General features: G+C 42.9%; 3 protein-coding genes across 7 annotated transcripts; 1 reads left to right on the top strand and 2 right to left on the bottom strand.

Annotated features, from left to right (window-relative positions):
• The first annotated feature begins 7,293 nt into the window (after nucleotides 1-7,293).
• LOC123992611 (glycerophosphodiester phosphodiesterase domain-containing protein 5-like) lies at nucleotides 7,294-84,722 on the top strand. 4 transcript variants are annotated; one of them, XR_006831282.1, is made up of 18 exons: nucleotides 7,294-7,672; nucleotides 35,617-35,792; nucleotides 47,071-47,174; nucleotides 49,178-49,271; nucleotides 49,514-49,573; nucleotides 54,129-54,227; nucleotides 54,553-54,646; nucleotides 66,474-66,619; nucleotides 70,243-70,325; nucleotides 71,800-71,950; nucleotides 73,460-73,681; nucleotides 76,266-76,423; nucleotides 76,596-76,743; nucleotides 79,545-79,627; nucleotides 80,854-80,868; nucleotides 82,239-82,351; nucleotides 82,669-82,929; nucleotides 83,191-84,722. XR_006831282.1 is itself a non-coding variant. In XM_046293888.1 (17 exons), exons 2-17 carry the CDS (start codon nucleotides 35,676-35,678, stop codon nucleotides 83,274-83,276), a joined length of 1,773 nt encoding a protein of 590 aa, XP_046149844.1. In that variant the 5' UTR covers nucleotides 7,294-7,672; nucleotides 35,617-35,675; the 3' UTR covers nucleotides 83,277-84,722. The 4 variants fall into 4 exon arrangements, 2 of the variants coding, with proteins under 2 accessions (XP_046149844.1, XP_046149845.1); XR_006831283.1 differs by lacking the exon at nucleotides 80,854-80,868; XM_046293888.1 differs by lacking the exon at nucleotides 82,669-82,929.
• Nucleotides 84,723-87,407: 2,685 nt separating this feature from the next.
• On the bottom strand, nucleotides 87,408-93,006 carry LOC123993902 (heat shock 70 kDa protein 13-like). The gene is made up of 5 exons (XM_046296375.1): nucleotides 92,892-93,006; nucleotides 92,304-92,644; nucleotides 90,454-90,667; nucleotides 89,636-89,803; nucleotides 87,408-88,594 (listed from the first exon to the last, which is right to left on the bottom strand). The coding sequence occupies exons 1-5, from the start codon at nucleotides 92,914-92,916 to the stop codon at nucleotides 88,005-88,007; spliced, it is 1,338 nt and encodes a 445-aa protein (XP_046152331.1). The 5' UTR covers nucleotides 92,917-93,006; the 3' UTR covers nucleotides 87,408-88,004.
• Nucleotides 93,007-93,523: 517 nt separating this feature from the next.
• On the bottom strand, nucleotides 93,524-124,585 carry LOC123992610. Of its 2 annotated transcripts, none has more exons than XM_046293885.1 (15): nucleotides 124,210-124,585; nucleotides 122,054-122,209; nucleotides 121,369-121,415; nucleotides 120,440-120,480; nucleotides 118,835-118,936; nucleotides 118,211-118,356; nucleotides 118,001-118,063; nucleotides 106,876-107,059; nucleotides 106,342-106,757; nucleotides 98,352-98,561; nucleotides 96,919-97,033; nucleotides 96,270-96,427; nucleotides 95,951-96,163; nucleotides 95,315-95,462; nucleotides 93,524-94,480 (listed from the first exon to the last, which is right to left on the bottom strand). In XM_046293885.1, exons 1-15 carry the CDS (start codon nucleotides 124,231-124,233, stop codon nucleotides 94,329-94,331), a joined length of 2,175 nt encoding a protein of 724 aa, XP_046149841.1. In that variant the 5' UTR covers nucleotides 124,234-124,585; the 3' UTR covers nucleotides 93,524-94,328. The 2 variants fall into 2 exon arrangements, with proteins under 2 accessions (XP_046149841.1, XP_046149842.1); XM_046293886.1 differs by having other exon boundaries at nucleotides 106,342-106,730.
• Nucleotides 124,586-126,507: the final 1,922 nt, after the last annotated feature.

The following is a 126,507-nucleotide window of genomic DNA, read 5'->3' as shown; positions in this document are numbered from 1 at the left end:
CTTTAATTGTAATACAATGTGAAATTCTGCCGGTACCATGAATCATTTGGCTGAAACAGATACAGTGAAATGTAATTCTGATGCCATCAGTTCACATCATTTCACTCTGCTAGTTTTTCTCCAGAAACGCACATTTTTTGCAACCCTATTTTAAATTGCCCTCACATGCCAGCTGATGAGAGCCTTGCCTTTTGGTGATCGGGGGAGAAGGTTCCCCGAGGCTTCTACAAACGTAACCTCGTTCCCACACCCATGCCACTGTTCCATGTCCACACACCTTCCCCCAGGCTCCGTTTTTTAAATTTGGTAGGAGTTAAATACTCTGAAATTCCTCAGCACCTGCATGAGGCAGGCCAGGCCTAGTTCAAACTAGCCTGGTCCAATCCCCAATGGATCTTATATAATGCAAAGATGCCCCTATCCTGTTGATTAGCAATACATTTGTTTTTTAGTGAGAACTCTATAAAACTCACTAGGGCCTCATACATGCATAATCCATTTTAGTTCAGCAAACCAACATGGACTGAAAGGTGCTCCTGTGAAATGTTGTTTATTTTATTCTACTGAGCCATTTACTTTATGTTCATATTCTTATAATTTCTTTCTTGTTGTTGCATTGTAGAGAAGGAACCTTCACTTAAGCATTTTGTTGGCCAGTGTATACCATGTGTATCCTGTACATACGACTAACACAAATTCAAACTCCTGTGAAAGGATGGAGGGACTAGTACGCCTGGTGGAGATAGGGTTATTAAAAAAAACACATTTATGTCGCTCTTCTGTAGCTCTGTACACAACACTTAAATAGGAAATTAAAAGCCCTTTGGGGTGATACTAATTATTACTAAACCCACAAAGTTAAATGGTTCAGGACAAGAAACAGAAGTTTGCAGCTGCTACTGAAGAGGTTTCCTAAACATTTAATTTCCTGTTTAATCTCAATGTTCTTCAGTGTCATATTTTTTCCCATGCACAACCCAGCTGAACTGTCATTTTGCTCTCATGCTTGTTTGACGTTAGATACTGTCACGCCCTGGCCATAGAGAGGCTTTTATTCTCTATTTTGGTCAGGCCAGGGTGTGACAAGGGTGACCATCCTATGTTCCTTTTTCTATGTTTTTGTATTTCTTTGTTTTTGGCCGGGTAAGGTTCTCAATCAGGGACAGCTGTCTATCGTTGTCTCTGATTGAGAACCATACTTAGGTAGCTCTTGCCCACATGGGTTTTGTGGGTAGTTGCTTTGTGTTTTGTAACTAACGGAGCTGTTTCGGTTGTTATTTTTGTCAGTTTTGTATTTAGTGTTCAGTTCTATTTAATAAATGACGAATACGTACCACGCTGCGCCTTTGTCCTCACCTTCCTCCACCAACGGCCGTTACAGATACACTAACGGTGTTTTTGGTACTTGAGATGTTCAACATGATTGGATATGTGAAATAGTATCGCTGTGCAGGATTCTGTACCTTCATTCAGCGACATGAGAGACACCAGGGATCTATTCAGTTAAAGGAAACTTGGGGGGGTGCTGCCAAGATTAACGTATGATGTCAGACCTCAGTGATGTTGCCACGGTGCCGAATGATGTACATTTCTGTGGCATTACCTTTAGATCTGCGTCTTGAAGATGGGTAGAGAGCAGCATGTTTAAAGAATATCACAATCATGCAATTCACATATCGCGGATAGTCTACCATGAATTACACATCTATGTACTGGATATCTTTCAGGTGGCATTTTGATTCCATATCAAATGTTTATACTGTGGTTGATAGTATGTGCAATCATTGACCAACAACAATACGTTTTAAAAACAACTATTGAATTTCTCTCAATTAAGTAACTAAACTTCCATCGCTTAGAATCAATCAAGTAAAAATGTTTCCAACATCCAGCGCTTGATCCAAACTCTTGAGCTCAACATATTACATTTGATTTGTTTTAATTATGATTTGATTCACTTTAACTCCTCTTCAGGTCTGTGACTGTGCTGAACTGGCAGAATAGGCTAATAACTGCCTGGGGGTGGGTTCAAAGACTGTATGAAATAGTCATCTAGGGAAGGGCTCGCAATACTTGGCTATTGGATTAGCATGCACTCTGGTGGTCTAAAGAGGTTCACATTTTCCATAAACGGAAACAAAGTTTCCTAACAGTGCAATTGCTAAACTTGAGGGAGACTCACGTTTTGCTGATTTTTAATTAAGGTCACATTTTGGCAGTTTAAAATAATTGTCAATATATTGTTACGGCTTTAATATAACCCTGAGGTTAGCTCTGATTGAACTCCTATTCTCATTATCTGTCTTCTAAATATGGACTTCATATTTGGTTAATTATACTCGTTAATCTGTTTCTTTTCCCATTTAGATAAGCATTCAAATTAAAGAGGGTGGCGAAATGAACGTGTACATATTCACAATGGGACTAATCCCATGCAATTCTATACATAGACACTAGATGGCAATCAAAACAAATAAATGCCTTGTCTGATCTGAAGTTTCTTGCACTGAGACAACACGTTTGATCCAAATGGAGAAGGTCAGAGTTAAGGAACCTTGGATCTTCTCCTCTAATACGTTTTGAGAAAGAGGTCAGGAGAGAGTACATGAGAAATCAAGGAAGGACGATTGAAAAGGAGCCCAGTTCTCCATCACCTGAGCGATCACAAGCTGTTACGTTATAATTTTACCCTCTCTCCACACACCTTCACCTGTACAAAGACCCTAGTCTGTGACTTCCCCAGTGCCTCCCTCACCCAGCCACCCTCCCAGCTGCTTGGCTTTTTGGAGGAGAGACATACAGAATCATCAAACCAGTTGGAGTCTCTGACTAATGCCTGCATAGGGAGAGCAGGGGGTCTGCTACTCTGCTGAAGCTCCCTCACACATGAAATGTCACAGGAAGTAGTCTGAACACCACTCTGCCTCCCGTCCACTGTGCCGTTGCAAGCTCCCAGCCAAAGTGGAGCTGTGTGTGTGTGTGTGTGTGTGTGTGTGTGTGTGTGTGTGTGTGTGTGTGTGTGTGTGTGTGTGTGTGTGTGTGTGTGTGTGTGTGTGTGTGTGTGCGTTTGAGATGTAGATGGGGGATCCACTCGCTGTCATGCATAATTTCATGTGAGGAGATTAATTGGATTTCAATTATTTATTTTCCATTACTTCCATCCGAGGGTTGTTAATTCTCTGGCTAATTGAGAATTACAAAGTATAAATTAACCAGATCGAGGCATAAAGGATCTACACTACTACAGTACTAACATGATGTTCAATCATTTTGGGTGCCATCCCCTTGTAAATGTCTTGACAACAATCACTTTGCAGTTCTCATTTAAGGTTCTCCCTCTGTCAAATTGATTTGATGTCAGAATGATAGCAATGGAAGCATTTGCTGTTTGCTTAGATACATATAAATAGATGTTCCTTTTCTGACCACAAATTCTTATTTACAATGATGGCCTACCCTGGCCAAGCCCGGACGACGCTGGGCCAAATGTGCACCGCCCTATGGGACTCCCAATGACGGCCAGATGTGATACAGCCTGGATTCAAACCAGGGACTGTAGTGATGCGTCTAGCACTGAGATGCAGTGCTTTAGACCGCTGTGCCATTCGGTATAACTTTCTGTTTATCAAGTAGTTTCATCTGTGTGTGTGTGTGTATATATATATATATATATATATATATATATATATATATATATATATATATATATATATATATATATATATATATATATATATATATATAAAACTAGCTCTTTAGGTTTTTCCTGATCAGGTCACATGATAAGGAAAAAACTTCAGGCATTAACTATGATGGAAAATGAAACACTGCGAACATATAGAAAACATATAAGATGAAACATAGAGATAATTTTATTCTGCACTTTTTAGGGCATTCTAATGTTGCTATTCTTTGTGTGGGAAATCTGGATGTGTGCAATTGCATGAATCAATTTGGACAGAGATGGCATGGTTTGAAATGAACAGCTGAGCCCCAACCAGAACAGAAGCTGCTGTTTATCATAGCCCGGTTCTGTTAACTACAATCAGTTCCGTTTGGGTGAGTGAGAATCAATGACAAAAGCTTTTATTAACCTCATTATCCAAATAAAACAGCATAATATTGTCCTGAGAGTTGCATCATCTATTGTTTTCTAAAGGCCTACATTCATGTTTTACATAATGAATGAAGAGAGCTGACAGCTTATTAGCACTTCATATTACCACAATATGAAGAAATACTCATGGCTGTAGTGACGGCAGTGTGGTTCCTGTTTCTCTTCTGGCTGGTGCTGCCTGTCCACCAACAATCTGACACTCACCAAAATGGTGTTCTTTTTGCAGGGATTTATGAAGTAAAATGATAAGGCATTATAAGAGTCTTCGTCAGTAGAGTGTTGGCTGAAGATCATTTCATTTTACGATCCTATACTCTTTGAGAATAATCAAGTACAGTGGGGCAAAAAAGTATTTAGTCAGCCACCAATTGTGCAAGTTCTCCCTCTTAAAAAGAAAAAAAGAGGCCTGTAATTTTCATCATAGGTACACTTCAACTATGACAGACAAAATTAGGAAAAAAAATCCAGAAAATCACATTGTAGGATTTCTAATGAATTTATTTGCAAATTATGGTGGAAAATAAATATTTGGTCAATAACAAAAGTTTATCTTAATACTTTGTTATATACCCTTTGTTGGCAGTGACAGAGGTCAAACGTTTTCTGTAAGTCTTCACAAGGTTTTCACACACTGTTGCTGTTATTTTGGCCCATTCCTCCATGCAGATCTCCTCTAGAGCAGTGATGTTTTGGGGCTGTTGCTGGGCAACACGGACTTTCAACTCCCTCCAAAGATTTTCTATGGGGTTGAGATCTGGAGACTGGCTAGGCCACTCCAGGACCTTGAAATACTTCTTACGAAGCCACTCCTTCGTTGCCCGGGCGGTGTGTTTGGGATCATTGTCATGCTGAAAGACCCAGCCATGTTTCATCTTCAATGCCTTGCTGATGGTAGGCTTTGTTACTTTAGTCCCAGCTCTCTGCAGGTCATTCACTAGGTCCTCCTGGTTCTGGGATTTTTGCTCACCGTTCTTGTGATCATTTTGACCCCACGGGGTGAGATCGTGCGTGGAGCCCCAGATCGAGGGAGATTATCAGTGGTCTTGTATGTCTTCCATTTCCTAACAATTGCTCCCACAGTTGATTTCTTCAAACCAAGCTGCTTACCTATTGCAGATTCAGTCTTCCCAGCCTGGTGCAGGTCTACAATGTTGTTTCTGGTGTCCTTTGACAGCTCTTTGGTCTTGGCCATAGTGGAGTTTGGAGTGTGACTGTTTGAGGTTGTGGACATTTTTAATAAAAAAAGTTTTCAATCACTGCCACCCAATCCTACATGATGGGCCTTATCCCGACTTAGGAATTTATGCCTTTCATAGATACACCTTTCCTACACACTTCTCAGTATTTGGTATTTAGACTTATGTTTTTTAGTTGTATAAGGGAGCCCTGCAGCTCTGGCTACCTTGAACATCCTGAATAAATTTCATTCAACCACTGAAAACTCTCACCCTTACTGGCCAACAGATTTTCTCGTGGAGTTTTCATTCAATGTGGCTTTAAGCCATCCCTTTGAATACGGTGTACCATTAATTATAATTTTGTCTACAGACTCAATAGAATACATCGAGAAAACGAGGTCAGAATATAAGGATCAATGAAAGAAAGCAATCTATGCATATTTGTCTGTTTTAGCACCAACTGGTAGATTTAAAAATACTCTGATCTTGAAGATTATTTAGGCACATTTTTTTGGTTAGGAATAAAAAATAAAGTGGTTTGATTCACCCTGAAAATGGTTATATTCAAGCTCAATCCATAAAATATTGGAAGGTGGAAAAAAAGTGTACAATAGGGGTTGAACAATAGTCCTACAAATCCACCCTAATTCTCACTAATCATGGAACTGTATGACAACAGTCCAATCTTCATGAACCGTGCGCCAGGCTCCAGATTTAACCTGCTACGTGTGGTATGAGTTCCATAATGATTCAAAAGGCTATATGTCCCAAATTATTGCACAACTTTAGCCTAATATGATCCACTAATGCTAGCGACCCCCAGGAACAACTAGACAGAGGAAAGAAAGATAATACAAGCATTTAGCTAAATCTGCTAAACACGTGTATGTGACAAATAAAATATGATTTGATTTGATTTAAACAGAATGGAATGGAATGATTAAAAAATAAATGCAAGTAGGTATTAGTGACTGTGGCTCCTGATAGTGGCTAACAGTTAACATGATACAAATTGTAAAATAAAACAGAGTAAAGCCCAGGCATATAATCAAAACATCTTTAAGCGCATACTTAAACTCTGCAGGTCCCTATAGAAGCCAATAGCTTGGGTCTCCATTTCATCCACGCAAATTATGAGGCCACACAATTAAAATTCAGAATTATGGCACAGCTATTAATATTCTATTTCACTGTGCAAAAGGGTCCGCAATACATTTGTTTCCATATGGCTGGTTTCACATTAATCTCCAGGGATCATTAGGAAAAAATCATCTAAAACAACTGCGATGTGTATTTACAACCCCTTCTCCAATCGGATTACTCCTTTACCTTGCTCTTATCAATAGCTCTTATCAATGTATAAATTATAGTGCATGGAGAATGGTGTTATTTCTATGAGAAAAATATAGTAGATGATTTCCCACTTAGAACCAGCAGCTTCACTCAACCTTATTTATGATTTATTCAGTGTAAAGGTGGTGGAATTATATGAGGGAATTAAGTCAAGGTCGGAATACAGGTATCTTGTAGTGGAGACACCTCTGCCACACCATTTATTCGAACTTCACCTCAAACGAATAGTGGGTCAATAAAAATGCTATTCTCATGCTGAAGTTCATGGTCAGAATACACATAGCGAGAAAAGCACATAAAAGGTAATTACTCTCCATTTAAACGCACTTAACTTGGGTCTGAATCGGGCCATGGATGTGTTTAACCCTTTTCTTTATTAAATGGATATTGAGTCAGTGATGATTTTGGCAATGCCCCACCAGAGCCACAAACAGAGACACTTTATATAAAATTGTACTGTATCAATGTTGTGGGTTATAGAGCTATATTTGATTAGTTTAACATTAACATAACCCCATCCATTGTTTTTTTTTTTTTTGCCTTTTGAAGCTTCCTACAATGGGAGATGTCGCGTGCCGGAAGAGGGGGGACGCTCTTTCACTGTAAATACCAGTTCTACAAGAGGGCAGGCGAGAAAGCTACAACTCCGCCCACTGGTAGTCATTCAATTGATTTACTCGCCCGGTGTTCATAGACGAGGCATGCGTTAAACTCAGAGGATTGACCCTGGAATATTTACTGAGATAATTATGTTAAACTGATACCCACTTCAATGTAGCATAAACCCACGAAGTGGAATTTAACAGAATAACTCTGGGTCGAATGTTTTTACCTTTGTTGTGGCAGGACACATTTCCTTTAGTCCTCGGTAGTATTTAACAACCTTTGGCGGTCACCCACCTCAACACGTTTGACACAGGCAGCAGCCCATTTGTTGAGTGGTGTGAGGGCAGTTGGTCGGAGGACTTCGTAAAATTTTCCTACAACTTCACTTGGGAGAAAAAGGCTGAAATAATTGATAGAGGTAAGACTTGTCATATCCAAACGGCGGGTAGCGTTTGAATTACTAGCCTAGAGTATCTGAGCAGTTAAAGTAAGTGGTTGCCATTCCATGGTATGAAACACTTACTTTGTAAAGTAGTTTGTTGTTGAAAATTAACAAAACACGGTGGTTATTTACTTTGTGACAAAATAACCTACCTATTCGTCCATTCACTCAATGTCCTTTTTATTTCTGTAATTCAGAAGTTTACATGCAGGGTATACTTATCATTAAATGAATTCACACCTTGTATAAACCCAATAGGCTACGCCTGTGTATGGCGAGACATAGCCTATGGGTGGAAAACACTGACTGTATTAAGCTATGGATGTATTATGTATCTATTTATAGGCTACACACCACCGCAGACAACCAGCCTATACAGGCATTTTCATCTGCCCATTTTACAGTCAAATTGATCTGGCATCAATGGCAGCAACTTTCACTAATCTTGAACATGCAGGTTTCACTTCTAGATCTATGGATGTTATGAAGCAGCAATACAATATTGTCAGGTGGTGGCTTTTATCCTAACGCCTATTAGTTCGTTAGGTGCGGCGCCCCACTTGTGATGGCAAAATCTATATATTATATCATTCATGGATTCTGTTTTAAATGCTTATACAAGTGTGGTAAATGTGTACATTTTCCTGTTTCAAAAATATATGGTTCAAACAAGCTGTTCAGTTACTGCCCCTCAGTGACTGCCACCAGCAGCAGCAGTTCCGCCTCAACGGGCGCATCGGCTGTGCGTGCGAACATTGCTTGGATTGTTATGCCAGCTATTTGCTTTGAGGTGAACTGCTAGCATAAATTATAACCGCACAAAGTAAATGGACCGTCCTCCGTCGCTCAAATGGGCGTTTAGTCAGAACTTCTATGTCGGCTCTAGTCCTCATCAGGTTGTACTGTTGGTGACATGTTGTGTGGACTAAAACAGCATAAAACCGGGTGTATCACAAAGTATGATCAAATTAATTAGGTAGCTACAGTACATTTGAGAAACATAAATACAATTTTTGATTTAAAGTTTTAGTTTAATCTACCTTTGATAAACAGCTAGCTAGTTGGTAGCATGCCAATTTCAATTCTTTCAAAACTAATATTTGACTAACTCGGAAATATTAAGTTATTTCAAAATGCTTTGTGACGTGATTAGCTAGCTAACGTAAACTCACCCCATTCCGTACAAATGTGCACAACCGCAACAACATTCAAACGAGGCTACAAAGAAAACTAATGGGACTGTGTTGACTTCAAAATCTGGGGTGTAAACTAGGTTTCTATTCAAGCATTGATCAACATGGCTCTATAGTATTGGAGAAAAGTTGAAAAAACGGACCCTCCATTACATCTTGACGTGTCATATCATAATGTACAGTACGCATAAAGCTACTATTTCTGTCTTACAATCTCTCTCCACCAGGTGTAGCACTTTTAAAAACAAGAAATGGACAGTGACAAGGGTAAGGGGGGGATACCTAGTCATTTTTTGCGTCATCATTGTGTAACAGTATAGACTTTACGTGCGAACCAGGGACGCTCTGCACACAGTCACCCTGGAAGCATCTTTACCCATCGCTCCACAAAATCCCCGGCCCTTGCAGAGCAAGGGGAACCACTACTTCAAGGTCTCAGCAAGTGATGTCACAGATTGAAGTGCGCACCACTGCTAACTAGCTAGCCATTTCACATCGGCTACACTTGCATGCGATCATCATTCTCAAAGCCGCACCGTCCTAAAAACCCGACTCAAATTCGACATAAACCTTCAAATAGGTATGTAATGACACATTATATAAACTCTTTATAGTGTTTTATTTACATGTTAGAGGCGATAAGGTGATAAGTTGGACAGTTTCAGTGAAAAAAAGCAAATTTCCCACACGACATCTCTCCTCACTATCACGCATTAGTTTCGATTCCCCACCCGCCATTTTTAAAAAGACCCGACAGGGCTCATTGCCTGCTTGAATTATGCAGAAATGGACAGTGTTTAGGTCATGTAATTGATTCTGTTGGAAAGGGGAGAAATTGTGCTTTACAATGATATTGACATTACAGTTGATCTGGAAGTATTATGTTTTTGGGGCACTAAAATAAGGGCAATTGTAGGGACTAAGGCGATGGTACGAGTTTACGGCAGGGTAGCCTAGTGGTTAGAGCGTTGGACTAATAGCCGGAAGGTTGTAAGTTCAAAACCCCGCGCTAACGAGGTACAAATCTGTCGTTCTGCCCCTGAACATACAGTTAACCCACTGTTCCTAGGCCGTCATTGAAAATAATAATTTGTTCTTAACCGACTTGCTCTGGATAAGAGCGTCTGCTAAATGACTTAAATGTAAATGTAAATGTAGTTAAAGGTAAAATAAATAAAATTACCCCCATTTAGATCATGTGTTTTCTGTTATTGTATTTGCATGCTTGTTGCGTTCTACCTGGTGCACCCGTTTGCTGGCTGCTCATTCTAAATCTGTTCAAAAGTGGCATATGCAGCAGTGAGCATTATGTTTTTGACATGCAAAATTGAAATGGGTGTATTTATGCTGTTGTTCAAATGCACAGATCGCTTTATGCATCTTCTCAAATAAACTTCCAGTAGTTTGAAAACTTGGCACAATATTTCTGTCATGATGCTTTGTTGACAACTCCAACCACATTGCGCCCACGGTATTCAGCCAATCAGGGGCCACCACTAAGGTATGGAGAATTTCAAAATGTATAACAACAAACTGCAGAGTTCACCAACCACACCTCTGTGGCTATAAAACTGTCTGTGTGAGCTTTTGAAGCTATGTGATATATACTCTGTCAAGAATGCTATCAGTGTTGACTGACAGTGAGTCTTCATATTTGTTGTGTGAAGCAATTCATTTTATTTTGACGCACACAACTCAGGTGTTTGATGGCAATTTCTCCACTGCAGATGAAAACAGACCAGATGTCTAAAGTTATTGGCGGGTCTCAAAACTTAACAAAACATTTAATATAGATATTGGTGTTTAAATGCTGAAATCTTTCATTTTTGATGCTTAACTCAGCATTATTGCAGCAGTCTGGTTAGAACAGACATGCTGTAGGAGATTGGACTAGAACATTCCATGGAATACACCGGTGTCCTCAACAGTTATTGCTATTATGTGTTCCATACACACACACCAGACGCACTGATAGGGGTGCCCAAATCCCACTCCTTGACTGGAGTTTGAGTCACAGTTTGAGTTTCACAGTAATTGATTCTGAAGAAGAGTATCAGTCTCACTATCCGTTGTATTATTTATAAATATCATAATACAAATGTTAAGATGACATTAAATGTTATGATGGACTAATACGTGGAGCCTTTTCTCAGACTATAGGTTTTTCTGTATTTTGAGCAGTGTTCATTGCACTTGTGTGGTTCTCAACATTTATCTTTATCTAAGAATATCACGTAGCCCATCTTGTTTTCATAATTGCTTTTGGGGGCGCAAACTGCCGGAGGAATGTTCATCCCATAAATGGTGCCATCGTTCGTTTATTTTATTTTATAGCCATTGTGTGTTCTTTGAGAAAGACAACAGTCAAGATCTGCTGTTAGAAGCTTTTATTATAGATGTAAGACTATCACTAAGACAACTGTTTCCCTCAATTTAGCAGGCGAGATGAAATGGCAGTGTGGTATTATCCTAATTAACATGTGGGAGCGGAAGACTGTGAGAGCCTGTTATTACAGCCTGTCCTGTGGGAGGTAAGCCCTCCATCACCCACCCTCTCTCCAACCTGCTATCTCTAGTTTAGACACACCCTCTTTTTGACCCCCCCCCCATGTATCCTGGTGTGATGAGTAGGCCTAATGTAAGAACTGAGTCACAGCTTGCCAAACCACACCCCTTTAGAAAATATAAAGGCAACAATTTAAAAGATTCTATGCAGTTACAGTTCATAGAAGGAAATCTGTCAATTTTAAATGAAATTTTTTAGGCCCTAATATATATATATATATATATATATATATATGGATTTCACATGACTGGGCAGGGGCTCAGCCATAGGTGGGACTGGGAAGGGATAGGCCCAGCCAATCAGAATTATTTTTTTTCCCCACAAAAGGGCTTTATTACCGACAAATATTCCTCAGTTTCATCAGCTGTCCGGGTGGCTGGTCTCAGACGATTGAGCAGGTGAAGAAGCTGGAAGTGGAGGTCCTGGACTGGCGTTGTTACACGTGGTCTGCGGTTGTGAGGCCAGTTGGACGTACTGTCAAATTTAGTTGGAGTTGACTTATGGTAGAGAAATTAACATTAAATTCTCTAGCAACAGCTCTCGTAGACATTCCTGCATTAGGCATGCCAATTGCACTCCCCTCAACTTGATAAATCTGTGGCGTTGTGTGCCAAAACTGCACATTTTATAGTGGCCTTTTGTCCCCAGCACAAGGTGCACCTTTAATGATCAAGCTGTTTAATCAGCTTCGTGATATGCCACACCTGTCAGGTGGATGGATTATCTTGGTAAAGGAGAAATGCTCACTAACAGGGAAGTAATCACATTTATGCGTAACACTTGAGAAAAATACACTTTTTGTGTGTATGTGTAACTACTTTCGTCTGTTGTAAGAAGAGTCGGACCGAAGCGCAGCGTGTAGGTTACTCATGACTTTAATGAAAGATATGACGGTACATGAAATAACTGAAATACGCAAACAACAAACGAAACGTGAAACTAATTACAGCCTATCTGGTGACTACAACACAGAGAAAGGAACAAACACCCTCGAAATACAAAGCGAACTCAGGCTGCCTAAATACGGTTCCCAATCCGAGACAACGAGAATCACCTGACTCCAATTGAGAACCGCCTCAGGCAGCCAAGCCTAACTAGACACACCCCTAATCATACACAATCCCAATTAATACAAACCCCAATAAGAAACACAACATATAAACCCATGTCACACCCTGGCCTACCCAAACATATAACAAAAACACAAAATACAATGACCAAGGCGTGACAGTATGGAACATTTCTGGGATCTTTTATTTCGGCTAATGAAACAGGACCAACACTTTACGTGGTTTATATTTTCATTGTGTGTGTGCGTGCGCACTACTGTTAAAAAGTTTGGGGTCACTTAGAAATGTCCTTGTTTTTAAAAGAAAAGCACTTTTTTTTTAATGGAATATCTACGTAGGCGTACAGAGGCGTATGATCAGCAACCATCACGCCTGTTCCAATGGCACTGGTGTTAGCTAATCCAAGTTTGTTATTTTAAAAGGCGACTCTGGGATGCTGGCCTTCTAGGCAGAGTTACAAAGAAAAGGCCATATCTCAGGCTGACCATTAAAAATAAAATATTAAGATGGGAAAAAGAACACACACTGGACAGAGGAACTCTGCCTAGAAGGCCAGCATCCTGAAGTCGCCTCTTCACTGTTGACGTTGAGACTGGTGTTTTGCGGGTACTATTTAATGAAGCTGCCAGTTGAGGACTTGTGAGGTGTCTGTTTCTCAAACTGGACACACTAATGTATTTGTTCTCTTGCTCAGTTGTGCACCGGGGCCTCCCACTCCTCTTTCTATTCTGGTTAGCGCCAGTTTGCGCTGTTCTGTGAAGGGAGTAGTACACAGTGTTGTACGAGATCTTCAGTTTCTTGGCAATTTCTCGCATGGAATAGCCTTTATTTCTCAGAACAAGAATAGACTAACGAGTTTCAGAAGAAAGTTCTTTGTTTCTGGCCATTTTGAGCCTGTAATCGAACCCACATGCTGATGCTCCAGATACTCAACTTGTCTAAAGAAGGCCAGTTTTATTGCTTCTTTAATAAGAACAACAGTTTTCATCTGTGCTAACATAATTGCAAAAGGGTTTTAGTGCTCAATTAGCCTTTTTAAAATTCTAAACTTGGAGTAACTAACACAATGTGCCATTGGAACACAGGAGTGGTGGTTTCTGATAATGGGCCTATGTAGGTATTCCATTAAAATCAGCTGTTTCCAGCTACAATAGACATTTACAACATTAACAATATCTACACTGTATTTCTGATCAATTTGATGTTATTTCAATTGACAAATGTGCTTTTCTAAGTGACCAAACCTTGAACGGTAGTGTGAGTACACCTGCACGCATGAAAGTATTTAGACCCCTTTTCTACATTTTGTTACATTTACAGCCAAATTCTAAAATGTAAAGCTTCCTTCGTTTGTGTGTTTCTTCAAAATGGTCAGAATTAATCTAAGATAAAATTAATGACAGATTTCTTGTTTTTTTTTGCCGAGGAGATATTAGTCCCACAATTTTACGTCTAAGATGTTTGGTGCAGTATTTCTCAATGAAAGAATTTGTAAGAACTAGACGTTTCTCGTTGAATGACAAATACTTTTTTGAAAAACCACCTACTCTTGACCAATCACCGACGAAGGGGCATACACTTCGGCTTGCCTCAATCTGTGCCCGAACAGACAACTCTTCACTGAAGTCAAAACAAACAATGTCACAAAATGTTGTCATAATATATGCAGGAACTCTTTCAAACTGTTTCGGCTGGGAAGCAAGCGGATGCCTTAAGACTGGCTGTTTGTCTTCGAGCAAAAACCAAAGATAGAAAGAAGTCCTATATGATTGAAAGTACTACACATAAGGTGAGGAATTCAAATTAGCTGTCATTGAATTTCCAGTCCATTTTCAATTAGGCTACACACAGTGCCTTCGGAAAGTATTCAGACCTCTGGACTTTTTCCACATTTTGTTTTTACATTACAGCCTTTATTCAAAAATGGATAACAAATAATAGTAATCCTCAGCAATCTACACACTTTTTTATTGAGGCAAGCGAAGTGTATGCCCATTCGTCTGTGATTGGTCAAGAGTAGGGGGTTCTAAGCCTTTACCTTATTAGATCAGTACAGTTTGCACTGCTTTTTGCCAGAAATGAAAGCTTATTTGAACAACTGACATTGGCATTAAGGCTGGGGATTGCCAGGGACTTCATGATATATGTATTGCGATTCCCTCTTTCTATATGTTGTGATTCAATACTATGATTTTTATTGCGTTTTGATGTTCTAAACAAATTGCTCACCTGTCTACTGCACAAGGACGAGAGCCATGAGGAAATGAGTTCTCACCTGCCATGGAAATAAAAGTGCTAAAAACAAATTGGCTCGAAGGAAAAACAAAGGAAAAATGCTGGAGTTTTGCTGCAGGTATAGCCAACTAGCGCAAAAATAAGATTGCAATATTGTCAATACGATTTGTCAAATAATATCCTGATATGTTTCTGTATAGATTTTTTTTCCCATCACTAATCAACATGTTTTCTTAGTCTCTATAGCCGGATGAGAATATTAGCTAGACTCAAAGCAAGAGGCACCCAACATTCAGTACAGTAAAACACTGCTGTACTGTAGAGCACGCAATGAGTTAATGAGAACTGTAAAACACCAACTGCGAATGGCTTTCATTCATTCACACAACAATAGTTCCCCTGGTGCCTGCATGCCACGGAGGCCTTTGTCAGCAGTTTCCTTTCTAGGCCATAGTATCAGCACCTATGACTAGGCGCGAACACCAGCATTACTTTCTCTGGCCAAGCTCGACCTGGGAGGGAGAGCTGAGCCATTGTTTTAATACTGAGCAGGCAGTACCAGCAGGAGACACTGGGAACATTGTGTGAGGCAGACAGGACAAGGTTTGAGGAAGCACCCCAGGTGGGGTGGGGGGGGGTGGTATGCAACTTGAGACTGGCCGGTCAAAGCACTGTTTGTTCAGACTGAGTGCCTGGTTCTGTTGCTCCTTCATCTAAGATGAATGAACTAGAGGCAGTAAAAACTGGAAGATTTTAAGGGGTTCTTTTTCATGTGGAGGTATAACCCAGTCACTGAGATACTACATCTCTACAGTCTTTGACAGGGGTTCTCTGCTGGCATAACCAAGGGCCTTTTTTGTTGTAAGTGAGCATGAAGGATTTGTTAGGTAAGAATCCCCAGCTATGTGGAGAAAGGTCAAAACGAGAGGCGAATCGCCCGTTGGGAAGAGTGTATCGATAATTGTAAAGAGTTCTTGCTGAACAATCGTCCAACTGCTTCAGTCCTGGAGTGGCTGGGCAAATTTTTCCAATTACACATTATGAATTGCTATATAATTTGTAATATTATAAAATGGACCAAAGCAGAATTTTTTTATATTTTTATATTTTTACCTGTTTTTCTCCCCAATTTCGTGGTATCCAATTGTTTTTTGTCTCATTGCTACAACTCCAGTATGGGCTCGGGAGAGACTAAGGTTGAAAGTCATGAGTCCTCCGATACACAACCCAACCAAGCCGCACTGCTTCTTAACACAGCGCGCATCCAACACGGAAGCCCACTGCACCAATGTGTCGGAGGAGGAAACACTGTGCACCCGTCAACCTTGGTTAGCGGGCACTGCACCCGGCCCGCCACAGGCTTCGCTGGTGCGCGATGAGACAAGGATATCCCTTCTGGCCAAGCCCTCCCTAACCCGGACGACGCTAGGCCAACTGCGTCGCCCCACGGACCTCCCGGTCGCGGCCGGTTGCGACAGAGCCTGGGCGCGAACCCAGGGTCTCTGGTGGCACAGCTGGCACAATTGGCCTAGTGTCGTCCGGGTTAGGGAGGGCTTGGTCAGTATGGATATCCTTGTCTCATCGCGCACCAGCGACTCCTGTGGCGGGCCGGGCGCAGTGCACGCTAACCAAGGTTGACGGGTGCAAAGTGTTTCCTCCGACACATTGGTGCAGTGGGCTTCCGTAACCCTTAACGCGCCCTTAACCACTGCGGCACCCGGGAGGCCCCACCATAGCATCATTTAATGATGATTTCCATTCCACTATCTATGTCCTGCGTATCCAAAAACAAGTGTAATTTCAGATTCAATTTCAAACCTAAAACGTCATGGTGCATAACACCTATTTTTACGTGTTATTAAGTCTCCTTTATCCATGTAGCCTAATCCTCCTCCGTATCTAAAAGAGTTCTAAAAACCAACCATGGTGAACATCCCCTCACACAAACTGCTGCTACTGTAGCAATATGATTTCAAATATTTCATAGCTTCTTGAGACTGCAAAAAATATATAAATACAAGCCTTGTTATGAAGCTTAGGTGGAGAGGAGGGATCCCCAGATGGCCTGCACCTGCTGTCAGTTTTGGTATAGTAGAGAAGCAGCCACAGAGGCAGATGCCAGCCTGCCCACAGGCCAGCAGGACGGTGTTTGAACACATCAGACTGACTTCTGTTCTGCATGGAATTTGCCAGCCAGCAGCTCATGTTACATCATGTCTGGTTGATGGTGAGGAAGGCTGCAGGTCCCATATAAGCCTGCAGGCAGAAACAGCCTATAAAATACCTGAGGGTAACGATCATTAAAGGAAAGGTTCACCCATTTGGAATGTTATATTGTTTTTGTGCATCTCTAAGTGATCTTCTGTCAATTCCATGGGTCATTTCATGTTTTCATGTGTATGTGAGTTATTGGCATTCAAGCAGGCAGAAATGTGTCCGGTATGACGTAGGACTGCGGAAATGTCTATCGTACATCTCAGATTTCAATACTGTCCATTGTCATAATTTGGGAGGATGTCTTCTCTTGAATAGGAAATATGTAATTTAACGGGTCAAGCACATTCTTCCTATTTGTCTGCCTCTTTAATCCAGGGTGCATTGCATGGTGCCGTTGCCAGCGATATTATAGGAAGGACATAGGAATCCAATGAAGGAATGTAATAATGCCCCACCCAGCAGACTGGACAATCGCATTCATGTTATCAAGCTGTGTCTCGCGGTTGCAAAGCTCATCGTCACGCAATCCCTTCTCAAACGGTATATGTTGAGAAACGTGCCTATTTTCCTCAAGTACAGTCGTGGCCAAAAGTTTTGAGAATGACAAAAATAAATTTCACAAAGTTTGCTGCTTTAAATATTTTTGTCAGATGTTACTATGGAAAGAGTCAATGGGGCGGCAGGGTAGCCTAGTGGTTAGTGTTGAACTAGTAACAGGAAGTTTGCGAGTTCAAACCCCCGAGCTGACAAGGTACAAATCTGTCGTTCTGCCCCTGAACAGGCAGTTAACCCACTGTTCCTAGGCCACCATAGAAAATAAGAATTTGTTCTTAACTGACTTGCCTAGTTAAATAATAAATGAATAAATAATATGAATAAATTAAGTATAATTACAAGCAGTTCATAAGTGTCCAAGGCTTTTATTGACAATTACATGAAGTTGATGCAAAGACTCAATATTTGCAGTGTTGACCCTTCTTTTTCAAGACCTCTGCAATCTGCCCTCGCATGCTGTCAATTAACTTCTGGGCCACATCCTGGCTGATGGCAGCCCATTCTTGCATAATCGATGCTTGGAGTTTGTCAGAATTTGTGGATTTGTGTTTGTCCACCTGCCTCTTCAGGATTGACCACAAGTTCTCAATGGGATTCAAGTCTGGGGAGTTTCCTGGCCATGGACCCAACATATTGAATTTTTGTTCCCCGAGCCACTTAGTTATCACTTTTGCCTTATGGCAAGGTGCTCCATCATGCTGGAAAAGGCATTGTTCGTCACCAAACTGTTCCTGGATGGTTGGGAGAAGTTGCTCTCGGAGAATGAGTTGGTACCATTCTTTATTCATGGCTTTACTATTGGCATGACACAGGACTGATGATAGCGCTCACTTTGTCTTTATTTTACCAGGTAAGTTGACTGAACACGTTCTCATTTGCAGCAACGACCTCGGGAATAGTTACAGGGGAGTAGGGGATGAATGAGCCAATTGTAAACTGGGGATTATTAGGTGACCGTGATGGTTTGAGGGCCAGATTGGGAATTTAGCCAGGACACTGGGGTTAACACCCCTACTCTTACGATAAGTGCCATGGGATCTTTAATGACCTCAGAGAGTCAGGACACCTGTTTAATGTCCCATATGAAAGACTGCACCCTACACAGGGCAGTGTCCCCAATCACTTCCTTCCAACACCACTTCCAGCAGAACCAACCCTGCTTAGCTTCAGAAGCAAGCCAGCAGTGGTATGCAGGGTGGTATGCTGCTGGCATGTGGACTTGTCTTCTCCGGACAAGCTTTTTTCCGGATGACCCAAACAATCGGAAAGGGGATTCATCAGAGAAAATGACTTTACCCCAGTCCTCAGCAGTCCAATCCCTGTACCTTTTGCAGAATATCAGTCTTCTCCCTGATGTTTTTCCTGGAGAGAAGTGGCTTCTTTGCTACCCTTGACACCAGGCCATCCTCTAAAGGTCTTTTCCTCACTGTGTGTGCAGATGCACTCATACCTACCTGCCTGCTGCCATTCCTGAGCAAGCTCTGTACTGGTGGTGCCCGATCCCGCAGCTGAATCAACTTTAGGAGATGGTCCTGGTGCTTGCTGGACTTTCTTGGGTGTCCTGAAGCCGCCTTCACAACAATTGATCCGCTCTCCTTGAGTACTTGATCCGAAAAATGGTTGCTTTAGATGCCATCTTACGAGCAGCAATATCCTTGCCTGTGAAGCCCTTTTTGTGCAAAGCATTGATGACTGCATGTGTTTCCTTGCAGGTAACCATGATTAATAGAGGAAGAACAATGATTCCAAGCACCACCCTCCTTTTGAGGCTTCCAGTCTGTTATTCGAGCTCAATCCGCATGACCGAGTGATCTCCAGCCTTGTCCTCGTCAACACTCACACCTGTGTTAACGAGAGAATCACTGACATGATGTCAGCTGGTCCTTTTGTGGCAAGGCTGAAATGCAGTGGAAATGTTTTTTTGGGGGGGGGTATTCAGTTCATTTGCATGGCAAAGAGGGACTTTGCAATTCATCTGATCACTTTTCATAACATTCTGGAGAAAATGCTAATTGCTATCAAACAAACTGAGGCAGCAGACTTTGAAAATTAATATTTGTCATTCTTATTTGTCATTCTTATAACTTTTGGCCACGACTGTACTCCAGAAAGTTATGAAGAATTATCAGATGAATTGCAAACTCCCTCTTTGCCATGCAAATGAACTGAATTCCCCCCCCCAAAAAAAACATTTCCACTGCCTGCTAATTGTCTGAATCGCCGTGTCCCCAGCCAGCGCAAACACTCACTGGACCCATATGATCACTTGGTTACGCATGCCTCTCTCTAATATCAATATTCCTCGTCCATTACCAACCATGTTGTTCCACCTCCTACATATGCGATGACATCACCTGGTTTAAAACATCTCTAGAGACTATATCTCTGTCATCATTACTCAATGCCTAGGTTTACCTCCATGTACTCACATCCTACCTTACCTTTATCTGCACACTATGCCTTGAATCTATGCTATCGTGCCCAGAAACCTGCTCCTTTTACTCTTTGTTTTAAATGTGCTAGACGGCCAGTTCGTATAGCCTTTATCCGTACCCTTATCCTACTTCTCCTCTGTCCATCTGGTGATGTAGAGGTTTATCCAGGTCCTGCAGTGCCTAGCTCCACTCCCACTCCCCAGGTGCTCTCATTTGTTGACTTATGTAACTGTAAAAGCCTTGGTTTCATGCATATTAACTTTAGAAGCTTTCTCCCAAAGTTTTTTTACTCACTTCTTTAGCACACTCTGCCAACCCGGATTTCTTAGCCGTGTCTGAATCCTGGCTTAGGAAAACCACCAAAAACCCTGAAATCTCCACCCCTAAATACATTTTCCACCAAGCTAGAACTGCCAAAGGGGGCGGTGTTGCAATCTACTGCAAAGAGAGCCTGCAGAGTTTTGTATTACTATCCAGGTCTGTACCCAAACAATTCGAGCTTCTACTTCTAAAAATTCACCTTTCCAGAAACAAGTCTCTCTCACCGTTGCTGCTTGCTATAGACCACCCTCTGCCCTCAGCTGTTCCCTGGACACCATATGTGAATTGATTGCCCCCCATTTATCTTCTGAGGTCGTGCTACTAGGTGGCCTAAACTGGGACATGCTTAACACCCCGGCCATCCTACAATCTAATCTAGATGCCCTCAATCTCACACAAATGATCAATGAACCTACCAGGTACAACCCCAAATCTGTGAACACGAGCACCCTCATAGATATCATCATAACCAACTCTCCCTCCAAATACACCTGCTGTTTTCAATCAAGACCTCAGCGATCACTGCCTTATTGCCTGCATCCGTAATGGGTCAGCAATCAAAAGACCACCCCTGATCACTGTCAAATGCTCCCTAAAACACTTCTGCGAGCAGGCCTTTCTTATTGACCGAGCCGGGGTATCCTGGAATGACATTGACCTCACCCCGTCAGTAGAGGATGCCTGGTTATTCTTTAAAAGTGCCTTCCTCACCATCTTAAATAAGCATGCTCCATTAAAAAAATGTAGAACCAGGAATGTATATAGTCCTTGGTTCACTCCAGACCTGTCTGCCCTTGACCAGCACAAAAACATCCTGTGGCGTTCTGCATTAGCATTGAATAGCCCCCGTGATATGGAACTTTTCAGGGAAGTTAGGAACAAATATACAGACAGTTAGGAACGCTAAGGCTAGTTTTTTCAAACAGAAATTTGCATCCTGTAGTACAAACTCAAAAAGGTTCTGGGACACTAAAGTCCATGGAGAATAAGAGCACCTCCCAGCTGCCCACTGCTCTGAGGCTAATCCACTATAATTGAGAATTTCAATAAGCATTTCTCTATGGCTGTCCATGCTTTCCACCTGGCTACCCCTACCCCGGTCAACTGCCCGGCACCCTCCACAGCATCCCGCCCAAGCCCCCACCATTTCTCCTTTATCCAAATCCAGATAGCTGATGTTCTGAAAGAGCTGCAAAATCTGGACCCCAACAAATCAGGCGGGCTAGACAATCTGGAACCTCTTTCTAAAATGATCTGTTGAAATTATTGCAACCCCTTGTACTAGCCTGTTCAACCTCTTTCGTATCGTCTGAGATTCCCATAGATTGGAAAGCTGCCACGGTCATCCCCCTCTTCAAAGGTGGAGACACTAGGCCCAAACTGCTCCAGACCTACGGTGGAGCAAAAAAGTATTTAGTCGGCCACCAATTGTGCAAGTTCTCCCACTTAAAAAGATGAGAGGCCTGTATTTTTCATCATAGGTACACTTTAACTATGACAGACAAAATTAGAAGAAAAGAAATCCAGAAAATCACATTGTAGGATTTTTAATGAATTTATTTGCAAACTATGGTGCAAAATAAGTATTTGGTCAATAACAAAAGTGTATATACTTTGTTATATACCCTTTGTTGGCAATGACAGAGGTCAAACGTTTTCAGAAAGTCTTGACAAGGTTTTCACACACTGTTGCTGGTATTTTGGCCCATTCCTCCATGAAGATCTCCTCTAGAGCAGTGATGTTTTGGGGCTGTTGCTGGGCAACACGACTTTCAACTCCCTCCAAAGATTTTCTATGGGGTTGAGATCTGGAGACTGGCTAGGCCACTCCAGGACCTTGAAATGCTTCTTATGAAGCCGGTCCTTTGTTGCCCGGGCGGTGTGTTTGGGATCATTGTCATGCTGAAAGACCCAGCCACGTTTCATCTTCAATGCCCTTGCTGATGGAAGGAGGTTTTCACTCAATCTCACGATACATGGCCCCATTCATTCTTTCCTTTACACGGATCAGTCGTCCTGGTGCCTTTGCAGAAAAACAGCCCCAAAGCATGATGTTTCCACCCCCATGCTTCACAGTAGGGATGGTGTTCTTTGGATGCAACTCAGCATTCTTTGTCCTTCAAACTCGATGAGTTGAGTTTTTACCAAAAAGTTATATTTTGGTTTCATCTGACCATATGACATTCTCCCAATCTTCTTCTGGATCATCCAAATGCTCTCTAGCAAACTTCAGATGGGCCTGGACATGTACTGGCTTAAGCAGGGGGATACGTCTGGCACTGCAGGATTTGAGTCCCTGGCGGCGTAGTGTGTTACTGATGGTAGGCTTTGTTACTTTTGTCCCAGCTCTCTGCATGTCATTAACTAGGTCCCCCCGTGTGGTTCTGGGATTTTTGCTCACCGTTCTTGTGATCATTTTGACCCCACGGGTGAGATCTTGCGTGGAGCCCCAGATCGAGAGATTATCAGTGGTCTTGTATGTCTTCCATTTCCTAATAATTGCTCCCACAGTTTACTTCTTCAAACCAAGCTGCTTATCTATTGCAGATTCAGTCTTCCCAGCCTGGTGCAGGTCTACAATTTTGTTTCTGGTGTCCTTTGACAGCTCTTTGGTCTTGGCCATAGTGGAGTTTGGAGTGTGACTGTTTGAGGTTGTGGACAGGTGTCTTTTATACTGATAACAAATTCCGGTGCCATTAATACAGGTAACGAGTGGAGGACAGAGGAGCCTCTTAAAGTTACAGGTCTGTGAGTCAGAAATCTTGCTTGTTTGTAGGTGACCACATACTTATTTTCCACCATAATTTGCAAATAAATTCATTAAAAATCCTACAATGTGATTTTTCTGCATTTTTTCCCCCTCATTTTGTCTGTCATTGTTGAAGTGTACCTTTTGATGAAAATTACAGGCCTCATCTTTTTAAGTGTATACTTTTTAAGTGAATACTTGCACAATTGGTGGCTGACTAAATACTTTTTTGCCCCACTGTATATCGATCCTACCCTGTCTTTCTAAGGTCTTCGAAAGCCACGTTAACGAACAGATTACCGACCATTTCGAATCCCACCGTACCTTCTCTGCTATGCAATCTGGTTTCAGAGCTGGTCCTGGTTCACCTCAGCCATGCTCAAGGTTCTAATAAACGATATCATAACCGCCATCGATAAGAGACATTACTGCGCAGCCGTATTCATCAAGTGGCCAAGGTTTTCGACTCTGTCAATCACCACATTGTTATTGGCAGACTCAACAGCCTTGGTTTCTCAAATGATTGCCTCGCCTGGTTTACCAACTACTTCTCTGATCGAGTTCAGTGTGTCAAATCGGAGGGTCTGTTGTCCGGACCTCTGGCAACCTATATCGGGGTGCCACAGTGTTCAATTCTCGGTCCCACTCTTCTCTGATGTCACTCTTGCTGCTGGTGAGTCTCTGATCCACCTCTACGCAGACGACACCTTTCTGTATACTTCTGGCCCCTCTTTGGACACTGTTAACTAACCTCCAGACGAGCTTCAATGCCATACAACTCTCCTTCCGTAGCCTCCAACTGCTCTTAAATGCAAGTAAAACTAAATGCATGCTCTTCAACCGATCACTGCACCCGCACTTGCCCGCCCGTCCAGCATCACTATTCTGGACGGCTCTGACTTAGAATATGTGGACAACTACAAATACCTAGAATATGTGGACAACTACAAATACCTAGGTGTCTGGTTAGACTGTAAACTCTCCTTCCAGACTCACATTAAGCATCTCCAATCCAAAATTAATTCTAGAATCGGATTCCTATATCGCAACAAAGCATCCTTCACTCATGCTGCCAAACATACCCTCGTAAAACTGACCATCCTACCGATTCTCGACTTCGGCGATGTCATCTATAAAATAGCCTCCAACACTCTACTTAGAGTAGACTCCAGCACTCTACTTTAGAACTTGTTCTCAACTAGCCTACCTGGTTAAATAAAGGTGAAATAAAAAATATATATATATTTCCACTTTTGGTTAATGGCAACCAACCCTGGCTGTTGTCTTTAGCTGATGAGTGGGGTGATAATCAAACATTCCACCGCTTTCCCTAGCACCATCCTGTTGGTAAGCGCTGCTCTTCTCCACTATCTCTGTGGTAGCCTTAATCACAGGCTTTCACTTCTCAGGGAGACGAGGTGTCTGCAAACACGTTGTGCCCACATGATAACCGAGAGGCTGCTGGGAGGGATGGGCTCACTGTTGCTGAGACTGCATGACTCATTGAAATGCACCACCACTTTACAGGCTGAAAGTGCGCTACTGCTGATTTAATGCCCGTCTGATTTAATTGGCTGTTTGATCAAGGAGAACTAAACTGTTTGAAACCTAGCAGTGTGTGATTATTCTTTGCCTTGTGTATCCATGCAATATCTTCTTTGCATGTTTTTTTTCTCCATCTGATCTCCACTCTAGTGTGTATTTTAGAATTTTCATCTTCATATGTTATCCTTGAAAATATGGAAGGTAATTCTGTATTACAGCATATCCGCCTTGTCTGCCTGCCTGTGTATGCCCACAGCAATATGAGGACACCTGTTGTAACGGATTGTTTGGTGCCCCAGCAGGTGATGTCTCCCCAAGGAGAAGGCTATATTTACCGAAGTCTATTGTCTGATCTGAGCTCCATCAATCACCTTCTGGACTCCAATTGCACCCTGGATGCAGTATAACCCAGCATTACCAACTGGCTGACTCGGCTCTTCTCTTCCTGCCTGCGTCAGATCACACCTCTCCTTGGCCCATGAGAGGAGACCGGGCCTGATCTCTTCCTCTGAGATTTATCCTTTTCCCTGATAAAAATTGAGAGGACGATCTCTTTATGGCATTTGACCCAATTCTACTGTACCTCTCCTGTCCTGGCATACTTCTGGTGCTCCAACATGATCCTAATGCTGACCTTTCCTGGCAGACTTCCAGCGTGCCATCATGCTCCCAATGAGCTGGGTGACGGCTGTTCCTTTATTCATTCATTGCATTAACATTAAATTAAATGAATGACTCAGTGGCACACCCTCAATCATTCTCAGTAATACCAAAACATTATTAGACTTAGCAGTGACCCATTAATCAGAATGATGTATCTGGTTTAGTCTCAGCCTTGCCCTTCAATGATGTACATTATTTTTGAAGAATTTAGAGCTGGGGAAATTCAGTGCTTGAAAATGTTGAATCTGTTAATGAGGCAAACCTAATTGACTGTACATCTTAAGAAATGGAGATGCTTCTTCATTGCTTGCTTCAGTGTTATTATTGCCAAGGGAAAAACGTTGCTGCCAGGTATCCTCATGACACTGTTTGCAACGCATTAGGTTATACCCTCGCACACAGATGACACAGTGACACTTGAAAACATATTGCGCATTTATATTCCATTTGTGGAGTTCAAATGCATTCACACATGTTAATCTACGGTTGGCCTACTTCCTTTTTTAGCTGTTGCTGAAAATATTTATTTTACTTGGAATATCTTTAATTTGCAGGATTTTCCATATCTAATATCTGTCTAGATCATTACAAAATGGAGGTTAACATGCTCTATTTTTGGAGATGTTCTAAGACTGGATCATTAGTTCATCTTGAGTAAATACAGTGCTTAGTCATGTTCACAATTTTAGCAGTGATATCTGGAAACCTGTTGGACAACATTGCACCTTTTCAGTGGTGAACAATATTGAGTAACTGTGTCAAAAAAAACTAATTACCCACCACCTCTTTGAACTTTGTTTTCACATGCTTATATTGAATATAGTGTGTGTGTGTGTGTGTGACTCAATCCCATTTGCCTTCCTCACCAAAAGGTAAACAGATCAACATGTCTATAGTTAATCCGGTCACCCTTCAGTATCACACAATATAATGGGCCTATTTGACTTATGAGAACTTGCCGGCTCAAGTCTTCCTAAAAAGGTGTTTCACAAGCACTGCAGTCGGTGCAAAATCTTCACTTCAGTCAATTCCTCTTTTTTGTTGTTTTATTTACCCTCAAAGTCGACCCCTCTCTTGGCAGAGCTTTGAAGAGTGTTCCCTGGCTCCTTTGTGCTTGTGTGGATAGGGACTATGAGGAGCAGTGGTGGTGAATAGTTTGCTTTGATGTAGAGGCCTAAACTCTACTTTCCTGATTCTTCTGGTAGTAGCTAGCTAGCCCTGGCCCTGGTAAAAGCTAGGAGATGGCTTACTAGATAGCTATCCCTCAATGGTCTGACTGGGAGGCTTGATTTCCCTCCACTACAAGCCTTTCTGTTACAGTTTGAATTGATGCATGATTCATCTTCTGCTGGCATATTGAGGCAACAGCCTGTTCGCCTGCTTTCAATATGCCAGGCAGCAATCCACAAACGAGTAACTGTATTAGGCTTGTTACTCATTTTTTACAGTGCACACAGCTCTTAAACCACTTATTGCTCTTTCCTGTCTGCAGGGCGTGCACAGTGAGCGAAATGACTTGATAATAGATAGCACTACTAGATATCTTGCACAACATCTCAGGTAGAATAGACTATGGCTTGTGGCTTCACCTAATGGTCATGATTATGAATCAGTAATCAATAAAAATGACTCGTTGCTTGTTGAAATGTGCAGACTGTACATGTTGACAGATCCAGGAGGACATATTATGCAACTTTATATGGGCCTCCAGTAGAGGCCAACTTGTTCTGACAGCTGGGATTTCTGAACAAGCTGGTGTTGAATACTCTGAGTTGTTGTTTCAACCCAGTATCGTGGGGTATAGACGTCAGAGAGTTGCGGTACCTTGAACTGCCATGCCACCGGTCTTGTGTGCTTACTTTACTGTACATAAAATCTGTATTCATTCATGTGACTGTGTTTTGAAGAAAAAGCTTTGTAATGAGTCAACCACTTTAAGGATAGCAAGCAAAACACGACTCATCACCTTAATTATTCATATTGAAGATGTTCATATTGTGATTAATTTTACTTACTGTGACATTCTCAAAAGGTTCTCAAATTTCTGAGACATTCTCAAAATTAGCTGAAATAGTGAGATTGTAATTATTCCCACTTGAAACATAAGGTGCAATTAGTATAGTGATCTACAGTGTGTAGGCCCAGTTCAGTCAACACTGTGAATTTCGAGTGTTTTTACATTTTCAGAGGTTGGGATAATACATGAAATTATGAAAATGATAAGGCCCCTTTTAAGTGTAAAAGCTGTTTTAAAAGACTGCCTGAATTTTCCACCTGTTTTAGTGGGGTGGAGATTTGACCTTCAATGGTGACATCACCATGTGGTAAATTGTTTAATGGACATATAAGGGTTCCAAACCAATAATAGCACATTTTCAGTTTTCCCCTCCACAATCAGTCCTAGTGAAATTCTTGCTTGAAAAATGGCTCTTAGCTTTTTAGCAATTTGTATTTCTTTTTGACAATTATAATTGTCTGACTAACTCTGGCATCATAATTGAGAAGAATGGGATAAGTGATGCTTTTAATTGGAGGTCGACCCATTATGATTTTTCAACGCCAATACCGATTTTATTGGAGGACCATAAGTTCATACCAACAATTTAAAAACATTTTATTTATTTGTAATAATGACAATTACAACAATACTGAATGAACACTTATTTTAACTTAATATAATACATCAATAAAATCAATTTAGCCTCAAGTAAATAATGAAACATGTTCAATTTCGTTTAAATAATGCAAAAACAAACTGTTGGAGAGGAAAGTAAGAGTGCAATATGTGCCATGTAAAAAAACAACATTCAAGTTCTTTGCTCAGAACATGAGAACATATGAAAGCTGGTGGTTCCTTTTTAACGTGAGTCTTAAATTCCAAGGTAAGAAGTTTTAGCTTTTAGTTATTATAGGACTATTTCTCTCTCTACCATTTGAATTTCATTTACCTTTGACTATTGGATGTTCTAACAGGTACTTTTGTATTGCCAGCCTAATCTCGGGAGTTGATGGGCTTGAAGTCATTAACAGCGCAATGCTGCTGGCAAACGCAGTAAAGTGCTGTTTGAATGAATGCTTACGAGCCAGCTGCTGCCTACCACCGCTCAGTCAAACTGCTCTATCAAATCATATACTTAATTATAATATAACACACAGAAATATGAGCGTTAGGGCATTAATATGGTCAAATCCGGAAACTATCATTTCGAAAACAAAACGTTTATTCTTTTAGCGAAATACAGAACCGTTCCATATTTTATCTAATGGGTGGCATCCATAAGTGTAGATATTCCTGTTACATTGCACAACCTTCAATATTGTGACATAATTACATAAAACTCTGGCAAATGATTTCGCAACAAGCCAGGTGGCCCAAACTGTTGAATATACTCTGACTCTTGCGTGCAATGAACGCAAGAGAAGTGACACAATTTCACTAGTTTAATACTGCCTGCTAACCTAGATTTATTTTAACTAAATATGCAGGTTTAAAAAAAATATATACTTCTGTGTATTGATTTTAAGAAAGGCAAATGCGCTTGTTAAATCACCCATTTGGCACCGCATCGATTTATATGCAACGTAGGACACGCTAGATCAACTAGCAATATCATCAACCTCGTGTAGTTAACTAGTGATTTATGTTAAGATTGAATGTTTTTTATGAGACACGTTTAATGCTAGCGAGCAACTTACCTTGGCTCCTTGCTGCACTCACATAACAGGTAGTCAGCCTACCACGCAGTCTCCTCCCGGAGTGCAATGTAAATCGGACATGATCGGTGTCCAAAAATGCCAATTACTGATCCTTATGAAAACTTGAAATCTGCCCTAATTAATCGGCCGACCTCTTGTTTCCAGCTACAATAGTCTTTTACAACATTAACAATGTCTACACTGTATTTCTGATCAATTTGATGTTATTTTGGACAAAAACAAGGACATTCCCTAAACAGGGTTTACCTAGAATGATTGCCCCTGAAATAGGAAGAGGATTTGAAATATGAGAGGATGGGCTACATAATAGCTTTATCTGCTGTTTTATGCAAATTATTGTAAGTTTCAGTGTGCCTTTTGAGATTCCCCTTCTTTCATTATAAGTGGTCCCATTATAGACAAAGTTCAAATTTTATTTCAAAATGGGATGCCTAAATGCAGAATAGTGAATGTTTCCTTGAAGAAATGTGTCTTATTATAAATAAACCACTTTGATGGTGCTTTTGTACCTCAGTGGGTTGATGTGGAGTGTGTAGGCACTCATGAATACTTCCACCATATCTACTCCCTAATGTATTCTTGGGTGCCTTTTACTAGGCCTGAAGAGTCTAATACAGGACGGGAAATGGAGAGCAAATATTTCCGCCCACTGCACATGGAACTCTATCAAACCTGCACAGAGTGAGGCTGGAGCCCACACACCTAAACAGGCAGTCGTAGCGTGCCACTCCGCGCCTCGTGGTGAGCTCTCTGGTTCATGAATATGCGTCACAGTTCCTGGCGAGGGATTTGGAGCGAGTGGGACAAGGAGCTGTGTCAGCGTTTTGGAGCCGTGTGGGAGAGTGACTGACTCGGAAGTAACTTGTTTCGCATTTGACCAAATGAAAACCAACCATCTGTTAATTAAATGTATTGATGAATCACAGGAGGCAGACGTTGCACTGAGTGACAGGGTGAGACTGTCATCACTCCGCTGATGGATCAACTCTGCCCGAGATTGAGCTGCTTTAAACGGCTGTGATCTGAGCACTATCAGCCTGCTCGTTAAAATGGACTCCTCAAAGGGCATTTAATTAACCAAAGCCTCCCCTATTCATCTATGAGCTTGATGGCCATAGCTCAATTCTCCAAGGAGATGGTGGTTTTTAATTGCAATGAGGAGATTTATTAAAGCCAATAAAATCCTTTGAGGTACAGTAGTCTTATGATAGAAAGCCTGCTACTAATAAATGGACCAAAGTCATCTATCAATTGAAAAATGGAATCCATGCTTGGAGCTCAGAGCTCCTTCTAAACAATTGACCCTTTGCTAAGCCCCGCCCCCCTTGGTTACTGTTGCAACCTCAGACAACATTTTCCCGGGACGGCCCGGGAATTCAACCCAATTCCCCATTCAACCACTTGCGAAATCCCCTGATCTCAAACTGTTTCTAATACCCAATTTAAATTGAACACCGACTACCCTTTCCTAATCGGGAAACTCTTGGGTATGTTGTGGTGGACTGCAATACAATGTTGAATGGCTCTTAAGTCACTGTCAGCATGCAGTCAAAGCTATAACCACTTTTGGACCGAACTAATGTTCTCAAATCATATCCTGAGGGCGACAGCACATGGGAGCTAGCTTAGCTAGCTAACATACATTTAGAAAAAAAACTAGTTATATTAAGTGGCTAGCTAGCTTTAGCAATGCTTGTGGGTCAATGAGACTGAGCTAGCTAACCAGCTGAGCTAGCAAACAATGTAACAATAATTTCGGATTAGAAAAATACTCAGGTTCTGCACATCAGGAATCACAGTAGCAAGTACTCCTGGTGCACTGTACAATTTGTTTAGCCATTTTTAACATTGATTTTATAAGAACTGTTTTTCCATAGCCCCATTGGCTTTCCTGCAATTATAATAAAAATCAGATTTAATCTTTTATACAAAACGCATACAAAGCAAACACCTGCCCTGACCCACTAGCCCCCACGATTTATCTCCAGTGCTCTTATCACTTTCTGCCACATGGCCTCAACTGTACAATTTTGTTTCTCTGTCACCCATTCACTTTAAAAAAAAATATATATATATATAGCATTTGACCATTCCATTGCATGAACGACAGACGATTGGTTAATTTACAGTTTCATGCGATTTAAAACTTGAGGTTGTCCGAGATATCGGACTTGACGACAGTTGCTATCCGTTGGAGTGCTGCGATTGTTTGCCCTAAATTCTGGGGCAGGGCTTAGCGAAGAGTCAATTGTCTATAGACTTTGTCATCTTAAACAGCCTTCGGAATCCGACTGACACTGTGAGCTGTGATGTTTAGCAGCCGATTGAGTCTTTGAGCTGCAGCTGATTCCAGTGTGTTAGGTCAGCTAAGATGAGAAGCTATGAGAGTTTGAGAGGTGTCTACTGTGTTTTCTGTAACACTCCAACCCAATAGCTGTGGCCTGGCATCTGGTCATGCTGAAGACCTGTGCTACTTGGCCTCAGTCTCCTTCCAATCTGTTTGTTGGTTAAAGGAGTCTCCCTCTCCCCTCTGTCTGCTGGCCTGTGAAAAGTGCTGAAGCATTTCCTACCCTGCAGACTGTTTCTCTCTGCCTCTTTCATTGGAGGAAATGAGGCAGCAGAATTTAAGATGAACATTTTGGGGTCTTCCTTGCCCTTCAATCTTATTTTTCAGACATTAGGACAAAGGGCATTCAAGGCAACAAGTGATTTACTGTCCACAACAAATAGTTTGACAACCTCGGGCTTTGTAAAGAAAGAGCTGGTCTTGTTTAGCAGACGGTCACAGACAATCTGTGACTTTGTTGGGGCAGCCCACTCTCCTAACTGTATACTGCCAGGCTGCTTTACTGGCAATCGGTCATTATTGCATAATGCTCAGGAAAACTTACAGTGATGAGAAGAATGCACTTCATACACATTTCAGTTATGCTTTTACGCAATTGGATCACATTTGATATGATGGGAACAATATTGCTTTGCAATTAAATTCTACTCTGCATAGGCTATATTTACTCTGTCAACTCTGATCCAATACAGTATACACACAACCATAACATTTACTGTATCTGAACACCCGTGGGAAATGTTTAGTTGTGAAGGTGCTATTCAGTGAGGGTTAGTAATTGGCACATTATGTTAATGCATATGGCCTTTAATAAGGAGGGACTGATATCTCTAGTACTGACGCTGTGGGAAACATGACCATAATGCTTCCCTTGCACATCTCAGGTGTTAAAGCTGCTGCCTCAACACCCAGACCCCATGTTGGAGATCAAACTCATCATATGAAAGGTTTTGTTGACTCTATTTGAATAAGTTTACACATGTCAATATGTTTAATGTTGGTGTTTTAAAGATGTGTAATGATCCATCTGTACTCTCGAAACTGGACTGGAAGCCTAAATACAAATAATTATCATGATCCAAGATATTCACTACAGGCTGCTTATTAACCCTGCTACATAACAGGATGACCTATAATAGATGTGTATATGCTTTACTTGAGCTCACATTTGAAGTTGGTTAGTTCAGTGTTGTCATCCTGTCTATGGAACTAAGACCCTCAAGTCCTTTCTTCTCCATATTAATACACACAGGATAGTGCCACAGAATAGAAGCCAGTCCTACTTAATTATGCAGTACTCCCTTTAATACACTACCATTCTCCCTTTAATACACTACCATTCAAAAGTTTGGGGTCACTTAGAAATGTCCTTGTTTTTGAAAGAAAAGCAATTTATTTATTTCTTTGCTAATTTTAAAATATCATCAAGTGATAAGAAATGCAGTGTAGACATTGTTAATGTTGTAAATGACTATTGTAGCTGGAAACGGCAGATTTTCTTTATTTTTTATCAAATATCTACATAGGCTGACAGGCCCATTATCAGCAACCATCACTTCTGTGTTCCAATGGCACATTGTGTTAGCTAATCCAAGTTCATCATTTTGAAAAGCTAATTGATCATTAGAAAACCATTTTGCAATTGTTAGCACAGCTGAAAACTGTTGCTTAAAGAAGCAATAAAACTGGACTTAAGAAACAAACTTTCTTCTGAAACTCGTCAGTCTATTCTTGTTCTGAGAAATGAAGGCTATTCCATGCGAGAAATTGCCAAGAAAATGAAGATCTCGTACAACGTTGTGTACTACTCACTGCACCGAACAGTGCAAACTGGCGCTAACCAGAATAGAAAGGGGAGTGGGAAGCCCCGGTGCACAACTGAACAAGTGGGAAAGTTCGTTAGTGTCTAGTTTGAGAAAGAATCCTCAAGTCCTCAACTGGCAGCTTCATTAAATAGTACCTGCAAAACACCAGTCTCAATGTCAAAAGTGTAGAGGCAACTCTGGCCTTTTATTTTTTTTACCTTTTATTTAACCAGGCAAGTCAGTTAAGAACAAATTCTTATTTTCAATGACTGCCTAGGAATAGTGGGTTAACTGCCTGTTCAGGGGCAGAACGACAGATTTGTACCTTGTTAGCTCGGGGGTTTGAACTTGCAACCTTCCGGTTACTAGTCCAACGCTCTAACCACTAGGCTACGCTGCCGCCCCAGAATTCAAAAACAAGGAAATTTCTTAGTTACCCCAAACTTTTGAACGGTGTATATTCATTCCTCACTAGACCCTTGAAGTACTAGTACCCCAGTTCATTTGATATGAAGTGCATATATTCCCTTAGTTACATCCCTAAACCAAAGGATTCTGATGGAAGCAGTGCAGCCTGGGAGGATGAAGACTTTGGACAGCAGTTTGTTTCCATAGCAGATTTCATAAGCCTGTGTGCTTGCGTTATAAAGCCATCCACTGCTCTGATGTGATTTATTTAGACAAAAAACAGATGATCAAATAACTGTGCTCCTGCGAGGCAGGGCAGGCAGCAGTGTCTGATCCTCAGCTAAACCCTACAGCACCCTGAAGCTCCTCAACCAGGACTAGTCAAACTCTACAACAGTGCTCAGCCTGACTGGTCTGGTCACGGAGCTGTGGTGACAGGGCCAGCTGGGGTGTGACAGAGTGGTCTTGATGAGCCCCATGCCCTCCTCACGGCAGTTCCACTTATGACAGGAAGCACAACCCCCTCTGATGAGGCAAATAAACAGCTGTCCAAAGCTGCAGAGCTCACGCTGCCCTGATTGCATGCTGATGGGTGTAATTAACATGTATTTCAAATCCCTCCTGAAACACAGTGCTGCTCACAGACGGCCCATAGGGTAGCTGCAATTTAAAACTGGCACAGTGTGAGGACTAGCAAGTCAGGCACAGTCTTCAATTGAGAAACATGCTGATAATATTGCATTCTAATCTCCATTTGTAATCATTTTTGTTAATCATGTTTACTTGGAGTTTAAACTCACATCTTGGTTTGTAATCTTGTGTACAGGTCAATTATTTACACTCTTGATATTGGGTTGTTTCACTTTCAGATGGTAATCAGCATGCGTTTATACAGAGTTAACTTGATCAGCATGCTCCTTCATACCCCAGGACGACTGTGACATTTATTGAGCCAGCCAGGCCCTGGCTTAATGTTATTGCCATTTATTATTGTTATTATTGCAACTGAAATCAATTGCTGCTGAGCCAGCAGGACCTTTAGTCATTCTCTGAGTAATTAATCTGGGATTAGTCAGAGTAGACCCAGGCCAAGGCTGGATCCTGCCCTGCCCTGCCTGCCCAGTGGGCACCACACACACACACACACACAAGTCCTGGTGCCCTCTACTCTGCCGTAGAACCCAGCCAGGCTGTGATCCTCTGAGAGTAAAGGGATATTCAACAAATTCAATGTCATTGTAGTTTAATGTAATGTTCAATAGACACTCTGCACCTAGTCCTTTCAATTAGATTGTAATTTAGCTCTGACCTTGTATCGATGGAAGCCACGGGAGACAGTCACAGTTGTCATTGGAAACAGGGCTTGACAATGGCAATTCAAATTTGTGGCTTAGCATCAAAGCACTGAAGGTGCTTTTCATTGTACTGTGCAGGGGCGGACTGGGACCAGAATTTTGCCCTGGCATTTCTAAAACACCAGGCCACCCCCCACCCCCTTGAGGCCTCCATTACCAGCCAGATAATTATCAGTTTGCACAATAAAACCACTAAAAATGGACCAGCCCAGTGGCATGTGCCACATGGCAGTCTGTCCCTTTATTCTGTGTTCTATTTTACTGAAGTACTGAAATTGTAACATGTTTTTTATGCTTTGATAGACTTTTAACTAAAGATAACTAAAATATCCATCAAGAAGACTCTCATATTCTGGGGGAATTGTTCAATTGAAGTTTAGCAATGTTCAAATTGTAGGCAGATTTTTTTTATTTTATTTTTTTCCCCCAAGGGGTAGTGAAATTAATCTGCCATAATTAATTATTGTGAAATAATGGTTCCAATCTATTCTAATTCAACGACCACTTTCTTGTCTTTCTAGTTCAGTGCAATATGTTGGTATTAAAATGTGTAGATATGCGTGTGGCATGTTGATATTCAAATTTATTCTCTTGCTGACTGTTGATATTCAAATGTCACCTCAGTGAAATACGTACAACAATCACCCATACACCTGTCATGTCCTAATGGATACAATATTTCCTTGTAGAATGTATTGAAGGCAATACTGACGTTTCTGTTTCCTTGTTCCGCTCCCAGGCAGGCTCACAGGTCAATGGGATGTTAGTGGTCTGGAGGCGTGCCAGGACTGAAGGAGCATGGTGAAGCACCAACCCCTGCAGGTCTATGAGAGGCAGCTGTGTTTGTCATGTCTCACAGGGATCTATGGATGCCGCTGGAAACGGTACCAGCGCTCACATGATGACACCACCAAGGTGAGTTCTGCCCAGCAGACATTATGTTCGGACCTAAATTACCATAATGGACATGGTGTATCTATATATGGTAGTTATTTCTGGAAGGTCTGTTATGGCCCAAATGTCTGTTGGGTGAAGGGATCGAGTGTTATTGAATGGTACCGGACAGTTTATTTTTCTGTGCAATTCCACTGCAGGATTACAGTGCCACACTGCATCTTATCTCTCGATTAATTAAAAACACTTGAATTTGGTGTGAGTGCAGTGCATGTGGGTAGTAATCCTCTCCCATGCCTTCCCTTACCCTACAATAACCCCTTCTTTTAAGCTGTATTTATAAAGAGCCATGTAGGCCTATCTCTTACCAGATAACCTTGCAGCCCATCCCTAATAACATGTCCTTGTGCTCTCACTTAAGGTGTCTTTGACCTTGGTACTGTGTTTTAAGCCTGTAAGTGCTGCAGATAGTAGTATTAGATTTTTAAAAATTAAACATTCACAACCTCCCCTTGGTCATATTCATCAGACTTTATTTGTCTAAGTGGGTTTTCCGTAATGCTATGCAACCCAGGTCTGTCTGTCAGTGATTTAGTACCGCATGATAAGTAATTTAGAGAGAGCATGGGGGCTGGACCACGATAGTCCATCACTTAGCTAGCCTGGGACATGGAGACAGAGCTGAGGGGGCTGCAATGTGTGTGAAATATAATGTACCATACATGTTTTATATGGCTCATAAATGTGGTATAAGGCTTGGAAAGATCAATATGGGGAGAGAGAAAGGGAAAACGCACCATTCCCTCAGGGGTATTTGCATACAATTTGACACATCATAACATGGATTGCAGTGTCATCCTACAACTCCCATTCACTTCAAACAAAAATATGTCCAAGTACCCTTTTTTTATTCGTAGGAACAAGCTCTCATCCGGTGAGCTTTACTTGCAGGCTCTGCCGAATGGTGGATGGATGAGCTATATGTTTGGACCTTTTCATTCCTACCCTATTTGCCCTCAGGAAGGGAATGCTGCAGTTCTTTAAACCTTCGGATAGACGGAACACATTCATATTTGACTGGACCAAGGCCACATGACAAGAAAATCAGCACAGAGAAACAACAATTTATATGTATTTTATATGGTTGTTGACATTCTTCGATGGGAATAGGATTCTGTGTCTGTTTCCTGTCTCTGAGACGGATAGCTATGGTACTGCAAAGTTAGTGTGTGTGTGCATACAGCCTTGGCCATGTGTGGTGGGTACTTTGACCCACTGGGGGTGAATTGGACAATCAGCAGCCTGTCTATGCACAGTACCACAGGATTATATTGGACCTTCCATGGTGCTACTGAGTCTTTGCCAGTCTCCCCCTGTGCCAGAATCTGCATCCCAACCTCCCACCCCCACTATGCCATGTTTCAGTAGCTTATTTTTCTGGGTCCGCCCACAAGCCGATTATTGAAGTACTGTACATTTGAATGCTGCTAACGAAGCATGAATAAAAACTCTGTGATGGAAATATACCAGTAAAAAATCAGTTAAATTGGATGTCTCTTTTATGCAGCTCCAACAGCCGAGGCCCTATGGCTACAGCACCAAAGGGTCTCTGCAGAGATGGACTGACGTCCAGGCCAACATCGAATACAATTATGTCCCACAGGGTAGAACCGATGCAGTCACACACAGCCCTTTCCATTGTCACCATTTTGTTCTCTTTCAAGTGAACACAGCGTATAAGGATGAATTTAAAGGAAACTTTGGGATTTTGGCAATAAGGCCCTTTATCTACTTCCCACAGTCAGATGTTCATGTCTCTGCGTGCGGTTTTAAAGAAGTTGCTAACTAGCGCAATGGCTAACAGGCTAGCAAATACCCATTACCATTAGCATTGGCACGTGAAACTATCTCGAACATCCTTCATACTGGACACAGGGCCATAAAAATGCTATCTACAAGTTCATATGACCCTGGGGAAGTAGATCAAGGGCCTCATTGCCTCAATCCCGAAATATCTCTAACTATGGCTGCTGTGCTGCCTTGTATTGGAGGCCTATAGTCATCTTAGATTGGGAGATTGCCTGTTTGTGTGCCAGCACTGCCAGGTCAGATGACGTCATATTTTAGATGCATCTTTAATGACCAAAGTGCCCAATCAGTGTTGGTAATCAAAACATGGTATCAGTTACATGATGTGATGTGTTGAACCTGACGGGCAGCATCACTGAACCATGACTATGAGAAACCACAGGTGACATGCACTCCCTTCATAATGCCCCGATTCAGAACAGAATAGAAGTGGTTGCTGTTGTCTCTCCTCTCAGAGATGGATAATGAACAGGCCAGTTTGCCTGAGCCTCCCTCTCTTTGTGAACCTGCCTCTGTTTTAGAGCGGTTTGTAAAAAGGCCGCCCACGTCACTGGCACTGCAAGTTGATCTGGCCTCGGTAATAATTGAGTTCTTCCACTTAGCCAGTCTTTACCTGGAGCACAATGGGTCTAGAAGTAGGAATGAGCATCATTCTGTGGCATTGGTCTGTCAAATGACTTACAGGGACATGTGAAATGGAAATTCTGTTTTCAAATCACTCGCCACCATCACTGTTTTACCTCACAGCTAAAGACTGCACTACACTAGACAACCAGGTGTCTAATATGGCAGAGAACATTCAGCCAACATCACTGTTTTACCTCACAGCTAAAGACTGCACTACACTAGACAACCAGGTGTCTAATATGGCAGAGAACATTCAGCCAACATCATGCAGGAAACATTCTCTGAGCAGAATGTCAATTGTACATTTCATTCCACCGCTAACTCTTGTCTTCCATTACCTTTTTAGTTCCCTACAGAATGAAAGGTCAAAAGCTTCAACACCTCTTGTATGTCAGAGCTGTAGAAGTTAGAGACACAAGTTAACAAACGTTTAGGAGGATGCCTCTATATTGATGTTCATAGAAGACTTTCAGTTAAGCATTTGCATGAATACCCTATGGTGAAGGTCATTATCAACTGTCTTTGAAAACAAATTTACTGGTAACCTTGTCTACCCGTCGTCATAGCTCAATAATCATATCTATGAACCTTTCAGTCAGTCTGCACTTCCAGGAGTGCTGACATTCAAACAAGTCCTCTAATATTGGGTGAGGGGAATAGCCTAATCTTCCTGAATCATGTCTCTCTCCAAAGGGAAAAGTGTTCTGTCTGTCAGTTTTAATCCCTCTCCGGCTGTCTGTCTACTCTACCCAGATTCTCTGGGAGTTCGCTAGTTTCACAGCGGCAGGAGGGGACTGTTTACACACTATAATTGCTGACTATTTTGAGGGGAATTATACCATGTAGACGTGTTATTAAAGTCTGTACAGCACTTCCAACAACATAAACAACAGCCAGGCCTGGCTGCCAAACTAGCTCTGTTTTTTTCCTTTATAGACTAGCCTATTAGGTGGTTTTCTGTTGTCATAACCCATATAGCTAATGCCTTGTCATATCCTTTCTGTGTGTAGAGCTAAGCAATGAAATATTGATATGACACCAATTATACATGGATGGTTCTCATTAGTTAAGTACTTGTCACCAGCTCTTGGCACTGTTAGTGTAAAGACATTCTATGGGTTTGTGCTTTAAAAAAAAGTTGGATTCAAACTTCAAGAGAATATTTGAAGCAACATTTTTCATTTTGTTTACATATAGCTTTTGTTGTTGGTTGGTGGAAGTGTAGGCTACCTTCTAGAAGATATTATGTCCAAAAGGCTAACTAGAGAGAACATACTTTCAGCGGTAGTGTGTGTCTCTTACCACATTCAGTGTGATTTCTATCAGAGCCTGTATTCTCTCCCCTCTGCTAGTGTTCAGTGAGTTCAGCCAGTCCATGAGGTTACCAAGGTCTCCAATGTTTTCCTGAACTTTTCAACTCTTCAGATATGAGCGTCCAAGGACAACACAACATGCTGTTTCAAATCAAGAGCTGACCAAGGCCAGGCAAGAGCAAAATCTCTAGGGCATTATTGTATCATATTATTTGTAGCTATGAGGTCAGCAGCTACACAGAGCTGAAGAGGTCGTTCTGTTCTGTAGTAAGTGAAGCCACTGCCTGTTGGTGCTACTGACAGTTCTGCCATTACTGGAGAGAGGATGGAGCAACAGAGGGCTGGAACACTAACCCTGGTCTTCTCAGGGTAATTCTGTTGGTCTGATAGGTGGGCCTGGGCTGGGTGGGGAAACACACTAGTGATTTTCTACAGCAGCAGGAATTGTGAAGGGATTTAGGCTGCGAGGAACTGTGGGACATTCAGTGACAACCCCCACCAGCTGCTGGTCTAGTCCAGGACACTCAGCCAGGGCAACAAGGAGACCGATGGAGAGACTGGGGCAGACCACTGCCTGAGGAAAGGGTGGGTCTGTGTGGTCTGTGTCCTCTCTCTGCGGCTAGCGCACTCTCTAGCCCCATCTCTCACTCACTCACTCACTCACTCACTCACTCACTCACTCACTCACTCACTCAGCTAGCTGTAGCTTATGCTTTCGGTACTAGATTAATTCTCTGATCTTTTGATTGGGTGGATATGTCAGTTCATTCTGCAAGAGCACTGATAGGTGACTGCAAGTCTATGGAAGGGGGTGAGCCTCCTAGGTTTTCTATTGAAGTCAATGTACCCATAGGAGGACAGAAGCTAGCTGTCCTCCAGTTATACCATGGTGCTACCCTACAGATGGCTGTTGAGGGTACTGTAGACCTTCATTGGAAAACGGTGTGTTTTAATAAATTAATTGCTGACGTGTATGTAGTTTAGTTTTATCTAAAAATAATAACTTTTGGTTCTCCCCTTCTTCCTCTGAGATGCCTCCACTGTTTCACATGTACGCACATACATAAACTCGATCCACAGAAATACTACTTATGCACATCAATAGTCCTCGGACTAAATGGTATCCAATCCTTCAATTCAAATACAAAATCCCAAATTGTGTAGGTTCCATGATGCTTATCGAATGCACTTACAGAACACTTTGAATAACACTAATTTCACCTGGCAATGCTGTGCAAGGAAGATGAGAGGCGTGAGGAGTAACCCACCCATTTCTCATCACATACACGATAGCACATGCCAGAATATCCATGTAAGTCTCCATATAAATGTGTCAAGAGTGTTCTATCCTAGAGAACCAATTCCTTCTAGCATTCACACACTCCTCACTCTCATAGAATAATGCTCTGGTTAATTTCTGTACATCAAAACTATGCATCTGTCCAGTCCTGTATTAAAACGCACTTCACCACTTAACCCTACGGTCCAAAGTGTGTTATCATATAATTATCTGGAATGTGCCAAATGAGAGAGATGGAGGGAGACACCTATGTTGAAGTCATAGGTTAGGTTGTATCAGCCTCAGGATGGGTGTAGAGAGATGTTGAAGTCATAGGCTAGGTTGTATCAATGTTAAACTGGATGAATGGAATATGTCTGTCAGTCATCCAATGTGCTGTAATAGAAATAAGGCCATGCTCATGAAATAATTGTCCTCCCTCATCTTAAACGTTCCCGACCACCACTGATGTGGAAGCTCTAGTCTAGCAGCATTCATTATAATTTCCCTGCCTGTGATATATTTTTTTGATTATTGTGTTGTGGGAGGACTCTCTTGCTTGCTGACCTGCAGTGAAGGTGGATTGTGCTGTGTGCCATGCTAGGTGTGCTTGATCAATGTTTTCCATGCAGCCAAATTCTTGGTAGGTCCATCTATAGTCATAATGACACTATAGTAGTCTGGACTCTAAGCAGGCATGGGGCAGCGGCAGCTTCTATAATGACTTTGGTACTGGGAGGTAATGAGAAGAAGTGACCCCACGAGAGAAGTCTATTGAATCATAATGCACTACTCTCCTGACTGCTGGCTGTTTAGATGGCGCCACTGGAGAATAGTGGAGAATACCCTGCTAGCCTTGGAGCTAGCAGGTAGGAGGGGAATTGGATTGCATGCCAGCACCTTTTTGTCAGTAGCCCCAGTTGGGCACAGCAAGATGGCCTTAAACTAGAGGTCCACCGATTTCATTGGAATGGCCGATTTAATTAGGGCAGATTTCAAGTTTTCATAACCTGCATTTTTGGACACCGATCATGGCCGATTTACATTGCACTCCACGAGGAGACTGTGTGGCAGGCTGACTACTTGTTATGTGAGTGCAGCAAGGAGCCAAGGTAATTTGCTAGATAGCATTAAACGTATCTTATAAAAAACATTCAATCTTAACTACACGTGGTTGATGCTATTGCTAGTTTATCTAGTGTGTCCTGCTTTGCATAAAATCAATGCGGTGCCTGTTAATTTGTCATTGAATCACAGCCTACTTCTCAAGCACATTCGCAAAAAAAGCACTGTCGATGCACCAATGTGTACCTAACCATAAACATCAACGCCTTTCTTAAAATCAATACACAAGTATATATTTTTAAACCTGCATATTTAGTTAAAAGAAATCCAGGTTAGCACGCAATATTAAACTAGGGGAATTGTGTCACTTCTCTTGCGTTCATTGCATGCAGAGTCAGGGTATATGCAATAGTTAGTTCCGCCTGGCTCGTTGCAAACTAATTTGCCAGACTTTTACATAATTATGACAGAACATTGAAGGTTGTGCAATGTAACAGGAATATTTAGACTTATGGATGCCACCATTAGATAAAATACGGAACTGTTCCGTATTTCACAAAGAATAAACGTTTTGTTTTTGAAATGATAGTTTCCGGATTTGACCATATTAATGACACAAGGCTTGTATTTCTGTGTGTTATTATGTTATAATTAAGTCTATGATTACACCTGCATTGTTTGCTGTTTGGGGTTTTAGGCTGGGTTTCTGTACAGCACTTTGAGATATCAGCTGATGTACGAAGGGCTATATAAATAAATTTGATTTGATTTGATAGAGCAGTCTGACTGAGCGGTGGTAGGCAGCAGCTGGCTTGTAAGCATTTTCGTGCATTTGCCAGCAGCTCTTCGCTGTGCTTCAAGCATTGAGCTGTATATGACTTCAAGCCTATCATCTCCCGAGATTAGTCTGGTGTAACCGATGTGAAATGGCTAGCTAGGTGTAACCGATGTTAAATGGCTAGCTAATTAGCGGGGTGCGCGCTAATAGCGGTTCAATTGGTGACATCACTCGCTCTGATACCTTGAAGTAGTTGTTCCCCTTGCTCTGCAAGGGCCGCGGCTTTGGTGGAGCGATGGGTAATGATGCTTCGAGGGTGGCTGTTGTCGATGTGTTCCTGGTTCGAGCCCAGGTAGGGGCGAGGAGAGGAACGGAAGCTATTCTGTTACACTGGCAATACTAAAGTGCCTAAAAGAACATAATATAGTCAAAGGTTTATGAAATACAAATGGTATAGAGAGAAATAGTCCTATAATGACTACAACCTAAAACCTCTTTCCCTGGGCTATTGAAGTGTCATGTTAAAAGGAACCACCAGCTTTCATATGTTCTCATGTTCTGAGCAAGGAACTTAAACATTAGCTTTTTTACATGGCACATATTGCACTTTTACTTTCTTCTCCAACACTTTGTTTTTGCATTATTTAAACCAAATTTAACCGGTTCCATTATTTATTTGAGGCTAAATAGATTTTATTGATGTATTAAGTTAAAATAAGTGTTCATTCAGGATTGTTGTAATTGTCATTATTACAAATAAATAAATCAAAGAAAACATCGGCCGATTTTAATCGGTATCTGCTTTGGGGGGGGGTCCCTCCAATAATCGGTATCTGCGTTGAAAAATCATAATCGGACGCCCTCTACCTTAGACCTACAAATATTTTGCTTCACCAAAACTAACGGCGTTTTTACCTAAACTGATCAGAAGAAAGCTTCTGTAATGTAGTGTAGAGCTCTTTGAATGGATGATATTTCTGGAATCTCATTTTTTGATTGAGCGACAGTGGAGGATCCTCTGTTAGATTTTCTTTTGCAGTAATTCTAGTGTTTACGGTTCCACAGAAGATAATTATCCCCTGATCCTTTTTATCTGTCTATTTTTAGCCTCTGTTGGTCAATGAGGCTTTGGCTATCTTAATTCAGCTGCCTGCCTGCCTAGTGCCATTCAGCCAAGCAGCACAGCAATTTTCATGGCATTTCCCCAAAAATATCTCCCCAGTAGAGGAAAGTCATTTGCTCTCCCCGCTCCTACTAGGAGAGTACGAGGATGAATGAGTCGGCTCTGTTGGGCTTAAACCTCTCAATACAATATAAAACCTTTATTTCCCCTCAGACCCATTAAATACGTTGACATTTTTTTTTCTGACCCCTCTTGACATAGATAGATGTTGACCATTTAACCTCGCTTGGACACATGTCTTGTGGGAAATAATACAAAGGTTGCATCCCTCACTCATGTCCCCCATTTTGAATGGAAATTCATCATACAGTATGATTCAACAGACTACTAGATGTATTACGCTCTGTACACTTTGAGTTGGTTCCTTGTTTTGACACTAGTTAGAAAGCAGTTTTTAATGCCATGGTGTCGGCCCTGCCCTGAAGGCGTATGTTCCACCCTAACTAAAGCAAGCCATGCAGAATGTGATGTCATCATAGGTCAGGCAGGCTGTATCATGCCAGAGTGCTCTGGTTTGATCCGTTCCTAAACAGCAGTGGAGAAGACCAATGACAGGATTCATGTTCAGTCATATACTATACACATTGCACATACTGTACATGACACTAGCTTGGATGAATATTAATTTAAGGAATAAATGTGGCAGCCATCCTAAATATGCCCGTAACATGTAAAAAAAATATTAGCTTTGAGATTTGAATTGCACATTGTATGCAATATTTGCCACTCACACAACTGGCTTGGCAACTCGATTAGCTCCCAAGCAGCCAGTTTAAAATGATCCCAAACATTTAGTCTCATTGTTGTCCAAACATGACCTACTAATAGACCATCCAATCCCTTCTCTCCCAGGGGTGTCACCTCTGTAATCCATCTTGATCTCAGCAGGTGAACAATGTCCCCTCGCATGCCCTCAAGGTGTCCCTCTCCCAGGTGTTTCTGGGTAGTCATTAAAAGCCAAGGGGACAGTGCCAGAGCAGTTGGATCAATGAGCAGGGCTGCCAGTCAGACCCCAACCTGCCATAGGGTTAACCCTATGGTTACCTTGACGTCTGGCTTTCTCACATTGCGGTGAATTATTATTATAATACATGTTTTATTATTTTACCAGGTAAGTTGACAGAACATATTCTCATTTACAGCAACAACCTGGGGGATAGTTACAGGGGAGAGGAGGAGGGGGGGGGGGGTGAATTGTAAGCTTTAACCAAATACGAGACTTGGAAGTGTAACAATGTAAAACTAACCCTATGGTAACCATTCTGGGGTCTGTATTACTATGATTTCTGAAATGGAGTGATTTTCTTAGTATGGTCTTTATTATAATTTAACAAATGTTTTCACGACTAACTCCTTATCTGGAAGAGATTGATGGCTAAAAAGAATCGCCACAACCAGATCACCCACAGGCTTCCTTCCCTCATACTACTATATTCCCAATCCCTGCCCCAAATCAACAACTTTGGTATGTAATAATCCTCATACCATCTCAAACATGTGCTTTAGTGTCCCCATAGTTTAACTGCCGTTTGGCCTGTCCACAACTCCACATAAGCACATTAGGCTCTCCTCTCCAGTGCCCAGGGAGACGGTCAGAGTGGAGGGCAGAAGGTATACAAAGGGCTCAGGCTGGTATCTGTCACCACCCAGCCATTAGACCTGGCCCTGTCTTACATCCTGTGCCACTGCCAGCCGATGCCCTCCCTGGAACAGTCATCTAAGGTGAACGTCCAAACAGCTTTGTTTGTGCTCTCATATCACCTTGATATCTCATATCACAGCAAGGCTAAATACAGGGTCAACCAGGGCTTATTTTGAATGGTGCTATGTAAGAACATTATTGCAGATAGAAATGTAATGTATAGAGCTTGAACAACTTGTTATTTTGCAAAACAGACTGTTCTATTCATACATTTCTATCTAAGCGTTCTCGAGTCCTCCGGGCTCTGTGAGTAAGCCTGATTTCATTGTGTGCTAATTTGTGGGCTGGTATGCAAATACATTGTGAGGAGCAGCCAGTCGTGCTGTCGTTGTAGAGTCCAATTCTCAGTAGGATGAGGGGTTATCACATCAATTAAAGTTTAATTAATTATAAGGAACATTTTGGGCAGTTCTGTTCTTTATTTATGTGGTGGTCTTAACTGTTACACTTCTGTCTGAGCGAGGAGCGATATTTTTACTTTTACATAGATGGGCCAAAAAGGTCTTGACTGTCTGGAGAAGTTTGAAAAGCTAACTTTTTGTGCTTTGTCATCCAAGTCGTGTGCATGTCTGCGAGCGAACATTGGATCTCTTTATTAGAGCTCTTATTACAGCTTGCGGTGGCATTGGAAGGCTAAACACAACTGACCACTAATCGGCTCATGGCCTCATTGGCTATTAAGTTAATGTGAGTAATTACTTGATGAGGACAGTGGTTTGGGAGCTTCGAGTCCCTCTGCTTTTTTACTGAGACAATATGGCCCTATGACAGTTTCTGCATGAATGGTTACTGCATACTGCCTCTACCGCAACTGATACCAGACATGTGGTTCTCTCTTTTCAATCAGATGTAAAGCGGTATGAATGTTGTCTCGTCTTTGGTAATGCAGGCTTTGTGAATGCCTACACAAAGTGGGAGTGTGAAATGATTTCTGAACAGAATTGACATTACATTCACTATAAACCATGAGCGTTATTGTGTTGACTTGTTCTCCAGAACGTTCCTCGTTTCTGGTTTACCACCTTATTCTGATGCAGCTAGCAAATTGTGTTTTCAAATGTTTGTCATGACTCCAGGTTTGAGCCATTAGTCTGTGTGCCAGCCTTGGCTGCATCGTCATCAGTCTTTCTACATCCTGATTTATAGTCTATAGGCTCTCACTTTTGCTGGATTAGGGCAGATTGCCCAATGACTACTCTGCCAGACTTTTAGGAGAATGTTGTTGCTTGCATTTCTGTTGTCAGTGTTTATAGCGGCGTTGACGCATGGGGGTAATGTTATATCGTATGCCATTCTGGTGTGGGCAAAGGACTTTCTAATCAGCCATTTGCTCACTTGCAATCAAAGAAAGTAATACTATGAATGCACCAATAGTATTCCAATGTTTCAACACAACACTGGCCAAAGTGCTTTATGTTAATCTGATGGTATCTGACTAATGATACTGTGGTAAAGGTAATAATGGTTCCTGTGTGTTTCCCAGTGGGAGTTCCTGTGGTCTCTCATCCTCTTCTTCACCTTCTCTCTGCTCCTGGTCTGGTTCTACTTCTGGTGGGAGGCACACAATGACTACAATGAGTTCAACTGGTGAGTACTGCTGTACAATGTGTGTGTGTGTGTGCACACTCTAGTTATGCAACTCATAGATTCTTGTCTCAGTATATCACCATCAGTCAGTGTTTCATTCAAATAAATGAGTTCCCCACTAAATGCTCCTGATGTTCCCTTTGACTCTCTGGCATTTACCTACAGTAGATTGTTTTACTTTAAAATGCTGCAATTTCTCTTCATATGTTTTTGCTTTTAACCGAAAATGCTAACTCTGTAGTTTTTTTCCAACAATTATTCACTCATCGTGGTTGGTCTAATCTGGGTGGGGATGGATTGGCTTTAGGGCGTCTATCTCTGCAGATTATAGTGAGCATGATTACATAAAGCAGGAATACCCTTTGACCCCAAATCACCTCTCGGATTATTCCAGTCATGTCTCCCCCACAGTTACCATAAAACCAATCGTGCATGGAAACAATACAGGTGTTAGTTCTGTCATGAGTCATTGCACATTCAATTGAAGGATATACTACCACTGAAATTATGAGTTAGGTTTATTTAGTAGAGCTCTTGACCAAGTTCTCAAGGCCTTCTACATTTTATGTGCACGCTATGCCCCAGTGGTCCCTAAAACACATTTGGTGCAATATGTGAGAGCCATAAGAGGAAGAAGCTTTGTGTTTCTTCTTGTAAGGTGCAATTTGCTTTGTCCCCCCCAAGTCATTCCCCTCGCTCTCTCATTCTACCACCTCCTTTCTCTTCCTGTCATTAGCGCTCAATGTCACCTCTGCTTCCCCCATCGTCCTTCGCTCCTTGTTTATCTCTCCATGCCCCTCATCCCACTTTCTCCCTCTCCTTCCATACTCTTTTCTCTGCTCCTCTCTCCTTTTAATTTATCACTCTCCAAAGGCGTCGGGCATGTTTCAGTCTAGCCTAACCGAAACGAGTGTTTGCGTACTCCCTTAAAAGACCTTTACTTGAAAAACAAGAAAAAAGCTGCAATAGTACTGTTTGTCCATTTTGAGACACCATAGCCAGTACAGACTTCCTCAAAATAGTCAGAACTAATCTAAAATTAATTCAGTTGTTTATGCCAAGGAGATCTTAGTTGCACAATTTTACATCTAACAAAATGTTTTGCAGTATTTTCCAATAAAAAATTAAGAATCCCTACAGTTGACCAATCGCAGACGAAGGGGCATAAACATCGGCTCTGAACTTAGGCTTGCCTCGAAAAAATGTTGTGTGCCCAAATAGCTGAAAAACCCCTAACCAAAGTCCAAAACGAACAAAAACGTCACAATGTTGTCATAATACAGTGGTGCAAAAAAGTATTTAGTCAGCCACCAATTGTGCAAGTCCCCCCCAGTGTGTCCCCCCCCCACCCCGTGTGTGTGTTTGTACTGCATGATGTCTTTGTTCCTCCCTTTCCTTTCCTGTGTGTGGAGACACAGCCTTAAGGAGACGTCCTTTTAGAACAAGGCCTCTAACTCGCAACACGTTAACATAGTTATTACATCATCTATTTGTGCTCCAATACTCATTACAGAGAAGAAGCGACTGCAGCCATTTGCTCTGAGCAGCTCCCTCTTTTGTGTTTATTTGTCTCTGTTTGCTTTGTTTTATGGGGATAATAAAGGCTTACATTCCTGGACAAGGACACTAGAACACATTATGCCTGCCCTGGGAGTTCAGGCCTTCCGGTTTAAGCGTCAGTGTCGGCTGTTAGCTCATTTATAGTCAGCCAGTTAATTTTACAAAGAGACCTTTGGGGCTAGGAGCTCGAGGTTGCCCGTTGGGCACAGATCTAGGATTGGCTTCCCTTCCCCCGAATCTAAACCTTAGCTACTAGAGGAAACTCAAAACTGACCTTAGATCAGTGTCAACAACTTCTCCTGCTAGACCACTTGGCTTGTTTCTACAATCTATCCTCTATCTCATCTCAAAGACCAGAGGAGCACAAGCTGCAGCCTGTCCTGATATCGATGAGACACTACTATTGTGCAACTGACTTCCATCCATTTTGCTCTGTTTTACAGGTTTTTATATAACCGTTCTGGAGAGTGGATCGACGGGACTGTTCCAATCCTGGCCACTACCGCTGCCGGCTTCACTTATATTGCATTTTTAATGGTGAGTTGACATCTCATCAAACATTCACTGTGAGATGATATTGATATGGTGTCTAGGCAATGGGAACAGCCAGGTAATGTTAGTGGTATAACCTGGCAGGGCAGAAACATGTTGCCAGGCATGTCTGTGCCAAGTCTACACGTGACAGTTAGGATCGCCCAGGCAGCTGTTGACCTTTTTTGAAAACGGTGACTGTGGATTTCCACGTGATGTGATTTATTTATCTGTTTCTATTCCTTTAGATTTTAGCACTTTGCCACATAGCAGTGGGACAACAGCTGAACTTGCACTGGCTGCACAAGGTAATACTCAAATGTGCGATTTGTGTTGTGTTTGTTTATGTACAGTGCCTTGGGAAAGTACCCTTGACTTTTTCCCAAATTTGTTGTTACAGTCTTATTGTAAAAAAATATATTTTTTAATAATAATCCTCAGCAATCTACACAATACCCCATAATGACAAAACGAAAACTGATTAAAAAAATGAAAAAAATACCTTATTTACATAAGTATTCAGACTCTTTGCTATGAGACTCAAAATTGAGCTCAGGTTCATCCTGTTTTCATTGATCATCCTTGAGATGTTACTATAACTTGGAGTCCACCTGTGGTAAATTGATTGGGCATGATTTGTCTTGTCTATATAAGGTCCCACCGTTGACTGCATGTCAGAGCAAAAACCAAGCCACGAGGTTGAAGAAATTGTCTGTAGAGCTCAGAGACAGGATTGTGTCTAGGCACAGATCTGGAAGGGCACCAAAACATTTCTGCAGTATTGAAGGTACACAAGAACACTGTGCCCTCCATCATTCTTAAAATGGAAGAAGTTTGGAACCACCAAGACCACCAACACCTAGAGCTGGCCGCCCGGCCAAACTGAGCAATCAGGGGAGAAGGGCTTTGGTCTGGGAGGTGACCAAGAACCCAGTGGTCACTCTGAAAGAGCTCTAGAGTTCCTCTGTGGAAATTGGAGCACCTTCCAGAAGGCCAACCAACTCTACAGCACCCCACAAATCAGGCCTTTATGGCAGTGACCAGACAGAAGCCACTCCTCAGTAAAGGCACATGACAGCCCGCTTGTTTGCCAATCGCCATCTAAAGGACTCACAGACCATGAAACAAGATTCTCTAATGAAACCTAGATCGAACTTTTTAGCCTAAATGCCAAGCATCATGTCTGGAAGAAACCTGGCACCATCCCTATGGTGAAGCATGGTGGTGGCAGCATCATTCTGTGTCAATGTTTTTCAGTGGCAGGGACTGGGCTAGTCAGGGTCAAGGCAAAGATGAACGGAGAAAAGTACAGAGATCCTTGATGAAAACCTGCTCAGGAACTCACCTTCCATCGGGACCAAGACCCTAAGCACAAAGCCAAGACAACGCAGGAGTGTATTTGTGACAAGTCTGACTGTCCTTGAGTGGCCCAGCCAGAACTCAGACATTAACCTTATCGTACATCTTTGGAGACCTGAAAATAGCTGTGCAGCAATGCTCCCCATCCAACCTGACAGAGCTTGAGAGTATCTGCAGAGAAGAATGTGAGAAACTCTCCAAATACAGGTGTGCCAAGCTTGTAGCATCATACCCAGAAGACTCAAGGTTGTAAAGGTGCTTCAACAGTGTACCGAGTAAAGTGTCTGAATACATACACTACTGTTTAAAAGTTTGGGGTCACTCAGAAATGTCCTTGTTTTGAAAAAATAAATCATTTGTCCATTAAAATAACATCAAATTGATCAGAAATAGTGTAGACATTGATGTTGTAAATGACGATTGTAGCTGGAAATGGCTGATTCTAATGGAATATCTACGTAGGCATACAAAGGCCCATTATCAACAACCATCACTCCTGTGTTCCAATGGCACATCGTGTTAGCTAATCCAAGTTCATCATTTTAAAAGGCTGATTGATCATTAGAAAACCCTTTTGCAATTACAGTGGGGAGAACAAGTATTTGACACACTGCAGATTTTGCAGGTTTTCCTACTTACAAAGCATGTAGAGGTCTGTCATTTTTATCATAGGTACACTTCAACTGTGAGAGATGGAATCTAAAACAAAATTCCATAAAATCACATTGTATGATTTTTAAGTAATTATTTGCATTTTATTGCATGACATAAGTATTTGGTACAGAAACCTTTGTTTGCAATTACAGAGATCATACGTTTCCTGTAGTTCTTGACCAGGTTTGCACACACTGCAGCAGGGATTTTGGACCACTCCTCCATACAGACCTTTTCCAGATCCTTCAGGTTTCGGGGCTGTCGCTGTGCAATACGGACTTTCAGCTCCCTCCAAAGATTTTCTATTGGGTTCAGGTCTGGAGACTGGCTAGGCCACTCCAGGACCTTGAGATGCTTCTTACGGAGCCACTCCTTAGTTGCCCTGGCTGTGTGTTTCGGGTCGTTGTCATGCTGGAAGACCCAGCCACGACCCATCTTCAATGCTCTTACTGAGGGAAGGAGGTTGTTGGCCAAGATCTCGCGATACATGGTCCCATCCATCCTCCCCTCAATACGGTGCAGTCGTCCTGTCCACTTTGCAGAAAAGCATCCCCAAAGAGTGATGTTTCCACCTCCATGCTTCACGGTTGGGATGGTGTTCTTTGGGTTGTACTCATCCTTCTTCCCCCAAACACGGCGAGTGGAGTTTGGCTCTATTTTTGTCTCATCAGACCACATAACCTTCTCCCATTCCTCCTCTGGATCATTCAGATGGTCATTGGCAAACTTCAGACGGGACTGGACATGCGCTGGCTTGAGCAGGGGGACCTTGCGCGCGCTGCAGGATTTTAATCCATGACGGCGTAGTGTGTTAGTAGTGTAGTGTGTTGCTTTTCTTTGAGACTGTGGTCCCAGCTCTCTTGAGGTCATTGACCAGGTCCTGCCATGTAGTTCTGGGCTGATCCCTCACCTTCCTCATGATCATTGATGCCCCACGAGATGAGATCCATTTTGCTGCAACCCACCTTTAGCCTACTATTGCATATTTCCTATTGCACACATTTTTATCAATCTCAAATAAATCCAAGGAAAGTATTTAAACTCCCATACCTTTGACCGATGAAGGAGCCCCAGACTGAGGGTGATTGACCGTCATCTTTAACTTCTTCCATTTTCTAATTGCTTCAACAGTAGTTGCCTTCTCACCAAGCTGCTTGCCTATTGTCCTGTAGCTCATCCCAGTCGTGTGCATGTCTACAATTTTATCCCTGATGTCCTTACCCAGCTCTCTGGTCTTGGCCATTGTGCAGAGGTTGGAGTCTGTTTGATTGAGTGTGTGGACAGGTGTCTTTTATACCGGTAACGAGTTCAAACAAGTGCAGTTAATACAGGTAATTAGTGGAGAACAGGAGGGCTTCTTAAAGAAAAACAAACAGGTCTGTGAGAGCTGGAATTCTTACTGGTTGGAAGGTGATCAAATACTCATGTCATGCAATAAAATGCTAATTATTTACTTATAATAATAATAATAATATATGCCATTTAGCAGACGCTTTTATCCAAAGCGACTTACAGTCATGTGTGCATACATTCTACGAATCATACAATGTGATTTTCTGGATTTTTGTTTTCAATTCTGTCTCTCACAGTTGAAGTTGTACCTATGATAAAGATTACAGACCTCTACATGCTTTGTAAGTAGGAAAACCTGCAAAATTGGCAGTGTATCAAATACTTGTTCTTGCCACTATGTTAGCACAGCTGAAAACTGTTGATTAAAGAAGCAATAAAACTGGCCTTCTTTAGACTAGTTGAGTATCTGGAGCATCAGCATTGCTGGGTTTGATTACAGGCTCAAAATGGCCAGAAACAAAACTTTCTTCTGAAACTCGTCAGTCTATTCTTGTTCTGAGAAATTAAGGCTATTCCATGCGAGAAATTGACAAACTGAAGATCTCGAACAGTGCTGTGTACTTCTCTGGTCACAGAACATAGCAAACTGGGTCTAACCAGAATAGAGGAGTGGGAGGCCCTAGTGCACAACTGAGCAAGAGGACAAGTACATTAGTGTGTCTAGTTTGAGAAACATACACCTCACGTCCTCAACTGGCAGCTTCCTGACATAGTATCTGCAAAACACCAGTCTCAACGTCAACAGTGAAGAGGCGACTCTAGGATGCTGGCCTTCTAGACAGTTGCAGAGGAAAATCCAAATCTCAGACTGGCAAAGAAAAGATTAAGATGGCCAAAAGAACAAGGCAAGCATCCCGGAGTCGCCTTTTTAAAATAATAAACTTGGATTAGTTAACACAACGTGTCTTTGGAACACAGGAGTGATGGTTGCTGATAATGGGCCTCTGTATGCCTATGTAGACATTCAATTAAAAATCAGCTGTTTCCAGTTACAATAGTCATTTACAACATTAACCATGTCTACACTGTATTTCTGATCAATTTGATGTTATTTTAATGGACACAATGTGTTTCTTTCTAAAACAAGAACATTTACAAGTGACTCAACTTTTGAACAGTGATTTTCTGTTTTCTTTATTGTATTAACAAACATCTTTAAACCTGTTTTTGCTTTGTCATTATTGGGTATTGTGTGTAGATTGATGAGGGGAAAAACATTAAGGCTGTAACCTAGAAATGTGGAAAAAGTAAAGGGGTCTGAATACTTTCCGAAGGCACGTATACTTTGTGTGTCTTCAAGTGGCCAACTGAACTCTGCCTGAACCCCACATTTGAGTTAATGTTTTCCTGCGGGTTGTGAAAGCAGTGACATCATGCCCCAGGATGCTGTTATCTGGCCGAACACACTACAGAGGGTTGGAATGGTTAGCCTGGGGGAGCTGTGTGTGTCTGTCTGTGTGCGTGCGATGGTCTGTAACACTCTGTTTGCCCCCATAGATAGGGGTCAGTACTGCCCTGCTGACCACTGCCATCGGATTCATATCTGTCAATCAAACATGGGGGGAGGAGTGGGCAGTCATCCCTATATCACTCCAGGTCAGTTCAACAACAAACCCGTCCCCATTTAGGGCTGTGCATCAAACTGTATTATACAGGACACTTTCCCGATATGTGGTAATATACTTGATAAATCACATGTTAATGACTATATTGAACTACATACAAAGGCAACATTATTTCAATATAGAAATGCATCCAACAGATGTGTTAAGACTGATTCAAGGGGTTAATTTACTTATTTTTGTTGAATTCTTCATGCAGTAGCCTACCATTACCACTGAATTATTTAGTTTATGTCGTACCATTTAACAACTGTGAATGACTGTCGCAATGCCACACCTTTAACACTGAATGATGTCAGGCCACAGGTCCCTTCCTACACCTAGGAGCCCTGGTGGCTGTCACCGCTCTGGCCTGGCTGGTGGCTGGGCAGGTCGCCCGCTCCGAGAAAACAAGTAAGACCTGACCCGGACTCTGTTACTGACCATTTTAGTGTTTCATGCTATACTGAAAATTCTATACTGCATTTTTAAAATACTAGAACATGAACATTTTCCCGGTACTAGCATTTGTTACTTTTGGTTCTTCTCTCAAATGTGTCTCGCACCATCTAAGGATTGAGAGGATCGAGTCTGTCTAGTAATTTGTTTAAATCTTCTCAAAGGGGCAGTAATAAGCTAGCCAGCTGACACCGCGTAAGCCACTATTTAAGAAGCAAGCGAGAGTAGAGAGAAAATGCCGACAGCATGGCTTCTGCAAAAGAAAACAGCATACCTCCACGCCCGCAGCTCATTGACAAAACTGGCTGCAGGGGTGAACTATGGGAATACTTAGCTTGCAGAGCAGATGTTGGCAAACTACTAAGAAAAATGTGTTACAAAACAGTAGAGTGCAAGGGAGGTTTAGTTCCAGAACAGCATAAAAAATAAGCAATTTTACACATGACATTTGCATTGTAACTTTGTTGTTATTCTACTAAAGTTGTATTATTTTTCAGTGACAATGACATGAACATGATATCGACTCTGCCAGCATGCTTTTGTGGCACAGTAGATGGCTGGCTGGGCTTCGGGCCATAAGGTTGAGGGTTCATTACATTGGTTTCGTTACATTGGTGTCGGAAGTGATCTGACCTCACATCCACGACAGTGTGAGTGTTGGCTGGTGAACATTTTCCTGTAAGACTGAGTCCTGTGAGGTCCAGCGTGAGGACATGCTCTTTGAAAGGAGGGAGTTGTGTAGCGACCCTGGTTTATAAGCGAGGATATCCACTGCCACTGGAGGATGCTTCTGTGGCCCAGTCGATAGCGTGCTGGGCTTCAGCCAGAAGGTTGTTCCAGCCATTCATCAAAATATACCAATGTTCCCCTGGGACTGCTGTGCAGAAGATCTATCAGCTGTAGAGAAGGACAAGATTTCTCTAGAGTTTTCCCTGTTAACACTATCAACTTTTCCCTTTACTGTGGCAATTGTGATCGAATCAACGCAATATTAGTCACTTTCAATTTTGTTGAAAGCAGAACGCATAGGAGTAGGATTCTATTGCATTGACATGCACGTGTAACGGTTCTCTTTTGGTGAAGGAGAGTCGGACCAAAACGCAGCGTGTAGATTGCGATCCATGTTTAATCAAACAAACGTAAACACAAAATGACAAACACTACAAAAACAATAAACGTAACGAAAACCGAAACGGCCTATACTTGTCAACTAAATACAGCGACAGGAACAAAGACACTAAGGACCCACACCAAACTCAAAGAATATGGCTGCCCAAATATGGTTCCCAATCAGAGACAATGATAAACACCTGCCTCTGATTGAGAACCACACCAGACAGCCATAGATCACCCCACTAGCTACAATCCCAATATATACACACCACATACAAAAAACCCATGCCACACCCTGGCCTGACCCAATACATGAAGATAAATACTTAGACCAGGGCGTGACAGCACGACTCAGCTCTTACTCTACCCAGACTGGTGCGGCATAACAAATTAGAGCTGCAGTAGGCCTATATGCAAATACACCATTGCTATATATGGATCTGTGCCATTTACTTTGAACTGGACTGTGTTTACAGCTGTGGTCATGAGTAGATGTGCTTGTTTTGAGATCAACGCAAGAGCTGCATGCAGCTACGTGTGCACATTTTGTTCTTGTCCTTTGATAGTTAGTGAGTTATTAGCCCAGTTATAGATCATTTGTAGTCTACAATAGGAGAGTAATGCCTTCTTACAAGAGCATAAAACGTGTAGATTTTTAGACATCTTTGAAAAGCGAGTCAGGTAAAGAGATCTTTTTTATCTAAAAGGGGCAGTGTTGTATTTTGAGACAGGCTTGAAAAGGTAAATAGCCAATAGGCAGAGGGAAGCATAATTTGTATGATTGTGTATAATAATAGTATGGGAATAATAATGCATTTTATTTTGTAAAATGGTTTCTTGCCTCAAACAACAAACATTTTCAGTCAACTCCTTGTCTGAAGGACAAATGGATAAACAGGTTAATTATTTATTTATTTCACCTTTATTTAACCAGGTAGGCAAGTTGAGAACAAGTTCTAATACCTGGCCAAGATAAAGCAAAGCAGTTCGACACACAACGACGCAGAGTTACACATGGAGTAAAACAAACATACAGTCAATAATACAGTTTAAACAAGTCTATATACGATGTGAGCAAATGAGGTGAGATAAGGGAGGTAAAGGCAAAAAAAGGCCATGGTGGCAAAGTAAATACAATATAGCAAGTAAAACACTGGAATGGTAGATTTGCAGTGGAAGAATGTGCAAAGGAGTAAAATAAATAAAAATAAATACAGTAGGGAAAGAGGTAGTTGTTTGGGCTAAATTTATAGGTGGGCTATGTACAGGTGCAGTAATCTGTGAGCTGCTCTGACAGCTGGTGCTTAAAGATAGTGAGGGAGCTAAGTGTTTCCAGTTTCAGAGATTTTTGTAGTTCGTTCCAGTCACTGGCAGCAGAGAACTGGAAGGAGAGGTGGCCAAAGAAAGAATTGGTTTTGGGGGTGACTAGAGCGAGATACTTGCTGGAGCGTGTGCTACAGGTAGGAGATGCTATGGTGACCAGCGAGCTGAGATAAGGGGGGACTTTACCTATCAGGTATATAGCCTTGTTATTTTATTGTTGCTAGTTTATATTTTCATTTTGTTTATTTAGTAAATATTTTTCTTCAATGCATTGTTGGTTAATTAAGAGCTTGTAAGTAAGCATTTCACCATAAGGTCCACTACACCTGTTGTATTCGGCTCATGACAAATACAATTATGACATGGAGCCAGTGGGTTTGGCGACGAGTATGAAGCGAGGGCCAGCCAACGAGGGCGTACAGGTCGCAATGGTGGGTAGTATATGGGGCTTTGGTGACAAAACGGATTGCACTGTGATAGACTGCATCCAATTTGTTGAGTAGGGTATTGGAGGCTATTTTGTAAATGACATCGCCGAAGTCGAGGATTGGTAGGATGGTCAGTTTTACAAGGGTATGTTTGGCAGCATGAGTGAAGGATGCTTTGTTGCGAAATAGGAAGCCAATTCTAGATTTAACTTTGGATTGGAGATGTTTGATATGGGTCTGGAAGGAGAGTTTACAGTCTAACCAGACACCTAAGTATTTGTAGTTGTCCACGTATTCTAAGACAGAGCCATCCAGAGTAGTGATGTTGGACAGGCGGGCAGGTAGCGATCGGTTGAAGAGCATGCATTTAGTTTTACTTGTATTTAAGAGCAATTGGAGGCCACGGAAGGAGAGTTGTATGGCATTGAAGCTTGCCTGAAGGGTTGTTAACAGTGTCCAAAGAAGGGCCAGAAGTATACAGAATGATGTTGTCTGCATAGAGGTGGATCAGAGACTCACCAGCAGCAAGAGCGACCTCATTGATGTATACAGAGAAGAGTCGGTCCAAGAATTGAACCCTGTGGCACCCCCAGAGACTGCCAGAGATCCGGACAGCAGACCCTCCGATTTGATACACTGAACTCAGAGTAGTAGTTGGTGAACCAGGCAAGGCAATCATTTGAGAAACCAAGGCTGTCGAGTCTGCCGATGAGGATGTGGTGATTGACGGAGTCAAAAGCCTTGGCCAGATCAATGAATACGGCTGCACAGTAATGTTTCTTATCGATGGCGGTTAAGATATCGTTTAGGACCTTGAGCGTGGCTGAGGTGCACCCATGACCAGCTCTGAAACCAGATTGCATAGCAGAGAAGGTATGGTGAGATTCGAAATGGTCGGTAATCTGTTTGTTGACTTGGCTTTCGAAGACCTTAGAAAGGCATGGTAGTATAGATATAGGTCTGTAGCAGTTTGGGTCAAGAGTGTCCCCCCCTCTTTGAAGAGGGGGATGACCGCAGCTGCTTTCCAATCTTAATGTCGAGCCCTGCATGTTTTTTTTTTCAAAAGTATCATGGAACGTAGGCCTAATTGAACACCACACACTGGCTGCTACAGTCGGCTGAATGATAGAACAGCTATTTCCATGTAAATGGCAAGGGTCCTCAGATCCTCAAAATGTTATACAGCTGCACCATCGAGAGCATCCTGACTGGTTGCATCACCACCTGGTATGGTAACTGCTCGGCCTCAGACCGCAAGGTGCTACAGAGGGTAGTGCGTACAGCCCAGTACATCACTGGGGCCAAGCTTCCTGTTTTTTTTACGCAGCTGCTACCTGATGTTTATCATCTATGCATAGTCACTTTACCCCTACCTATCTTGACTAACCTGTACTAATTCAGTACCTGTACCCCTGTATATAGCATTATTTTATTGTTGCTAGTTTATATTTTAATTTAGTTTATTTATTAAATATTTTTTCTTAAATGCATTGTTGGTTAAGAGCTTGTAAGTAAGCATTTCACCATAAGGTCTACTACACCTGTTGTTTTCGGCTCATGACAAATACATTTTTATTTGAAATGTTATGGAATGCAATTTATTCATTGTTTTTGAATGAAGGCCACTCTGGTAGGCCTACATTACGATAAAATAGCCACAGTAGCCTACTTTGCCACAGTAGCCTACTTTGCCACAGTAGCCTACTTGGCCACTGTTAACTGTAACTTAGCTTCAGTGTTCAGTGTTTCACAACGTTCAAGTTTGCGCTCAGCGGACCTGAAATTTGCTCAGTGACAAAAATAATTAACACTCATAACTTGACCACAATATATTTAAACTAATTCACATTTGTCTGGGCTTGCTAGCAGTAGCAAGTACTAGTACTAGCCAGCCAGCAGCCCATTGCACCATGGGAAGTGAAATGCATTTTGGGAATCGTAGTATACTGTGTAAATTCTATTGTACTTCTATGGCGTGTAGACTTTTGTAATATAGAATCTTCAGAAATGATCTTTAAAGTGTTTTTTTTATGTCGTTTTGGAACTAAACTATTCATTTAATATATTATATTATTTTGCTGTTATGAATTTTAGGTCTAATGAATGTAATTTGACCCAGTATTATGGCCATAGATTATAAAATATATATTTTACCAGGTAAGTTGACTGAGAACACGTTCTAATTCACAGCAACGACCTGGGGAATAGTTACAGGGGAGGGGAGGGGGATGAATGAGCCAATTGTAAGTTGGGGGTGATTAGGTGACCAAATTCCCAAGGACAGCTGGAAATTTAGCCAGGACACTGGGGTTAACACCCCTACTCTTACGATAAGTGCCATGGGATCTTTAATGACCTCAGAGTCAGGACACCCGTTTAATGTCCCATCCGAAAGAGTGCACCCTACACAGGGCAGTGTCCCCAATCACTGCACTGGGGTATTGACATATTTTTTTTTAGACCAGAGGAAAGAGTGCCTCCTACTGGCCCTCCAACACCACTTCCAGCAGCATCTGGTCTCCCATCCAGGGACTGACCAGGACCAACCCTGCATAGCTTCAAAGCTGTCTGCTCTGGGTGTCCGATGTTGTTAGGCATCAGGAACATTTAAGTTATTCTTGTGTTATTTAATATGGTGTTTTATTTTAGCAAGAAATTGAATCTAGAATAGAAGATATTGTATTTGTTATATAATATATGCCATTTAGCAGACGCTTTTATCCAAAGCGACTTACAGTCATGTGTGCATACATTCTACGTATGGGTGGTCCCGGGGATCGAACCCACTACCCTGGCGTTACAAGCGCCATGCTCTACCAACTGAGCTACAGAAGTTCTACCAGTTATCAACATATTCAATGTTAAAAACAACAATATTCAATGTTAAAAATAAATAAAGCCCAGTGGTTATTCTGACTTTAGCTAATATGCATAATCATTTTTTTGTTGCCTTGGTATCATTTTGGTATTGAGTATTATGATACTAATAAACCTGGTTATCGTGACAACACTAGACCATGTTACTGACTCCCACCTCACTGATCAAAGCTCAGCTACTACTGTCAGACGACTTAACAGCCTCATAGAGCTGTGGGTGTTAAATGATTAACCCCATGTACACAATAGGGCAAGCCCCTGTCAGAGTGGCAGGGATACTAGGCATTCTTCCGGCCTCACGTGACACCACCAGTCCACAGGTCATTATTAGGCCCCTGAGGTCTGTTGACACGGCCAGTTAGACATCAAGTACTGGGGTATTTCTGCCTGCCTTTAAATCTGTCAGACTAGTACAAGGGAGGCAGAGTAGTGTTTGAGGTGCTTTGAGATCCCCTAGATTAAATACTGAATCTTCATTGCTGTTGTTCCTGGAGGCAAATAACTTTCATGAATATTCAGTTGTAGTTTATAGACACTCCATTTCCATTTTTTATACTTTGTATTTGGGTAGAACAGTGGATTTCTGTGAAAGGACAATGCCTCAGCAGTCTGTTTACTCTCAGTAACTCACATTATTGTGTGCTGTAATATCGCTACAATAAAAAAACTAATTTATTCATCCTTCATTTTTACAGGCTAATCTTATTGAAATACAGTATATGTCTAAGTGTAACAGTCATTAGCCTGTGGTCCCCTGTGGCTTACAGGGGTCAATGGTTACTGGATGTGAGGTTAGCTGTGTAGCTAGCTGGCGGACTTCTGTCTGAATGCCAGAGAGGTTCTGAGGGCAGAGGGTGAAGGCTTTCAGCTTTGTAACAAGAGTTCTTCTGACGCAGTCAATCTGGCCTAAGCACTGACCTTGAAATGAATCCGACCTGTGTGAGGGATGTACTCTAGCTACATTAATCATCACTTTCCTGCAGTACAGCACACAGAGATGGATAATGAGAAAGTGTGGCTAGAGGCCATATATACAGTACCAGTCAAAGTTTGCACACACCTACTTATTCAAGGGTTTTTCTTTATTTTTACTATTTTCTACATTGTAGAATAATAGTGAAGACTATGAAATAACACACATGGAATCATGTAGTAACCAAAAAAGTGTTAAACTCTACAGTTTTCAATCTCTTAATTCAAAGACTCAATCATGGACACTCTTACTGACAGTTGTGGCTGCTTTGCGTGATGTATTGTTGTCTCTGCCTTGTCTGTGCCCAATAATGTTTGTACCCTGTTTTGTGCTCCTACCATGTTGTTACTACCATGTTGTTACTGCCATGTTGTCATGTTGCTATCATGCTGTCATATGTTGCTGCCATGCTATGTTGTCTTAGGTCTTTCTTTATGTAGTGTTGTCTCTTGTCGTGATGTCATTTAAAAAAAAATCCCTGTCCCCACAGGAGGCCTTTTTGTTCTTAACTGACTTGCCTAGTTAAATAAATACATAAATAAATAAATACAAATATACACTGCTCAAAAGAAGAAAGGAACACTAAAATAACACATCCTAGATCTGAATGAATGAAATATTCTTAGTAAATACTTTTTTCTTTACATAGTTGAATGTGCTGACAACAGAATCACACAAAAATGATCAATGGAAATCACATTTATCAACCCATGGAGGTCTGGATTTGGAGTCACACTCAAAATTAAAGTGGAAAACCACACTACTGGCTGATCCAACTTTGATGTAATGTCCTTAAAACAAGTCAAAATGAGGCTCAGTAGTGTGTGTGGCCTCCACGTGCCTGTATGACCTCCCTACAACGCCTGGGCATGCTCCTGATGAGATGGCGGATGGTCTCCTGAGGGATCTCCTCCCAGACCTGGACTAAAGCATCCGCTAACTCCTGGACAGTCTGTGGTGCAACGTGGTGTTGGTGGATGGAGCGAGACATGATGTCCCAGATGTGCTCAATTGGATTCAGGTCTGGGGAACGGGCGGGCCAGTCCATAGCATCAATGCTTTCCTCTTGCAGGAACTGCTGACACACTCCAGCCACATGAGGTCTAGCATTGTCTTGCATCAGGAGGAACGCAGGGCCAACCACACCAGCATATGGTCTTACAAGGGGTCTGAGGATCTCATCTCGGTACCTAATGGCAGTCAGGCTACCTCTGGAGAGCAGATGGAGGGCTGTGCGGCCCCCCAAAGAAATGCCACCCCACACCATGACTGACCCACCGCCAAACCGGTCATGCTGGAGGATGTTGCAGGAAGCAGAACGTTCTCCACGGCGTCTCCATACTCTGTCACGTCTGTCACGTGCTCAGTGTGAACCTGCTTTCATCTGTGAAAAGCACAGGGCGGCAGTGGAGAATTTGCCAATCTTGGTGTTCTCTGGCAAATGCCAAACGTCCTGCACGGTGTTGGGCTGTAAGCACAACCCCCATCTGTGGACGTCAGGCCCTCATACCACCCTGATGGAGTCTGTTTCTGACCGTTTGAGCAGACGCATGCACATTTGTGGCCTGCTGGATGTAATTTTGCAGGGCTCTGGCAGTGCTCCTCCTTGCACAAAGGCGGAGGTAGCAGTCCTGCTGCTGGGTTGTTGCCCTCCTACGGCCTCCTCCATGTCTCCTGATGTACTGGCCTGTCTCCTGGTAGCGCCTCCATGCTCTGGACACTACGCTGACAGACACAGCAAACCTTCTTGCCACAGCTCGCATTGATGTGCCATCCTGGATGAGCTGCACTACCTGAGCCACTTGTGTGGGTTGTAGACTCCGTCTCATGCTACCACTAGAGTGAAAGCACCGCCAGCATTCAAAAGTGACCAAAACATCAGCCAGGAAGCATAGAAACTGAGAAGTGGTCTGGTCACCACCTGCAGAACCACTCCTTTATTGGGGGTGTCTTGCTAAATGCCTATAATATCAGTGTTGCTTCCTAAGTGGACAGTTTGATTTTACAGAAGTGTGATTGACTTTGAGTTACATTGTGTTGTTTAAGTGTTCCCTTTATTTTTTTGAGCAGTGTATTTTATATTCAAATGGCCACCCTCTGCATTGATGACAGATTTGCACACTCTTGGCATTCTCTCACCCAGCTTCATGTCTTAGTCACCTGGAATGCATTTCAATTGTAAAAAGTTAATTTGTTGAATTTCTTTCCTTCTCAATGTGTTTAAGCCAATCATTTGTGTTGTGACAAGGTAGGGTTGGTATACAGAAGATAGCCTTATTTGGTAAAATATCAATTCCATTACTTTAAGACATGAAGGTCAGTCAATTTGGAAAATGTCAAGAACTTTCAAAGTTTCTTCAAGTGCAGTCGCAGAAACCATCAAGCGCTATGATGAAACTGGCTCTCATGAGGACTGCCATAGGAAAGGAAGACCCAGAGTTACCTCTGCTGCAGAGGATGAGTTCATTAGAATTAACAGCCTCAGCAATTGCAGCCCAAATAAATGCTTCACATGGTTCAAGTAACAGACACATCTCAGCATCAACTGTTCAGAGGAGACTGCGTGAATCAGGCCTTCATGGTCGAATTACTGCAAAGAAACTTACTAAAAGACACCAATAATGGGCTAAGAAACACGAGCAATGGACAATAGACCGGTGGAAATCTGTCAACTTTTGGTTCCATCCTCCGTGTCTGTGAGACGTAGAGTAGGTGAACGGATCTCCGCATGTGTGGTTCCCACCGTGAAGCATAGAGGAGGTGTGGGGGTGCTTTGCTGGTGACACTGTCAGGGATTTATTTAGAATTCAAGGTACACTTAACCAGTATGGCAACCACAGCATTTTGCAGTGATACGCTATCATATCTGATTTGCACTTAGTGGGAATATAATTTGTTTTTCAACAGGACAATGACCCAACACGCCTCCAGGCTGTGTAAGGGCTATTTGACCAAGAAGGATAGTGATTGAGTGCTGCGTCAGATGACCTGGCCTCCACGCTCACCTGACCTCAACCCAATTGAGATGGTTTGGGATGAGTTGGACCGCAGAGTGAAGGAAAAGCAGCCAACAAGTGCTCAGCATATGTGGGAACTCCTTCAAGAGCATTTCAGGTGAAGCTGGTTGAGAGAATGCCAATAGTGTTCAAAGCTGTCATCAAGGTGGTGGCTGCTTTGAATAATCTCAATTATTAAATATGTTGATTTGGTTGATCAATTTTGGTTACTACATGACTCCATGTGTAATTTTACACTTTTGATGTCTTCACTGTTATTCTAAACTCAGCAAAAAAAGAAACGTCCCTTTTCAGGACGCTGTCTTTCAAAGATAATTCAGAACTTCACAGATCTTCTTTTTACAGGGTTTAAACACTGTTTCCCATGCTTGTTCAATGAACCATAAACAATTAATGAACCTGCACCTGTGGAACGGTCGTTAAGACCCTAACAGCTTACAGAGTGTAGGCAGTTAAGGTCACAGTTATGAAAACTAAAGAGGCCTTTCTGAAAAACACTTAAAGATAGATGCCCAGGGTCCCTGATCATTTTTTGAACGTGCCTTAGGCATGATGCAAGGTGGCATGAGGACTGCAGATGTGGCCAGGGCAATAAATTGCAATGTCCGTACTGTGAGACGCCTAAGACAGCACTACAGGGAGACAGCTGATCATCCTCACAGTGGCAGACCACGTGTACAACACCTGCACAGGATCAGTACATCCGAACATCACACCTGCGGGACAGACACAGGATGGCAACAACTCCCTGAGTTATACCAGGAAAGCACAATTCCTACATCAGTGCTCAGACTGTCTGCAATAAGCTGAGAGAGGCTGGACTGAGGGCTTGTAAGCCTGTTGTAAGGCAGGACATGACCGGCAACAATGTCGCCTATGGGCACAAACCGCTTTCGCTGGACCAGACAGGACTGGCAAAAAGTGCTCTTCACTGACGAGTCGTGGTTTTGTCTCACCAGGGGTGATGATCGGATTCACGTTTATCATCGAAGGAATGAGCGTTACAACAAGGCCTGTACTCTGGAGCGGGATCGATTTGGAGGTGGAGGGTCCGTCATGGTCTGGGGTGGTGTGTCACAGCATCATCGGACTGTGCTTGTCATTGCAGGCATTCTCAACGCTGTGTGTTACAGGGAAGACATCCTCCTCCCTCATGTGGTACCCTTCCTGCAGGCTCAACCTGACATGACCCTCCAGCATGACAATATCATCAGCCATACTGCTTGTTCTGTATGTGATTTCCTGCAAGACAGGACTGTCAGTATTCTGTTATGGCCAGCGAAGAGCCCGGATCTCAATCCCATTGAGTACGTCTGGGACCTGTTGGGCTAGGGCCGTTCCCCCTAGAAATGTCCAGGAACGTGTAGGTTCCTTGGTGGAAGAGTGGTGTAACATCTCACAGCAAGAACTGGCAAATCTGGTGCAGTCCATGAGGAGGAGATGCACTGCAGTACTTAATGCAGCTGGTGGCCAAACAAGATACTGACTGACTTTTGATTTTGACCACCCCTTTGTTCAGGGACACATTATTCCATTTCTGCTAGGAACTTGTTCGGTTTGTCTCAGTTGTTGAATCTTGTTATTTTCATAAAAATATTTACACGAAGTTTGCTGAAAATAAATGCAGTTGCCAGTGAGGATGATTTTTTTTTTGCTGTTTTTACAATGTAGAAAATAGTAAAGATAAATAAAAACCTTTGAATGAGTAGGTGTGTCCAAACTTTTGACTGGTACTGTATCTCAACCCAAAATGGCCACGTAAAATGTATGAATGGCCTTCTTGCACATAAAGAAGCTATATTCAGGTGTGCTATTTATTTATGTCCTTGACCATCTCCATACAATAGACAACCGTGACGAGCAAAAAAAGTATTCCATGACATTGAGCCTTTCGGCCAAAGCTATTCTATATACTTGGGTATTCTATTCTTTCTAAGTTTTATTCGTCACCCTCCCCATGGTTTCTATTCATTCTACATCTGTTGCGTTCTACCCCCTCCCCAGTGTTTCTATTAATTCTATATCTATGTTGTGTTCTACCCCCTCCCCAGTGTTTCAGGTGGTGGTTCTCCTGCTCTACCTAAGTGTTCTACTGGGCCTCTACATGGCCCCCCTTTCCATCACCTCCCCCTGCATCATGGAACACGCCAACCTCACACCACGCCCTGACGTCATTGGCCACCAGGGTGCACCCATGGTGAGTCAGCTGAACCAGCTGCCCAATCCGAGGGCATGTAATGTGAGGCACCTCATACGTTTTGCTTCTAGATTATACAATAATAGACCCACAGAGATGTAACCTTCATGGAGGGCACAAGAGAAATCATGCTGGCCAACAGTATTTCCACCCACTCATTTCCTTCAAACTATCTAGGGCTATTCTAGTGTATTAATGACCCTCTGGACCTGAGCTGAAAATAGCCCAGGAATAGATGGCCAACATACTTCTGGGCTTTCTGTAAACACTATCTGGAAGATATAGGCTACTGTATGTGCGAGCACTTAACCTATCAGCTCAACTTATAGAATAAATATTTCATATGATTCCATGTCTAGCATTTCTTCACTTGTTTTCTTAATTCATATCATGTTATACTGCATTTCTCTCCAGGCAGATAGAGATATACAGTGCATTCGGGAATGCATCAGACCACTTCCCTTTTTCCACATTTCATTACGTTACAGCCTTATTCTAAAATGGATAAAAAAATAAATGTTTCCTCATCAATCTACACAAAACACCCCATAATGACAAAGTGAAGACAGGTTTTTAGACATTTTTGCAAATGTAGTAAAAATACAAAACAAACACCTTATTTACATAAGTAGTCAGACCCTTGGCTATGAGACTTGAAATTGTGCTCCGGTGCATCCTGTTTCCATTGATCATCCTTGATGTTTCTACAACTTGATTGGAGTCCACCTGTGGTAAATTCAATTGATTGGACATGATTTGGAAAGGCACACACCTGTCTATATTTGGGCCCACAGTTGACAGTGCATGTCAGAGCAAACACCAAGCCATGAGATCGAAGGAATTGTCCGTAGCGCTCTGAGACAGGATTGTGTCAAGGCACAGATCTAAAAGGGTACCAAAAAACATCTGCATCATTGAAGGTCCCCAAGAACACAGTGGCCTCCATTATTCTGAAATGGAAGAAGTTTAGAACCACCAAGACTCTTCCTAGAACTGGCCGCCCAGCCAAACTAAGCAATCAGGGGTGAAGGGCCTTTTTCAGGGAGATGACCAAGAAACTGATGGTCACTCTGACAGAGCTCTAGAGTTATTTTGTGGAGATGGTTGTCCTTTTGGAAAGATCTCCCATCTCTGCAGCACTCCGCCAATCAGGCCTTTATGTAGAGTGACCAGACGGAAGCCACTCCTCAGTAAAGGCACAAGCCAGCCCACTTGGATTTTGCCAAAAGTCACCTAAAGGACTCTCAGACCATGAGAAACAAGATTATCTGATGAAACCAAGATTAAACTATTTGGCCTGAATGCCAAGCGTCACGTCTGGAAGAAACCTGGCACCATCCCTACGGTGGTGGCAGCATCATGCTATGGGACTGGGAGACTAGTCCGGATTGAGGGAAAGATGAACGGAGCAAAGTACAGAGATCCTTGATGAAACCTGCTCCAGAGTGCTCAGGACCTCAGACTGGGGTGACGGTTCACCTTCCAATAGGACAATGGCCCTAAGCACACAGCCAAGACAACACAGGAGTGGCTTCCATACAAGTCTCTGAATGCCCTTGAGTGGCCCAGTCAGAGGTCGGACTTGAACCCAATCAAACATGTCTGAAGAGACCTGAACATACCTGTGCAGCGACGCTCCCCATCCAACTTGACAGAGCTTGAGAGGATCTGCAGAGAAGAATGGGAGAAATTTCCCAAATTCAGGTGTGCCAAGCTTGTAGCGTCATACCTAAGAAGACTCGAGGCTGTAATTGCTGCCAAAGGTGCTTAAACAAAGTACTGAGTAAATGGTCTGAATATTTATATAAATGTGATATTTCTGGGTTTTTGTTGTTACAAATTTCTAAACAGTTTTCTTTTGTGTGTGTGTTTGTGTGTGTGTGTGTGTGTGTGTGTGTGTGTGTGTGGAGTAGTAGATTGAGGAAAACAAAACATAATCCATTTTAGAATATGGCTGTAACGTAACAAATTTCTTCCCAAATGCACCGTATGCGAATAAACAGTGCTAGTATGAGCCCACGCCTGCTTTGACTTGATATGTTTGCCTTATCAGCCAGACACTGTATGATTAGATATAATTCCCTGTTGCCAAAGCCTCAACTCATAATGCAGTGTTTCCCAAACTTTGTTTTTTGCCCACGACCCCATGTTGATAGAAACATAATGTGAGACCCCCACCATGTAAAAAAAAGTTTATTTTTGGTGTTTTTGAGAGTCAGTAGAAAGGCCTCCTTCCCTCAGCCAGGGCAGTGAAAAATGGGTCGTGGATGGGTATTTCAGCATGACAATGACCCAAAACACATGGCCAAGGCAACAAAGGAGTGGCTCAAGAAGAAGCACATTAAGGTCCTGGTGTGGCATAGAAAATCTGTGGAGGGAGCTGTTGGTTCGAGTTGCCAAACGTCAGCCTCAAAAGCTTAATGACTTGGAGAAGATCTGCGAAGATGAGTGGGACAAAATCCCTCCTGAGATGTGTGCAAACCTGGTGGCCAACTATAAGAAACGTCTGACCTCTGTGATTGCCAACAAGGGTTTTGTCACCAAGTACTAAGTCATGTTTTGTAGAGGGGTCAAATACTTATTTTGCTCATTAAAATGCAAATCAATTTATAACATTTTTGACATGTGTTTTTCTGGATTTTTTTTGTTATTCTGTCTCTCACTGTTCAAATAAACCTACCATTAAAAGTAGACTGATAATTTCTTTGTCAGTGGACAAACGTACAAAATCAGCAGGGGATCAAATACTTTTTTCCCTCACTGTAGTAGAGGGTAACTGTACGTACCTACCTGTTCCTGAGAGTCATGTCTTTCAGTGATGGGTTCATAATATTTGGAGCTTAAACCATTCAAAAGATAGAGCCACATTTTGTAGGAGGTGAACAGAAACCGCTCTGTTTATTACAACCTCATCTAGCAGCTACCGGAGGTTACTGATGTAACCCCGGGTTTGATGAACCAAGCGCAGATTTTCTCTCGCCACCCCATTTTCAAATCAGGCGAACCTTAGTTTGGAAAACCCTGTCCTAACGTCTCGCATACACAAAAACATGACCCATCCATCCAGCGAGCTGCAGACAGATGTTCCCCAGCCATGTTGCAGTAGTTGATCACCCCAGAAGTTAAATGCTGTGGAGGAATTAAGTCTTAAAAACCTGAACTCCCCAAGGACACGCCACATGACCTACTCTGTTTCCCAGCAGCATTTTACATTGCTCTTCCCAGGTGACCAGTCCCCTCGCAGTATTAGACAGTTTGACCGACAGTATCACTGACCATTATTAGTTTGACCAATGTGGCCTAGTGTCTTGTATTGCACCAGTCAGTATGTGTTCAATAGTCTGTTTATCAATAATAATTATGAGCGCATAACTCATTACTTTTAACTGGAATACATTCTCCATTTCCTCACGCCCATTTTAAAGGGAAATTGAAAAAAATCATCACCTCAGCAACATGTGGGAAAATGGCCTGTTTCAAAGGAGTGTTAAACTTCTGAAACCTATATGAACCTGTGAACTCTAGTTGCAGTAAGGTATATGAAATGTCTCTGACCTCCGTGAAACATCAATATACGTTAGTGTGCTGACGGTGTGCTGATGTTCCTCTCTGTCTGTCTGTAGCTGGCTCCAGAGAACACCATCCTGTCCTTCCAGAGGGCTCTGCAGCTGAACGTCAGAGGGCTGGAGGCTGACGTGGCCATCAGGTACACACACACACACACACGCACACGCACACACACACCGAAAGACTCACAGTGCAGCCAAACTAGATCAATGGGGAGCTGCAGGGAGAGACGGTGAGAAGTCAAGTCTGTTGTAAGCTAGTTGATTGAGGAGTACAGCCAAGTACCGGTCAGCCAGTGTCATAATGCTGGTCTGGGCTTCCTGTCTAGGATTCAGCTGCTTATTAACATTCAGTGAGCAGCATCTGTTTTAGTAACAGTGGCAGCATCGGTTTTAGTAACAGTAGCAGCATCCGTTTTAGTAACAGTGGCAGCATCCGTTTTTAGTAACAGTGGCAGCATCCGTTTTTAGTAACAGTGGCAGCATCCGGTTTTAGTAACAGTGGCAGCATCGGTTTTAGTAACAGTGGCAGCATCCGTTTTTAGTAACAGTGGCAGCATCCGTTTTTAGTAACAGTGGCAGCATCCGTTTTAGTAACAGTGGCAGCATCGGTTTTAGTAACAGTGGCAGCATCGGTTTTAGTAACAGTGGCAGCATCGGTTTTAGTAACAGTGGCAGCAGTTTTAACGGTGGCAGTTTTAGTGGTGGCGGCCGTTTTTAGTATGAGCGGCGGCAGTTTTAACGGTGGCAGTTTTAGTGGTGGCGGCCGTTTTTAGTAGGAGCGGCGGAAGTTTTTGCAGCGGCGGCGGTGGCCGTTTTTAGTCGGAGGGGCGGCGGCCACGTGTGTTTCTGTCTATTTGCCTTTGTCAGTGAAAGCTCATTTAGCTTGTGTATACATTCCTCCACTCCCTAACTCAGATGACTGGGAGGTGGAGACGTGCGTGCTGATGACAGTTAGGCTGGGCTCTGGACTGCATTGAGCTCATGCTGGAGCTGACTAATGAAACCTGAACAGGGCCAAGCTCTATACATCCTCCTGACCAGAGTGTGTGTGTACACAGACACACACCCAAAGGGACATGGGTCATTCAGGCACTAATTGAACGTTTCAGTCACGCTTTATGGTCACTGAAAACGATAATGAATAATAGACACAGGCTAAATTATGTTTTTAGTCCGATTTAGTTGCTTGCTTGGGATGTAATCTTACGAAAACGTTGTGATTCTAGTTGTGAATTTGACTAACAATTTCAAGTGTAAGTAATGTGTTTTTTGTTTTCCATGTCTTACAACCTGAGGTTAACTGAAAAGGTGGGGAAATTATTTGGCATTCAAAGTGAAGGTGAAGCGAGCAACATGAAAGTAGCTTTCATGTAATGTGAGTTTTGCCTCAAACAGCTCTAGTCTTTTCCCTTCATGATTTGAAGATTTTTGGCGCTTCCCTAGAGAGCTTTCAGTATTTCTATTGTAGGAACTTCCACTTAGAATCACAAAATATCAGTGGATATAAACTTCTGAGAAATAAGATGATCATATGATGTTGAACAACACTGTACGGCACTGAATATACTTTTGTATTGGTAGACCTGACTGTTTAAATCTTTCCTGTCCTAGCCTTGACGGGGTGCCGTTTCTGATGCGAGACCGCACCTTGAGGAGGACTACAGACGTCGAGAAGGTGTTTCCTGCCAGACAGCTGGACGATGCCTCCTCTTTTAACTGGACAGACTTACACAGCCTCAATGCCGGCCAGTGGTTCCTCAAGGTACCACAATGTTACTCACACTCCCGCTAAGGAGGAATTGTACTGTCACACCTCCGCCAGGTAGGAATGCTTCATTCACACCCCGCTAGGTAGGAAAGCTACATTCACACCCCCGCTCGGGAGGAATGGTACAGTCTGTCACACCCTCGCTCGGGAGGAATGGTACAGTCTGTCACACCCCCGCTCGGGAGGAATGGTACCGTCTGTCGCACCCCCGCTCGGGAGGAATGGTACCGTCTGTCACACCCCCGCTCGGGAGGAATGGTACCGTCTGTCACACCCCCGCTCGGGAGGAATGGTACCGTCTGTCACACCCCCGCTCGGGAGGAATGGTACCGTCTGTCACACCCCCGCTCGGGAGGACTGGTATACTGTTATGCCATCCTTTTCTCTCTGAAGGCTTCTAACCAAATGTAAGCTTGCAGGACCTCACACCACCCTTTCTTTCACTTCTTTTACTAGGGCTATATTTCTCCTCAATGCTTTGGGTCCATTTCATTGCCACTCGGCTGATAGGAAATCTCATTAATGAAGTGAAGAATTTGCCTATATTTATCAATCAAACCCTGATCTCATCATAAAGTGATGTATTATTACGATTGCCATGTAAACCTAGAAATACACTGTCACACCCATGCTATGTAGGAATGGTACTGTCACACCCATGCTATGTAGGAATGGTACTGTCACACCCCCTCTATGGAGGAATGGTACTGTCACACCCCCTCTATGGAGGAATGGTACTGTCACACCCCCTCTATGGAGGAATGGTACTGTCACACCCCCGCTAGGGAGGAATGTCACTGTCTCACACCCCCGCTAGGGAGGAATGTCACTGTCTCACACCCCCGCTAGAGAGGAATGGTACTGTCACACCCCCGCTAGGGAGGAATGGTACTGTCACACCCCCGCTAGGGGGGAATGGTACTGTCACACCCCCGCTAGAGGGGAATGGTACTGTCTGTCACACCCCCAGCTAGGGAGGAATGGTGTTGTCACACCCCCGCTAGAGGGGAATGGTACTGTCGGTCACACCCCCGCTAGGGGCAAATGGTACTGTCGGTCACACCCCCGCTTGGGGCAAATGGTACTGTCTGTCACACCCCCGCTAGGGAGGAATGGTACTGTCTGTCACATCCCAGCTACAGAGGACTGGTGTACTGTTATGTCATCTTTCTCTCTCTGAAGGTTTCTAACCAAATGTAAGCATGCATGAAATGTTTCTTTGTAGGACCTCGCACAGCCCTTTCTTTCACAACGGCTATATTTCTCCTCAATGCTTTGGGTCCATTTCATTGCCACTCGGCTGATTAGGGAATCTCATTAATGAAGTGGAGAAATTGCCAATATTTATCAATCAAGATTTCTTCCCTGGATTGTGTTAAAATAAAATTGACCCAAACCCTGATCTCATCATAAAGTGATGTATTATTACGATTGCCATGTAAACCTAGAAATACACTAAATTGATTAGCTTGAGTGTGAGTACCAGTGTGTGTTGTCCTCTAGGAAGACCCATTCTGGACGGTCCAGTCCATGGCTCAGAGGGAGGTGATGCTGGTGGGGAACCAGAGTGTGTGTAGTCTGGAGCAGCTGCTGAGGCTTGCCACCCTCCATAACCACACAGTGGTGATTGACCTGCGCCGACCCCCGCACGGACACCCCTGCTACCACAGCTGGATAAACGATACCCTGGGGGTCATACTCCTGTCTGGGATTCCACAGCACCTGGTGAGACCGGCATCACACATTGTGTGATTGGGGGGGGTTGTAGTAGTGTACACGACTGAGATAGTGGTCCTTTGGTAGAGCAATGGCTTTTGTAATGCCAGGGTAGTGGGTTTGATTTGCGGGACCACCCATGCTTGAAAAGGATTCACACATGATTGTAAGTCGCTTTGAATAAAAGTGTCAGCTAAATGGCTATTATTATTATTATTATTCGATAGTGGACAGAACCTTGTTCGGGCTCGGCCCCCGGTCCCCTATGGAAATCAAGAGGAGGAAAACGCAACTCATAGTAGAGAGATGGAACTGTCAGCTTGAGGCTTGACCTGAAGATTGCCTGTGACATCAATCAATGTCACAATCATTACTCTGTCATCTCTGATGTCCCTAATTACACATCTACATCCATGTCCCATAACTAATCTGAGCTCTGTCTGTCTTTATCTGCGTCGGCCTGGCCGGTCTTTCTTTCTCTCCTTCTCTCTTCTGGCCCGGCCGGTCTTTCTTTCTCTCCTCTCTCTTCTCTTTCCTCTCTCTCCTCTCTCTTTCCTCTCTTTCTCTCTTTCCTCTCTTTTTCTCTCTCTCTTTCCTCTCTCTTTCCTCTCTCTTTCCTCTCTCTCTCTCTCTCCTCTCTCTCCTCTCTCTCTCCTCTCTCTCCTCTCTCTCTTTCCTCTCTCTCCTCTCTTTCTTTCTTTCCTTTCTTTCTTTCCTCTCTTTCTTTCTTCTCTCTCCTCTCTCTCCTCTTTCTTCTCTCTTTCTCCCCTCTTTCCTTCTCTCTTTCTTCGCTCTCTCTTCTCTCTTTCTTCGCTCTCTCCTCGCTCTTTCTTCGCTCTCTCCTCGCTCTTTCTTCGCTCTCTCTCTCTTTCTTTCTTCTTTCTCTCTCCTCGCTTTCTTTCTTCTCTCTCCTCTCTTTCTTCGCTTCTCTCCTCTTTCTTTCTTCGCTCTCTCTCTCGCTCTTTCTTTCTCTCCTCTCCTCTTTCTCTCCTCTCTCTTTCTTTCTTCGCTCTCTCTTTCTTTCTTCTCTCTCCTCGCTTTCTTTCTTCGCTCTCTCTTCTCGCTCTTTCTTTCTTTCTTCTCTCTCGCTCTTTCTTTCTTCTCTCTCCTCGCTCTTTCTTTCTTCTCTCTCCTCGCTCTTTCTTTCTTCGCTCTCTCCTCGCTCTTTCTTTCTTTCTCTCTCCTCGCTCTTTCTTCTTTCTTTCGCTTTCTCCTCGCTCTTTCTTCTCTTTTCTTTTCTTTCTCTCTCTTTCTCGCTCTTTCTTTCTTCGCTCTCTCCTCGCTCTTTCTTTCTTCGCTCTTTCTCCTCTCTCTTTCTTTCTTCGCTCTCTCCTCTCTTTCTTTCTTCGCTCTCTTTCTTCGCTCTCTCCTCTCTTTCTTCGCTCTCTCCTCTCTTTCTTCGCTCTCTTTCTTCGCTCTCTCCTCTCTTTCTTCGCTCTCTCCTCTCTTTCTTCGCTCCTCTCTCTTTCTTCGCTCTCTCCTTTCTTTCTTCGCTCTCTCCTCGCTCTTTCTTTCTTCGCTCTCTCCTCGCTCTTTCTTTCTTCGCTCTCTCCTCGCTCTTTCTTCGCTCTCTCCTCGCTCTTTCTTCGCTCTCTCTTTCTTTCTTCGCTCTCTCCTCGCTCTTTCTTCGCTCTCTCCTCGCTCTCTTCGCTCTCTCTTTCTTTCTTCGCTCTCTCCTCGCTCTTTCTTTTCTTCGCTCTTTCTTCGCTCTCTCCTCGCTCTTTCTTCGCTCTCTCCTCGCTCTTTCTTTCTTTCGCTCTCCTCCTCTTCTTTCTTTCTTCGCTCTCTCTTCGCTCTTTCTTTCTTTCTTCGCTCTCTCCTCGCTCTTTCTTTCTTCGCTCTCTCCTCGCTCTTTCTTTCTTCGCTCTCTCCTCGCTCTTTCTTTCTTCGCTCTCTCCTCGCTCTTTCTTTCTTCGCTCTCTCCTCGCTCTTTCTTTCTTCGCTCTCTCCTCGCTCTTTTCTTTCTTCGCTCTCTCCTCGCTCTTTCTTTCTTCGCTCTCTCCTCGCTCTTTCTTTCTTCGCTCTCTCCTCGCTCTTTCTTTCTTCGCTCTCTCCTCGCTCTTTCTTTCTTCGCTCTCTCCTCGCTCTCTTCTTTTCTTTCTTTTCTCTCCTCGCTCTCTTCTTTCCTTTCTTTTCTCTCCTCGCTCTCTTCTTTCTCTGTTTCGCTCTCACTCTCTCGCTCTCTTTCTCGCTCTTTCTCTCTCGATCTCTCTCTCTCTTTCTCGCTCTCTCTTTCTTCTTTCCTTTCTTTTCTTTCCTCTTTCTCTCCTTTCTACTCTACTTTCTTCTCTCTTTTTCTTCTCCTTCTCTTTCTTCTCTTTCTTCTTGTCTTCTCTTTCTCTCACGCTCTTTCTCTTTCTCTCGAGCTCTGTCGCTCTCTCTGTTTCGCTCTTTCACTCTCTCGCTCTTTCTCTCTCGCTCTTTCTCTCTCGATCTCTCTTTCTCTCGCTCGCCCTCTCTCTCTCTTTCTCTTCTCTCTCTCTCTCTCGCTCTCGTGCTCTCTCGCTTTCTCTTTCTCTTTTTGTCACGCTCTCTCTGTCATGCTCTCACTCGCTCTGTGTGTGTCTCTGTCTGTATGTGTGTGTGTTGGCAGGTGATGTGGACCCCAGACTTGGACAGGGAGCAGGTAAGACAGGTGGCTCCAGGGCTGCAGCAGACGTCAGTAGAGAAGCTGCCTCCTCAGGTCCTTCACCAGCAGGGAATCAGCAGACTACTGTTACGTTACAGCCAGGCCAGCCCAGATGACATCCGGTGGGTTAACACACACACACACACACACACACACACACACACACACACACACACACACACACACACACACACACACACACACACACACACACACACACAACACACACACACACGCACTGTGTGTGCTTCTTCTGTATATGTGTGTATGAATGTGTCTGTCTGCATCCCCCAGAGAGTTCTCCAGGAGCAATGTGAGTGTGACTCTGTACACGGTCAACGAGCCCTGGCTGTTCTCTGTACTCTGGTGCAGCGGGGTCTCCTCTGTCTCCTCTGAAGCCCCCAACATCCTCAGAAAGGTGCCTTACCCCATCTGGCTCATGGTAAGTCCCTCACAGCACCCTCTAGCACCCCCACCTTTACTCCTACACCATTACTCCTACAGCACACACACACCATTACCCCCACATCATTACTCCTACAGCACCCCCACACCAGTACTTCTACAGCACCCACATTGCCCCAGGCCCTCTTGGCACTCCTCTCTGGGTTAGCAGATTGACTCCCAGCAGGGAACACTGTGTGGTGAAGACTACAGAATAGAGCCCGTCCATGGAGTTAAGGAAAGCACTGTATATTTTACCCACCCTGTCTCTCTCTGTCTGTTAGCTCGTCAATATGGCCACTACCTACACCCACCCTGTCTGTTAGCTAGTCAATATGGCCACTACCTACACTCACCCTGTCTGTTAGCTACACCCACCCTGTCAATCGTCAATATGGCCACTACCTACACCCACCCTGTCTGTTAGCTAGTCAATATGGCCACTACCTACACTCACCCTGTCTGTTAGCTAGTCAATATGGCCACTACCTACACCAACCCTGTCTGTTTGCTAGTCAATATGGCCACTACCTACACCCACCCTCTCTGTTAGCTAGTCAATATGGCCACTACCTACACCCACCCTGTGTCTCTGTCTGTTAGCTAGTCTATATGGCCACTACCTACACCCACCCTGTCTGTTAGCTAGTCTATATAATAATAATAATACACCCATATGCCATTTACCCACCCTGACGCTAGTTTATACCCAAAGCGACTTAGTCATGCTGTCAATATGGCATACACCCACATTCTATGGCCACTACCTACACCCACCCTGTCTGGGTGGTCCTGTCTGGGATTGAACCCACCCTTCTGTTAGCCAATATGGCCGTTACACCCACCCTGCGCCATGCTCTACCAACTGAGCTACAGGACCCTATATGGCCACTACCTACACCCACCCTGTCTGTTAGCTAGTCAATATGGCCACTCCACTACCTACACCCACCCTGCCTGTTAGCTAGTCAATATGGCCACTACCTACACCCACCCTGTCTGTTAGCTAGTCAATATGGCCACTACCTACACCCACCCTGTGTCTCTCTGTCTGTTAGCTAGTCAATATGGCCACTACCTACACCCACCCTGTCTGTTAGCTAGTCCTACCTGTCTGTTAGCTAGTCAATATGGCCACTACCTACACCCACCCTGTCTGTTAGCTACCAATATGGCCACCCTACCCTGTCTGTTAGCTAGTCAATATGGCCACTACCTACACCCACACCCATGGCCACCCTACACCCACCCTGTCTGTTAGCTAGTCAATATGGCCACTCCACTACCTACACCCACCCTGCCTGTTAGCTAGTCAATATGGCCACTACCTACACCCACCCTGTCTGTTAGCTCGTCAATATGGCCACTACCTACACCCACCCTGTCTGTTAGCTAGTCAATATGGCCACTACCTACACCCACCCTCCACTACCTACTACCCACTCTGTCAATATGGCCACTACCTACACCCACCCTGTCTGTTAGCGTCAATATGGCCACTACCTACACCCACCCTGTCTGTTAGCTCGTCAATATGGCCACTACCTACACCCACCCTGTCTGTTAGCTAGTCAATATGGCCACTCCACTACCTACACCCACCCTGCCTGTTAGCTAGTCAATATGGCCACTACCTACACCCACCCTGTCTGTTAGCTAGTCAATATGGCCACTACCTACACCCACCCTGTCTGTTAGCTAGTCAATATGGCCACTCCACTACCTACACCCACTCTGTCTGTTAGCTAGTCAATATGGCCACTACCTACACCCACCCTGTCTGTTAGCTCGTCAATATGGCCACTACCTACACCCACCCTGTCTGTTAGCTCGTCAATATGGCCACTACCTACACCCACCCTGTCTGTTAGCTCGTCAATATGGCCACTACCTACACCCACCCTGTCTCTCTCTGTCTGTTAGCTAGTCAATATGGCCACTACCTACACCCACCCTGTCTGCCACTACCTACACCCACCCTGTCTGTTAGCTAGTCAATATGGCCACTACCTACACCCACCCTGTCTGTTAGCTAGTCAATATGGCCACTACCTATACCCACCCCCTGTCTCTCTCTGTCTGTTAGCTAGTCAATATGGCCACTACCTACACCCACCCTGTCTGTTAGCTAGTCAATATGGCCACTCCACTACCTACACCCACCCTGCCTGTTAGCTAGTCAATATGGCCACTACCTACACCCACCCTGTCTGTTAGCTCGTCAATATGGTCAATACCTACACCCACCCTACCTAGCTAGTCACCCACCCACCCCTGTCTGTTAGCTAGTCAATATGGCCACTACCTACACCCACCCTGTCTGTTAGCTAGTCAATATGGCCACTACCTACACCCACCCTGTCTCTCTCTGTCTGTTAGCTAGTCAATATGGCCACTACCTACACCCACCCTGTCTGTTAGCTAGTCAATATGGCCACTACCTACACCCACCCTGTCTCTCTCTGTCTGTTTATGCTATACCTTCCACCTTGTGGATTTACCTTTTTGTCTTGGAGGATTACCTTTGTTCTTGTGGAATTCCTTTTGAGGTTGTGGAGTTACATGTTTTCCTGAACTTCACTTTTTAATTCATTAAATACACCGTCTCAAGTACTGCTGTGTCTGCCTCATCTTCTGGGTTCTGACTATTCGTGGCTCAGTTGGTTAAGTGACTGTTTCTCACTCCGGAGACCCGGGTTCGTAACTGGGTCCTGACAAGTATGCTTTGTTCTAAGTTTGTTGAGTTGTTTTAGGAGACGCTGCCACCAGGTGGTCTAATGCTACCATGTTGTGTTTCAGAGTCCGGATGAATACTGTCTGATCTGGGTCGCTGCTGATCTCATCTCCTTCACTGTAGTTATAGGAATGTTTGTATTCCAAAAGTAAGTCCTCTTCTGCTCATTTGTATGATTATTTTCTCAGGATGTCATTTTTAAATGTAGTAATTAACCTCAGTGTTTTTACTGGAGATTTATTAGTCAACTGATTTAAAGGAGGAAGAAAGCAGATGAAAGCATTTTTTTTTACTGTGCCTACATAGCACTGGGCATGGGAATATTGTCAACACTCACTCACACACAGAAAATGACCTGTTATTACTGCTGTGGTGCCTCTGGCAGCCTTTACACCATTAACACATCTCTTCCTCCCTCTGCGTCTGCTTCACACCCTCTCCTTCCACCTAGTGGTGTGTGTTCTACCTCTCAGGGGCTTAATGTTCAATAATATAATGATATCTGCCATTTAGCAGACGCTTTTATCCAAAGTGACTTAGTCATGCATGCAACCATTTATTATGTATGGAGTGGTCCTGGGATTCCAACCCACTATCCTGGCATTGCAAGAGCCATAAACTACCAATGGAGCTACAGAGGACCAGCAGGCTCCTGTATATTGTACAAGCACACATTAACAGAACTCTGCATACACAGATTACTGTTTATATTACATTAGGGTTTCCTCAAGGGAAGATTAACCATGATTCTTTTTAAGGTCATTGTTGTCTCTTCCACAGTGAATCTACTACAGTGTTTTCTACACCCTCCTCTCCCAAATAACTTCAGTGAAAGGCAAGAGTCCTTTAGCAGAGGAATACAATTGTGTAGTGGGTATTCACAGGCCATTTTCCAGCAAGTGTGTTAAAACACAGGGATGGATGAAAGTGTAATTATTTGATAAAGCCCATTTACAATGTCAACACGGTGGCTTGGAGGATCAGCTGGAGAAATATCTCTCGTCAACTTAACAATGTTTCCCGTTGCAGTTGTTTGTACTTTTAAGTAACATGAAACCAGAAAGTATGCTTCCTTAAACTCTGAAAGACTTAGGAAGCTGTTGCTATGGGAGTTTCTCTATGAATTTCACTTTCCTTCCTGAGCCATAACGCTGTTGTGGGATGAAGGACAGCAGAGCAAGATCTCCATCCTCTAGTCTTATGGTGTGAGGTTTGCTATGCTTAGCAAAGTACTGGTCGCTGCAGCCTTCTAAACTGACCTCAATCTCTCCACCTTCTTTTGTCCTTGTTCCCTTCTCTTCCTCCTTTTTCTTCTTCCTCTCCTCTGGCTGATGTGCATGCTCCTCTTCTCTGCTGCATTCTGGCATCTCTCAGCTATCACATAATCAGGTAACTGGGTCAACTCTGACCCACTCTGCGTTTCCTTTTTCTCCCTCTTCCACTCTCTCCATTTTGCTGTATCATTTCATCCTTTCTGTATACGTCATCCTCTAAGTCTTTTGTTTCTGTCTTCCTCTCACCTGTATTGTTGTATTTCACTGCTGCCACTTCTCATTCTTCCCACTCGAGGAGAGAATAAATACAAGCGAGCCTACCAGTATTGGCCTTTTAGTGGCAGACCGCAGTACTTTGTCCCTCACAGCACAAATGCTTGTGTTCACTTTAATCCCAGTTGAGTTTTACTGTTTACATCATCGACCCGAATGACAGTCTGCAAATTAATTATAGAATTGTATTAAACAAGGAAGAGCTCTTTTCATTTATGGTGTTGATTTGGACAAAAGCTCTGCTTTGCTGTTTTTTTAAGTGCATTGATGCATTAGCCAAGACACAATATTGCTAATGTAATAATTAAATTTATGTGCCTCTATTTGTTAATTACCATAACAAAATTATGTTGTGGAAGTAAATCTTCTTGCCTCCGATATTACTCCAGTTAGTGTTGTGATGCTCAAAGCTAGTCACAACCAATGATGTATATAAACCCTGGATGGCTGATGCCATGTATTGGCCATTAAGAGGCAATGAAGCCACTGGTCGGCCATATTTGCACTCCCTAATAGGCGCAGTCCTTCAATTAAATGTGATCAAGGACAAAATTACTATATGTATTTAGGTATAAAAAATATTTGTGTTTAGCTCACATCATATAATATACGAGTATGCATTAATGTGTCTGTAATAGAATAAATGTCCAAAACGAATGTAGACTTTAATAAAGCAATTTCTATAGCTTCCCTACCATTGTGAAACATATTTTGGGAGTGCCAAGATGGAGGCACGGTGGCTTCAACACAGCGCCCACTTTCAGTCATCTAGTGTATATATAAATCATTGGTCACAACTAGTCAGTAAAGGATCACAACTAGTCATTAACTGAAGTACGTTCTTTCAGAGAAGTGGAGAAGTCTTTGGCTCAGACTCTGGTCTATTTGTACATGTCCTTATAGATTCAGTACAGCAACCAACTTCAATATCCGTCTGTTTGCTTGGTGTTATTTTGAGGTCAGCCAAATAGAAGTAGAAGAATGAGGCAAAATGGTGTCCAGGGCCCACACACGTTGACCTAGAGTAGCAATCTCCACGCAAAATGGCCGACACATTTTGACATGCCTTTAGCTCCATATAGGACAGGTCCTTGAGACCAGAGGCAGAAGTACTGTGGTATGACCAGAGGCTCTATATCAGGGTTCTCATATAGATCAGGTGAACCCTGCTCTATATGATGTCCTGCCCTCTGTGTGACCTTTCCTCTCCAGGTGGAGGTTGAGTGGCATGCACAGCTACAACCCTGAACAGATCATGCTGAGTGCCGCGGTCCGGAGGTCCAGCAGAGACCTCAACATCATGAAGGAGAAACTCATCTTCTCTGGTAAGGAAGGACCCCACAGAGAGGGGAGCTGCACAGCCCGTGTTTACTGTATTGTGTGTTTGTTTCTCTGGCTGTGTCCCAGTACTGTGAAATGGCTTCCCCTCCTTTTCTCATCTCATTTATTTACCACTGATCTGATGCCATTGGATAGATGAAGTGGATGCCTGATTGTTTTGGCCAGCCATATTGCTTTCACCTATTAATCAGTGGTCACAGAAAAGGAGACAAGGAAAGGCAGCCATTTTAGGAGAGTGGGGATGTCAGTGTGTTACCCTATCCCAGCATGCAGTGTTTGTAATGTAATTATCCTTCCCAAGGTCAACCGCAGTAGCAGTCTCAACCTGTGTGTGACCTGCACTCCTCTCCACCTCCACTCCCTTCATCCTGCCATCTCTCCATCCTCCTCTGCCTGCTGTGACCATTCGTTCGACCATTCCATCCCTCCCTTCCCCTTTCTCTCTGCCTGCCCCGCCTTTCCCCCTCTCCTCCCCAATCACCCACCAGAGACCTGTGTCATTTAAAAGGGTGCCTAGACAGCCCACTGAGACACACCAGCCTCTCCTGGTGGGTGGTGAAAGGTACGTCTGAGGGTCTTCAATGACCATCATTCAGTCCAAACCACTCTAGAATAACCACTAGTAGGTATAGTCACTTAGAAGAGATAAGTGGTGACCTACAGAGCAAAGAAAACCTAAGGGATTTCTCTGGTGTGGTTTGGATATGATGCTGCAGTGATATTGTTTTGGATGATCTGTGTATTGATGTGGTCTGTGTTGTACACTATCAGTGAAATACCCTGTGAACACAGACTGTGATGTGCCTTCTCTTCTGCCTCCCAGAGGTGAGCAATGGTGTGGGCAGTGCTGAAGACCTGTACATGGAGAATGGCTTCGACTACTACAACAACAAAGGCATCTCCCATTGACTCTTACTCACCGAATGTGAATCTACTCACCTAATGTGACACCCAACTCTACTAGCATGTGGAAACTGAGTAAATTAAGACTTCCATTTGACTGTCTTGTGATTGGGCTTATCTATTGTTATGATTACTCTTGTTTTACTCAGTGTATCCAGATAATTATTGGTTTGTTCCTCTACTGACTGATTGACAGGCTGCTGTATTGCTGAAGAATCCAAGGCAAGCACCACCCATTGCTTTGTACATTCTGTAAATAGGTTTGTTTTTGCTTGTTATATACAATGTGGGACTAAATGCACTTTTTATTGAACTGATTGATTCGTCAGATCTGATCTATGGCCTCTTCTCCTCACCTCTGTGGGCAAACTTGTTGGCTCGAGTTCCACATCAGGATTTCAACATTCAGTGGAGAGTCATGCATTTTATTTATATTTTTGACCAATTTGTTGGCCAGAAAAAGGGCAATTTAAAAATATTGGTCCATTTATATATATTTACTTAAACCTCCCGTGTGCTGGGATTGAATGGGTTCATGGGCCGGATCTGGCCCTCTGCCGTAGTTTTTCCCACCCCTGCCCTTGATGCTTGGAGGCCCCCCCCCCCTCCAGTTATCAATGCTTATTTGTTTGTTTCTACACTGTTATTTGGATTTCTTGCAGTCACTTTATAGCACAGCCAATTCTTATTATTTACAGAAATTACTATTTGTGCAGCATGCTCCTTTTTCTTGCCTTTGGGCGCTATTCTAATTTATAGGAACAAAAAGAACATGAACAAGCTGTTTACAGAAGTCCTGCCTTCTCCGACTGAAATAGTTACATGTAAGATAATGATTTGAACAGCATTTCCAAGCATATGATCTACAATATTAAGTGACTTGTGGAGCTGTGCTGTCTCGGGCCGGGCTTGTGTTCAGGCACAACTAATGTTTACTCAGTGTTTTCGGGTTCATTGTGAATGTGTTTTGATTTTTAAAGGATGTGTACAGTGCATGTATTATGTAGAGATTTCACCCCTACCCTCAGTGTGCAGTCCTACATAGTGTGCACATATTACAGATGTTTTAGGTGCTATGGCTGGCTGAGCATTATATTGGAAATGTCATCCTGATTATGTATAATAATAGCTATAGTGTTGAAGAGTTTATGAAAGTAATTGAAATACTTTGCCGGCCCAACTTCTCAATGGCATTTGAACTCGTGGTGTTTGAAAAGCAAAGTTCATCAAATCAATTGGTTTCTATAGGGGGACATGAAAGGGTGTCTGTGATGAGATGAAGTGGGGTGTGTTATATTAACTGTGAAAATAAACCTGGAGGCTGTTGAAGGGACAACGCTGAGTATCATTATAGTTCAAACCGGGTCAAGGAATGGAAAGACTTGTGTTCATTTACTCCTTTGGTATTTATGTGCCTCAGAAGTCAATAATTAAAATGTTTCTGATACCGAAGTGATATCCTTTGTGGTATTTTTGTAGCTAGAACATAACAAACCATTTAGGTTGGCGTTACTGTTGACTGTGTAGCTCATGTCAACCATATTCCTACTGAATCGTTGATGTACAGTGTCTTCAGAACGTATTCACACCCCTTGCCTTTTTCCACATTTTGTGTTTCAGCCCGAATTAAAAATGGATTCAATTTAGATGGTCACTGGCATACACACAAAATACCCATGTCAGTAGAATGTTTTTTACAAATGTAATTAAAAATGAAAAGCTGAAATGTCTTCAACCCTAAATACATTCAGGAGTAAAAAGTGCTTAAGTCATATGGACTCAATCCAGGTGTACAAAGCTCCAGGCTGTAACACAATGTAACACAATGTGGAATAAGATGAGGGGTATGAATATTTTCTGAAGGCACTGTATGTTATATTACATGCCAGTAACTAACACCATTGTGGATCTCTCTTATACTGACATTATTTCCCTTCAATTATGGAGTGAGGCGGCAGGTAACCTAGTGCTTTGAGTGTTGAGCCAGTAACCAGAAGGTTGCAAGATCAAATCCCCGAGCTAACAAGGTAAAAATCTGTCGTTCTGCTGCTGAACAAGGCAGTTAACCCACTGTTCCCTGATAGGCTGTCATTGTAAATAAGAATTTGTTTTCAACTGACCTGCCTAGTTAAAAAAAAAAATGGTGACATTGCTGAAGAAGCTAGTGATGATGGTAACTGGATTTGACAAGATTTTAGCACTCAATGTTCTGGGAACATGATCACATGTCCTTTTTACCTTCCACCTGTATTAGAAAGTCAGTCTGTCATGGAATGAGGACCACGGGATGCATCTGAATGTTGATATTTTCCCTTACTTCAATGTCTGTCTGACTGGATTTCACAACAAATTCAATAATGGTATTTAGGGACATTTTGTTAAAGCAGCATGTAGCACAAGCAGATATCTAATGGGGCCATATGAGAGGGGTGCTTTGAAGAATAAGCTAAACGTGCAGTACAAAAATCTTAAATTACGTACTCAGAAATTCCTATAGCATATCACTACAGAGAACTGCAATCAGTACATTGAGGCATGTTCAACAAGGAATGCATACAGTATTTAGTTGTCCGCTGCATCAGCCCTAAGTAGACTGGTATTTTGGAATGTACATTCCCTACATGAGATAATTAGAATGGACTAATAGTAGTAAATGATCAACCAACATGTTTGCTCTTCAATGCCAGGGGCTCTAACCAGCCATTACTCTACAACCAACTGTCTTGAGGCACACGGTAACACGCACCACCATAAGCCTTGGGTCTTTTTATGGCACTTACAATAAGTACTTCTATATACAGGTAGCTTAGTGGTTAAGAGCGTTGGGCCAGTAACCGGGCACTGGTTTGAATCCCCGAGCCAACAAGGTGAAAATTGTCGACATGCCCTTGAGCAAGGTGCTTAATCCTAATTGCTCCTGTAAATCACTCTTATCCAGAGTGTCTGCTGAAGTACCAAATGTCAGACCGTGTACTCTGATTCTTATACAGTGCCTTGAGAAAGTATTCGGCCCCCTTGAACTTTGCAACCTTTTGCCACATTTCAAGCTTCAAACATAAAGATGTAAAACTAAGTGGGACACAATCATGAAGTGGAATGACATATTGGATATTTCAAACTTTAAAACATCAAACTGGGCGTGCAAAATTATTCAGCCCCCTTAAGTTAATACTTTGTAGTGCCACCTTTTGCTGCGATTACAGCTGTAAGTCGCTTGGGGTATGTCTATCAGTGGCTTGTGGCAAACTTTAAACAACACTTTTTATGGATATCTTTAAGAAATGGCTTTCTTCTTGCCACTCTTCCATAAAGGCCAGATTTGTGCAATATACGACTGATTGTTGTCCTATGGACAGAGTGTCCCACCTCAGCTGTAGATCTCTGCAGTTCATCCAGAGTGATCATGGGCCTCTTGGCTGCATCTCTGATCAGTCTTCTCCTTGTATGAGCTGAAAGTTTAGAGGGACGGCCAGGTCTTGGTAGATTTGCAGTGGTCTGATACTCCTTCCATTTCAATATTATCGCTTGCACAGTGCTCCTTGGGATGTTTAAAGCTTGGGAAATCTTTTTGTATCCAAGTCCGGCTTTAAACTTCTTCACAACAGTATCTCGGACCTGCCTGGTGTGTTCCTTGTTCTTCATGATGCTCTCTGCGCTTTTAACGGACTTCTGAGACTATCACAGTGCAGGTGCATTTATACGGAGACTTGATTACACACAGGTGGATTGTATTTATCATCATTAGTCATTTAGGTCAACATTGGATCTTTCAGAGATCCTCACTGAACTTCTGGAGAGAGTTTGCTGCACTGAAAGTAAAGGGGCTGAATAATTTTGCACGCTCAATTTTTCAGTTTGTGATTTGTTAAAGTTTGAAATATCCAATAAATGTCGTTCCACTTCATGATTGTGTCCCACTTGTTGATTCTTCACAAAAACAGTTTTATCTTTATGTTTGAAGCCTGAAATGTGGCAAAAGGTCGCAAAGTTCAAGGGGGCCGAATACTTTCTCAAGGCACTGTAATTCAATTGCACCAGAATGATGCTGGCTAACAAGTTATATCATTTTCAAAGTGCAATATTTAGCCTAAGTTGGTATGCCCCTTATTTTGACAATTCATCAGTTATCCAATCTAGCTAAGCTGAACATAGTAGCTTTACATTCAAGCAGTAGCCTAACAATATGTGCAAACATATTTGGTCCAAAACTCTAGAATACTGCCCTAGTCAATATGACTGGTGGTAGTTCATATCAGGTGGCTTAAAAGCACAGTACAGCTCCACACAGCAGCTCTCTGAAAAGGCACAAGCGTGTTGTCATCCACTGAAAAACAAATACTCCTAATGTGCTGTATCCCCACCCCACCCCCAGTACAAACACGCTCGCACATATGCACAGACAAACAAATAAATAAATAAATAGCTGAAGGTGTATTGGCTGTTCACAGTGCTGTAGAAATAAAGGTTGTTCCCTGAATTGAATACCATTTCAATCTACCACAGTTGGCCCAATAAATTGGGCCAGCAGTAAACAAGTGATGGTGTAATTTGAGTTTCTCTGAAAATATATTCCAAGATCTATTAGAGCTGAAAATCATATTTTAACCTCATAGGACTATTGCATACGTGAAGATGGAGAAGGACAATTAACAGTGAAAATGCAGACCATCCTATAATATGGCAAGTCTCTGTCTGGTGGCATCTTTATGTCCATAACCACCTCTCTAGACTAGATCAATTGAAGTTGGTCTTGCGGAGGTGTCTGTTGGGGATCTCTATAGCGCTGACCTGTAGGGGCCAGGAGCCACCCAGGATGCCAGCCTGGATGGCCACCCCGGTCACCACTGCCAAGTCTGGGTCCACTGAGGTGTTGGGCTCCTTCCCAAAGTATTCACTGATCAGCTTCCTGATCCTAGGGATGCGGGTGGAGCCTCCCACCAGAACTATCTCATCCACCTCCTCCTTCCCCAGGCGGCCCTCGGCCAGCACTGTCTCTACAGGTGCCAGAACCTTCTGAAAGAGGTCGTCATTTAACTCTTCAAACAGCTCACGGGTGATGACTGCTTGGAAGATGACTGGGATTGGGTCCTTGGCGGGCCCCTGTGGTGGTTTCTTGGGGTCCCCTTGGGGCTCCAGGTGCAGGGTTACCCTGAGGTGGGCACTGAGCTGCAGGGTGAGGTTGAGTTTGGCAATCTCCACGGTCTGGCGGAGGCGGTGGATGTCCTCTTTGAGGGTGGGGGGAACGCCGTACTGCTGGCGAACCCTCTCCATGGTGTACTGGAGCAGCCTCTGGCTGAAGTCCTGCCCCCCCAGCTTATTGTTACCTAGGAAACAAGGGTCATTCTGACTCCAATAATACTATTAATATGTTAGTAGTATTGGGATAAATTCAATTTAAATTCATTATCATGTATGGTTTGAATTAGTTGTGCCAATATGAAATGGTCCTCCAACTATAACATAGTGTTGTTGGTCCCTTGTTTCATGAGCTGAAATAAAAGATCCCAGAAATGTTACATATGCACAAAAAGCTTATTTCATTCCAATTTTGTTTACATCCCTGTTAGTGAGCATTTCTCCTTTGCCAAGATACAGGTGTGGAATATCAAGAAGGTGATTAAAGAGCATGACCATTACACAGGGGCATCTTGTGCTGGGGACAGACAAAAAAGGCCACTCTAAAATGTGCAGTTTTGGCACACAACACAATGCCACAGATCTCTCATGTTTTGAGTGAGCGTGTAATTGGCTTGCTGACTGCAGGAATGTCCACCAGAGCTGCTGCCAGATAATTTAATGTTAATTTCTCTACCATAAGCCGCCTCTAACGTCATTTTAGAGAGTTTGCCAATACGTCCAACAGGCCTCACAACTGCAGACCACGTGTAACCACAACAGCCAGCTTCTTTACCTGCGGGATCGTCTGAGACCAGCCACCCAGACAGCTGATAAAACAGGAGTATTTCTGTCTGTAATAATATTATTTTGTGGGGAAAATCTCATTCTGATTGGCTGCGCCCCTTGCCAGTCATGTGAAATCCATAGAGTAGGGCCTAAAGAATTGATTACAATTGACTGATTTCCTGATATGAACTGTAATCGTTAAAATTGTTTTTTATATTTTTGTTCAGTATACAATATGGCAAATGTTCCACTTGTACTGCCCAATTGTACTGCCCACTCTTATGCAGAGTGACTTACAGGAGCAATTATGGTTAAGTGCCTTGCTCAAGGGCACATAGACAGACTTTTCACCTAGTCGGCTACTCGTGGTCTGCCACCCTACCTACCAGAAGAGAAATGAAAGTGACACCAACTAAACCATGCGTAACTACAACATGATAAGGAGTTGATTAGTGTCCTACCTGCCATGGCTCTGGTGAGGAACATGCCCCCTTGTTTATTGAGCAGAGAGACGTCCAGCGTTCCTCCTCCCAGGTCTACCACCAGCACGTTGAACACGTCCACCTTGTGTAACCCATACGCCATCGCTGCAGCCGTGGGCTCGTTGATCACACGCAAGATGTCCAGTCCTGTGTGGTGTAAACAGAACAATCATATGTTAGCTACAGGTCTTACAGTGGGTAGTGTTGATTTGGTCACATTGAATTGGGTGTCCAATATTCTACTCACACTCCCTCTGTCTATAGAATAAGTAAAACAGTTATGGGCATAGAGCAAACACCTAATTACATCAGTGATTGACATTAAAGTCTAAAGTACATGCCCACCAGAATTGTTTAATTAGCTTTTTACATGCAGAAGTGTTATATATTGCCTGCCTTTCACCTACACATAGAAGAGGAATCAAAAGATCAGTAATCAAATGATTTGTAATCAGTAAAAAAATTAAAAATATAGAACCTAAAACTATCTGTCGTTCACATATACAATGTGGAGGAACCAGAAAGATCTGTTTTAAGTTGTGAATTATTTGCAGTTTGGTTGTTTTCACTTAAAAACAACAACAACAACACCTCAGAGCAGGCTCAACTTGGATGACTGCTCAGTTTACTTGCCCCAAGCAATAGGGCAACCCTTAATGTCCATCCCTGTATGATTAACTGTTTCTTAATGAGAATACAATAACAACCTAAACAGTAAGTCATTCCTGTAGCAGTGTTAACACATCAAATCAGATATTGTATGACTGTTGATACAGTTTTGTCAGACAGAGACTGACCGGCCAGGTTGGCAGCCCTGATGGTGTAGTTCCTCTGTCTATCATCAAACTCAGCAGGGACAGAGATCACAGCCCTCTTGATGGGGACACCCAGGTGATGCTCTGCCATCTTCCTCATCTTCAGCAGCAGCCGAGAACTAATGAACTCGGGAGTAACTGTGAACGTCTGGTTGGTGGTGACCAAGAACTCTGCACTGCCATTGTTATTTATCACCTGAAAGACAGGTATGTTATTACAAATGAAAGACAGCTGTCATTGATATAGCATATTTATACACCTGCAATCACACAGCTTATGCAGCCAAATGCTAATGCTGTATTCAATTATTTTCACTGTGGTGTATTGACTGTCAAAGTAAATAAAGGAGTATGTACTGTACAGTTGAAGTCAGAAGTTTACATACACTTAGGTTGGAGTCATTAAAACTCGTTTTTCAACCACTCCACAAATGTCTTGTTAACAAACTATAGTTTTGGCAAGTCGGTTAGGACATCTACTTTGTGCATGACACAAGTAATTATTCCAGCAATTGTTTACATACACTAAGTTGACTGTGCCTTTAAACAGCTTGGAAAATTCCCGAAAATGATGTCATGGCTTTAGAAGCTTCTGATAGGCTAATTTTCATCATTTGAGTCAATTGGAGGTGTACCTGTGGATGTATTTCAAGGCCTACATTCAAACTTAGTGCCTCTTGGCTTGACATCATGGGAAAATCAAAAGAAATCAGCCAAGACCTCAGAAAAAGAATTGTAGACCTCCACAAGTCTGGTTCATCCTTGGGAGCAATTTCAAATGCCTGAAGGTACCACATTCATCTGTACAAACAATAGTACGCAAGTATAAACACCGTGGGACCACGCATCCATCATACCGCTCAGGAAGGAGACGCATTCTGTCTCCTAGAGATGAACGTACTTTGGTGAGAAAAGTGCAAATCAATCCCAGAACAGCAAAGTACCTTGTGAAGATGCTGGAGGAAACAGGTACAAAAGTATCTATATCCACAGTAAAAACGAGTCCTATATCGACATAACCTGAAAGGCCGCTCATCAAAGAAGAAGCCACTGCTCCAAAACCATTGTTATGTTTGGAGGAAAAAGGGGGAGGCTTGCAAGCCGAAGAACACCATCCCAACCGTGAAGCGCGGGGTTGGCAGCATCATGCTGTGGGGGTGCTTTTCTGCAGGAGGGACTGGTGCACTTTACAAAATAGATGGCAACATGAGGGAGGAAAATTATGTGGATATATTGAAGCAACATCTCAAGACATCAGTCAGGAAGTTAAAGCTTGGTCGCAAATGGGTCTTCCAAATGGACAATGACCCCAAACATACTTTAAAAGTTGTGGCAAAATGGCTTAAGGACAACAAAGTCAAGGTATTGGAGTGGCCATCACAAAGCCCTGACCTCAATCCTATGGAAAATGTGTGCACAGAACTGAAAAAGTGTGTGAGAGCAAGGAGGCCTACAAACCTGACTCAGTTACACCAGCTCTGTCAGGAGAAATGGGCCAAAATTTACCCAACTTATTTGTGGGAAGCTTGTGGAAGGCTACCTGAAACGTTTGACCCAAATTAAATGATTTAAAGGCAATGCTACCAAATACTAATTGAGTGTATGTAAACTTCTGACCCACTGGTAATGTGATGAAAGAAATAAAAGCTGAAATAAATTATTCTCTCTTATATTATTCTGACATTTCACATTCTTAAAATTAAGTGGTGATCCTAACTGACCTAAAACAGGGAATTTTTACTGGGATTAAATATCAGGAATTGTGAAAAACAGATTAAATGCATTTGGCTAAGGTGTATGTAAACTTCCGACTTCGGCGGTATGTACCGTACCTTGAATGGATAGCGAGCACTTTCCTGCTCAAGGAGATCTTGTTCGAATATCTTTCCAATAAACCGCTTGGCATCATAGATGGTGTTTTGAGGATTGTTTTCGGCCAGATCCTGACCCTCGTAACCGGCGAAAACTTCGGTAGGTGTGAACGACACCGCACTAGGGATGCTCTTCCGCCCCTCCTCATCCCCTATCACCTCCACATCCCCGGTACCCGGGTGGAATACTCCCACTGAGCAGAAAGTGGTCCCCAGATCTAGGCCGATTACTTTTGGTTTCGGTGGAGGCAGATAATGTTGGCCCAGATAGCCAGCTAGAAAAAGAGCCAGAATGACCGATCCTGCGACATGGAAGATATAGAAAAAGACGTGGTTTTAGGTATGGACGTTGTTTACGTAGCTAGCTCGTAATTAAGCCTACTTATTTACATATTCACTCAGCGTTGACAGCTTGACACATTTTCAGCTAATTGACTACTAATAATGATTTAGGTAGCAACTAACATGCTTGTCAGCCCACTTGCTAGCTAGCTAAACAGCTGGTTACACAACAACAACAAGCACACGTTACGGTTAAAATGTACTTACCGATCATAGACATTTCCCCAGCCATTGTCAAGTACTGATCCCCCCCGAACTGAGACGTAGTAAAACGTAATCTAGGCTAATATGTTGTCACCGCTTGACGGTCGTTACTAGTTTACCACAGCCACTAAGTCATAAACCCCGCCTATTTGTAACATGTATCTTCTTAAAATGTTATTTTAAACCTAACCCTTAGCCACACCGCTAACCTTATGACTAACCATATCCTTCAATTAAGACCAAAAATACATTTTATGTTATCATGATTTTTTACGATATATGATTTTGTGACTGTGGTAACTAGTAGAAACTTCTCGACGGATTCTCCATTCAGAGTCATGTGGACAATCCACAGAACCACACGTCACCATTAAAATGTGGTAAGCATTTTCTGGGTAATGTAGTCCAATCCATTCGTTATCGCTTAAATATACACCGGATGAGAAAGCAAAGTAACAAACTTTCCCATGAACACTAGTCATAAATGACGTATTGAAATATGTGTTCAGTGTCGCAAAATGTTGATGCTTGCAACATTTAGCAATATTGTACAGCGCCTTGCTCTCTTCACATTTTGCTTGAAATTATATTTTAAATTATACATTCAGTATAAATTAACGGATTAGTTAGACTAATGACAGATGACTATTGATGCATAAATACTTTATTAATGTGTGACATATTGCAATTACAGTATATTGAGTTCTACAAGTCTGTACATTTTGTTAAACCAGGAATGTTAAAAAATGTATGTACAAACTCCTGCCCACTCACTCACACACACACACACGTTTATTTTACTATCCGTGTTGGGACCAAACAATTCATTCCCATTAAAAATCATATTTTTCCTAACCCCTAACCTTAAACCTTAACCCCGAGCTTCTAACCCTAATCCCCTAAACCTAAAATAGCCTCCTCTGGTCCCCACAATGATAGTAAAACCAAACACACGTCATAGTTTCCAGCACAATACACAAAAAAACAAGATATCATTTGTCATAAATATTTTGTCAGGTGTGTCAAACTCATTCCATGGAGGGCCTAGTGACTGCAAGGTTTTGTTTTTTCCCTTTCTATTAAGCCCTAGACAACCAGGTGAGGTGAGTTCCTTACTAATTAGTAACCTTAATTCATCAGTCAAGTGCAAGTAGGGAGCGAGAACCTGCAGCTCTCCGTGGAATGAGTTTGATCCCTGTGCTTTATGTGAATTAATAGGTTAAAGAAAAAGGTTCATAAATGGATGCTTATAAATAAGGAGGAACAAATTCATCGGTTTTAAGAAAAATTGCCTACATTTAACATTTAATTAATGAAATCGCACCTTGTTAAACCAAATACAGACGAGACAAACTTGGTGAGCCATCGTAATTTACAAGTCAAAACATAATAGTTAATCAACTTTTTATACTGGTATGTTAATTAGGATAGTGCAGCCTATCAGCGTGTGACTGGTTGGCTCTCTGTGTCTTCTTTGCTGTTTTCAGAGCACTCTGATGGAATAAAACAGCCTGAGTCTCTGGGACAGTCACTCTTCTCCTCCTTCAGGCTGTGTGATGAAGAGGGCTCCTCACTCTCCCTCACATCATCGCCTGTGAACCCAAGAACAAAACAGTCTGGTTGGTTGGATCCTCAGATCCTGCGGGTTGCAAGGTTGGCTGCCCCGATCCAAGTCAATTAAAATGAATTAGGGTTGCAATTCTCACACCACCTAAATGGAATTAAGCTTGATTTAATGACTACATTCCTTCCTGGCTGATAACCTCTGCCATGGTAATCCAAAAGCCAGTCACGATATCTGGTTCAGCCAGGGTGGCAGTGCCATTGTTTGGTCAGGAACTAGCCCACATTCACTATATCTGACTTAGCCAGGGTGGCAGTGCCATCTGTTCTGTCCAAAATGAGCCCAAACACACATTTATGACCTTAATTTAAATGGTATTATGTGAGGACTCAAACATTAATAAGCCTTATGCTAATTGAACGCATCCTGTTTTGTAAGCAGCTGATAGAAACTGGCTAGTATTGTTCATTTCTTCATCTGGATTGGAGACCTATCTTTCTGTTTCATTTGTGTTTCAGGGCCTTACAGTGGTTTTATAGAGGATTAGAATAGAGGAAGACATTGTGCTCTCTCTGACAGGTGTCAACTCTGCCGGATGGGCACGTCTTAAATGATAGCTGTTATAAGCATCTGCTCATCATAACACACACAGATCAGGATGCTCCTTTCTGAGCGTAGTGCTGCGTTGCACAAAATGTCTGTGGTACAATTGGCCATTTCCTTTGCCCCAGTAGAAATCCAGTAGGGTTAGGCTACAGTAGAAATCCAGTAGGGTTAGGCTACAGTAGAAATCCAGTAGGGTTAGGCTACAGTAGAAATCCAGTAGGGTTAGGCTACAGTAGAAATTGGTTTTGCTACTCACTCTCTGTATATCTGCAGTCTGCAGCAGCCAGCAGCCTGCCTCTGTGTTCTGGATTCATCACGTTCAGCTCTATAAGGTGTTTCTCCTGCAGGTGCCTCAGGTCCTCTACTGTCTGGTAGCCATTCAGAAGCAGTGCAGATGCATACTCCTGGAATAAACAAGACATAGTTCCATTGTCAATGTCATCTCATCTACCTTTCATAATCTTATACCAATTTGTTCACCTTTGAGTGCTTTAGGTTATGTTTATGCATATTATTATTATTATTATTTATTTATTTTTTTGGGGGGGGGGTAATTGAGGCAACACCATTCTCAATACTGTGTGTCTGGTAGTGTTGAGGGACACTTGACATTGTTTTCTCAGTGTAGGTTTCATTGGTTACTGGAAAGAGGAAAGAAAAAATGTGGCTGTATTTGGCAGTCATTTTAACAGGCCATCATGGCTAGATCCAACTTTTGTCAAATTAACGTTCAAAGACAAGATTCTTAAAAGTTTAGCTAACCCTAACCCTTTTCCTAACCTAATTCTCCTAACCGGCTAGGTTCATTTTCCAAACATTCTATGAAAAGTCAAATCTGAAGTTAATTTGACAAAAGCTAGATCCCTTCTAGCCATGACCTCTAAGCCCTCACCTCTAGATGAAGACGCTCCAGTAGTTCCAGTAGTGTCTTTGGTCGTGGTCTTTTGCTCATCCTCTGAGGTCTGATTTTTGGCGCCTCCTCCTCTCTCTCTTTCTCCATGAGCATGTCAACATAGATGAACTTGAAGTTGCCCACTTTGTAGTTCAGCATCCCTGTCCATATGCCCATAGGAGGTTTACTGATGATGCTGATAATGTCTCCAACCTGGCAAGAGACATCAAGAGATTTCATGAATCATGAAACAGCTTTTAACAACGTTGTTCATGACATTTCACATTACCCAAATCTAAAGGCATTATCTTCTGTCTACCTTGAGTTTGAGGGAGTCAGTGTCATATGGGCTGGGAACAAAGTCTGTGTGGACCCGTGCTCTACCACAGAAGTGTCCGTTGTAGGAGCCGTCCTCTTCTAGTCTCAGACTGTCTCTGGTACTGGAGCCATTTGAGAGGCAGGCCACACTACCTGAGCCTACAGGAGACAAGAAAGACAAGACAGTATGATTACACTGCACAGATTTACCCCTGGACTATGAGCGTGCGTGTAAAAAAAAATATTTTTTTATTTAACTAGGCAAGTTAGTTAACACCAAATTCTTATGTACAATGACGGCCTCTCGGGGAACAGTGGGTTAACTGCCTTGTTCAGGGGCAGAATGACAGATGTTTACCTTGTCAGCTTGGGGATTTGATCCAGCAACCTTTCAGGCACTTGCCCAATGCTCTAACCACTAGGCTACCTGCCACCCCTATGCTTGTGTATCCTTGTGTTGGAGGGAAGGTTACAAGCCCATGATAATATTGTAATATAATAGTAATGATATGGTAATACAATGGTAAAATAAAACGCATGAAAACACATCACATTTGCTTATCCTTCATTTAGAAACGTGTATCTTCATTTACAGACTTGTATGAGGGGGGACATGACTTTGTGTTGACATCCCTGTGGAGAGGACTTACTGGAGGAACTCTGTCCGCTGTACAGGCTCTCCAGAGAGTTGTTGGTCTTTTCAGAGCCTTTCTCTAGAGGACTGCACTCTGTTTCCTCTTCTAGGTCTCTGTCAGTGTCTTCACCCTACATGTGGAAATACAAATGGACAAGCCACTATGTGAGTTAGCCAAACTGATGTTGATTCCTTACTATATACTGTACATAACTGTGCCATTTATATAAGGAAGTGCCATTGAGTTAACAATTCAACATAGACACTTGTAAATACTGACCAGGTTGATGGATACTATTTTGTCACTTAGACCTAATTTCAACACAAATTGAATCTTGCTTGGCCAGACTTACTAGGGGGCACTATTTTTATTTTGGGAAAAATAACGTTCCCAAAGTAAAGCGCCTATTTCTCAGGACCAGATGCTAGAATATGCATATAATTCACAGCTTAGGATAGAAACACTCTAAAGTTTCCAAAACTGTCAAAATATTGTCTGTGAGTATAACAGAACTGATATTGCAGGCGAAAGCTTAAGAAAAATGCAATCAGGAAGTGACTCATGTTTTGAAACCGTTGTGTTCCTATACACCCCTATTGGCCACTGAAAGGGATATCAACCAGATTCCTTTTTCTACGTATTCCCTAAGGTGTCTACAGCATTTTGACGTAGTTTTACTCCTTTATGTTGAAGAATGAGTGTAAACGACTACATTGCGTAACTGACCAGCTGAGGGCTCTCAGAGTGATTCTTGAGTAAAAGACAGAGGTAGTCATTTTTCCTCTCGGTCCTACTGAAAAGCCAATTGTCCTGGTTGATATATTATCGAATAGATATTTGAAAAACACCTTGAGGATTGATTATAAAAAACGTTTGCCATGTTTCTGTCGATATTATGGATATAATCTGTCATTTTTTTCGGCGTTGTCCATGACCACTATTTCCGGTGGATTTCTGAACATAACGTGACAAACAAACAGAGGTATTTTGGGTATAAAAATAATCTTTATGGAACAAAAGGAACATTTGCTGTCTAACTGGGAGTCTCGTCAGTGAAAACATATGAAGATGATCAGAGGTAAACGGTTAAATTGATTGCTTTTCTGATTTTCGTGACCAAGATTCCTGCTGCTAGCTGGACATAATGCTATGCTAGGCTATCGATAAACTTACTTTGCTTTGGCTGTAAAGCATAATTTCAAAATCTGAGATGACAGGTTGATTAACAAAAGGCTAAGCTATGTTTCACTATATTTCACTTGTGATTTCATGAATATGAATATTTTCGAGTAATATTTTTTGACCGTTGCGCTATTTTAATTAGTGTAGTTGATGACAATTCTCCTGGATCCGGGATGGGTAGTTTAAGAGCCTTTAGATGCTTTGATACACTACGCAGAATACTAGGTTCTGTATAGGAGGAAGAGGCAGTCTGTAGTGTGACTCACAGCTTCCTCAGAGAAGATTTTGGAGTGCTTCTTGCCCATCTTCCTGCGCATGGTCAGAGAGATGGCCTTCATCTTCTTCCCCAGGCTGCCTTGTTTGGTCTGATCAGAACTCTCACATCCAGACTCCTCTGCCACTGTTGTTCCATTTTCCTCTAGTCTGGCTGGTGATGGTTGTCTGATGCCCTCAAATCGCCCAAAACTAGTGGAGCGCTGCATGGAGAGATTACAGATGACAGATTGAATGTGTGTTTACTACAGTGGCAGCAGGAGTCAGGACCCAATCTGGGACATTATGCAATGCATGTCGCACCCCCATCCCACCCAATCACTATGTGTTTATGATTTCCTTTTATATGTTTCATATTATGCTAAGGAAGGACCACTTCTGTGGTAATGAATTATGTTCCTCCTCCCTTGATTTACAGGAATAGAGTGCTATTGTCTTGAGAAATGTCTTGAGCCTTGAAGTCTGGCACATGAGGCTACTTGAACTCAATCTGATTTGCACTATGAATTTATCTCTATCATGATGAGTTTGTGAGGTACAGTTAATAGATATTTCAACATTTTCATGAACCTAAAAGTATTTCTAATCTGTTCAAATTCCAGTATTTCTACATCAGAGCACCAAAATAATTATATAAAGGAATAATCCCAGTAAATCCCTATTAAAATATCAGAACCACGCACTCTACCACAATCTATGGAACCTTTTGAGTAATCTTACGGACCCTCCCCCTTTTTACAACTTTGACCATATACAGTTGAAGTTGGAAGTTTTACATACACCGTAGCCAAATACATTTAAACTCAATTTTCACAATTCCTGACATTTAATCCCAGTAAAAATTCCCTGTTATAGATCAGTTAGGATAACTAATTTATTTTAAGAATGTGAAATGTCAGAATAATAGTAGAGAGAATTATTTATTTCAGCTTTGATTTCCTTCGTCACATTCCCATTGGGTCAGAAGTTTACATACAATCAATTAGTATTTGGTAGCATCGCCTTTAAATGGTTTAACTTGGGTCAAACGTTTCAGGTAGCCTTCCACAAGCTTCCCACAATATGTTGGGTGAATTTTGGCCCTTTCCTCCTGACAGACCTGGTGTAACTGAGTCAGGTTTGTAGGCCTCCTTGCTCGCACACGCTTTTTCAGTTCTGTGCACACATTTTCCATAGGATTGAGGTCAGGGCTTTGTGATGGACACTCCAATACCTTGACTTTGTTGTCCTTAAGCCATTTTGCCACAACTTTTAAAGTATGTTTGGGGTCATTGTCCATTTGGAAGACCCATTTGCGACCAAGCTTTAACTTCCTGACTGATGTCTTGAGATGTTGCTTCAATATATCCACATAATTTTCCTCCCTCATGTTGCCATCTATTTTGTGAAGTGCACCAGTCCCTCCTGCAGCAAAGCACCCCCACAACATGATGCTGCCACCCCCGTGCTTCACGGTTAGGATGGTGTTCTTCGGCTTGCAAGCTCCCCCCTTTTTCCTCTAAACATAACGATGGTCATTATGGCCAAGCAGTTCTATTTTTGTTTTAGTGCTAACTATTGTAGGTAGTTTGCACTAAACAGTTAGTTATCAATTCCACACAGTTAGTTATCAATTCAATGTATTTGGACGCGCTACATAGAAGTAATTTGTTTTCACCTACCTTTGGTTTACTGAGCTTTGGTTTGTCTGAAACATTTGAGGCTGCCCTCTGTAGCATTTTGTGTTGATGTTGGTTTTAGAGTTCAGTCTAATGAAATCTTAAAGAAGCATATCTGTACTCTGACCAACTCTGATGGTAGCTAAGTGTTAACTGCACTAAACTAACCCAGACTGAATGCTTGACTTCCTCAATAAGACAGGATGTGACATGTGAGGCAATCAACATTCTGTCTATTACCACGGAATCGGTTTCAGAAGGGGAAAAACACATTCTGCTAGATAAAAATGTTGTGGTCTCCCTCTGAAAACATTTTCACTTCTGTTAACATGATGATGATGTGATGATGGTAATATAATTTTGGAACCTAGTTAACATTTGGGGTTGGGCTACATTTGTTGCATAACTCACACCTGGGGTAGACTATATATTTTGTTGTGTTACAGCCTGAATTCAAAATGGAATAGAAAAGAAAATAATCTCTCCCATCTACATGAAATACCCCATAATGACAAAGTCAGCATTTTGGGAGGGATATCTTTGCTAATTTATTGGAAATGAAACACATAGATATAACAAATAAAAAAGTTTTCACACCCCTGAGTCAAAACATGTTAGAATCACATTTGACAGTGATTACAGCGGTGATTCTGTCTAGGTAAATCTCTAAGAGCTTTGCACATATGGATTGTACAATATTTGGAAATGAGTCTTTTTTAAATCCTTCAAGCTCTGTCAAGTTGGTTGTTGATCAATGCTAGACAGCCTTGACATTGATTTCTAAGCCGATATAAGTCAAAACTCTAACTAGGCCACTCAGGAACATTCAATGTCATCTTGGTAAGCAACTTGTGTATATTTGGCCTTGTGTATTAGGTTATTATCCTGCTGAAAGGTGAATTTGTCTCCCAGTGTCTGTTGGAAAGCAGACTAAACCAGGGATTCCTTTAGGATTTTGCCTGTGCTTAGCTCTATTCCGTTTAGTTTTATCTTTAAAAAACTCCCTAGTCCTTGCCGATTACAAGCATACCCATAACATGATTCAGCCACTACCATGCTTGAAAATATGAAGAGTGGTACTCATTGATGTGTTTTGTTGGATTTGCCCCAAACATAACGCTTTGTACTCAGGACATAAAGTTAATTTCTTCTAGTGCCTAATTGAAAACAGGATGCATGTTTTGGAATGTTTTCATTCTGTACAGGATTAATTCTTTTCTCTCTATTCACTCTATTAGGGTTAGTATTGTGGAGTAATTACAATGTTGCTGATCCATCTTCCATTTTCTTGTATTACAGCCATTAAACTCTGTAATTGTTTTAAAGTCACCAATGGCCTCATGGTAAAATCCCTGAGCTGTTTCCTTCCTCTCTGGCAACTGGGTTAAGAAGGACGACTGTATCTTTGTAGTGACTGAGTCTATTGATACACCATCCAAAGTTTAATGAATAACTTCACTATGCTCAAAGGGATATTCAATGTCTGTTTTTACCCATCTACCAATAGGTGCTTTTCTTTGTGAGGCATTGGAAAACCACCCTGGTCTATGTGGTTGAATCTGTGTTTGAAATTCACTGCTCGACTGGGGGACCTTACACATAATTGTATGTGTGGGGTACATATATGAGGTAGTCATTAAAAAATTGTGTTACAATATTATTTCACACACTTATTATGTGACTTGTTATGCACATTTTTACTCCATAACCTATTTATGATAGCCATAACAAAGGGGTTGAATACTTATTGACTCAAGACATTTCAGCTTTTTCTTTTTTATTAATTTTGTAAAAATGTCTAAAGACATAATCCACTTTGATGTTATGGGTAGTGGTGGAAAAAGTACCCAATTGTTATACTTGAGTAAAAGTAAAGATACCTTAATAGAAAATTACTCAAGTAAAGGTAAAAGTCACCCAGTAAAATACAAGTATTTGGTTTTAAATATACTTAGGTATTAAAAGTACATGTAATTGCTAAAACATATCAGTATCAGAAGTAAAAGTATTACAAAATTGTGGGATAAACAATGTTTTGAAACCTTCATCATTGACTGTTATTTGGGTTCAGTTCTTTCCAAAGTTCTTTCACACAAAACATTGCAGTAAGAAAAAAAGCAGGAAATAGAATTATCAGAAATTATAATGTCATGGTTGAACTTTTCTTTGCTCAAATGTCAAAATCTCGGGTGGTTGGTTTGAGGAAGTGTTGAGGCTATGAACGGCAGACACAGGAAGAGAGGAAGACGGCAACTCTGTGATGTCGAAACAGTTTCCGCTTGATAATCTGCACTCAGTATGGACATTTTACTAAAACAAGCTACTTTTGATCTACTTGATAACACGTTTGACACATTAAATGTAATTTACTGCCACATTAAATTAAACATGCATGATTATCTTACATTAGGCTATGTAAATGGCTATAATAAGATACATTTTGCACATAAAAAAATATGGAATCAGTCAGCATCAATGACCTTTTTAATTCATACTGTGGTTTATAACGTTTTAGCAAGCTAGTATGTGGGTTATTAGGTTACAGCAAGCTGTTCTACATGACTTCTTCCTTGCAGTGGAATGTTCTAAAAGCATTAGTCATTTTCATCATTGCTCATAGGCCTCAGCTTGGGGAGTTTTCTGTTGTCTTATACAAAGTAATAAAAGAGAAGCGAACAAACATTCTCCTCACAAATAATGGTCAAATTCAGAAACAAATACGATAATGAGTTCATGCAGAGGTTGTAGAGGCACGTCGTGGTCCTCCTATATATGCATAATCAGTCCTTTGATGTTATAGTGAGGGGATTAAACTACATTTTTAGAATGCAGAACTACAATCGATCAATGGCAAATACTTCTACAGATGATCAATGGCCAAATCAAGAGCTCTCCAGAAAGGCTATGGACAAAAACCACCCGTTGTTTAAAGTAATCCCGAACCACTGCCTGTTGCTATCATCAGTCATGTCAGGTCATCAATGGGACCGAGAGACTGAGCTTCTATCTCAAGGCCATCAGACTGTTTAGCCACCACTAACATTGAATGGCTGCTGCCAACACTGTCATTGACACTGACCCAACTCCAGCCATTTTAATAATGGGAATTGATGGGAAATGATGTAAATATATCACTAGCCACTTTAAACAATGCTACCTTATATAATGTTTTTACCCTACATTATTCATCTCATATGCATATGTATATACTGTACTCTACAACATCGACTGCATCCTTATGTAACACATGTATCACTAGCCACTTTAACTATGCCACTTTGTTTACTTTGTCTACACTCATCTCATATGTATATACTGTACCGATACCATCTACTGTATGCTGCTCTGTACCATCACTCATTCATATATCCTTATGTACATGTTTTATCCCCTTACACTGTGTATAAGACAGGAATTGTTAGTTAGATTACTTGTTGGTTATCTGCATTGTCGGAACTAGAAGCACAAGCATTTCGCTACACTCGCATTAACATCTGCTAACCATGTGTATGTGACAAATAAAATTTGATTTGATTTGATTTGAAGAGAAAAGGCTATGGACAAAAACATTTTGTAATCCCACACTGCTTGCAATCAGTCATGGCTGTCTCAATCCAGGATTACAGTTTCTAATCTATTTCTTCCGACCTTCCAGGCCGACCCTTGGTAATACTCAGCCGTTTTTCACGTAAGGAGGCTTGGAATTGTTCTTAAATGTTGAGTGAAATTATTTTTATAAACTAATCCTACATGAAGTCACTAGAGGGCAGCATACGATGGAAATGTACCAACAGTACATACACACGTTTATATTGATTTAGAATTGAACTCCCTAAACATTAGGAATGCTTATTTTTTCAATTGATGCTGTTGACAGATATAATCCTATATTTTTAGACATGGCACTATTTTCTATATTATAACCCTGTTTATTAGAAAGAAAAATCTGAAATAGCCATATTACGGATTCCTGAAGATAAACATTTGTCCAAATACTAGCTACTCCTTCTGCCTAGTTTTGCCTTCAATGGCCTGTAACCCATAGGTGTTGATCCCTCTACAAGAATCAAAGGAGAAGATACATCTATAGGAGCCTACACAATCACAACACTGGAGTAATCTGAAATAATCTGCCCCAATGTCACATAAACCCCAAACAATAGCTTTGTCTCACACAAACCACTCAGAGCATGTGAGTGGTTTGTGGTTTAGGGCTGTGGTTTACGGCTGCTAGAATCCTGACTAGAACCAACAAATTTGATCATATTACTCCAGTGCTAGCCTCCCTACACTGGCTTCCTGTTAAGGCAAGGGCTGATTTCAAGGTTTTACTGCTAACCTACAAAGCATTACATGGGCTTGCTCCTACCTATCTTTCCAACTTGGTCCTGCCGACATACCTACACGTACGCTACGGTCACAAGACGCAGTCCTCCTAATTGTCCCTAGAATTTCTAAGCAAACAGCTGGAGGCAGGGCTTTCTCCTAATGCGATCCATTTTTATGGAATGGTCTGCCTACCCATGTGAGAGACGCAGACTCGTTCTCAACCTTTAAATATTTACTGAAGACTCATCTCTTCAGTGGTTCATATGATTGAGTGTAGTCTGGCCCAGGAGTGTGAAGGTGAATGGAAAGGCACTGGTGCAACGAACCGCCCTAGCTGTCTCTGCCTGGACGGTTCCCCTCTCTCCACTGGGATTCTCTGCCTCTAACCCTATTTCAGGGGCTGAGTGGTGCTCTTCCATGCCGTCCCTAGGAGGGGTGCGTCACTTGAGTGTGTTGAGTCACTGACTTGATCGTTCTGTCCGGGTTGGCGCTGCCCCTTGGGTTGTGCCGTGGCGGAGCTCTTTGTGGGCTATACTCGGCCTTGTCTCATGATGGTAAGTTGGTGGTTAAAGATATCCCTCTAGTGGTGTGGGCGCTGTGTTTTGGTAAAGTGGGTGGGGTTATATCCTGCCTGTTTGGCCCTGTCCGGGGATATCATCGGATGGGCCCACAGTGTCTCCTGACCCCTCCTGTCTCAGCCTCCAGTAGTTATGCTGCAGTAGTTTATGTGTCGGGGGGCTATGGTCAGTCTGTTATATCTGGAGTATTTCTCCTGTCTTATCCGGTGTTCTGTGTGAATTTAAGTGCTGTCTCTAATTCTCTCTTTCTTTCTTTCTCTCTTACTTTCTCTCTCTCGGTGGACCTGAGCCCTAGGACCATGCCTTAGGAATACCTGGCCAGATGACTCCTTGCTGTCCCCAGTCCACCTGGCCGTGCTGCTGCTCCAGTTTCAACTGTTCTGCCTGCGGCTATGTAACCCTGACCTGTTCACCGGACGTGCTACCTGTTCCAGACCTGCTGTTTTCAACTCTCTAGAGACAGCAGGAGCAGTAGAGATACTCTCAATGATCGGCAATGAAAAGCCAACCGACATTTACTCCTGAGGTGCTGACCTGTTGCACCCTCGAAACTACTGTGATTATTATCATTTGACCATGCTGGTCATTTATGAACATTTGAACATCTTGGCCATGTTCTGTTATAATCTCCACCCGGCACAGCCAGAAGTGGACTGGCCACCCCTCATAGCCTGGTTCCTCTCTAGGTTTCTTCCTAGGTTTTGGCCTTTCTAGACCTGCATTGCTTGCTTTTTACACCTGCATTGCTTGCTGTTTGGGGATTTAGGCTGGGTTTCTGTACAGCACTTTGATATATCAGCTGATGTAAGAATGGCAATACATAAATACATTCGATTTGATGTGCTCACTGAATATCACTGATTGGATATACTGCATGTGTAGAAATATCTAAATGAGTGCATGTGAGCACATTCTCTTTCCTAATGTTCATTTACCCAAACCGTAATTATTTAGCGGTCACTTACTATGGGTTAAAATAAAACAAATCATCTATTTCAATGGAACATTTTGATTGTTTGGTTCCAAAGCATTTGAAGTAGGGTATAGATTGGAATAAACATGTCCACAAATTCCCAATCTACTATAACAGATCTACTATATAATCTACTATAATCTACTATAACATATCTACTGTATAATCTACTATAACATATCTACTACATAATCTACTATAATCTACTATAACAGATCTACTATATAATCTACTATAATCTACTATAACAGATCTGCTATATAATCTACTATAACATATCTACTACATAATCTACTATAATCTACTATAACAGATCTGCTATATAATCTACTATAACAGATCTGCTATATAATCTACTATAACATATCTACTATATAATCTAATATATCAGATCGACTATATAATCTACTTTAACAGTGTTGTTGTTTTTTTGCCATTAACTCACATTGCGGTCGCATAGTTTCACATCAGTAACAGAGAGGGCGACACCCTGGGGCGAGGGGTCCCGTTTCAGGCTCGCATCTTGGGCCAGCCCCTGGTGCTTGTCCCAGGCCTTGGCCCGGGGCAGGGTGTAGTCATGGGTATAAACGGGGTACTCTGTGAGGGGCCTGCGGCAGATGTGGTAGGAGGTCCCCCAATCTGGAGCGTTCTCGGCTGGGTTACTCCAGCGCTGGTTTCTGGGAGGAGCTCCAGGGCCTCCAGGCCCGGTCCTCAGCTCCATGGCCACCGGGGGTAGGGTAGAATTCTCCTGGGCTGCTGTTAGTACAGACTTACAAACAGGAGCTGACCTCCGGACTACATCCAGATAGGGTCCCGCTTTCACTGGGATGGGCCCTGCTGGGTGGAGACCCGAGAAGAAGGCTACAGAAATGAACAACTGACAAGTATGGACATTCATCAAAATTGTATAGGACACGTATGTTTGGTCATGCATTGTCATGTTGTTACTTTCTATGTTATTATGACCAAGGAGACATACCATAAGTGTCATTGTCTGTGGTACATTTTCTGAGTTCCTTATTCCTTGAGGTGTCCTGATTTTTCTTGGCCCCTTCTTTTCCATTTTTTGCATTCCCTTTCTTCCCAGTCTTCTGACTTCCAGGCTTTTGACTCTTTTTGATGGGAACTCTGGGCTTGGCCACTTCCCTGTTGGCATGGACATTCTGGAGCATCACAAAAATCAAACACATAATAAAAACTTGTCAATAAGATTGTCAATAACCGCATTTCCATCCACAGTTTTTATCCAAGCAAAGTCATACTGTATAAAAAAAATCTGTGATGGAAACAGGAAGTTTCGGTACTATTTTATAAATGGCGACAGATAGTTTGTTTGTTCATGGTGGGATCTTTCTGTGTTGGTCAAATTAATGATGCCAGAAATATTTGCCTGTGGAAATGTGCAAAAATGTATTTATTATCCATCGTTTCATAGTAAACTTGGAGTAACGCAATGTTATGGTGTGTGGTCCTCATCCCACTGCGACTTGGGAAACCATGCAGTTTATTAGGCTACAGATGAAATACGTTTGATGAATATCAGAGGGTGGTAGGTGTACTGTGATATTGATGCTCCTTTTCCATAAATATTGAGGGTCTTATTCTAGTGACATGATGATTGATGCTTGACAGCTGTTTAACAAATACAAATATTCTCGCTTTTTTCCATAACAATGTCATCATGTAGATCCCATTCTAAACGTTTTCATTGGGGAACATCCAGTGCCTCCCACGTCTATTTCTATGGTGACAAGCACAGTTCATGGCACAAACTGTTCACACCCCTCTTGTTGGTGGAGAGAAAATGTTGCAGGTTTTTAGCTTATTCCCTCAAATTCTACACATTTTGTCATGGGGTACAAGAAAAATTGCAGTTTTTAAGCTATTTTCTTGCAATTCTATACATTTTGCCATGTCTAATGTTTATTCATGTGATATTTTTAGTGACTCAAACATTGCAACAAAATCTATGGGGGATAAAGTTAGCTGACATGGGCTAGTTGATCTGCAGATCTCTGACAAGTTATAAATAGTTATGACTATGTAGCAATGACTGACATAACAAGAGGAACATTGCACACTGTTCATTCTTCTATTACAACTTTTTAAAGTTGAAAATCAGACTGAGTTCCTACTCCTACAACAACAACAACAAAACGTTTGGGAACCACTGATGTAGACTATACCCACCACAGGAGGTTGGTGGCACCTTAATTGGGGAGGACAGGCTTGTGGTAATGGTTGGAGCAGAATGAGTGGAATGGTATCAAACACATGGTTTCCAGGTGTTTGATGGCAGTCAATTCGCTCCGTTCCAGCCATTATTATGATATGTCCTCCGTTCAGCAGCCTCCACTGATACCCACACAGCCTACCCACACAGCCTACCCACACAGCCTACCCGCACAGCCTACCCACACAGCCTAACCACACAGCCTACCCGCACAGCCTACCCACACACACAGCCTACCCACACAGCCTACCCTCACAGCCTACCCACACAGCCTACCCTCCTAACCTACCCGCACAGCCTACCCACACAGCCTACTCACACAGCCTACCCACACAGCCTACCCACACAGCCTACCTGCACAGTCTACCCGCACAGCCTACCTGCACATTCTACCCGCACACCCTACCTGCACAGCCTACCCACACTGTATCTGCTGTCATGTTTGTCATTTATTATCATGTCTTGTCCCTGTGCTCCCCATTCTATTCGTTTCCCTCTGCTGGTCTTATTAGGTTCTTTCCCTCTTTCTATCCCTCTCTCTCCCCCTCCCTCTCTCACTCTCTCGCTCTCTCTTCTCTGATCGTTCCGTTCCTGCTCCCAGCTGTTCCTATTCCCCTAATCATCATTTAGTCTTCCCACACCTGTTCCGATCCTTTCCCCTGATTAGAGTCCCTATTTCTTCCTTTGTGTTCCGTTCCTGTCCTGTCGGTTCCTTGTTTAGAATTCACCGTGCTGTGATTGTGTTCGCCCTGTCCTGTCGTGTTTTTGCCTTCATCAGATGCTGCGTGTGAGCAGGTGTCTCCGTCAGCTACGGAACCCCGACCTGCAGTCTGTGGCCGCTTCTCCTGTTATTCCCCTCTACAGACTAGAGGATTTCTGTTATTCCTGTTTGGACATTTCCTGTTAAGGATTCAGGATTTGTCGTTTTCTGTTTGGACTTGAATAAACTCTGTTTCTGTTAAGTCGCTTTTGGTCCTCTTTCACCTGCATGACAGAAGGAACCGACCAAGGAATGGACCCAGCGACTTCAGACGCTCGTTACACTGCCGTCAAGATCCAAGGAGCCATGCTCGGCAGACACGAGCAGGAATTGTCTGCTGCTCGCCATGCCGTGGAGAACCTGGCCGCTCAGGTTTCCGACCTCTCTGGACAGTTCCAGAGTCTACGTCTCGTGCCACCTGTTACTTCCTGGCCTGCCGAGCCTCCAGAACCTAGGGTTAATAACCCACCTTGCTACTCCGGGCAGCCCACTGAGTGCTGCTCCTTTCTACGCAGTGTGAGATTGTGTTCTCTCTCCAACCCAACACATACTCAGAAGCTCGGGTTGCTTACACATTTCACTCCTTACTCGGGCTCAAGAATGGGGCACAGCTATCTGGGAAAGGGCTGATTGCTCTAACAAGTTCCAGAACTTTAAAGAGGAGATGATTCGGGTTTTTGACCGTTCAGTTTTTGGTAGGGAGGCTTCTAGGGCCCTGGCTTCCTTATGCCAAGGTGAACGGTCCATAACGGATTATTCTATTGAGTTTCGCACTCTTGCTGCCTCTAGTGAGTGGAACGAGCCGGCGCTGCTCGCTCGTTTTCTGGAGGGACTCCACGCAGTGGTTAGGATGAGATTCTCTCCCGGGAGGTTCCTTCAGATGTGGACTCTTTGATTGCTCTCGCCATCCGCATAGAACGACGGGTAGATCTTCGTCACCGGGCTCGTGGAAGAGAGCTCGCATCAACGGTGTTTCCCTGCTCCGCATCGCAACCATCTCCCTCCTCTTTTGAGACTGAGCCCATGCAGCTGGGAGGATTCGCATCTCGACTAGGAGGGGAACGGAGGATCACCAACCGCCTGTGCCTCTATTGCGGAGTTGCTGGACATTTTGTTAATTCATGTCCAGTAACCCAAGCCCATCAGTAAGCGGAGGGCTACTGGTGAGCGCTACTACTCAGGTCTCTTCATCTAGATCTTGTACTACTTTCGGTCCATCTACGCTGGACCGGTTCGGGTGCTACATGCAGTGCCTTGATTGACTCTGGGGCTGAGGGTTGTTTCATGGAAACATGGGTTCGGAAACATAACATTCCTTTCAGACCGTTAGACAAAACGCCCATGTTTGCCTTAGATGGTAGTCATCTTCCCAGTATCAAATTTGAGACACATTAACTCTCACAGTATCTGGTAACCACAGTGAGACTATTTCTTTTTGATTTTCCGTTCACCGTTTACACCTGTTGTTTTGGGTCATCCCTGGCTAGTATGTCATAATCCTTCTATTAATTGGTCTAGTAATTCTATCCTATCCTGGAACGTTTCTTGTCATTGAAGTGTTTAATGTCTGCCATCCCTCCCGTTTCTTCTGTCCCTACTTCTCAGGAGGAACCTGGCGATTTGACAGGAGTGCCGGAAATATCATGATCTGCGCACGGTCTTCAGTCGGTCCCGAGCCAACTCCCTTCCTCCTCACCGGTCGTATGATTGTAGTATTGATCTCCTTCCGGGGACCACTCCTCCTCGAGGTAGACTATACTCTCTGTCGGCTCCCGAACGTAAGGCTCTCGAGGATTATTTGTCTGTGTCTCTTCGGTACCATAGTGCCTTCTTCTTCTCCGGCCGGGGCGGGGTTCTTTTTGTTAAGAAGAAGGACTCTGCGCCCCTGCGTGATTATCGAGGGCTGAATGACATAACGGTTAAGAATCGTTATCCGCTTCCCCTTATGTCATCAGCCTTCGAGATTCTGCAGGAGCCAGGTGCTTTACTAAGTTGGACCTTCGTAACGCTTACCATCTCGTGCGCATCAGAGAGGGGGACGAGTGGAAAACGGCGTTTAACACTCCGTTAGGGCATTTTCAGTACCGGGTTCTGCCGTTGAAAACGCCAAGAGGAAGCTGTTTTTCAGGCATTAGTTAATGATGTTCTGAGAGACATGCTGAACATCTTTGTTTTTGTCTATCTTGACGATATCCTGATTTTTTCTCCGTCACTCGAGATTCATGTTCAGCACGTTCGACGTGTTCTACAAAAGAGAATTGTCTCTGAAGTGCTCTTTTCATGTCTCCTCCGTTACTTTTCTCGGTTCGTTATTTCCGCTGAAGGCATTCAGATGGATTCCGCTAAGGTCCAAGCTGTCAGTGATTGGTGTTCCAAGGTCACGTGTCGAGGTTGCAGCGCTTTTTAGGCGCTAATTTTGTTAGCGTTTCATTCTGGGTGAGTTGCTGCCCCTCTCACAGCTCTTACTTCTGTCAAGACGTGTTTTAAGTGGTCCGGTTCCAGGGAGCTTTTGATCTTCTAAAAGAACGTTTTACGTCCGCTCCTATCCCAGTTACTCTGACGTCACTAGACAATTCATTGTCGAGGTTGCCTTCTGGCGTGGGAGCCATTCTATCCCAGCGCTTCCAGTCTGGATGTTCATCCTTGCGCTTATTTTCTCATCGCCTGTCGCCATCTGAGCGCAACTATGATGTGGGTCTGAACTGCTCGCCATCCGCTTAGCCCTAGGCGAATGGCGACAGTGGTTGGAGGGCGACGTTCCTTTGTCGTTTGGACAGACCATAAGAACCTTGAGTACATCCGTTCTGCCAAACGACTTAATGCCCGTCAAGCTCGTTGGGCGTTGTTTTTTCGTTTCGAGTTTGTGAGATCCGGGTAGCAAGAACACCAAGCCTGATGCCTTATCCCGTCTGTTTAGTTCTTCTAGGCTTCTACTGATCCCGAGGGATTCTTCCTTATGGGCGTGTTGTCGGGTTAACAGTCTGGGGAATTGAAAGACAGGTTAAGCAAGCACTCACGCACACTGTCGCCGCACGCTTGTCCTAGTAACCTCCTTTTCGTTCCTGTTTCCACTCGTCTGGCTGTTCTTCAGTGGGCTCACTCTGCCAAGTTAGCTGGTCACCCCGGTGTTCGAGGCACTCTTGCGTCTATTCGCCAGCGCTTTTGGTGGCCGACTCAGGAGCGTGACACGCGCCGTTTCGTGGCTGCTTGTTCGGACTGCGCGCAGACTAAGTCGGGTAACTCTCCTCCTGGGTGTCTCAGATGCTCCCCATTCCTTCTCGACCATGGTCTCACATCGCCTTAGACTTCATTACCGGTCTGCCTTTGTCTGCGGGGAAGACTTGAGAGCCGCCAATGCAGGATTAAGAGTCCAAGGTATTGTTGCGGCCAGAGAGTGGCTTTCCACTCGCAACCTTCCTCTTACGACAGGTAAGTTGACCAGCGGTTCATTGGTCCGTTCCGTGTCTCCCAGGTCGTCAATCCTGTCGCTGTGAGATGCTTGCGACATCTTCGTCGCGTCCATCCTGTCTTCCATGTCTCCTGTGTTAAGCCCTTTCTTCGCACCCCCGTTCGTCTTCCCTCCCCCCTCCCGTCCTTGTCGAGAGCGCACCTATTTACAAGGTACATAAGATCATGGACATGCGTTCTCGGGGACGGGGTCACCAATACTTAGTGGATTGGGAGGGTTACGGTCCTGAGGAGAGGAGTTGGGTTCCGTCTCGGGACGTGCTGGACCGTTCACTTCGTTGATTTCCTCCGTTGGCCAGATTCCTCCTGAGTGCGCCACTGGTGAGTCCAACTGTCATGTTTGTCATTTATTATCATGTCTTGTCCCTGTGCTCCCCATTCTATTCGTTTCCCTCTGCTGGTCTTATTAGGTTCTTTCCCTCTTTCTATCCCTCTCTCTCCCCCTCCCTCTCTCACTCTCTCGCTCTCTCTTCTCTCTATCGTTCCGTTCCTGCTCCCAGCTGTTCCTATTCCCCTAATCATCATTTAGTCTTCCCACACCTGTTCCCGATCCTTTCCCCTGATTAGAGTCCCTATTTCTTCCTTTGTGTTCCGTTCCTGTCCTGTCGGTTCCTTGTTTAGAATTCACCGTGCTGTGATTGTGTATCGCCCTGTCCTGTCGTGTTTTTGCCTTCATCAGATGCTGCGTGTGAGCAGGTGTCTCCGTCAGCTACGGCCTGCGCCTACCCGAAGCGACCTGCAGTCTGTGGCCGCTTCTCCTGTTATTCCCCTCTACAGACTAGAGGATTTCTGTTATTCCCTGTTTGGACATTTCCTGTTAAGGATTCAGGATTTGTCGTTTTCTGTTTGGACTTGAATAAACTCTGTTTCTGTTAAGTCGCTTTTGGGTCCTCTTTCACCTGCATGACATCTGCGAATTGTTGGCTAGAGCACACGTGTCAAGACCAGAGTGGGTACATTTACTATTTAACGTAACAGTTTGTTACAAAACTATCGGTAATGTTGAAAATTATATGGATTTTTATTCAGTACAGTCAGAAAATTAGGGGTTCAACAAGGGTTCTTCTAAGATCCCCAGAGTTCTTCTGAGAACCTTAGAGTTCTTGGCACTGAAATTTGCCCCCAAAAGGTTCTCCCAAGAACCCCATAGGAGTTGGGGTTCATCGGAAGAACCTCCTTAGTTGGTGGGTGTTCTTGCAGGAACCTAACTGCCTAACTAAACATTTGGATTTTCATTTGAAAGGACAGCAGGTGCAGGCACTTACCTGAAAAATGTAAAGATCTCCTCAGTTTATGGTAAGGTTTGTCTCTTATATAATCTAAATTGATATTGTTTTGTGATGATACCATCTTTCTTTTAATATTTTTGCAAATCTTTCTAAAACAGAAAATGTACACAATTCAATGGATATCAATCAACAAAGAGGTAAGAAAAGGTACTGTATGCTCTAAGAATAAGTTGAAGGCTAGCTGTATTGAGTGCAGGTAACTGAACTGCTCAATTTTGTGTCTGCGTCTGCAGGTATACAGACGAGGATACATACGAAGGTATGTCAATTGGAATTGGTATGTTATGCAGATCACATGCACCATCCTCCTCATTTTTTCAATTAAAATCCGATAGGCCTCTACATTATGGACAAGGTATGTGTAGAAAAACAATTATCAAAACAGTTTTTTCATTCACACTTACCACAAAAACCAAGGTACGAATACTGCCGTGTTCATGTTTTGTTTGTATTTACAGACTTCACCCTCCCTACACCTCTGATGAATATAACAGGAAACCTGTTAGATCACCATGCTCTGCAAAATCATTCTGGCTGTGGATACGGAGAACATCAACACATTAACATCAACAGGCCAGAGGATATACCCATTGGACTTGTGGCTCTGCTGGGGGTTTAGCTCATATTTGGATTTGTTTATTATGCTTTGCCACTAAAATCATAATAATCACTGACAACTAAAATATTGTATTATTGTTATGCGTATTATTATTAATAATAATAGGGGAGGGTGTAGCTAAAAAAGGAACCCCAAAAGGTTCCTCATTAGGTTCTTCAAAGGTTCTTAGAGGATCCATGAAAAAGGGTTCTCCGAAAAACTTATAGGGGTTCCCCCACAGTTTCAATTTGTAGAACCCCTAAAGGATACTCCAGGAACCTATTTTTTTAGAGTGTAGATGAAAACTTAAGAGGAAACGTACATTTTGTGTGCAATACTTCACCATCCACTGATTTTTTTATTTTTTTAATCAATTTCCACTGGTGGAAAAATGTGCATATTTTCTTTATGCGGATTCTACACTACTGGTGTCCAAATCCCATTGAGGATACCAGCACTCTGCACTAGTCTTGTTAGCCTCTGGGTGAGATGCTGGCACTACTGGTGTCCAAATACCATTTTAGGATACCAGCACTCTGCACTAGTCTTGTTAGCCTCTGGGTGAGATGCTGGCACTACTGGTGTCCAAATCCCATTTTAGGATACCAGCACTCTGCACTAGTCTTGTTAGCCTCTGGGTGAGATGCTGGCACTACTGGTGTCCAAATCCCATTTTAGGATACCAGCACTCTGCACTAGTCTTGTTAGCCTCTGGGTGAGATGCTGGCACTACTGGTGTCCAAATCCCATTTTAGGATACCAGCACTCTGCACTAGTCTTGTTAGCCTCTGGGTGAGATGCTGGCACTACTGGTGTCCAAATCCCATTTTAGGATACCAGCACTCTGCACTAGTCTTGTTAGCCTCTGGGTGAGATGCTGGCACTACTGGTGTCCAAATCCCTTTGAGGATACCAGCACTCTGCACTAGTCTTGTTAGCCTCTGGGTGAGATGCTGGCACTACTGGTGTCCAAATCCCTTTGATGATACCAGCACTCTGCACTAGTCTTGTTAGCCTCTGGGTGAGATGCTGGTACTACTGGTGTCCAAATCCCTTTGAGGATACCAGCACTCTGCACTAGTCTTGTTAGCCTCTGGGTGAGATGCTGGCACTACTGGTGTCCAAATCCCTTTGAGGATACCAGCACTCTGCACTAGTCTTGTTAGCCTCTGGGTGAGATGCTGGCACTACTGGTGTCCAAATCCCTTTGAGGATACCAGCACTCTGCACTAGTCTTGTTAGCCTCTGGGTGAGATGCTGGCACTACTGGTGTCCAAATCCCTTTGAGGATACCAGCACTCTGCACTAGTCTTGTTAGCCTCTGGGTGAGATGCTGGCACTACTGGTGTCCAAATCCCTTTGAGGATACCAGCACTCTGCACTAGTCTTGTTAGCCTCTGGGTGAGATGCTGGCACTACTGGTGTCCAAATCCCATTTTAGGATACCAGCACTCTGCACTAGTCTTGTTAGCCTCTGGGTGAGATGCTGGCACTACTGGTGTCCAAATCCCTTTGAGGATACCAGCACTCTGCACTAGTCTTGTTAGCCTCTGGGTGAGATGCTGGCACTACTGGTGTCCAAATCCCTTTGAGGATACCAGCACTCTGCACTAGTCTTGTTAGCCTCTGGGTGAGATGCTGGCACTACTGGTGTCCAAATCCCTTTGAGGATACCAGCACTCTGCACTAGTCTTGTTAGCCTCTGGGTGAGATGCTGGCACTACTGGTGTCCAAATCCCTTTGAGGATACCAGCACTCTGCACTAGTCTTGTTAGCCTCTGGGTGAGATGCTGGCACTACTGGTGTCCAAATCCCTTTGAGGATACCAGCACTCTGCACTAGTCTTGTTAGCCTCTGGGTGAGATGCTGGCACTACTGGTGTCCAAATCCCTTTGAGGATACCAGCACTCTGCACTATTCTTGTTAGCCTCTGGGTGAGATGCTGGCACTACTGGTGTCCAAATCCCTTTGAGGATACCAGCACTCTGCACTAGTCTTGTTAGCCTCTGGGTGAGATGCTGGCACTACTGGTGTCCAAATCCCATTTTAGGATACCAGCACTCTGCACTAGTCTTGTTAGCCTCTGGTTGGAGATGCTGGCACTACTGGTGTCCAAATCCCTTTGAGGATACCAGCACTCTGCACTAGTCTTGTTAGCCTCTGGGTGAGATGCTGGCACTACTGGTGTCCAAATCCCTTTGAGGATACCAGCACTCTGCACTAGTCTTGTTAGCCTCTGGGTGAGATGCTGGCACTACTGGTGTCCAAATCCCTTTGAGGATACCAGCACTCTGCACTAGTCTTGTTAGCCTCTGGGTGAGATGCTGGCACTACTGGTGTCCAAATCCCTTTGAGGATACCAGCACTCTGCACTAGTCTTGTTAGCCTCTGGGTGAGATGCTGGCACTACTGGTGTCCAAATCCCTTTGAGGATACCAGCACTCTGCACTAGTCTTGTTAGCCTCTGGGTGAGATGCTGGCACTACTGGTGTCCAAATCCCTTTGAGGATACCAGCACTCTGCACTAGTCTTGTTAGCCTCTGGGTGAGATGCTGGCACTACTGGTGTCCAAATCCCTTTGAGGATACCAGCACTCTGCACTAGTCTTGTTAGCCTCTGGGTGAGATGCTGGCACTACTGGTGTCCAAATCCCTTTGAGGATACCAGCACTCTGCACTAGTCTTGTTAGCCTCTGGGTGAGATGCTGGCACTACTGGTGTCCAAATCCCATTTTAGGATACCAGCACTCTGCACTAGTCTTGTTAGCCTCTGGGTGAGATGCTGGCACTACTGGTGTCCAAATCCCTTTGAGGATACCAGCACTCTGCACTAGTCTTGTTAGCCTCTGGGTGAGATGCTGGCACTACTGGTGTCCAAATCCCTTTGAGGATACCAGCACTCTGCACTAGTCTTGTTAGCCTCTGGGTGAGATGCTGGCACTACTGGTGTCCAAATCCCTTTGAGGATACCAGCACTCTGCACTAGTCTTGTTAGCCTCTGGGTGAGATGCTGGCACTACTGGTGTCCAAATCCCTTTGAGGATACCAGCACTCTGCACTAGTCTTGTTAGCCTCTGGGTGAGATGCTGGCACTACTGGTGTCCAAATCCCATTTTAGGATACCAGCACTCTGCACTAGTCTTGTTAGCCTCTGGGTGAGATGCTGGCACTACTGGTGTCCAAATCCCTTTGAGGATACCAGCACTCTGCACTAGTCTTGTTAGCCTCTGGGTGAGATGCTGGCACTACTGGTGTCCAAATCCCTTTGAGGATACCAGCACTCTGCACTAGTCTTGTTAGCCTCTGGGTGAGATGCTGGCACTACTGGTGTCCAAATCCCATTGAGGATACCAGCACTCTGCACTAGTCTTGTTAGCCTCTGTGCCAAGCTGCCAACACAGGGACTGAGAGAGGCTCTGAATGGCCAAATGTCGATCCACTCCCACACAATTGGCAAGCAGTGAATTCACTGTGAATTAGTGAGAGTAGGCACTCCCCTGGTGCCACCCCAACAACCCACCCCTCTTTGCCATGTGGCCCAGAGATTATGGGGGCATAGTGATACCCCTCTCCCAGCTCAGCCATCTGTACAGTATTAAAACTCAATCAGCATTTGTGCTAAGTGATTGCCCAATTTAAGGCCAAGAGGCTCTTTGGATGTAAAAACAGGCAGACCGCCGTATCATTATAAGACTGTAAGACTCTGGGCTGGCATGGGATGGATAGCATGGGGTCTGCTGTTGGGCCGATCACTCACCAGGTCTCTCTGCCTGCTGTTGGGCAGATCTGCATTCTGAGCCCATCCCTCGTAACTCACCACCTACATACAACCACAGAAAGAAACTATTTATTTATTCAATCAAGTTTTGGAACAAATAGATAGGGGAAAACATACATTTGTAAATGAGAAATAAATTGTATGAGCTCAAGGTACTGAACAAAACGAGGGACAGTTCTTTTTCCCAACCTGAGTTGGTGGTATTGGTGGGGTTGGTGACTTTTCATTCTTCTTCATGCTCGACTTGCGTCCTCCTCTTCCCTTTTTGGTCCTGACATCGGTTCTGATCGTGGCTTTGGCCTGGATCTCAGTTCTGACCATGGGCTTGATCATCTCTGAAAAACACAATCAGACCAGTCAGAAGTCTCTCTAAACTCCCAAACCCTGATAGGAAATGTTCCAATACAGCACTGTGATTGGGACTTTTGTTCTGAGATGTAATGTTTTGTATCCATTCATGATCACATTCAGTTTCAGTGCTATGCAGTGAAATCTACCTTGTGTCTCATGTCCTACACACTAATGCAATGCCCCCACAACAACCTCATGTACTGCAGTACACTGACAAAATGACACATGCCCTGCTTTGACCCCAGTGTTTTTACACTCATATCCTGTTGGCACTTAATTAATCCAAGGCCTGACAGCCAAGTGTGTTAAGAAAAGCTCCAGTCTGCACAACACTCTCCATAAGAAGGATTTGGATGCTATGGGAATCTCTTCAGACACCACAGCTAGATCCCATGTGGTTGAGTGTCCAAATGAACGCAAGCGAATAGATCAGCTTAACCTCAAAATCCACAGACAATTTACCTTCATTTTGATTGTTCTTGATGTGGCCTAAATCTAAATCTTCTTCTGGGGGGATTTTGGCTGGCAGCCAGAGAGCACTATTGCAGACGGCAGAGGCTTGATCTGCAGGGAGAGAAATCAAAACCATTAAGGGTTTTATTTGGCTGACCAAGGTCAGGGCACAACACAGTGAAATCAAAATGGAGGCCCTAAGTACCACAGACAGCCAAGTAGGTAACTGTGACTGGCAATGAGAGTTTAAGCTGGGCTTTCCAATTGTCTTTTTTAATGTCCTCCCTTCCAAAATGAATTGCTGTAGTAGACTCATGGGACAATCCCAATGATCTTTTTACCTCATTCAGCACAAAAACATCCAGAGGTTGTGGTGCAATGCTCTCTTCGTAATATAACTTTTTGTCTGTGCATTGCTCAGGTTTGACTATTTGGTTGTATTTGTATGTCCGTCTAATGCTAAACTGTTTATCGATCGTCTTTCAGATGTGACGTTAAATGGGTGTCCTGACTCTCTGTGGTCACTAAAGATCGTAAGAGTAGGGGTGTTAACCCCGGTGTCCTGGCTAAATTCCCAATCTGGCCACCTAATCATCCCCAGCTTCCAAAAGGCTAATTTCATCCCCCTCCTCTCTCCTGTAACTATACCCCGTATCGTTGCTGTAAATGAGAATGTGTTCTCAGTCAACTTACCTGTATAATGGTAAAATATACATAAATATACATAAAATATATAATGTAAATATACATTGTATAATGGTAAAATAAGGGTAAAATAAAATAAAAATCTATTTTTGCTCTTAGTGGTACAGTATATCATTAAGTCTTGAAGAAAATCTGCATGGCTAGCACTTTCTTTTTTATTTATTTTATATTTAAATTCTTTATATATATATATATTTATCTTTTATATTTCTCTCCAATTTCATGGTATCCAACTGGTAGTTACAGTCTTGTCCCATTGCTGCAACTCCCGTACAGACTCGGGAGAGCCGAAGGTCGAGAGCCGTGCGTCTTCCGAAACACAACCCAGCCAAGCCGCACTGCTTCTTGACACAATGCCCGCTTTACCTGGAAGCCAGCTGCACCAATGTGTCAGAGGAAACACTGTACACCTGGCGATCGTGTCAGCGTGCATTGCGCGCGGACTGAAACAGGAGTCGCTATAGCGCAATGGGACAAGAACATCCCTGCCGGCCAAACGTTCCCCTAACCCGAACGACGCTGGGCAAATTGTGCGCCGTCCCATGGGTCTCCCTGTCGCGAACCAGGATCTGTAGTGGCAGAGCTAGCACTGCGGTACAGTGCCTTAGACCACTGCACCACTCAGGAGATCCTATTTATTTGTATTTAACCTTTATTTAACTAGGCAAGTCAATTAAGAACAAATTCTTATTTACGATGACGGCCTCCCCCCGGCCAAACCCAATGCTGGGCAATGCTGGTCCACCTGTGCGCCAACCTATGGGACTCCCAATCACGGCCGGATATGATACAGCCTAAATTCGAACCAGGGACTGTAGTGACGCCTCTTGCACTGAGATGTAGTGCCTTAGACTGCTGCGCCACTCGGGAGTGCAGTACACCACACAAGCAGACCTTTATCATACATACCTAAAGTTCTGTTTTCTGGTGCTGATTTGGATACATGTGTTCTGAAATTAAAGGACAGAAAAATGTCAGGATTAAGCCACACTCTGCCATTTCAACAGCCTGATTGACCCAAAGGGATACTGTACACTTAAGACAGCAAGTCCCAGGGATCTTTGCAGGAGATCTGACTACATTTTAAGTGGATATTGTTTTAATCCCCAGTCTAACCACAACACAATTGTATTAACAAAGGAATGTGAACCATATTGTGTTCTACTGCTACATATGTATTTAAAGAAATTCCTGGTATGTCTTCAAGTGAGAGAGAATCCCCATACAGTTCAATCATGTACGTTGTAGTGGTTCAACATTTCTCTTTGTAGTTTATAGCTGTATAACAACAGAAAGGTCATAGAGTTTGCTCTTAGGCGCTGCTTGCGCAGCTTTTGAAGTGGGACATCAATTAGAATAGCCAAAGGTGTTGACTGAGACTTGACTGAGAAATGTACTCAAATTAGCACAGAACCTTGCGCCGCCTGCTTTCTTGGCAACCCACATAACAGGGGATCCTCTTCATCTGATCACATAGATTGCTTTGACAAGTGACACTTAAATTAAAATGAAATTTTCCAGTGTGTAATTGATTTAGATTGTGATGTTCCTTCCTTCCCAATCTTTCGCTTTAGAGAGCATTGTATAAATAGACAGATGCTTGGGGGCTTACAGTGTGAAATCTACATAGGGGCAGAAAGTCAGGAAGCTTGGTAAAGAGCTGCGACTTAAATTATTATCCCTTGGGAGGATATAGCGCCTTTGGAGCCATTTTACTCTACTGACTAAGGCTGAACTCAGGGCTGCTGCACTTTCACTGTGCTTTTTATTATGGATACACTGCCCTGCACGCACACTCTGTCAAAAGAGACCGATCAAAGCAAATGACATAAACTCACATTCTTTTAATTTTTTTGGTGTTGTTGGTCTGCATTTGGGAAATCTCCTGAAAGCAAAAGAGAACATTATCAATGTTTGATTCCACATGCTTAAATGTGGAAGAGTTTGCCTATTGGCATGAAAAAGTTTGCATAAATATGACAAAACTATTGGTTGTGATGTCCATGCTAACTTAGAAGAACTGAATGGATTGGCGGCTAATGGTAATGACTTTAGGACCAGCTGTAAATTGATTGTTTCATCATCATAATTTCATAATCAGCTTTATTGTTTGGGTCAAATCTGATCCTCTGGCAGACCACAAGTCTCAACTCCTGCAAGAACAGGTACCCCACAAGATTTAGCTCTGGTTTGTCCAGATAGCTAACGTATACCCATGACATGGCATTATATAAATGATAAACTATACAGTTGACAATTTCATGAACTCGCTTATCAGTGAGTATGTTGGGCACACAGAGAAGAGGAGCTACAGCTCTTAACATTTGGTCTATTCAAGGTCAAGAGCTTCATTCTGGAAAATTGACTTCCCAATGAAAACTCAATCTAAGGGTACAAAGTGTGTGTGCGCTCGTGTGTGTGTGTGTCTGTATGTGTGCGTCGGTGTGTGAATGCATGCATTTGCATAGGTATGTGCATGCGTTTGTGCACAAGTGTGTACAATGCATATGCATGTGTACTCACCATGGAAATGGATCGTCCCGAGCCACGCAACTTGGGGTTTTCATCTAGCAGCATGGCAAGGCTACAGGAGCGGCTGGAGGAACGGCTGGGGATGGTGTAGACCTGGGCATCACTGGAGTCCTGCACAGCCTCATACAGACTGTCCATAGAACCCTCCTGGACACACACACACACACACACACACACACACACACACACACACACACACACACACACACACACACACACACACACACACACACACACACACACACACACACACACACACACACACACACACACACACACACACACACACACACACACACACACACACACACACACACACACACACACACACAATCAGGGACACACTGTAGACTGCGTGGAATTGGCTTGGTGACTGCACCAAAGCCCACCAGAGCTGTTGCCAGATAATTTAATGTTCATTTCTCTACTACAAGCCGCCTCCAACGTCGTTTTAGAGAATTTGGCAGTACATCCAACCGGCTTCACAACCGCAGACCACGTCTAACCACGCTAGCCTAGGACATTCACATCCGGGTTCTTCACCAGTCCCCCAGACAGCTGATGAAAATGTGGGTTTGCAGAAGCGAAGAATTTCTGCACAAACTGTCAGAAACCGTTTCAGGGAAGCTCATCTGCGTGCTCCTCATCCTCACCTGATTGCAATTCGGCGTTGCAACCAGCTTCAGCGGGCAAATGCTCACCTTTGATTGCCACTGTCACGCTGGAGAAGGGTGCTCTTCACAGGTGAATCCCGGTTTCAACTTTACCAGGCAGGTGTAGACAACGTGTATGGCATCATGTGGCAAGCAGTTTGCTGATGTCAACGTTGTGAACAGAGTGCCCATGGCGGCGGTGGGGTTAGGGTATGGCAGGCATAAACTACGGACAAGGAACACAAGTACATTTTATCAATGGCAGTTTGAATGCACAGAGATAGCATGACAAGATCCTGAGGCCCATTGTCGTGCCATTCATCCGCCACCATCACCTCACGTTTCAGCATGATAAGACACGGCCCCATGACGCAAGGATCTGTACACAATTCCTGGAATCTGAAAATGTCCCAGTTCTTCCATGGCCTGCATACTCAGACATGTCAACCGTTGAGCATGTTTGGGATGCTCTGGATCGATTTGTATGGCAGTGTGTTACAGTTCCCGCCACTATCCAGCAACTTCCAGCCATTGAAGAGTGAGTTGACTGATTTCCTAATATGAACTATAACTCAGTAAAATCTATGAAATTGTTGCATGTTGTGTTTATATTTTAGTTCAGAAGACATCATTTCTCAGCTACACCTCTAGAACTTTCTTGATCCATTACATCCATTGATCCATTTTGTAGTAGATCCTGATACACGTGGTGGTGAATAACAACAGAAACAACAACGATGCAATCAAAAGCCTGAAGCAGCAATCATGCTTCTTCAACCTGATGACCTTGGATCAGTTCTGAGGACATGTTGGTCAATAATCCTGAACTGTGTTCAACATTCCCAACATCTGGCCAAGGAGAGGACTGTACTCCTCTAATACAGTTGTGCTTGTAATTATTTCCTTCTATAAATCTATGAAATCTCCCATATTTCGGTCATCTAAACAACACACGTCAAAGCTACTCTCGAGTGTAATAGTACTGTAATAGTATCACTTAGTTGCTTCCATACACAATCACAGACATTTACAGTACAAGACACAATTGCACTGCTTCCAATGACTCTATACAGATTCTATAGCATCACAAAATTCATCAAAAGACGCTGAAGTAAAGCCCCACAGAAATCCTAGTCCATTTCAGTTCCGCTGGGCTCAAATCCACCACCAAATCAAGCCATGCTTCTCCAGTGGCGTAGCACAGTTTCGCGGAGCCCCCCGCAAGTTTCGAGAAAGCCCCCCCCCCCCCCCCCCCCCGTTTTGTTGGAATTTCTTTTGCCATGGGGAAGAGACAAAAATGCAGTGAGGCAAATTTTCTGTCATAGAAATAATCAATTAACGCTCACCACCCCCCTCTTCTTGCGGGGGGGGGGGGGCTATGCTAGTGTGCCTCTCACTCCGCTGTAATTTAAGGAATACATCAGCCCCTCTTCACCACACACGTCTTAGAGAGAGAGCCCGACACTCTGAAGAGAAGTTTTAAAAAAGCCTTACCAGAGAGAAGCAGAAGAGGTTCATCTTTGTGGAGAGGAGAAACTATACCAGTCTCTTTCTCTTGGAGCTGGTGAGAGCCGTGTAGACTGGACAGAGCTGTAGAGAGCCGTGTAGACTGGACAGAGATGTAGAGAGCAGTGTGGACTGGACAGAGCTGTAGAGAGCCGTGTGGACTGGACAGAGCTGTAGAGAGCCGTGTAGACTGGACAGAGCTGTAGAGAGCAGTGTGGACTGGACAGAGCTGTAGAGAGTGGTGTGGACTGGACAGAGCTGTAGAGAGCAGTGTGGACTGGACAGAGCTGTAGAGCAGTGTGGACTGGACAGAGCTGTAGAGCAGTGTGAAGTCACTCCAACAGAAACACAACAACCCTTCGCTAGTCGCTAGTCAAGGGCAGGCTGCCTGCCGTCTGCTCAGATTAATACCACAATACCACACCCATCCCATAATCCAAGAGGAGGGACCATTACTCCATTCGACCAAAGAGACCTCACTCATTCACAAAAGAAGCCCCTCACTGGAGTACCAGAATACTGGGGTGGATAGAAAGTCAATGTTTCTGGTGCTATGCTTTCATAGGTTATTTCAGTGGATCACTAGTACTACTGAATGACATGAACAGTGATTTAGAAGTATTGAATTCATAATGGTGTGATGTTTTCCACTTCCAGCTTATGCATATTACTGACGTATGTTCTTCTTTTAACAGGTCTGTTAGGGATGGTATAGCTTTGTTCAGTATTTCAGAAGCACAGAGTCACTTCCTCTTTTGGTACCATATCACAACCTTTATAATACTACTGAAAAGGCTTGAGCTCATTTGACTGTGCTGCTGCTCTTTGACCTCCACAATAGTTCAAATAGTCATTTTTGGAATGTGATGCAAAACAAGTGCGGACGCCTCTGAGTGGTCGGGTAGGCTGTTTTGAGTGTTTTAAAACATTAAAATAAAATATATAATAATAATAAAGTTATGTCCCCCCACTTCTAAACTGAAGTTGCGCCCCTACAAATAGTGAAAACATTAGCTTTGTGATCAGCAATATTATCACATGTCTATTATTCATATCATTCACATTTGCAAACTAGCAATTTCCTATTTTCTGTAAACGATCAGAAATGTATTCTAAATAAATTGTACCTGGATAAGCCGATTCTCAATCAACTTCTGTGAAATCCTGGAAGCTCTTTGTTCAATTGGGTTTTGATGTTAATGTGATATGCACGCTACTTCCTGTTTTTTTCTTCCGCTTGGGATATGTAAATTGTATTATTTAAATGTAAAAATGTTGGTAAGCTGCCATTTCATAAATGTATTACTCTTATAAGCATTAATACTACAGTATTACCACAGTTCACTATCCCACAACTCCATGAGGAAATACTACCTTGTTTTAAAGCGCAATGGAAAGGGGACATTATTGAATGTTATTGAAATGCATAAAAGGAATAGTTGAAAATGTTATATGATTCTTAGAAAGATTTTTGGGATATAAATTAGTGTTCAGAAAATACCAGTCAACTGATCTTCTCTCTATCTCTCTCTCTGTCTCTCCATCTCTCTCACTCTATCTGTCTCTCTCACCCTCTCTCTCCTCCCCTTGTTATTCTTTCTTCAGGATTAAAAAAGTAGTCCATATCACAGCTTAAGTTACGTGTCTTTTAAGTGTCTTTTCTGCACCGCTTTCATCTCTTTCCCCTTCTCCTAACCTGAAATGAGCAGAGCAGCATTACAGTAGAAGCCTACATAGCATGCTCTTCCACAGTTGGCCTGGGCATGTGGAAAACCAGTGGGGTGCATGTTAGTGTTATAGTCCCTACTGTGATTCAGTATATAGGATGAGAGACCTAGACAGGCGAGACTGTAGTATGTAATCTTACATCACTGTACTTCACTTCACTCTCACCCAGGTCAAGCGCTCTCTCCCCCAGACACCCACCACTCAACACAGCAGGGGACCTTAACAACTGACAGCTTATTTACCCAAGTCATTTTCTCCACCCTTATTCATGTGTATATTTATGTTGTGTATGGTGAATTTGGAAATTATTCAGACCCCTTGACTGTTTTCACATTTTGTTACGTAACAGTCTTATAACATTTATTAAATAGTTATAATGACAAAGCATTTATTAATTAGCCATAATGACAAAACAAAAACAGTTTTTTGAAATCTTTGCAGATTTATAAAAAATGTCAAACGGAAATATCACATATACATAAGTATTCAGACCCTTTCCTCACTTTCTTGAAGCACCTTTGGCAGAGATTACAGTGTTGGGTCTTTTTGGGTATGATG

Source organism: Oncorhynchus gorbuscha, linkage group LG13 (assembly GCF_021184085.1).
Source record: "Oncorhynchus gorbuscha isolate QuinsamMale2020 ecotype Even-year linkage group LG13, OgorEven_v1.0, whole genome shotgun sequence".
Lineage (NCBI taxonomy): Eukaryota > Metazoa > Chordata > Actinopteri > Salmoniformes > Salmonidae > Oncorhynchus > Oncorhynchus gorbuscha.
The sequence above is the reverse complement of the archived record's forward strand: the minus strand, read 5'-3'. Positions and strand labels throughout refer to the sequence as shown.

What these genes read in the sequence shown, in the direction of transcription:
- LOC123992611 (XM_046293888.1), top strand. Translation starts at nt 35,676, where the DNA reads ATGGTGAAGCACCAACCCCTGCAGGTCTATGAGAGGCAGCTGTGTTTG. An exon ending in TCATCCCTATATCACTCCAG is followed by an intron (nt 54,228 to 54,552) that starts GTCAGTTCAACA and finishes GAATGATGTCAG; the next exon opens with GCCACAGGTCCCTTCCTACA. An exon ending in GGAGAAACTCATCTTCTCTG is followed by an intron (nt 82,352 to 83,190) that starts GTAAGGAAGGAC and finishes TCTGCCTCCCAG; the next exon opens with AGGTGAGCAATGGTGTGGGC.
- LOC123993902 (XM_046296375.1), bottom strand. Translation starts at nt 92,916, where the DNA reads ATGGCTGGGGAAATGTCTATGATCG. An exon ending in GTGCTCGCTATCCATTCAAG is followed by an intron (nt 90,668 to 92,303) that starts GTACGGTACATA and finishes CCTGTCTTTCAG; the next exon opens with GTGATAAATAACAATGGCAG. An exon ending in CCTCACCAGAGCCATGGCAG is followed by an intron (nt 88,595 to 89,635) that starts GTAGGACACTAA and finishes CTTGTTTCCTAG; the next exon opens with GTAACAATAAGCTGGGGGGG.
- LOC123992610 (XM_046293885.1), bottom strand. Translation starts at nt 124,233, where the DNA reads ATGAACCTCTTCTGCTTCTCTCTG. An exon ending in ACCAAAAAAATTAAAAGAAT is followed by an intron (nt 120,481 to 121,368) that starts GTGAGTTTATGT and finishes CTTTAATTTCAG; the next exon opens with AACACATGTATCCAAATCAG. An exon ending in TGGAGCGTCTTCATCTAGAG is followed by an intron (nt 95,463 to 95,950) that starts GTGAGGGCTTAG and finishes TGTTTATTCCAG; the next exon opens with GAGTATGCATCTGCACTGCT.